Genomic DNA, 144,179 nt, shown 5'->3' on the forward strand with positions numbered 1-144,179 from the left:
CAACAACAAAAGCACAAAATCGCATCCTACACTTAGAGAACTTAACTATTAAGATAGTCAATTTGTTTTGGCGTTAGCACTATGGAAGGTTTGCTGATGCAATTGTCAAGTACCCGGTGAATTAAAATAGCTTCCACGATCTCCCGCGTACGTTGGTACTTATGTTTATACAGTTTTGTAGTACCGCTGAAAAAAGGAGTGCATTTAAAGGAAAGCCAATGTATAACCAAATTGCTTTTTTGGGGGGGGGGGGGCGGTTTTAGAGAGGGTTTATGCTCACTTAACGATCATTGAGGCAACGCCCTGTTTGATCAATATAAAAAAGCCCACAGGATAGCTTTATCTTATACACAACATTTTTGCGGCACTGCACAAAGGGTGATTCGTGATTTTTTCTCATTCGGCAGGTGGAGGTCCTTCACGGTTGACGGTTTTACGCAAGCGCTGCAGTTTGTATAGGGAAGAAAAGATGACTCTGACACCGGCTGTTCCTGCAAATCTTTTCAGGCTATGTGACACCTTGTGCACATAAGGTATCACCGCGAAGTTTCGTTTTCGTGCAACAAAGGAACTTGTTGTTTTTGTCCTGAATTCGGCAAGAATCTTCTCCTCTACAGTTCGCAGGATGTGATGTGGAAAGCCGGCCTTTTCAAGCCTCATGATCTGGCTTCTGAAGCTGGATTGCATTTGATGGGAACATGACTTGGAAGCGGCATTTTTGGGGTGGCTGTAACGGCGCCTTGTTTTACTCTTTTTGAATGAGAGGATGAGTATGATAAAAGCCCTTTTTGTGCTCGAGGTGCATATCGCCAGCATAACCCTTCGTCGCACATCATTATCTGTAGGTCCATAAAGCGAATGACGTCATGATCCCGAACTTTCATCGTTCGTTGAAATGGTTTTAGATTGGACCTGAACAATGTCGGGATATCACTCCCTTGATTTGCAAAGCTGTGGCCACTTCTTAACCTAAATATCACCACAATGTCATCCACGTATCGGAACACACATACCCCTGCACATCCAAGTAAGGCTTTGGGCAAATTCTGGTCCAAGGAAGCGAGTAGACAGCTACTGAGTAACGGAGCGATGCCCGAGCCTATACAGAGGCTCTCCTTCTTGATAAAGTAGTTGCCATTGAAGACATGACCATCGAGCGCAGATATGGATCTTGTAGATCAAGGAGGCTGGCAACGTCAATTCCGCAGTGGTTTTGGAATTTGATGGCACCGTACAAGTCAATCGCTCTACCCACGGCTATGTGCACAGCGTCTTGAGGGAGGGAAAAGAACATATCGTTGATGTCAACGCACAAGGCACTGACATTCTTTAAAAGCTTCTCCTGAAAAAATTCAGCTGCTGGGTAGTGCACAAGGAAGGGGTCTTTGATAGATAGTTCCGAAAAACAGTTTTGAAGGCAGGCAGGGCCCGACGGCAAGTTGCCAGGTGCCCTTTTCAGTTGCAATGGCCCGGAAAAGAAAATCCTTCTTGTGGGTTTTGGCTGAGAAGAAGCATTGCAAGCTCAAGCCGGTGCTTTTGTTTACGATGGTTGCCAGCTTGTCCGAGCCAAGCCTTTCACATCTGAGCAGTGCTTCCTTTTTTGTCTTATTCGGAGGGAAGTTCTTTAAGAGAAAAAAATTCACTTATGCTTCTGCTCCTCCTCAGCCAAAACCCACTAGAAGGAATGTCCTTTCCAGGTCATAGTAACCGAAAGCGCACCTGGCCACTTGCACTCGGGGCCTACCTTCAAAACTGTTTTGTTTTCGGAACTATGAAAGACCCCTTCCTTGTGCGCCGCCGAGCAGCTGTGTCTGAATTTTTCAGGAGAAGCCTTTAAAAAATCCCAGCGCCCTGTCGACATCCAGGATATGTTCTATTCCCTCCCTTAAGACGAGGTGCACATTGCCGTGGGACGAGCGATTCACCTGTGCGGTGCCACCAAATTCCAAACCCACTGCGTAATTGACGTTGCCAGCCTCCTTTATCTGCTTGATCTATATCTGCGCTCAACGGTCGTGTCTTCAACGGCAGCCACACTATCCAGAAGAAGGGCGTCTGTATAGGCTCGGGCCTCGCTCCGTTCCTCAGTGACTGTCTACTAGCTTCCATCGACCAGAATTTGCACAAACCCTTACTTGGATCTTCAATGGTACGTGTGTTCTGATATGTTGATGACTTTGTGGTGATTTCTAGATTAAGATGTCGCCACAGCGTTGCAAATCAAGCCAGTGATACCCTCACATTGTTCAGGTCTAATCGAAAACCATTTCAAGTGACGATGGAAGTTCCGGATCATGACGGCATTCGCTTCCTGGACCTGCAGATAAAGATGTGCGACGAATTGGTATGCTGGTGCTACACACGCCGAGCACAAAAAGGTTTTTTATCATACTCATCATCTCGTTAAAAAATAGTAAAACGAGGCGTCGTGACAGCCACCCTCAAAAACGCCATTTCCAGGTCATGTTCCCATCAAATGCAATCTCGCTTCAGAATCCAGATCATGAGTCTGAAAAAGGCCGGCTTTCCAGACCACATCCGGCGGCACTGTAGCGGAGAAGATTCTCGCCGATTTCAGGACAAAAACAACGAGTTCTCTGGATGCAGAAAACTGAAACTTCACGGCGATACCTTATGTGCTCAAGGTATCACATAGCCGGAAAAGCATTGGAGGAAAAGCAGGTGTCAGAGTCATCTTTTCTATCCCAAACAAACTGCAACGCTTGTGTAAAACCGTCAACCGCGAAAGACCTCCACCTGCCGAATGTGAAAAAAATCACGAATCAGCCTATGCGCAGTGCCGCAAAAATGTTGTGTATAAGATAGAGCTTTTCTTTGTGGGCGTTTTTATATTGGTCAAACGGGGCGTTGCCTCAATGATCGCTTAAGTGAGAATAAACGCTCCCTAAAACCACCCCCCAAAAGTAACTTGGTTATACATTGGCTTTCTTGTAAATGTACCCCTTTTTCATCCGTACTACAAAACTGCCTTAACATAAGGACCAACGTACGCGGGAAAACGTGGAATCTCTTTTAATTTCCCGGAGACCTGACAATTGCGTCAGCTAACCTTCCATCACGCTAACACAAAAAGAAATTGACTATCCTAACAGTTAACTTCGGTAATTACGGGGTGCGATTGAGTGCTTTTGTTGTTGTGTGTTTTTTTGACAATCATCACTGATGCTGTTCTATCTGTTGACTGTGCTCCCTTTCGCCTATTTATTGCGTGCGAGCAGTAGAGCCTTTTAGTCGTAACTCAGCGCTGTGTTTGTCTCTTTCTTACTTCCGTCCTTCGTGCGCTGTGCCTTTAGTTTGAACCACGTACCGACTAGCCCAGACAAATACCTTATTGCACTACAGCTCCAATAAGTGCAAAAAACATTTTATTAAAAAAGTGCTCAAGATGAAAACATTTAGGGCACCCTATACGGAAATTATTTACATGAGACTGACTTCGCGATTTGGACAAAGTGTTTACCACCGCTGATTCCTAAACTTGATGTCCTGAAGAATATTCTGCAAACTTGCACGGAGTAAAGAAACCGATGCATAGTGTCCGTTAATATTCTCTTCGCTCCAATGAAGAAACCTTGCTGTTCGATAGAGCATGAAACATACGTCTTAAAGGCAAAGTGGACTCCGCTTTTGCCAGAACTATTGATGCTTTTAAACGCTAATGCTATTTTTTCCGACTTTGAATAAAGATAGCGTTCAGGTGCAGTTCAGTGAACTAATGCCATAAACCTTAATGAAGACCGTTATCAAATTTCTAACTTTAGCTTTGACCAAATCCTGTTGGCTGTCATTTATGATAATCCATAGTTTAAAATTACCTGGATTGAGGCTGGCATAAAACACTCTATTTGTTTGGCTGGCAAAAAGTTTGTCAACTTCATATGCACACTATCCGGCAAACTCCAGATACTTTGTTCATAAGGTAATCTGTAATGAAAACATCTCACAAATAAATATTTAATGTTAAGAATAATCTTGTAATATACGTGTGGGTTCCACTTTTACTCATGAAACTTACGACAGAAGCGATGAAGCATACATTATTTTTTTAAGAAAACTTATACTTCGGGGTGAAAGAATTTAAGGCATTTTTTCGCATATGATCACATTACAGTAAACATAAGAGTTCTCGCAGCGTGCAAGGTACCTTGACATCGTCCGAGATGTCTTCGACCAGGTGCCCTTTGGATGGCGTTTATATGAGCCCCTTTTTGAGCTGTTCCCATGGGCCAGGGCGACAGGTTTATTTCAAAACTCTTAGCATTTTATTGCGCATTTTCAAAATATACATGCCCAGGCTGAAGCAGAACGCTTGTTCTTGTGCTTTAGGATGCAAAATAGATTTTTCGCGTACCGAAATCGTTGTAATCGTAGGCCGACCAGAACGAGTTATGTTTCTAATGCATTCCATGAGTCCTAAGCGCGCGACCTCACAGGAAGTCATCAGGCTGAGCTCATTGACTGACGTCTACTTTGTTATTTACTGCTTTGACTTTACATTGCACTTTGCTAAAATATTCTCTAGCGGACATTACACCTTCAGCTCTTGCCATTGCCATTGGAGTCAAAATTGGAAGCGTGCTTTTTAGCGCTTCCACATAAAATTTACGAACAATGTCTCCTAGCAGAATATATAACCTTCTTCTCGGGATACGCGACATCTGACCCATTCTTAAAGAAGGTCAACAATTCGTCTTCTTAAAGTCATTTAAGTGGAATTTCTTAGTGACATTTTATTGTGTAGTGAGGATTTCTGATGGTGCCTAAGTATCATTTTCAACGTTTGGTGAGATGGCATTAGCAGAAAAAAAGGTGAGCAGTTCAAATTCCTAAACATTTTTTTTCGAAACAACACGTCCAGCAACATACCAGAGCCGCCTATATATATAGCGGTTGGCAGATAATTTGCAGAATTTGTACCTCACACATACAGAATGAGATTCTCTGCCATATTCATCTTAGGACTCGTGTTCGTGAAACAATTCGATTCTGCGTGAGTAACATGCTTTGGGGCACTAATTTTCATTATACTAAAGATATTCGTGTTGATTGACGTTGCATGTACTTTCAAATTAAGCGCATTTGCGCCTATTTGTTCTCCTGCTCCCCAGGAAGTACTCTGCATCGCAACTAAGGTAGTGGCGGCCGCGAATCAGCCACACTCTTTTTACCTGCGACATGCTTATATTGCATTTTCTGCAAAGAGCCACCAAATTTTGATGGAAGGGCTGTTCTCGCTCACATTGCCCTACACAATTGATTTTCTACTGTGCATACTGTTTCACAATCTTTAAAGTTGCTCTCGGAAATTTTCTCACATAAGCTATCTTCTTTTCGAACCCTTTATCTCGAGTGTAGTGCTCTGTATCATGAAAACAGCAGACCTGAGGTCACGTATTATTAGCAAAAGCGAAGACATGCGCAATAATTTTGAAAAACAGAGTTCGTGTCATTATTGCTACCTTTCTTTTGCGGTAGCTGAAATGATGCTTTTCTAAAACTATTCAGTGGGCACTGCAACGGAGGCCCTCATGCCTAGTTGCCAGGGAAAAGCCGGTGATAGCGTTTTGTTTCAGTGTTTAGCTTGGCTTGCACGCACAGAAAAACATCGTATTCAGTTCTGCATTAAACTTCTTTCCTGGTAATTCGTTTCTGACAGATCCAAACCAAGAAAGCTTTAGATTGTGTTGATAATATTTATACAGGAGCAAAGTAGGTGTCTGATAATGGCTATGTGGGGCACAGAAATTATGTTTTAACATTTAATGCACTTGTATGCTTTAAATGCACTTAAATATTATTTTACGTGATACGTCCTCTATGTGTAACCGCACTGTGTTACCTCTGCATGAAAACAGGGTGACTAGAGTAATATTTTTTTTACGTTGCCATATAGGCTGGATACACAGAAAGTGACAGGCCACTAGTTCCGATGTGAATTTAGTGCAAATATTTCTGTCTCTTTTTAGGATGTGAGGAACTACTGTTTATTCTTTTATTGACGATCGCAAGTGATCATCATGGATAATTCTGAAGTGAGAAATTAGATAAAGAAGTGAAATGAGCTTATCAACAACAGCTTTCTCTTATAAGTGTTATTCCAAAGCACGTTATATGTGTGTTTTGTGCCTTGCACTCAAGGAAGAAAATCAATTTAAGTGCCAGCGCATGATTTGTTTTCGTTGATAGTCTATATGATGTGGGGTAAATCTTTCTTCCTGGCTTTTAGCCCTGCAGCCATTGATGCGGATACTAGACGAAACATGTTAGGGTCACTGTTACACAAGTTTGTGGACGTGGTCACAACCGAAGGAACGGTGCAGGCAGACCTAGGGGAGAACCCAAGAAGGAGGTCGGTTTTTAATCACCGAGCCAGGTATAGCCCAAGCGCTCCTTACGCGCCAATGGCTCCTTCGTCGTCGTTCCGGCTAAGCGCAGAGGCCGCGGGGCGAAATGAACCATGTAGAGGAAATTACGAAAAAACCCATGAAAATAGGTGTGCGCTGAAGTATGCATTCCGCGCTACTAGGCAGGCAGAAAAAGTCAAGTCCGCACTAGTGGGAATGTGATAGGATTCCAAAACACAGCGTGAGTAGCGCTCACTCAGGCGAAAAATTTGGCTTTAAAGGCTCCACTTGATAAATTTCAGGCCGCCCTCGCTGATTGCCGATGGTCACAGTTCCGTCTGAAATGACTTCGTAGTTCACGCTGCCGATGCAGCCCAGGGCTTGGTACGGTTCAAAACAGAGATGAAAAAGCTTTTCACGAAGACCCTTGCGGCACAAGGAATTCCACACACATATCTGGTTGCCCAGTTTGTAGTGCGTTCTTTTGTACTCAAGTTTATTGGGCACCCATCGGCGGATTGCTGCTCCCTAATGCGCAAGCTGGCTAACTGATGTGCTTGTCCGCATGGGAGCATCGCGTCCAAATCATGCGGACCTCCCAGCACAGAACAGAGTAAATTCGATAGATTCTAGCATCGCGGTATTTTATGCCAAGGTGGCCTACGGCAGGACCTCGTCCCACATTTTAAGCGCAACGCCTATGTATGCCGAAATCATGCCCTCCAATGTTTTCTCTACCCATTCCCATAGGTCATTTGTTTGTGGATGACATGATGTTGTCGATGGTCTTTATGGCTAATAGTTAAGATATTATGTATAAATGACCTGCAAACGTCTTGCCCAGGGGAGTAATGATGGTCGACGGGCCACATTGTCTGAGAGCAATGTCGTGCATAAAGAAGGGAGCAACTTAAGCGGCAGTATCTCGCACAAGAGGCTTCGTCTTAGCGCAGCGTGATCTGTGGCGACAACAATCCACCTGAGCCAGGTGGAGAATAGAGGACACGGTGCGAGAAGGTTCACGCTTACTTTGTTGAAACCGGCTTTTTTCACGACGCGACTGCCCATGCGCCCATCCCCTGGAGGCGGTGTCGCGAAACACACTCGCTGGGTAAACAAACTGGCGACCTCGGCCGTCTGCAGTCACGCTGATCATTCCATACGACGCATCTAATGATCCTGACGACTTGCGCCACGTATGGCTGAAGCTATCGGTGTGTAAACGGAAGTGGCCTCGGCTTTTTATCGGTTTCCGAGCGCTCAATTCACAAGACCATCCCTTGTCACACGGGCACGCTTAACCGCAGTTTTCACTAACTGTGATCATGGCTCTTCACGCGGAGGATCAATTAAACCCCGGCTACACCGCTAACCAAGGTTGTCGCGAAAGGAGCTGGGCGACCTCGGTTTTGCGTCCTTAACCAACGAGATGGTGGCGTCTGTGGACGTAAAGTGCCCGTCAGCGTCAGAGTGCAAGAAGGGCACGAGCTGGCCCCCGTCAACAACGCATATATTTCGCGCAAAATCTTGTTTCAACAGCAGCACATTAAAATAGGCAGCGTAGAGTGGCATCCTAAGGCGCTTTTATGCAGCCTTCGAGTACTGTCCGACGGCGCAGCAACAGCGTACTGCAGCACTATCCAGCGGTGCTAAATCTACGCATTCGCCTGAAGGTCGAAAAAGGTCCAATCCCTGCCGCATCTACAAAGTAGGCAAGTTCGCAAAGTTCGCCGCATTGTATACCGCGAGCTTACCCCAATGGTGCCGCCTACGCGCGGGGCGGACGACGGCGCCCTGGCAGTGCGCTGCTCCGAGGTCATCGCTGGGCTTAATTTGTTTCAGATAGAGGCCATAGAGGACTGCGATTTTTAATTACCCAATGCTACAATAAATGGCCTACTCATAGCACTGCCTGACTAACACATCTGTTGTTTCTACTTAAAAGAAAGCTTAAAAGAAAGATGCTGGCGTACAGATCGTGTCAGCCGCGCTGCACCGGCGGCAACAGCTACGGGGCTGTGAACGGAAATTAGCTTGTTTCACAGTATTTATTCCTACCCCCAACTCGGTGCAGGTTCGCGAACCTCAATACTTATTAATTCTTCACACTCCTTTATTCCACCTTAGTTACAAGAACAAGAAATTTTAGCACGGTCTTGTGATGCCGGCGCCAGGGCTCCGGCGTATAGCTGTTGGCATGGCGCGGACGGCTCGAGGGAGGTGTTGAATACTGGGTTGTAAAATATTTGCAAAGGCAGGTTCACTCTATCGATCACCGCATCACTTCATTCGTTGCACCCAAGCGGCCGCTGATTGGCGATAGCCGTAGTTAATCTGGATAACCGCTGTTAAGCATAACCGCGGTTAGAATTCCCAATTGACTGGGGTAAGGCGAAGCATGGATCTGTCGGAGCTAAGGCGAGGAAGAACCAGCTCCGACAGCGTTGAGGTGTGACCAGTTTAATTGCGCTGCTCGCGCTGCGGCGGCCTAGCACAGCTTCCTCTTTCTTGTCCGCCGACGGAAGCCATGGCCTGCGAGCCGAGCGCGGCGCGAGGGGAGCTACAGATCAAAGCTGTTCGCAGGCTGGAGGATCAGAGCAGCCTTCTGGAGCCTTCACGTCAAGACTGTGCCGCAATCACTTTGTAACAGCTATGGACGACGTACTGAGGTTGAATACGTGCGCACTTAATGAAGAAACCTTTTACTGGTGGCCATAAAAAAACCTGGATTTCACGTCACACAATTTTCCCCGACGCTTTTTGCTTTTTGAAGCAATGTGGCCAAACGGGCGAGTGCTCTAAGGCGTTTCCAACGCGCGCCTGCCGCGCCTTCGCCACTGACTTCGGAACTCAGGCTTCATTAAGCCCTGCAAATACGCAACGTACTAGGTGTGTCCAAGGACACGCCATCTTCGGCACAAGAAACGGAAGCAAGGCAAACGAAACGTATTCCGCACCAACAACTCCGCACTCAGCTATACGGAGCAGTACTCTCTATCCGGCGCAGTACCCTACCAGTCAGGTTCCAACGGTGTACGCCAGGTGGTGCAACAAAAAAAAATGAAAAAGGCGGATTGTATAAGGTGTGGCTCGATCGTATGTAACATCCTGGCAGGATTGAGCGCGGGTTTTTTTTCGCCGCTGCCATTGCCGACAGGTCCTGCATAACTTTTTGACGCTTGAAGTAAGCTGTGCACAGTAATAATTTTGACGGACTCAAGAAAGGGTGCTTTTAAATCCAGTATGGCAGGAAGTCGAATGTTTATGGCACGCAGAGAGGACATTGTTCTGTAGATCAGGCCGGACGGCTTGAAGGCAAGTTTTCCTAGAGGTAGATCGATTCTTATCAAGTACACCACTTCGGAGGCAGCACTATGACAGCCCACAGGATAGGTAGCGGGGGTACTATAGTGTTCCTCCTTCGGCATGGTCGACGAGCAGCCGCAGGTCGGCGTCAGCGCCCAGTTTTGAAATCGGACGTGCCGACTGCTTCGAGGAAGCTTGAGGAGGAGGTTCGATGGAAGCGCGCAACAGGCTTTCAGCTTCAGTGTGCTTCCGGTCGGAGTTACAGGTAACGGCGGGATCGAATTCCTGCAGACGTAGAGCCCGATGAGTTAACCGGCCGCGACGGTCCTTTAATTGTTTCAGCCATCACAAGTGGTGATGGGTGACGGCAAGAAACGGTCTGCCATAAAGTAGTAGGCGCAACTTAGCGTTGGCTTACATTATAGCCATACTTCTTCAATGGTTGAGTAGTTCTATTCAGTGTGCGAAAGTGTGCTTTTGGTGGTGGCGATTACTTTGTCGACACCGTCCTGCCGCTGAACAAGATCGACACCAAGGCGGACACTGCTCGAATTTGTGCATACCTCGGTGTCGGCATCGTTGTTGAAATGTCCCAGTAACGGGCATGATTTAAGCCCGCTTCGTAACTCGTCGAAGGGCTCCTGCCGTTAGCTGCCCCTTGAAAATGATGTGTCGTTGTGAAGTAGGGGTGCCAGAAGGCCGGCAAGCTGAGCAGTTTTTAATCAAGAGAGGTTAGCAGGATCAGAGGCGCAGAAGCCGTCGGACTGCTTTTTTTGTGGGCGGGAACCGGAAAGGCCGCAAGGACAGCGAGTTTCCAACGGTCAGTTCAGATTCCGTCAGCGCTGACGACGTACCCAAGAATCTTCAAATCTGTGAAAAGGAAGTGGCAGTTTCGTGGTTTCAGGGAGCGTCTGGCAGACTGAATGGCTTCGAGGACAGTTCTGAGACGGTGAAGATCTTCAGTGAACGTTGTCAGAAGAACTATTACATCGTCAAGATAAACAAGTCATGTCGGCTACTTCATACCTTACAGCACAGTGTCTATCATTCTCTGGAAGGTTGCATGAGCGCAATAGAGCCCGAAGGGTACGGCGTGGAATCTGTAGAGCCTCTACGGTGTGACGAAGGCTGTTTTGTCCAAGCAGCGCTCAACTTCAATTTGCCAACATCCACACCTAAGATGAATATTTTAGCGCACAACCATTCGAGGGCGGTGAAGAAAAACAGGAATACACGAGCGATCGTCTTTTGCTGTCTTCCTTCACTGCCTCGTCTGGTTGTGCGCTATATTTTACATTTCATGTTATACCAACAGACCCAAACTGCAACGTTTTTCCACTCCCGAGGTCAACCGGACTGCGATCAGACCGGACTCGCCGAAGCAGACTGAAGAAGTAGTCCATACGTGGCAGTGGATAGACGTATTTCTTTGTCACACTGCTAAGCTTCATGTAGTCGCCGCCGAAGGGAAGTCGGTGCAGGATGGCAGAAGGACAGGAGACGACCACGGACTACTTGACGGTTGGATGGCGCCATTTGATAACATCACTTCGTCTTGGTTTCTGATAGCGTCTGTTTCGCGAAGAGACACGCTATAGGGCCACTGATGGATCTGTGGAGCACTTGCTTGCGTAATAATCAGGTGTTTAAAGAGCGATGTTTGGCGCGCTTTAGCCGACGACGTAAATCACGCACCAAACTGAACCAAAATCTGCAGTTTCCTCTTTTCTGTGGGCGGCAGGCCTGGATGTATGTCGACGTCGTTGACCACATCCGAAGGAACTCTAGGCGTGGTTTCCTCGAAAGCAAAGAATTCGGCCACTTCCTGAACATGATCGACATAAGCTATGTCAGTGCCACTGAACAGACGGCGATGCTCGTTGCAGAAATTGTTGACAATCACCTCTGTCCAACTGCCATGAAGGAAGGCAAGACCTTGTGCCCCAGAAATCCTTAGACTAAGTAAGAGGAATAGGTTTGAAGTTTATTGAGGGAATACAAAGTTCTTGCCCTTGAGGCAGGGCAAAAGGAAGGAACATGTCCTCCTGACTAGGCCTTGGCCTCAGACGCTCGACAACCCATTGTTCCCGATATGACTCGTCGCAGGTAACTCCATCGAGGGTACTGGCGCTTGGTTGCACTGTGATTAGCAGCGCAGACGGGAAACCACTGCGCTCAGGTTTTTCTGCAGCCATTTCGGTGAAAAACGGCACCAAGCGCTTCGGGAGGTCTATAGTGAAACCGTGCTCTGGCAGAACGTCAAACCCAAGGATAATCTCCCGAACGGATTAACCCAAAACTAGAAAAATGGTTACCAATGAGCTGCCTGTATATACAGCATCGTTACCCGGGCCGTACATATACTGAGTGGCGCGAAGACATGTCATCCGCTCGCACGTATGGCTGGCCCTTTCGACTGTGTCATCACTTTTTTAAGTGCCGTCGGAAACAGTCCGCTAAGGATGAAGTAATCCGAAGCTGTATCCATTAAAGCACTAACCTTCTTCGTGTCGACGAGAACAAGGATGTCAAAATAGATGCGGTCTTGACTAGGGCTTGTTAATGTCGGCTGGGAGTGACTCGATCTGTGCACCGGCGGAAGTTGATCTGTGATATGGGTTTTGGTGTCGGGCCAGTCATTCCGGGAGTTGGTGAAAACTGGTAACGTTTTCCACCTAAATCACCACAGAAAAACTCAAGCATGATGGCTCGCAGTCCACTTTGTACGTCGCTGACGATAATGGCAACGTACCACAACGCGTCAGCATCTTCGCTAGAGTTACCTGCGACGACCCACACATCGGGGACACCCTCTTGCTCACTCAGTGATTACGGTGGCCCGAAGTCACGGCTTCCTTTATTACGGTCGGACAGAAGTGCTTGTCCCCAGTTTCTGCAATGAGAATCGTCATCTGTTTCGTGGCACGTCGACCACGTTCAAAAAGTGGCCGAATGCTTTGTTTGCAAGGAAACCAAGCCTAGACTTGCTGCATTCAACGACAGCATAACTTCATGTCTTCCACCTGCCAAAAAGAGAAAACTGCGGGACCTCTAGCTTTATTTAGTTTGTTGTGTGTATCCCACTGTCATTTAGTGCGCCAAGCGTCGATCATTAAACACCGGATTACAACGCATGAAGGGGCTTGCCCCATCCATCAGCAACCGTTTCGTGTCTCTCCACGCGAGTCAAACGCTATACAAAGGCAAGTCAGAGATGATTGCAGCTAGCGTTATCTAACCGTCACACAGTCCTTGGCGTCGCCTGAAGTAAGCTAGAATAACAAAGAGCACTGCGCTTCTGCGTCGCCTACAGGAAGCTGAGCAGTGTGACTGAGGAAGACGTCTGTCCATTGCCGCGTATCGATGACTCCCTCCACCGACTTCGGCGAGCCAGGTACTTCTCTTCGGTTGACATCACAAGTGGTTACTGGAGAATAGAAGTTGATTACAGGGACTGTGAAAAAAACTGCCTTTGTCACAGCTGACTGGTTCTATGAATTCGGCGTCCTTCCTTCGAGCCCTGCTGCGCTCTTGCAACCTTCCAAAGAATAATGGACACTGTGCTCACCGTTATAAAGCGGCAGACATATCTTGTTTATATCGAAACGTTATAATTTCTTCAAGAATGATCACGCAAGATCTGCGGCGCCTCAGAACTGTGCCCGAAGCCGATCCGTCATGGTCTCCCTCAAACTACAAAAGTGTCACTTCGAGCTCACAGAATTGAAGTTTCACCGGCACGTCGTGAGTCCTAACGGAATCCGAGTTGACATTGAGAAGCTTTCTGCCGACGAAGCGTTTCCAGTCCCCGCAAACAAAAAAGCAGTCCGATGGTTTCGGTACCTCACCTCTCCTCCTTCTACCGTCGCTTCATTAAAAACTTCAGTCAGCTCGCCTGCCCTCTGAAGCTGCTGTTCCAGAATTACGCATCATTTTCCTAGGGCAGCGAACAGCAAGCGACATTCGACGAATTGCGACGGCGGCTTGAGTGACCCTCGATACTGGCACATTTCGACGACGAGTTCAGCAACAAGGCGGTGTAACGAAGTAATCGCCAAGGCCAGCCTCGCATTTTCGCGTGCTGAACCGAACTGTTCTACCATCGAAAAGTAATACTTGGTGGTATTATACGCCACCGCTAAGTTCCGCCTATTTCTTTATGGCAGACCGTTTTGTGCCATCACCTATCATCAGACGTTGTTCTGGCTGAAGAATTTAAAGGTCACTTGTGGCCGATTAGCATGTTGGGCACTATGCCTGCAGGAATTCGATTTCGCTGTTGCCTATAACTACGTACGTTAGCACATGGACACTGATAGTCTGTCGAGCACTCGTGGTGAACCTCCTCCACAAGACACCACAGACTACGACAACTTTCTCGGAGCAGTTAGTACGTCCGATCTCATTTCAAGACAGCCCGCCTACGTACAGATGTGGTTCTTCATCTGCCATCTCGAAGATGAGGACCGTACATTACTACTGTACCTAGCTCATGGGCTTTCTGGGCCATCATAAATCAGCCTCCTGATTGGTTCGCTTTACATGAAGAATTCTGCCTCTAGTGTGAAAATTTATCTTCTCGTCGTACCGTATGATCATCGGGATGAAGTCCTCTTTGCCTGCAATAGTGAATCGACTTCCGGTCACCCTCGTTTTTCCCACACTCTACCCTCAGGACGTCATTATTATAACTGGCCACAGTTCAAGCGGGAGGTTAATACCTGCCGGCAATGAAAGAAGCAATAAAAAGCTGAGCTCAATCTTCCCGGAATATAGCAGTCTGGCGTACAAACAGCCTAACGGAATGAGTAGACATAACATCAGAAAGCATGTTTTTCTATATGGAATGCAAGTTGCCCGCTGTTCTGCACTCTTCAAGAAGGGTGATAGGAATTAGGCAATTATCGGCCAAGTATGAATATTTCTAATATTCCAAAGGTATTAGAAAAAAGCTCTTCGCAAACGCATTGCAGAATTTCAGTCCAGACACCACATACTTAGCAATTCGCAATATGAATTTAGAGGGTACCTTTCAACCGAATTCGCTCTAGTAATATGTATATTAAAACAATTTGACCAGAACAGGATAGTGTCAGGCATATTCATTTATTTCACAAAGACTTTTGACCTTATAAATCATCGACATCTCCGGAAGTTACGCTACGGCTTCCGCGGTCATGCAGCATAGATAGACAAATCATATCTAGAATACCGCCGACAAGCTGTCAGTGTTGTTGGCTTCATGTCTCAAACTCTCCCTCTTCGATGCGGTGCTCCGCAAGGAATATACTCAGTCCATTCTTGTTTAATACATGTATTAATGACATCTTCAATGTATTTCCTCTCGCAAAATTTATTATATGCACAGATCATACTAGTATTTTCCTAGGTGGTGAAAATGCCAATTCAAATGCCAACTCTATGCTGAAACACCTTAACACATGGACACAAAAATGCATTTCAAATAAATGTGAAGAAAACAAAACCAGTTCAATGATGTCCTAGGACGATCATATAGCCCACATTGCTTCCAAGTTGTCACAAATAATTGATCTTCTCTATCGCAACCATGAAACCTTACCATCACATGTTATGTTGTTAGTTTATCACTCCTTATTCCACTCCCGCTTGAACTATTGTAGCCTTATCTGAGGGACTACAACACAGAAAATCTGAACAAATTACATGTGTTAAAACAAAAAAGTAAAGCGGATTGTACAGAGATTAGCAGGGTTACATCACACCCGAGAAATATTTTTAGAACACAAAATTATTCCTGTAGCAAAAATATATGACTATCGCCTCCGCCGAACATTTAAACAGAATTTTTTGAATAAAACTGCCTTTATCTAAAATCTTTCTGGCCTGAAAAGGTGCGAACAAAGCTACGAAACAAAAAAATAAGAACATATAGAAACTCAAGCCATTTCGAGCAACATATTGTCTACAAACTTTACAAAACCGGCTTTCACGACTTCTTAATGATCTATTCAGACAAGATACAACACACCAGTATGTCGCATATCAGAAACTCTTGGGCTTAGGTTCTTTCTAAAACTTTCAGTGAATACTTTGTATGCACGGAAATCTCCGTCGTTTTACAGAAAGCTAGTCTTATTCGATGTTATTCCAATGTTTTCTTTTCAAGTGTCTTTTTCATGCCATTGCATTGTGTAAATTGTGAGGATCCTTCGTTCTTCTTTTGCTATGTCATTATGGGTTTATTATTTTATACATACAACCTTTCTTCGTAAATTTCTGAGACTGAGTCCATTAAAAAATGCGTTTAACATTGAAATCATTTGTGCAGCACCCCTTCGAAATAGTCTCCCTTGCAGTCTAAACAAAGCTTCCAACTCTCCGTGAGGTCTTGGAAACAGTCGGAAAACACTTTTTTTGGTAGGGTTGTCAGCTCCTATGTCATGGCGTCTTGAATAGCGTCCACGCTCCCTTTCCTGCGACCTTTCAGGGCTTTCTTCACACGAGGAAACAGGAAAAAATCGCATGGGGAGAGGTCAGGCGAGTATAGCGGACGGGGAAGTACAGTAATGCTGTGCTTGGCGAGAAATTTTGTCACGCTGAGAGCAGTGTGCGGCCTTGCGTTATCGTGGAGAAGGCTCCATTGTACAGGTGCCCATAAGTCAGGGCGACGGCGTCGCTGTGCATCACGCATCTGTTGGATCACGCGGATATAAAACTCCTGATTCACCATACGCACTTGGGGGACGAACTGCTGGTGTATGACACCGCTGGCATCGAAAAAAACTATCACCATCGTCTTTGTTTTGGTCTTCTGTCGCCGCACCTTTCTCGACGCCCGAGAGCTTGTGGTCCGCCATTCGGCGCTCTTCCTCTTTGTTTGAGGATCGTATTGAAAACGCCATGTTTCGTCTTTAGAAATGGTACTGTCGACGAATGCAGCATCCTTCTCTGTCTCGGAGACCAAACCAGTGCTCACTGATGCCCGCGTGTCCTTCTGGCCCTGTGGGAGGGAGTGCGGCGCAAGTCTGGCATTCAGCTTTCGTTTCCCCAAGTTCTCACGCAAAATTTGGTGGCATGTTGTCTTACTATTTTATTCATTTATTCACAACATACTGCTAGCCTTATTGTGGAGGCTTTCGCCGGACCGGGATAAATTACATACACACATAAAAAACGTTTACGGTCAGGTTAGTGCAGGAATGAAAATGCATTAATTGCTTGCAAAATAACTTCAAAACAGGAACAAGGCAATGCAATACAATCCGATAAATCATATGTGCACAGAAAGCAAAATAAAAACAAACATTTCCAAAACAGTGCGCTTATTCCGATTCAAGATTTGACAATCCTTCCAAAAAAAGCATCAAACGAATTACAGGTGACCACATCTTTCGGCAACGCATTCTAACCTCAGATGGCTTGTGGAAAGAACGAAGATTTGAATGTGCCACTATGAAATCTGTACTCGGTAATGTGCTTAGTATGCTTTGTTCTCGAGTTTAATGATTTAGAAAATGACAAGTACTTATTTTGATCTATTTTGAAAGCATCATTTCAAAGTATAAAAAGAAACCTTAGCCGCAAGAATTAGGCCCTATTTTGTATTCTTGGAAGACCAGCTTTGCGTAACAGTGCTGTAGAGGAATCGCTACGGCGGTACTTGTTATAGATGATTCTAATGGCCTTTCGGTGAACGCTTTTTAATTGATCATGCAGTGGTTAGTCGACGGAAACCAACAAATTGTGCTATATTCTAGTACTGAACGAACAAGCGAGGTATACGCTAATAATTTGGTGTCATGTGCAGCAGATGTTAAGGAACGCTTCAACGAATAGAGCGCAGTAAGTGCCTTAGATATTATATACGCAACATGCCTATTCCATTTCAAATCCGATGAGATCAAAATTCCTAAGTGCTTATGTTCTTTAACTTTAGTTTCTGGTTCTCAATGCCATAAGTAAATATTAGAGGATTTTTTTTTCCTGGTTACTGTCATAGAAACAGTTTTATCTAAGTCAAGCGTAATCTGTCACTGTTTGCACCATTCCGAAACTTGCACTAGTGAGTTGTTAAGAATTAATTGATCTTCATAGTTACTCATATCTTTGTAAATGATACAGTCGTCTGCGAACATACGGACCGTAGAGTCGATGTCTGCCATGTCGTTTATGAAGATAAGAAAAAGAAATGGAGCTAATACTGTGCCTTGAGGCACGCCGGACACTACTTCAGCACATCCCGAACGTTGCCCTCCATATTCAACGAACTGGAAGAGAGAGTTATAGCATATTGTTACCGTATTTACGTTACCGTTTACCGTGTTACCACACGTTGGACTTTCCGGTTAGCGCGCCGGCGCCAGAAGACATTTTAGCGTACCATATCTCCTGTAACAAGTTACCGTAAGGCTAAACGAGTGATCATGATGGCAGATGCCTAGCTTTTATTGCAAAAAAAAATACAGATACATTGCAATCATTTCTATGAAGTTCGATGCTACATGCACTTTAATAATCTTTTTTCTCTGCATCTAAAGACGTACCGACTACACTTCAGCTAAAAGCCGACTCAGCGGATTTTCAAATGTGCCGCGAAGATGGACAAATTTGCCTACCCTGGCCAGTAGACGATTTCGCTACGCAGACCACAGTAAGCTTGCATACGCAGCGCTCGTTGCGTTGCGAGCGCTGTAAAAAAGTGCAACTACGAGACCCGTTTGCCGCGCAGCATCATCGCTTCTTTATGTGTTTGGATGTATTCACAGTGGCGCCACCTAACGACAGTAAGTTACAGCGCGCAAACCCAGGGCTGGAGAAACATTTATTTTCTGCAATTACTGGTGAATATAGCGAGATTTTTAGGAGGCTTTTTTTTTTTGCAAGGAAAACTCATGAAAATATAGAAAAATGTTAGGTCGGGCACAAAACTGAATAGCTGCAGTGTAGTCGTTGGTATTTGGCTATGTGCACGACATATTGTTAGGCTTAATTGCCCAAAAATCAGCAAATTATCTCAAAAACATGGCCTAGTTATTACTCAAACCTCAACGTATGAGTTAAGTCGGAAAATTACAAGCGAATGCCTTCATTTATATCTAGAAATGGCGCCGAAGGTCGCGGCAGCGGTGCTGTATTTGGTCCGAAGCGGCCATGCAGTGCGCCGCTATCTTTGTTTACGAGCGAACGCTAACTGTCCGCAACGCTAAGAGATTCCGTAAAGTGCTAGCGTACCGGTAAGTGGCGGCGCATGCGCAGAGTCGCTAGCCGGGCACGGTAAACTGTAATGTAAACAGGTTAACGATATAATTCTGTAATGTCAAAAGCAGCTGACAGCATGCGGACTGTAATGGTGCGGTCTTGCTGTAAGATTTCCCTGATCTAAGTCTCGTTATTTTCATTCCGTGAGGCTGAAGGGCGCCCCTGCCTTGTGTTGTCTTCCACCGACGTTCTCCCCGAAACGAATGTCTTGTGCCAATCGAAATCTTACGCCCGCGATAATGTCTCGTTGCTGTAAGCGTCACAAAGGAGCTCATACGTATGTGTGGCTGAAGAATGGTGAGTTGGGCGAGTTGGATGTAGTTCATTTTGGCGGTAAATTCTGCGCGAAGGAACGAAGGACACAGGAAGGGGACAAAACTAGCGCTGTCTCGCAACTAAGTTTTATTAAGAAGGAACGCAAAAATATATACATACAGTAAAACAAGATAGGTGCTATAGGCACGTATTACAAAGATAGCGAAAAGGGCACTATCATCTCCAAAGTTTAAAAACCCAAATACAATGCGTCAAAGATCAAGAAGGTAATACGTCTTGAGGCATTTAAAAATCCTATCTCACTTTCAAATAACGCGACCGAGGGAGTGCTGACAGAGTTTTGGCTGACACAGAATGTGTGGCTGTCTTACCAAGCTTCACACAGAATTTTATGTTTACACGCTGTTCGAGGTGGACGTCCATTTCTCCACATTCACTCAAAGTAGAATGCGCAGACTAGTGACAACGTATTTTTCTACATGTAGTGCCATCTAGCGGCTGCCAAAGTAATTAACATAAAAAGATTGCACAAAGTACTTTCCTTCCACCTCAAACATGTAATCATACATAATCAGCATGGTTTCATAAAATGTCGTTCTACTACAACTAACCTTGTGACTTTTATGACGTATACATCAGCTAAAGTCCTTCAGAGGAGTCGGGTAGACGCTGTGTACTGTGATTTGAGCAAAGCTTTCGACGTTGTTACTCACTCATTACTTCTTCAAAAGCTTCTGCTGCTTGAGATCGACATTTCAATTGTAGCCCTCTTACGCAACTATCTTCTTGATCGGTCCTGCTTTGTCAGTGTAAATGGACCGACCTCATTTGTTTACACTCCAACCAGCGGAGTTCCTCAGGGCTCGGTATTAGGCCCGCTTCTGTTCTCTGTTTTTATCAATGACGTTTTCTCCGTGGTCAAAAACTCCTCGTTTCTCCTTTATGCGGACGATATAAAAATGTTCAAGGCAATACATACTCTTCATGATTGCTTGTCATTGCAATCGGACATATCCGCCTTCTCTGATTGGTGCTTGAAGAATGGGCTCACTCTCAATTCATCTAAAACCAAGGTTGTCTCATTTACGCGTAAAACGCACAGTCTTCTCTACTCTTATTCTGTGAATGGTAGGCCGCTGCCCAGGGTTGATGAAATTAATGACCTCGGCGTACTTTTCGACCGTAGCCTCAGCTTCTCCTCTCATACAAAACGCATTGCTCTACGGGCTATGCGTACACTCGGCTTCATCTGCAGGCTTTCGAGAGAGTTTCGATCCCAACTCCCTTTCTTAAAGCTCTACCTCTCCATATGCTTGCCGCTTTTGGAATATGCGTCTGTTGTTTGGAGCGGCACTTGCCAGTCGAACTGTGAAAAAATCGACAGAGTTCAGATAAAGTTTTTACGCATATTTCAACATCGGTTTTCTTGCAAAACTTCTAGCTCTCATCCCAGACGGAGTACCTCACTGCAGCTTCCTTCTCTTAGCTGCCGTCGCGTGAGGGCAGATATAATTTTCTTGTATAAACTTCTTCATGGTCACATTCTATGCCCTCAGCTCCTAGCGCGTATCCTTTTGCGTGTACCGCGAAAGAGCATAAGGGAATTCAGACCATTTCAAGTTTCTGCGCTCCTGCACTCCCTCTCCCCTCTGGACAGAATGCAAAAGTTGTTTAATTCTCTTTGTCCTCACCTTGATATATTCGAAAATTCTCTCCCTTCCTTTATATTGAATGTCCGTGACGTTCCACTTTGAGCACTCTTTTTCTCATACATAACTTCCCCTTTCATGCATTTTGTCTTTACTACACTTGTGCGTTTGCACCGGTATTAATTGTACATCACGTGTACTTGTTTTCATTAATATTATTTCTTTAATACTGTGTACTCACGCCTGATTGTCTGTAACGCGTTCACTAATTACATTTCTTATTGTGTATGATTGTATTTCTAGCTTGTATTTCAGAGATCTCTTATTCGTTCATATTAGTATTGCCTTTATTCTTGTTTGTATTTTGATATATGCTGTACTTGGCTGTTATCGGTCGTTCTTGTGTTCATTCTCTTTGTTTATTGTTTTATTAGTTATTTATATGTCTGTTGCCTGTTCTAGCTGTTTTCATTTACCGCTGTTCTCGCTGTTTCCTTGTTCTCGCTTTTTTGTTTCATGCTTGCTGTCGCGCCTAGTTTATGTGTCTTTTTTTTCTATCGCCTTGACTGCTGCATTACCTCCCCTGAGTGTCTTCCTTTGTAGTGAAATAAATGTACATTTTGTGCGTGTGAATGGTGTACCAGCACCAAGACCTTTGGGTTGTTCCTGGGCACCGAAAAAATAAAGATTGATTATTATTATTATTATTATTATTATTATTATTATTATTATTATTATTATTATTATTATTATTATTATTATTATTATTATTATTATTATTATTATTATTATTATTATTATTATTATTATTATTATTATTATTATTATTACGTCGATGTCGAGCATAAAATGTGGGACGACATCATGCTATACGACATCTTCACGTGCAATGCCCCAATTCAGGAAACCACACAGTTTAGTCACTTCCGTCTCGTTTATGTTAGGAAGGTTCACTTTATGCTGGACTCGATGCTTCTGTGCGAGGTTGAGGTGGTCCCACTGGCCGGAGGCGATGTTCAAGAGCAAGCAGAGGAAGCTTGTCAGCTGCCCCGCGTGAACATTAAGGAGCAGCAATCCTTCGATGCCAGACGCTCCAACCTTCGGCACAGGGAAGTTCACTACGAACCGGACCACCAGCTGTGGGTGTGGAAACTTGTGCTCCAAAAGGGGTTTTGAGAAAGGGTCTTCCATCGATATTCCGCACCGTACAAGTCCTGCACTGAATCGGCGGCGTCAACTACGATGTTGTTCCTGATGGAACTGTGACCGTCGGCCATCGACGTCAGTGGCCGGAAATTGTGCATGTGGCGTGCTTGAAGCCTTACTTATCGCGTGACTGAGTGCTGTTCTAGCTGCGCTTTGCAGTGTTATCTTCCAGCAAGCATCACTAATCTTTCTCAACCCCCCAGCTAGCACGAATTGTTGTTGTTGCCGCCTTGGTGATTGTGCAGCTGCATAGCACGGATTGTATACCTGTGTTCATCCTTCTTCTGCTTTTTATTTTCTTCTTCTCTTGAGCATAGCTCATTTCGCATCGAGGCGATGGTTTCGTTTTGCAATGGGGGGGGGGAATACCAAGTGCCTTGCACCGCGAGGCCTCCGCGACTCCATTCTTGGGTTCACCCCTACGTCGAATTTTATTGTCCTTGTTCTGATGGTAACAGGCACTTCGCCCGGTGACTCGTAGTGTATTTCCCCGTTGCGAGGCCGTCATAGACTCTATGTAAGCGCCTTTAAAAGTTTGTGAAGATTTCATTTTCAGCCAAAAGGAATTCAGTTACAGCTCTCTGTTTCGAAATTACCCAAGTTACAGACTTCACAGAAAACAAGCTGAAAGCTGTCATCTTTTCGAAATTGTTAAAAATTCGCGTATTGGCCTGGGAAGGTATAAATATGTTGCGCAGAACGTTTCAAGACCATACATGCAATGCTACGACAGCACATATATATGTTGCATTGCTTACCGAACGCCCTGAATAAGCAGCCGTAAAAAACTAATCTCCTATTGCTGAAGACAAATACAAAGTGAGGAATCGAAACGCTGTGTTGACGGGCGAACAGAGCAATGCAAAGCTTTAAACAGAATACAGAAGCAGAATAATGTGGGGTTTATTACGTGCTACACGTAGATAAGTCCACTGCAGGAATGCATAAGGGCTCATCAATGATTTTATCTGATAAAACCGCAAGGAACAGCCTCAGGTAGGTGTCACTAAAGAAACTTTTCGCGCTCTTTTTTTGTTACGTCGCTTGTTAGCACCCACTTTTTAGCGCTGATTTAGAGTTTACAACATGTAGAAAAATCCTCGCCTGTTCTTGGCGTATCGGTGCAAGGATTTGACATCAGTTTCATTAACCTTCCACTAGCGCCGTAATTACGACGAGAGCTCGGTCTCGTGAATCTAAGAAATTAGGACGTTAGCGTTCGCAAAACTTGAGTTGTACGCAGTTATACACAATGTTGGTGATAACGAGAGCGGTAACAATCAAAAACTTCTGCTGATAAATAGAAAGGGAACAATCGGAAAGCGATACTGAATGCCGAAGTTTCCGGTGTCCGGCTCTAGAAATCAGCATGTAGCATAACAATTTGCTGTATAATCCGTGCTACTTAGATTAGCCCTATAAAGAAATGTATGCGTAATGTTCAGTGTTTTCCACCTTATTCATAAGCAAGTAACACAAGGAACAACAAATGGAAGCTCGTCAGTAAAGAACGTTTATTTTATTTTTTAGATAACCTAAGGGCTTGGAAAGGCATTAATAGGGGGGGGGGGGGTTGTTGAATGCACAATAATGAAAATATTCTCAGTACCGAAGACAGAAAAAGAGGCTAAGTTATGCACCGCAAAAAAAGTAAAAAGATGCAGGACAGCCTTCGCAATAAGATCATACTGCGACAAAATAAGAGAGAGATGAACAGGAAACATTTCGCGGGTCTTTTCGGTAACTTTTTATTCTTTACCATTACGAAAGGGCAACACCTCAGGCAACGTAGCATACAAAATAAGACTATTATAACAGGCCTTGAGTTTCGAACAACAAGTGAAGCGCTTACTTGAAAAGTATGAAAACCGTTGATAGTAGCAATCCTAGGTTGCAATGAATTCCATTGATAGTACAAGACGGAAATACCGGCATTTTTCAGCGTAAGCGAACATTGGCTTCACTTTATAACAATCATCAATCCTAGTCGAGATTTGAAAGGCGGGAAAATAAGTAAACGATAGAATGACGTGTTACTGTGGTTTAAGAGCTGTAAAAATATAGCCTGGCTTATGTTATGCGCATGGCGAGTGAGACACATTGAGGGACATGCCTATATCGCTTCAATGTCTTCGACGCCGTTACTCGCTCCGCTCACATAACCGAAGCCCACGGGGCGAGTTATGCACTCCCGCGAGACTGCAGGGGCTTCAACCTTGACAAGTGAAAAAGTTCGGTCTTTGTGGAGCGGCGACAATTTGCGCTGAGACGTCCAGTCTCGTGGGTCACGTCGCTTATGTGAGTAATAATGACGTAAGGCCCATCGTAGTGCGCCAACACTTTTCGGTGAAGGCCATGTTGCTTCAGCTGTCGCCAAAACCAGACCACATCAGCTGGAGCGCAGGTGACGTGCCGACGGCGCTCATCGTAGCGTTCCATAGAGAGTTCTTACGAAGCTATTGTCCGCAGGCGGGCGATGTGCCACGCTTCCTCGGCAAGGCAGAGCGTCTCGACGAGTAGGGTCTTCATTGGCGGAAAGAGGCAAGATGTTGTTCAGTATGCAGTGCAGTGGCCGAACGCACAGGAAAAAGCGTTATACTCACTCCTCTAATGGGCATGAGTGTTAAATACGTAGATAATGAAATGCATTACGGTGTCCTAGTTCCTGTTATTCAAGGCCACAAACAACGGAAGCATCTAGGTTAGACTTCTGTTGACCCGCTCAGTCAAGCCGCTCGTTTGTGGATGATAAGACGAGAAATGGCGGAAAATTTCTGTGCACACACGCAGGAGCGACTCCATGGCATCAGCAGTGAGCTCACGGCCTAGGTCAATTATTATAACTCGCGGAATTAAATGCCGATTGACGACGTTGCGCAGCAGAAACACCGAGCCTTATACCCAAGGTCCGAAGGGAGGGCAGTCGTTTCACCGTAATTAGTAAGATGTTTGGAATAGACGACGATCCAGCGATTTGCATCGGAAGAATTCTGGATGTGGTCCTTTAAATCTATGCAGTCTTGCTCGAACGGAGTGTGGGAAGGCGTCACTGCCTACAGTGGAGCAGTTCGAGCAGTCACAGGACGTTTGTATCGCTGACATTTTGTAGGCCAAGTCACGTTCTGTTGAGTTGTGGAGCACATTTTCGGCCATACAACAGTCCCTGCGCGCAACGAAGTATTGAAGGCAATCCGCGATAACACTTTGGGTCGTCCTGCTGAATTCTTAACACTGACGACGAAAGGCTTTGTGGAATCACGAGGAAGAACCGTGTGCCCACAGGGAATAGTTCGTTTTCCACAGGAAACCGTCAAGTCGATAAAAGCGACCAGTTACCCCACGATCGCGCACGGTGGCATAGAAGGGCTTGAGACCCAGGTCACTTTGCTGCTGAGCTCGAACGAAATGAACATCCGGGAATTTCGGCGTGTGTAAAGGAATATAATTGTATGAATTGTCTGCTACACACTCCGCGGCGGCAAGCGGAAGCCGGGGAGTGCGGTCGGCGTCAGCGTGTCTTCGACCACTTTGTACACAACAGCGAAGTTATGCTCTTCTAGATGAGCTGGCCAGCGCGCGAGACGACTACAGGGATCTCTAAGGTTGACCAGACAGCATAGAGAGTGCTTTTCAGTTAATATGTTGAATGGAGGTCCGTACAATTACGAGCAAAACCGCTGGACGACGACGGTCACTCCAAGGCATTTCTATTCGGCTAGAGTGTAGTTCCGTTCTGGCTTCTTTAGGGAGCGGTTCACGTATGCAATAAAATGCTCGCGCTTGTAGCAGCGTTATGCCAGAACAGCACCGATGCCAACGCCACTTGAAACCTTGGAGACTTCGGTTGCCGCAGAAGGATCAAAGTGCCGGAGAGTAGGATGTGAGGTCAAAAGGAACTCTAACGAAAGAATGAATTGCACTCAGAAGTCCAGCCAAATGGCGCCTTTGGGTAGCAGACGCGCCAGCGGGCAGGCGATGTCAGCGAAGCGTTGTATAAAACGGCGTAAATAAGAGTATAGCCCCAGGAAACTGCAGAGCTCTTTGGTGTTCAGTGGGGAGTTAATATAGGTTAAAAAATTAATACGCAGTAACCAGCTCAACTTTCTTGGACGACAATTTATACTATAAGAGTATTTTAAGGTACTCTTCTGTAAATAGTGAAGGTGACGCCCTAAATGTTTATGCTTAGCAAAGTCTTTCTTTTAAAGTTTCTCAATCCCTCACATCGAGTAGTTAAGGCTGACATAGAAACTCACTGGCGGACAGTTCTGACGATAAAAATTGGCGAGCTTTAACCTTGTCCCGGGACAAATTTGGAGGCCAACGTCGTGTCGACACGCTAAGCTGTAGTCGGGCACAGCTTTTAGTGCCAATCCACCAAGGTCAAATTTAGGGGGTGGACTGGGCCGAATTTTCGGAAATAACCCGGGCGAAATTTGATGTCACCATCGGGTCGGACACGGTGAATTATAGTTGGACTTAATTTTCGTGCTGATCGGCCAAGGTCAAGTTTAGGGACTCGCCTCGGCCAAATTCAGAAAATCACCCCAAGCTGAATTCAAAGGTTGCCATTGTGTAGAGCACGCTTAATCATGTTGGACATCGATTTTTGTTGCAAATATTCGAAGGTCAAAGTTCAGGGGTGAGCAGGGCAGCTTTGGTAATAGCCTGGGCCGAAAATGGAGGTCGCTATCGTGTCGGGCATAGTCACTTAAGGTTGGAGATCGATTTTTGTCCAAATCGAGTGAAGTCAAATTTCAGGGGTCCCGCGCACCATATTTGGAGGCCGCCAACGTGTCAGGAATGCTCAGTTATGATTAGATATCGATATTGGTCCAAATTGGCTAAGGCCAATCTGTCAAAGTCAATCTGTTGTCATGCTGTGCTTGTCAACGTTAAACCAAGGTCAAATCGGTCACGGAATGGTTAACCACTTTTCCGTTTAGTTGAGCTGGGGCTCTAATACTTTATTACAAAAAAATACAAGCCTGCCGAGGGGACATCTGCGCATATATTGACTGTTAGACTGAAATCTTAAATGATTAGCCGCCGCGGTGGTTCAGTGGTTAGAGCACTCGGCTACTGATCCGGAGTTCCCGGATTCGAACCCGACCGCGGCGGCTGCGTTTTTATGGAGGCGAAACGCTAAGGTGCCCTTGTGCTGTGCGATGTCAGTGCACGTTAAGGATCCCCAGGTGATCGAAATTATTTCGGAGCCCTCCACTGCGGCGCCTTTCTTCCTTTCTTCTTTCACTTCCTCCATTATCCCTTCCCTTACGGCGCTGTTCAGGTGTCCGCCGATATGCGAGACAGATACTGCGCCATTTCATTTCCCTAAAAACCAATTTTCACTTTTAATTTTCATTACAATATATGAAAAATGCGTTTATAAGTTCCGTCACGCTGAAAAATGATTTTGTCCAGATTTGCTGCGAACGAGTATTGTTGAACACTCTCGGAAAGGAACAACAATTTACAATTGGTTGAGAGGAGCTGCTAGCGGTACTGGAATACGACGACTTAGCGCAAGCAGTGACAGAAAATCCGTATCCCGATAGGGCAATAAGCGCATTTGGCCAGTTTTCTAAGATCATGATGGCAGTTTACGAATTCAAGAAAAAAGATTGTGCACCTAGGTAGGCTTCGCATTTGTCTTGCGAAACTGCCTAGGTGCACAATATTTTTTCTTGAACTGCTAAGCTTTCATCATGGGAAATTCGCGAGACAAATCCAAAGCCTGCCTAGAAAAGCAAAGTAAAGTTAAGTATCAGCCACCAGTGGGCGCAATTACAAAGACGGTGATGTTAAGTCAGCCGATAAATTTGAATGGTCTCGGTGCTGTATCTTGTGCTTGTGGGGGCGTTGTCTCGATAGCTGACTTTACTGGCTTCCTATACCAAAGCCCTCCCGACGCCGCTGAATCCTGTTGTTCCACTCGGCCTAAGGACCCGCCATCGCTCTGCTATCTCTCGCCGCATTTGCGCCTCTCACGTACGCCAAGTCCCCTCCCATGGCTTATCGCAACCGCAGTACCTTGCGGACTGCAAGTGAGTCCACGGGAACCGTTCGAAACCTAAGCTTTTACACTGAGTGGTCGCAACTCTTGTTGTTGTCCTCTTTTGGAGTGACACATACCCACAGGGGAGGGGGGATTGGCCAGAGTGCTTTGTTCAGACAAACCATTGTGAAACAATGACTCATTTAAGGCAGTAGAGGAGGTAGAATTTTCTGGGCTCGAAGCGTTGCGCACACACCACGTTCTCTTTTTCCGAGCCCCTGGGGTAAAGTAAAGCGAAAGAAGAGGATTAGGCGTCAAAGTGGGTGCCCGCACCGCATGGCATCATATGGGACATGTGCTCATGGAATATTCGGTGTCCATCATGCTAGCGGTGCTCAGGGATATCCTTGGGGTGGTGCGTGACAGGACCTAAACGGCAAACGGCAGAGATGAAGGAGCTCCCACAATCAGTGTTGAGATGACGAGGAGTGATATGTTGTAGTACCAAGTTCCGCTTTACAAACATTACTGCGTGGCGCGACGACGTTTCGGGAAGAGGTAAAGCTTCGGCCATTTAGAAGAAGTGGTCATTGCGACCCCAACCTCCCTATTACCATGACGGGTTTGGAAAAGTGGGCCTAAATGGTGAAGACCTACGATTTCGAACGGGGAGCTAGACAGAAGAAAACTTAGCAACGGCTTCTTTCTTGCATTCAACAACATTGCTCTGGTACGTCTGCCAGGGCACAATGTGCTCCTTGAGGTCAGGGAGCGCATGCTTGGGCAAAAAAAGTCTCCAAGATGCGGGCGGTGGTTTTATCTCCGAGTGAAGTGTCCCGCCTGGAGGACTTTGTGCAAGCGCCATAATATCTGCAGGCGCAGCTCTTTCGCCACTGCTCGCAGCCATGTGGAAGGTTGGTCGGAAAACCGCTTCACATGTAAGAAGAGGGCATTCTTCACTCGGTAGTACCGCCGGAGCATGTCGTAGCGCGTGCCACCTCAGTTGAGGGCCGAGATAATGGAAGCGAGTAAAGGTCTTGCTCTCGTGCATTCCACAAGTCCGCTAATTATGTGACAGCTAGAGAGTGGCAGGAAAGAAAATAAGTATTTTGATGTGCAGCGCCCCTCCAATCAGCAATGGTAAAATAACTCTCTTGGAGCTGAAGAGGCCGAAGCACGATATTAGCCTTCAGGTATTGGTATCGATCCTGCCAACATAGAGCACTGTTCTCAGTAACCATAAGGAAATGGCGGCCCGAGGAGTATGGAAGGTGTCGGCTGCATAGCTATCGGCGAGACACTCGGGCTCGCAAGTGTGGTCCGAGAACTGGCGGTTAGAATAAGTGAAGACCCTCTGCTTGCCGGAACGGTTTCTTAGTGGGCCTCCCTAGGACATCTTGGTTGGCATCCCTATACAGAAATTTTCGGCGCCATCACCGTAGTAGACCAAGGTATGGAGCTACAGGAGGGCACACCTGATGTCTAGGAACGCTTTCTGTTGTCAGTTTGCCCGTACTGTTTTGCCGTTCTTCTTTAGGTATGCTGTCAAGTGCTAGCTACACTTAGTGACGCCCTAAATAACACTGCGAAAATATAAAACGAAACGGTTAAGGCGTCTCAGTTTTGGGCGTGATGGGCCTTTAAACCGTGAGGGCCAAAAGATTTTCAGTGTCGGCGTGAATACCATGTGTCGGACGAGTGGCTCCGGGCGCCAGCGATAATAAAGGTGTTGTTATTGCCGTACCTGCTGCCCCAGAATATAACAGCATCCCCGGCGCGTGCGCAGCGTCTCCAGTTTCTCCTTTGTGACCGCTAGAGTTGCATTCGTTCCACAGCACGTTCTCATTGGATTCCTACATCGTTTAGCTTGATGTCATTTGTCGCAGTGAATGGTTGCAGCGATAACGCCACCACCCATGGCCTAGCTGAGAGCCCCTCAAACGGAGCGGCTCCAGAACGTGCCCTCTGAACCTCTGGGCATTGACATGGCATTGGCTGGCCTCCTCGCCGACCATCATGGCACATTGATCCACCCTCTTGTGCAGTATCAGCGCCTCGGAAGCTCGCTGCAGGAGCCCGGGGTAAACGTTTAAGACCAGAGCGCAGCCATTGAACAACTCGCCAAGCACTCGCTGCTGGGCGCACCAACGCATACCGCAGCTTTGATATAGACCTAAGCTTTCCGAGATGCTAACCGGAACTCCGAGGTACAGCGCCTTGTTCGCTTGGGGCGGCCTGCCTGGGCCAACACAATCAGAGGGTACATGGCGCTGCGGACAACACCGGGATTCCTATTGTCGACCGGGCGTGCAGTCCGGAAAGGGCATTCAGGCCAGTTCATATGGCGCCACGTACCTTCAACCATATGCACCACGGAAACGCATGAATGGCGGATTCATCCAGAGCTTGCACCTTTTCCCCAGGTGTAACCTGCTTTCGTTGTGAATAAGGAGGCCACCACCTTCGAGACTGCGCTGGCGCTTTGCCTCACCAAAAGACTAAGAGGAAAGGTTCGTCGGAGCTTTCCGTGAGGATTCGCAATAAGTACTAATGCACGGAGTCGAGCCCTGCCGCTGACGCCAGTAATTTCACAATGAATACAAGTGGAGTGCACTCCTACACACTATTACAGAGTGTGGGGGTACCAATGCTGGTCTCTCAGGATATTGCCTCCACTCAGCGTAATAACCTTAGCCGGAACAGCCGCGAAGTGTTAAGGAGAGGCCCTTGGTGCTCAGGTCTCGCCGGTCGCGAATCAGAGTTCCCTAATACACGAGCAAAGCATACAGAAGAGAACGTAAAGTCGCCGTTGTGTCTCCGTGGTTATAGTGCTCGGCTGCTGACTCGAAGCACGCGGGTTTTGATCCCGGTCGCGGCGGTCATGTTTCGGCGGAGGCGAAACATGTCCGGGACATGACATGACTGGGGATCATCTGCTCAGCGATGTCCGGGCACGTTGAAGAACCCCAGGTTGTAGAAATTATCCAGAGCCCTCAACAACGCTGTCCTTCATAGCATGAGTCGCTTGGGGACGTTAAAACTTTATGATCACAAAAAGGAAACACAATTTGTTCATCGGGCACTGCGTCACTCCGAAGACCCATGGATCTCGCTGAAGTGATCCCGAAAAATGGTTCTCGTTGTCTAGCAGGTTTGTGGCCGGACGAGTCTTCCCGACACTGCAGTCCAGCGAAGCTAGAAATACGGAGCAGGTATAGACCTATGGCGCTAAACGTCTTTCATACATGGACCAGACAGAGAACAAAGTAAACGATGCAAGAGCCGACATTTTGAGAGTTCCTTGGCGCCAACTTTTGAACTGGAACAAAAGCGCAAATTTCGAGCTACCACGCAAGAAGAGAAGGCCAGTCGGCACTCTGTTAAATACGGCATGACGCTATAATTATCTGCATACTTTGCAGTGATCTAGTCTCCTTATCCTGCGACTTTTAGCAGCCGTTGTGTCCACTGGCGATTGTTTTTCCAGGCCCTTCGTCCGCCTCCGGTGGGTGCAAGAACTTCCAAAGTGCGTTTTCTCAAACGGCGTGTTGTTATATGGTCGTGAAACGATGAGGCAGGCTTCAATTATATAGAGCAAGCAATGGAAATAATTTTCATTTGCATGTCTACATTTGAGCTATAATGCGGAAATATTTGTATAGACGTGAGGACTGATATGGCTTCTTGAAATTACAATCACAAGCCATCCGACCCGTGAATTAAGAACTTGCATAGCCGAAAATGCTACAAATTTGGTGTATACGATAATTCAGGGAACCATTGCGAACCGTTGCCCAGTTATGTCAGACTTGAGTACTCGAACTGCAATTAAAAACGAGGTAGTTCCAACGAGTAAAAGAGGTCCGTGGCAGATCGCTCATGTGGAGCCAATTCTTTCTACAATTCTGGAGCAAATTCATGCTGCAAGCCACCGCTCAATTTCAGCTAGATGACGCTGATATGTGCTGCCAATGTGTAAACGCAAGAAACCAACGCTGTAGCTGTGGGCTGCACTCGTCTTTCTTGTGTAGCCAAGAAGAAGCATTGGCTCAGGGTTTCATTCGGTATATGTTCGGAGTGCTGCGGTGGGCAGAAGCCACTGACCACATTGGATTCCAGATGAGCGCGGGCCGAAGACACCGTTCAGCCGTCATAACATGGACACTAAGACACCGCTGCGGCGCACTCAACATCAGCAGGGATGGGTGCGACTAGCTGCAAAAAAGCAGAACTCCTAGTCCTAAAAGAGACTTTTATTAACAGTATCCTCCAGCGGTGCACAGACAGTCATCCTTCTAAATGCTCCGAGCACGCCTGCATGTTCATGATCCCTGGTGAGTGGATGCTGAGCGTATTGCGATGGCCACGCAGTTAGGCCGACCGTTTCAAACACACTACTACTCGTGCTTTTGAACTTGGCTCGTAATTTATCGACACAGGTCGGCATTTTTAACGCCTTGGGGTTATCTATGCAGACGCACGTCGTGTACGTCACATACACTGCTCAGAAACCCAGCTGCTTCTCCTGAGGTTGTTACGGCGTCCTTGGGCAACGCGGTGATGCCCAGCTCACTAGTACAAGTGAGCAGGCATCACTCTTGATGACACGGAAGTAGGATGATGACACGGGTATTTTTAATCACTCAAAGAGGTTAAAAAACAAGTATGTTGTTGTGGCCCAAACGCAGTTCATTTCGCTTTGACAGCACGCACAAAGATTGCGCCTGAAGCCTGGGATTGAGAATACGCGCAAAACAGTTTCGGCGCGAGAGATTCGTAATCTGGTATGTAAGGCGGTCGCGTCTCTTTGTCACTTCGCTCAAGTCAACCACGACATGCAGCTAGCGTCCACAGTACAAACGCCTCTCTCACCATTTTACCAGGCTCGCGCCGCAATTAGACGCAGAGACAGGTTCCACAAGAATCGAGTTGTTTGTTTTGACCCAGCGCCGCCGTTTCCGAGCGAAGTGGAGAGGACAACACACAGCACGCTTAATGTTACTGTAGGTACTTATACAGTAATCCTAAGCACGCTCAAGGTTGCGCTCTCTCTATTAGTTATCGAGGTCGCTCCAAACTTCTCGATCTTTTTGCAGCACGCACGAGCGAGATTCCTTTGGCGCCGCGCTGGCTTCCCAAATCTGCTCCGAAGTCTGTGACTGATCGTGAGCCTAACTCGGCAAACAGGCACCTCAGTTCCTGTTGCCCGAAGTGTGCATACGTCTATCAGCTTCAGTCATCGCCTTTCTGTAGCTATTGTTCTTGAAGAATTTGTTGACGTAGCTAGAGAGATTTCACTATTGTGCACTGTTACTGCCGTCTGCATCACGAACGACAAATTCTGCCGTACACTCCTTAAACCCATGTCACCCCCTTCTGGACTACCTGTGCCCCGTGATCTGCAAGCCTGTTAACCGTTTTGCTCCTTGCGCAGTGCGAGTCGTCATCGCGGGCGCTTTATTTGTTATTTAATTTTGTGCTTAGTTCTTGCTCGCATGACTTCACTGCTGGTTAACATTTTCGGTGGAGACACCTTGATGTCATTGGCTTTGCCGTTGCTCACGTTCATCGCTGCTCTTTGCGATGCGCCTTTCGATGACCCGCTGTCTCTCATTGCGGCCGCTTTAGTTTCCGACTTAACGGTTCCTTTTGCGCCTTCAGCCCTCCTCACCTTTTGCCGATGACTTTCTAATCCCTCTTCTGTCATCAATGTTCACTATAATGCCACCGTCCTTCGCGTCGAAAACCTTCAGTTTCTGCGATTATTTCACTAGTAATCATTTGGGCTGAAAAATTCCTGGCATTCCCCACCTCACTTTTAAAGCTCTAAGAACTTTCTATCTATTTGCTTTTCCCTTGAAGTCTAATTTAAATCGAAAATTGCCCAACCATAAGATATAGAATTAAAAGCGGCCGAAGCAGTGAAAAAAGCCATCCGTTCGAAAACATCTATATTTTGATTGCATTATCTGTGGTCTGGTAAAACGAAGCCTCTAGAACATATTATAGGGAATGGTCGCTAGTAACCAAACAGGGCTGCGGTGAAATGCATCGCCTTCAGCGAAGAAGAAAACTGATGGCCATTCTAACAAAACAGTAACATTACACTTCAGCAGGGATTCCTCGAAACAAGCAGGTACAATGATTTTGGGGAACCTTTTGTGCGCGGCAAAATTATATAAAATTTAAAAGACCCTATCAAGTGCAAAAAGGTGCTTGGTTACACTTTTTTATGTATACAGATTACTGTGGTCTTCATCGTGCGCATTACTTTAAGGCATATTGTTGTTGTGTCGTGCAGGGAGTGCTATGAAGACGAAGAACCTGGAGGTGTAGATCTAGCACTCACCGGAGAAGTTGCACACGCCAAAAACGATGATGCTGAAAAAGCTCTAATCATATCTGAAAGGAGAGCGAAACCAAGAGTGGAAAAGGGCGATAAAAAACAGAGAAAACAAAGGAGAAAAGAAAAGAGTCCTATGCGCCCTGCAGGCCTTACCGTTGTGCAAGTTCCGAGTGGCGACATAGTGACGAATGCTTCCTTCGGAGATAACGTCACGATGCACGTGAGGTCATACGTCGGAAACTGGACCGAACACGCGCAATGTCTTATGCCGGTAAGTAATGAATCTTTTATACCATGTTCATGTGCCATTCTAAATAAAACACGAACACAATCCTTGGCGAGTTGGCGTAGTTTAAGGCAATTAGAAAGACGTGCTCACACATATAATGGCGCCTCTTTGCGCATATTGAGTTTTATGAGCTGCAACTACCTTCTGGCTAACATCCCGGCCTCCCCTCTTCATCTTGTTTCTCTGTATGAAATTTTCTGCAGCTGACCTCTTAATTCTTTATGCACCTCTCACTCCTTATGCTGATTTTTTTCATGACCATATCCTCTTTGGTATCTATTAGCTCCTTCTTTTGAACCCGCATGCTAGTACTCGCAGGAATAGCGCTTGACCGCACCAACGTTTGTTTCCTTACTGCTACGCAATATCAACGAAGTTTTATATGCAAGAACTTTTTGAAAACCTGTGCTTTCTTTCTGTGGGCTCTAGTTTTTTTAGTCGTCATGCGATTCGGCACGTAAGCAAAATCGTTAAAGTTTCTCTAATTGGCCTTGTGTAGGTAATGTTTATATTTACGTCAAGCTGGCTACAATTTATTTCTTAAGTTTCGCTCATCGGAAAAAGGTTTTTTTTATCTCTATTCATTATCGTGACGCTTTCCGTTTAACCTCTTTTGTTGGCGTCTTTTTCATCAAGATTTCGTGAGTCCAAGCTTTTGCCAAGCAGTTTGGAACAATCGGTAAGACGCTTTCCGCCCCACAGGAGTTGTTTAGATCGCCTCATTCCGCATAAGTATGAATGTGCAAGGAATTTATCTCGAACCAGCACCCACTTATTATGGAAATGTAGATAAACGTCCTTGAAATTTATATGCGCATTCTTGCTACAGCAACTGCAGCGCAATGCATTTCACTTTGACAAAAACCGCGACGTTTCCTCTGATTCAACCGCTATGAACTTTGCTTCTAGAGGCATATTTGCATCTTTTGAAAAACTCCGTTCGTTCAAAGCACTGCTAACTGCAGTATTTACACCTCTGTTCCAGAAAACGATTACGAGAGGGCGTGTGTAAAGCAGACGTTGCGTGGCGCGGTGACGTGAAGCCTCTGCAGACAGTGCCGAGGATCCTGCATTGTCTACGGAAGCGCATGCGCGGGAGCTCGTTCCGCTATGGTGGTAGCACAGTCGAGCACCTTGCTAAAAGCCAATAGCTAGCCTGTCTGCGCATTTTCGACTGCCGGCATTGAGCAGCCGCAGATTATGGCACAGATACTGGTGCGTAAATAGATCCAATCAACCCATGACATAACGCGCACGTGGTATTGTCGACTGCTTGTAGCAAACGGTTTCATTTGCCAGAGTTAGCTGCAGCTGATTAACAATCGCAAAAGCATGAAAGCTTCTAATCCTACAGACACAATAGAATTTTCAGAACTAACAAAGGCTAATAAATAAGCGCATTATAATCGATATCAGGGAGTATAATAATATGGAAAGAATTGAGTATGCTCTAAAGAACGGACACAGCCTAAAGCAGTCAAATGTAAACTAAGCATAGAAAAGAATGATATGTATGCGCTTAGAGAAAAGAAGTACAGTACCATTAGCAAAATGGATAGAATATTTCAAGTAGCCGATGAGTTGCACAGAAATTTAAACAATAGCTAATGTATTCGGGACGCTGATGACGTAGGCAGTAGAGCACAACTGGACATTCTGCCAGTAATAAAAAGAAAGTAACGAAAGCATGAAGAGTAACGCAAGGGGGTAAGCAGCTGGCGAGGATCAGGTTACAGCAGATGTGTTGAAGGACGCAGGTGAGATTGTTCTAGAAAAAAAAGCTGCCCTGCCTTATGATCATGTGCCTTATCACAGCGAGCACACTGGGATCTTGTAAGAATGCTAACATCATTTAAATCTTTTAGAAAGGGGATATTAGTTACTTGAAAGTTTCCAGACCCATCGGCTCTCCTTTGCCTGCACGGTACTTACTATAGTAATAGGCAATAAAATTATGTTAACCTCACACTCAGAATCGCCAAATGACCATGCAGGTTTTCGTAAAGGTAACTCGAGAGTAGTCATTTACACTAGAAATCGGGTGATAGAAAAATGCGCTTAATATAGCAATCCCCTCTATACAGCTTTCATGGATTACGAGAAAGCCCTTTATTAAGCCTAAACATCCACAGCCATGCTGGCACTGCGGAATCAGGGTGTATAAGAGCCTCATGAAAAAATATTGGAAGAGTTGGTTAACGGCTACACAGCCTCCATAGTCCTCTATAAAGATAGCGACAAATTAACAGGAGATATTGAAAGGCATCGATTGGGAAAAGTGTGAGATAGGAGTTAAAGACCAATATTTTTGTAATCTGCAATCCGCGGAAATATTTGATTACTAAGTCCCTCAGGAGAATAAAGGGAAAGTATGATTGCAGAATTAGACTGGCAAAACATAACGCTGAGTCTAAAATTTAAACGCAGGAAACTTAACCCATGTCCAAGGTGCTTAGAAGGTAAGAATAGTTTACGATCCGTAGCGAAGCGTTCGAAGTGGAAAGGGCATACGCCTATTTAGGGCAGCGTGAAATAACTAGAATAATAAGAACGGGCTGGGGTACATTCTCAGCAAGTGTCAAATCATGACTGACAGTTTACCATATCCGTCAAGGGTAAACATATAGCAGCTGTATCTTACTGGCATTTACCTAGTGGGCAGAAAAGTGTAGGCTAACATTGAGGCCAACGCAGCGAGCTATGGTAAAGGAAATGATAGTTGTAACGTTGGGAGGCTGGAAGCGGGTAGAGCGGGTGAGGGAATGAACACGGGTTAATCACATCCTAGTCGAAATTAAGAGGAACAAGTCGGCATGGTTTCGGCATTTAATGAGAATGCACGATAATTACCCAATGATCTTTACGGGTAACGGAGTGAATTTCAGGAGAAGGCAAGCGTAGCAGGCGGCGGCAGAAAGGAAGGTGGGTGGATAAGATTAAGAAGTTTGCGGAGATAAGGTGCCCGCGGCTGACGCAGTAAAGGGTTGATTGGAGAGAGATGGGAGAGTCTTTTGTCCTGTGGTGGGGGTGTCGGGCTGATGATGATTATGGGTCCCACATCAGGCCATTCAAGAATAGAGTTCAAGCGCACCTGCCAGGACCCTCGGATACGCGCTTTTGTGGCGGCACTGGGCTCGTGTGCTTCATGTCAAGGCATCGGCGCGACCTCGGCCTTCCGTATGCTGTTGTCATTTTTATTCTACAGCTCACATTTTTTTTACTGCCTGCATGGAGTATTGTTATACGGTTACGAAGTATTGTAAGATCGGAGGACGCATCCCGCACTTGGCATTCGACATCTCCACCGAAATACCATGATTCGGTGATTTGGTGTTCTCCGCTGGTCTTTTAGAAAGTGGCCACCTTCTTTCACTGTTGGCGGTAGGTTGCCTGAGGCCAGCCATTCGCTCAGACACCCAAGTGCGTGCAAAACACGAACTCATGGCGATGCGATAGCTTTTAAACTCTTAAGTCGCACCCAAATACGTTGCGTCGAACAAGAACCGAGAAGCTTGTTTGGGCTAGTGGATGGTTACAACCAAGAGTGCGTCTTCTATTCCTACATAACAGAAAGTGTAAAAATCGTCAGTGATGACAGAAACTGATTCAGGCAGCTCGTGGAAAAGACACTGCCGATTGGACCAAAACTGCTATTCTAGCACAGCTTATTTGGCATTGCTGATTTGGCTGCCGAGCAGCCATTTTAGAAAGGAAAAACGGACTATAATCTTTATTGATCTAACGGTATTGAGAAATTTAATATAAAAGTGTTCACAGTGTTCCAAGCCATAGTCCATATCCATTCATGCAACGTACAGCCAGGTCACAGAATCACAGGAGATTTTCTAGGAATTTTAAATTACCACCCTCTACGCCTAGAGAGGGCAGAAAATCGGCTTTTCCTGTCCCCCCAAAAAAAACCTGCATCATTATTGTTCATTATTAGGGCAATGTATTCCTGTTTATGCGCTAAAATAATTCTTTAGTGCGTACAAGTGCGTACATGGTACAACCTGCATGATCATCAGAGGTGAGTGTCCAGGAAGGAGAGGCCGGAAGAATCAGTAATTAACTTGAATCAGTAACAGTAAGCAGGAACAAGCATTGAACAACTTGGCCAAACGGTGCCTTACCCTGTGTATGTGGAGTCGGTCTAGAAAGTGGTTCTTTCCTATGACTAGATGCCGGAGATGAGTACGCATAGATTCGTGGGAGGCGAGGGCATTTAGCTAGGGACGACCGGCTTCCGCTACTGTTCTTGAAGAAGAGGTGCCTTATGGAAGGCCAAAACAGATGTGCTGGCAGTTGTTTCGAGCGGCTTCCAGGGACTTCTTACCTAATAATAATAATAATCTGTGAAGTACCGCTAAACAATATCGCTTTGTCACTTCAACATATTGGCGCAGTGCATTCCGCATGTTCGCTTAGCGCTGACCTGAAGCACGCGCCGTCTCAAGAAGAATAAGAAGAAAGCGATCTGGAGCTGTGGTGAAGACGTTCGTCGAAGCCCGCTGCTGTCTCTTGTGATCACTGATCTCCCGCATTCTCACATGACATCTTGACCACAGCTCCAGGTCGCCTCTTCTTCTTCTTGAGGCGGCGCGTGCTTCAGGTCAGCGCCTAGCGAACATGCGAAATGCACCGTATCAATATGCTTTTTGAACCAAAACCATTAAGCAGCAGTTGCAGCCCCATCATGTGCCCGCCGTGATTCTGAAAATTTGTAATCCTGCGACAATCCTGTCACGCAATTTTTAATGTGAAGTTCTCAAGGTAGCTCTCTATGTTCATCACAATGCCAAGAAATCTTTGCGACCGTATGACAGGTGGCACCGATCCACCTAGGCGGAGCGCATATATGGTCATTGCCTTCTTCTGAGAGCCGTGGCCACACCTTATTCTGGCATGAGACGAAGTCTAGGGAAGACAAATGCATGCAGATGTTCAGTTATGATCTCTAAAGACGTTGATAGATGAAGTAGCGCGAACGTGACCTGCTGCATAAGTAGATATCATCTGGATAAATCGCTATGTATACTCCTCGCAGTTGGTTTTAGGTTGTGTGGTTAAGTGTAAAATGGAAAAAGAATGGCTTGAACATAGCACATTGATGTAAATCCTTCTCCACACGTTGTGACAACCCCACATACTGCGCTGATTCACACGAAACGGAGAGGGAAAGAGACACTGCTAGACTCAGTTAAAACAAAAGAAGTATATTCAAGAATTACATGTTATTATATACATGATCTGGCTGGGGTGTCCGAACTTACATGTCGATGCATTCGCGTCGGAGTCTTCGTAGGAAGTAGCGGAAGGGCTGCGGTGTGGACCTTGTTCGTTCGCTCAGGATTCTCTGCTCCGATGGCGTGTTCACCTCGGGGGCCGGCGCACAGGCTCGCCAGCATGGTCGCCTCCTCGCTTGCTCGTCCCCAAACTGATTGGCTCTTTCTCCTTTTTCATCCCGTGCCCTTGAGCGATCCCTCCTTCAAGAAAGAAGCGTTTCCCTCGCCCTCCTTTCAACGCCACCAACAGCAGCATTCCCTATTTTCCCCCTAACTCGGCCCTTTACTTCTCTGACCAGCGACATTCTCCCTCTTGCCAAAAAAAGGAGTGGAGGGGGGGCTTGACCAGTAGAATACTTAAGTATAGCTGCTGTCCGAGAACGCTCAATATACAGTCACACAGTTCAAGGCAGTCCATGTTCCCCCACAAAAGGAAGATGTCGCAGCAGATAGCGGCCTCCCGAGAACGCACACTGGAGTCACACATTTCAAGGGCGTCCAAGGTCACACAAAGGACAGATGCTGCGGAAGATAGTGGCTTTCTGAGAACGCACAGTTCAATTCAATTCATTTGATTTCGACCAGAAGTTTGCGAGGATATCTGGGCTAAAAGCTGTGAATCACAGCTTGACATGGCCCAGAAAACCTCTACAAGACAGTGCCGACATAGTTATTAACAATAGTTAAGAGAAACAATGGAGAGATCTAAAATAGCAGATACTATACAGTAATAACTTTGAGCACTATTCAAAATTTAAACAGGCTTAGTTTACAAATATTATCAGAAATAACCCAAGAATACTTCGTACATACATATTTGAATAAACCTGTAGATTTGTACAATCATACCTGAAATCAAGATAGCATACAGGTACTAGAAATAATAGGTCAGTGAAGCAAACATATATCACAAACGCGACTACTTATAGTTTGCAAAAGGATTCTTGAAGCTGCTTAAATGAAATTATCTTGGCATATTGATGTTGATTGAGTATTTGTTGGAGGTTGTGCTGCAATGACTGAAATTTGTAGATTGTGCGGAAATGTGGAGTATGTCATAATTCAGTACTACGAGTCGGTATAACCTTTTTTTGGGTGTAAGACTTGCAGTTTGTACCAAAAAAAAATTCTTCTGCTGAGTAGTTCAGAAGAAGAAAGAACGCAAAATACGGAAATCATATGTTATTAGCTCTGACGATTTTGTATGAGGGAAAGAGCATGCCACATTCGCTAACTCTCCGGAAAGATGTTTTGCGAACATTTTACGTATATATACTGAAGCCGCTTTGAGTAGCCTGGCAGCAGTACGATGGGTCCGAAAGCACTCTTTCACTCCACATAGCATTTTAGCACAACGCCACGCTCCAGCAGTCACAACTGGGCATGTCACATACCAGCACTGAACTCGCACAGGTAAACGCATGAAACTCAGTTCCCAAGCCTCTCCCTTTAGTCCTAACTGGTCGACATAAATATTACCATATTTACTAAGGAGCTGCCACTTTGAACGTGATCATGGCACAAGAACAAATAAAAAGGGGGAAGAGCATAGCGCAAAGAAGCCAAGTATATTATAGAACACTCCATGCTCTCCTGCAAAGGTACCCCTTCGTGGAAACAGGCATAACTGGCAACTTCTGCGTTTTAGCTCAGGAACATGAACATTTTCGTTGCTGTTGAACATTCTTCTTAGTTGCAATACAATAAAAAGCTAACCATTTCCCCAACTCCTCTTGGTATATGCGATTAGTCCGGGATAGCTTTCCGCTTTCTTAGCTGGTATCGGCATTCACGGATAGTACCGGGTAGGTCTGTGCTCTTTTGTGCGCTTTGGCAGTCGGCAGTGGTCATGGAACTGGCCTCTTCATGTGTTACCTGCGCGGCAGCGTTCCGCGCTTCGTCTTCCAGCAATGCATGAAAGAGATCAGGTGGCATTCCTGCCATAACCACTGGCGCCGGCCGTGTTAATGCAAGATAGGAGGCTTCCTGCAAGCTATCTGCATGATCCGTCTGAGTGGCGTCTTCATCTATATCTTGGCTTTCACCTCACTCATTTGATGAATAGTGATCTGATCCCAACTTGAAGCGATTTTCATGCATCCTGATGACGCCTATGTTCATGTCTTGGATTTTGAAGCTTACTGGGGAAAGCTTCTCGACAACGTGACATTGTCCTCTTCACTTCGTGTGGAGCTTTCTATTTCACCCTGTCTGCCCTTGGCCTTTCTCGATGTACACGCTGTCTCCCACATCGAACTGCGCGTCTTGGGCAAAACGATCGTGCATCTCTTTGCTTGTCTTCACCGCTTTCATTAATGTCGCCCTTGCGATCTCCCAAGGTTGCAACCTGCAATTGCGACTCCAGTTCCACCTTATAGTCGTCCAGTGAGCCGTATGGGACGCGACTGGGACCCTCCGGGGCTTCACTGGGCTGGTCTGGGTATCGGCCGTATTTGAGGGATAACGGCGTGTAGCCCGTGCTTTCGTGCGCTACGGTATTATATGCAAACATCTTATAAGGGAGCCAAAAGTCCCAGACACGCTGTATTCGGGACGAAATGCGACAAGAACCCTGTCAAGGTTTGATTTAGTCGCCCCACCGCGCCGTTTCAAGCAGGATACCATGGTGTTGTCTGCGTCTTATTTATCTTACACAGCTCACATGCTCTCTCAATTAGCAGCGACACGATCTTGGTTCCTCGGTCTTCTGAGAGTTGCCTTGAAGTTCAATGTCGGAGCACGACGTCTGCGAGAAACGCTCGAGCAACCGTGTCTGCCTTTTGGTCTGGGATTGCCACCGCTTCCGCCTATTTTGAATGGTGATCGGCAAGTACTAGTATGCACCTCTTTCTGAAACTGGTCGTGGCCAACGGACCCACTATGTTCATATTAGTGGGCTTAAAGGGAGCCGAAACCGAAGGGATCCTCTGAACTGGTGCTGGCCTACGACATTTGGATGTTTTTCTGTATAGATAGGAATCGCATTTTTCGCGGTATTCTCCTACGTCCTGTCCCGTGTCACTCCGGAATTAGAACCGTTCTACCAGCTTGCGTGTCGTTGCAATGCAAAATGGCCCGCGCAAGGTGCGTCGCGAAACACACGGAGAACTCTTTCTGTCCACGACCTAGGTATGACGACACTTCCTCAAGTTGTTAGCTCTGGTCTCCCTTTCCTGGGTGGCCGTTTCCGTCGGCACAATGTTCCGTCTTTGCCAACGAATTAGCCTAATTTTGCAGAGGCAGATGATTTTCCCTCTAAGCTTTCGATGATTCGCGTGAGGTCTGGACATTTGCGTTGCTCTTCGCACAACTCGGCCGGGTCAATTACACGGACAAAATCGCGTACATCTGAGATGGAGGCTTGGTGGCCCAGCACGTCAGCGTTCATGTGTGCTCTGCCTGAGTTATGTTCGTCCTCAAAGTTAAATATTTTTGCAACTGTAGATTCCATCTAGACAGCCGCGAGCTAGGGTCTCTGGCACTTATCACCCAGTTCAGAGGATGGCCGCCTATGACTAGCTCGAACTGGCGGCATTAAGTGTAGCAGCTGAAGTGCTTTACTGCACAGACAACCGCGAGGCATCCTCGCTTCGTGGCTCCGTACTTCTGCTCTGGGGGGCTCAGCTATAAGCTAGCAAAAGCTAAAGGATGTTCTCTACTACCAATAACCTGCGAAAGCACGGCACTAACCGGGAACTTTGCCGTATCTGTGGCTTTATTGAAGAAAAAATTGAAATCTCTGTTGTGCAACAGGGGTACACTTACTAACTTTTTCTTCAGAGCCCCTAAGGCATCATCTGCATCCTTTGACTAGCGAAAAGCACCATTCTTGGTGTTTAAGGTAGTCCGGGGCCTAGCTAGCTTGGCGAATTCTTCTGCGCGCCTTCGGTAGTAGCCAATTATGCCGAGAAACTGTCGGACGTGGCGGGCACTAGTCGAGGATGGAAAATCCGGGATTTTAGCTTCTTCTGGTCAGGCCGGACGCCGTCCGCTGAAGCAATGTGCCCGACTTATTTAATCTCCTTTCTTTTAGGAATTGGCACTTTCAAGGATTAAGCTTGAGGCCCGCTCCTCGCAGTCGCACCAAACTCTTTTGAGGCCACGCAATTAACTCTCAAAGTTGTCACTGTATATGATTATGTCATCTATATACATGAAGCACAACTTTCGCAGAAGGTTTGCCAGGATAACATCAGCTGTGATCTGCCAGACTGCAGGGCTGTTCACCAGACACATCGGCATCGTTTTCCATTCATAGTGCCCTCCGCGCGTATTGAATGCTGTTTTCTCGGCATCAGCCGGGCACTATGCTATCTGTCAAAATCCCGCCGCCAGATTCACCACCGTGAAGTTCCTGGCAGAGCCCAGCTGAGAAAGCGTGTCCTGTATATTGGGGATGGGGTACGGATAGATCCGAGTTACGGCATTTAGTTTGCAATAGTCCACTACTAGTCGGTAGGAACCACCTTGCTTCACCAATAGGGCCGGTGTTCCCATGGCGGCTATGAGCGTTAGACTATGCTGCGATCAATCAGATCCTGCACGTGCCGCTCCGTCTCCTCGCGTTGGGAGTAGGGAATTCAGTACGCACGCAAGTAAACGGGCGCTTATGCGCCGGTTTCTATCCTTTGTTTTACAACACCCAGCAGCCAAACTTGAAGTTGGTCGCGGCGAACACAAATACCCGCCGCGGTGGCTCAGTGGTTAGGGCGCTCGGCTACTGATCCGGAGTTCCCGGGTTCGAACCCGACTTCGGCAGCTGCGTTTCGATGGAGGCGAAACGCTAAGGCGCCCGTGTGCTGTGCGATGTCAATGCACGTTAAAGATCCCCAGGTGGTCGAAATTATTCCGGAGCCCTCCACTACGGCACCTCTTTCTTCCTTTCTTCTTTCACTCCCTTCTTTATCCCTTCCCTCACGGCGCGGTTCAGGTATCCAACGAAGTATGAGACAAATTCTTCTCCATTTCCATTCCCCCAAAACCAATTATCATTATCATTATCATCGCGGCGAACACCTCCGAGTATTCGTTCAGCAGAGAAGTCAGCGCCTCCCTCTCCTTGAAGTTTACGTTCGAAAGAGCGAAAAAAGCGTTTCATGCGACCAAACGACCTCTACAGCGGCGAATACTGTTTTGGTGGGCTCACGTTTCTCAATCGCAGTTGTAAAGAAAGCTAATGTTTTGTTCCTGGGAAGGATCAGTGGCTGCAATTAACCGTCCGCAGAGGCACACTGTGGCCACCACTAACAGTCACGAGGCTACCTTCGGGTCATTGCTAAGAGAGTCGAGCGCTCAAGCTCACCCACATAAGCGCTCAAAACGTGCAGCTACATGAGAAGGGCGATCGTCTCATTCGGCAATTCGTGACAACTTCTCCATCAATCCCACGGTCTGTTGGCAGTCACTACCGGTATTGCAAATCTCAGTTATTTTCCTGTTTGCACACGGAAGTTTTGTGTCCGCCGCATGGACCGCTTCTTCGAAGAATGAGACGCCTACCTTTTCCCCTCTTAAGAAATCCTGTCTTGAAATGCTCGACACTCCTTTTGGCACAGACACTTTGTCCGGGCATATCTAGCAGGGGTGATCTAATGCAATTCTACCGAGAGTGAAATGTAATCTTTAGACACTACTTATGCCAAGAGGAACACCGTTATGCCAACAAACAGAGTTGCAACACTGCCAGATGCTTCCAACATCTCGCGTTCCTTTTCCTTCGAGGCGTGTTAAAACCACTTTCCTTAAGCAATGTTACACTTGACTCTGTGTCTATCAGCCATTCCAGGCAGCACACCATTCATCTTGCAGCGCACAACAGGGTAAGCCTCGTCGGCAGAAAAGCATACCACCACCACTTTATTATCACCTGTTCCCTCCCTACGCTCCTCAGACTGGGGAGGGCTTCCTAGTTTACTGACTGTGCACGTGGAGCCTCTGTGCAGTCTTGCTTGGGACGGGTGTCACCTGGTTCAGTTTCTGGCTCCCTTCGGCGCACGTTTGGGCAGAACCTTGCAATGGGTACGCGATTCTGGCAAGTGAAGCACACCATTTTCTCAAAATCGCTAATGCCTCGCCTAAAGCTTTGTGGTGGTATCCGGTTTCGAACGACTGGGCACTGCTAAGTCCGCGCTTTATCTTTGCGTTCCACCTGCTGTGCTTGTAGCTGTTCTAAGCGGTCTAACCGCTCTGTCAAAAGAGCAACATCGGGGTTTCGCTCCGTTCTTTCGACGACGCATACTCTGTCTGTACTCACCGTTAGCGCCTCATTTTGCTCTTTTTTTTTTGAAGCGATGTTTATTGCCTCAGGGCATAAAGACTATGAAGTGAGAGATGAGTGAGATGCTTAAATAAATGAAAAAAAAGGTGGGCTGATTTGATGAAATCAAGAAGTGAACGATGATATGGATCCTGTGTCCAGGCAATATAGCAATCCGGATTGTCCGGTGAGAGTCCCACTGCCGCCAGGTGCTGAATTCTCTTTGGCTTGAGCGCCGGGCAGTCCCACAACAGGTGGTGGGTATCCACCTCACAGTCTCTGTCTTCATCCAATTCTGCCTCCACAGCTCGATCACAACCGCTCGGCTTGCGCGAGAGCGCGAACCAGCGCACGGGGTCTCGCGAGCCGGCCACAACCAAAGCGATCATTTCCTGTTTCCGTACCTTCTCCGCGCATTTCTTCTTTAGCGGTTCGCCTTCCTCCTCCATCCTTAGCGTATCGCGTGCTAGGCACTGAAGTCGCGACGCAAACGTTCGCTCGTCCTCTCCTACTATCCATCCGGCCTCGCGGAACTTCTGTAATTGCACGTACCGGAGTTCAGTATCGTAGTACTCGAAGGCGAGCTTTTTTGGTTAAGAAAATGATTTTGGGGACTTGACCTTTTGGTCTCGCCGTTCAAAATCAAGCACTATTGCCATCTTGCACCATGCTATTCCCAACAGCGGCTTCATCAGTCATCCCCAACAGCGGCTTCATCAGTCTGCCCACTCATTTTCCCAATTTCTTCTAGCATAGAAAAGACATAGCTGTTGGGAATTACCGTCTTATCACCCGAAAGTGTCGGAATAGCGCTTCCTAATGCCAACATTCGTGCTCCGAGCAACGGCTGCGGTGTGGGAGCTCCCTCGGAAAGAGACATTTTGTCCGCTCAAGCCCTTCGCTGTCTCAAGCCTCTAAAATGGGGGTCAAAGTCCAGCATTCAGTCCAATGATTTCCCTTGGATTGAAAATTTCAAGTCATGAATGACGAAATATTCAGAGGACCTTTGTTTTAAAGACCCCACTTCTGACAGCACGTCTGTCGACGCAACCTACTGCGAGGGTCCACATGGGACGGAGACAAATAGACACCGCTGAACTCAGTTAAAACTAAACAGACAAATTAAAGAATTGCATGTTAACAAATACATTATGCAGAGGCTGGGCTGCCCAAGCTTACATGTCGCTGCGTTGGCGTCGTTGCCGTCGCTGCGTTGGTGTCGGAGAACGAACGGAGGGGCCTCAGAGTGGGCCTTGTTTGTTCGCTCAAGCTTCTCTTCTGCTCCGTGGTGAGGGCGCTTTCGGGGGCCGGTGCACAGGCTCGCCAGTGGTGTCGACTCCTGTCTTGATCGTCCCCAAATTGGCTTGCTTTTTCTCGTGTGTCTTCTTGGAAAAAGGGATCGCTTGAATGGACAGGAAAAAAAACGAGAAAAGAGATCCTTTTTTTCAGAAAGAAGCGTCTCGCTCGCCCTCCTCTCAGTGCGGGCGGCCGCGCCATTCCTCATTTTCCCCCTGACCCCGGCCTCTTTTTCTTTGACCAGCGACACTGTAACTCTTGCCGGGTGGGGGGGGGGGGGAGTAAAGAGGGAGGGAGGCTTGACTAGTTCAATACTTATGTATAGCTGCCTTCCGAGAACGCATTCATACGAAGTGCATACTCGCGCAGTTGAAGCACACCAGGGTTCTCGCAAAGGAAAGATGTCCCAGGGTATGGCGGCCTTCCGAGAACGCGCAGTGCACACTCACACAGTTCAAGCACATCGAGGTTTTCACAAAGGAAATATGTCCCAGGATATGGCAGCCTTCCGAGAACGCGCACTGCAGTAACACAGTACAAGAGGATCCCGGGCCCCACAAAAAGATGTCTCAGAAGATAGTGGCTTTCCGAAAACGCGTAGCGCAGTCTCGCTGTGTGAAACCCATTGGACCATTTTGTGTAGTCATAAAAATTTCCCGCTCTTTTGAATAGTGTTCAATTCATGTGTATAGCTCGCCTCCGAGGCCAAGACTGCTTCAGGCTTCGGTATTGATATTGATGAAAACTGCTGTCTGGTTCTCTTCAGAATAAAGATCCTCGTCAAGCGATGGGACTAGGGCGACGAGATTATCAAAGCAGTCCTGCATTGGAAAAACGCGTTCACTTCGGCTTTTGTGGAACCATGTTATGCGTAGCTCACCTACGCAACTCATTAGTTTACAGGACTGGAAAGACGCGTAGCTCGTTGGGCGCTTACCAGATTTTAAAATGAGAAAAGTTGTCGCTAGTTTCGACTTTGTGGGGACCTCACTAGTCATCCAGGAAGAATTGTAATATTCCAATTTATAGGTTTTTGATTGCTGCGCATCTACCTTCTTTGTGTGCCAGAGGCTTGCGCTTGTTTGATTCAGTGATGGCTGTGGTTAGCTCTTGACTTGTGAAGCACAGACCTAACGCAAGTGCTGCTTCCCTTGGGAGGCCTGACTGACAGTCTGCGCAGATAGTCGTCGGAATTGAACGCGCTGAGAGAAATGTTGAGTATTCTTATGAAAGAGCTGTAATTTTCGTTCATGCAGACAGAATATTAAGATAGGTTAAAGCTGTCAGATTGGCGTGCCCATACCTCAAATAATTAGACAGATTTTAGTTGCTCGTTGGCGGACATCAAGCGTGGAACAAATTCCATGCCATTTTGCCGACTATGTCTATCCACATAGCACCGAACGTGTCATTGTCCCCGCCTCCAGGCACGAATGTGTTCAAGGCATTTTTTCCGCGCCTGTGAAAAATCACAGCCTTTAAAATGCCTCTGGCATTTGATGGCAAACGGTCATTTTTAGCTTAAATTCATGCACCTGCTTTAGAGAAAAGAGTATTTGTCCACACTTAACTCCACGTTCCAGGATTTATCAGTAACGCCTCTCCTCGCAGCGTCCCTTCAGGCATCCCAATTTCTAGGCTTTATAAGACCTTTCTATGGTGGAATATGCAGAAGAGAATCTGATACAAATATTGGGCAATGATGACTTCCACGTGTTTCCCAATCGGTGCACCAGACGACAAGAGGAAATTTGCAGTGCAATCAAACGCACCGACGGCAGAAGAAAGACAAACACAAGCGCTGACAAGCTTTCTTCTGATGTCCATGCGCTTTTTGCGCTGCATATTTCCTCTTCTGTGATGAATGAACAGGCCCAAATCACCACTCGTCATCAGCTCGCCCCAGACGAGGCTGTGAGGAAATGAACTTGTGTAATATGTCAAGGTGATAGAGCTTGTAGTCGTTGGGCCTCAGAGATAGCTTGCGCTGCCATCATTTTGAGGTTCAGTTGATGATAGCTGTAAAATCTTGGCGCCTCGCACAGATGTGTGTGAGACGCTACAAACTCATTATGAGCACTGAAGTGTCCACAAATAATATGCTGTGGAGGCTTTCTTGCTATCAAGTTTTCAAGCTTAGAAGTGGGGAATGGCATGGCTGGCTCGAGATATACTGCAATGAGAGTTCACTCTTGCCTGCCAATTACGGTTACGGTTCTCACGTATTCGCTGGCACTGTGAGGCGGAAGAATGTCCACAAAGGCCGCAGTATCCTTGCGAAAACATAATAGTAATTTCCTGACGTCAACGGGTCGTTGTGAATGAAATCGTTCCTCAACGCGCGATTCTGAGAAGACGATGAAAGCGAAGCGGTAAGCTCGCATCAGCTGCTGGAAATGTGAAAATTTCTACCCCAACCACGAGCTTTCCACTGGAATAAGGTGCATGTGCGAAAGATGCTGAGGTTGGTAAGCTGAAGTGATTCTGTTTTTGCGGTAGCCATATCTTTGTGTTGTATTAAGCCCCCACGGAATGAAGACGAAGGCTGAGCCGACGTTACAACCGCCATATCTATGATGTCATTTTTGACTCTGCATAGACTTCCTTCTTTAAAGGGCCACAGAAAGGGGTGCTTGAGCTTGGCTCTAAAATTCTTGCACTACGTAGAGTACAGGCCACCGAGCGTCCATGCCGTGTTCGCGACCTCATAAGGGGGCGGGAAATTTACGATACATTTTTAAAAATTCCCGCTTTCGCACCTCGCGGCGACGCGCGGTGCCGGGCTTTCGCACGAAAACCTGGCAGACGACGTCACGTCTTGTAAATGACGTCACTATACGGGGGTTATCATTGGTTCACAGCGCCAAGCTCTTTCAGACGTCACGTGCTACAGCAGACGCGGCTACTCCGCGCGCGCCGCAGCCGGCGGAGGTAGGGGAGCGGCCGAGTCAGTGCGGCTAGTATATGCTCCCGCAGGGAGCAGAGTTGCGCGAAGGTCCGCCATCCTGTTCCAAGCTGTGCGGGAAAGCTCCATCTCGTGAGGCAGGAGCCTCAGGAGAAGGCTGTTTAGAGGCACCCCTCCTCATCCCTGTGGGGGCTTCACAGTAGCCCCTTAGTCGGATAACAAAGCAGACTGCGCTCAAGATAGGCGTAGCTGTACCCCTACGGGTCATATGTTGGGCATGAGCCGACACGGTTTGGAACAAAATACTTCAGCGTGATCACGTGATCGCCGCTCCGCGAATAGTGTTACGAGCGGCGCGGGGAAAACAGTCGCGCAACTCTGCTCCCTGCGGGAGCATAAGCAGGAACAGTAAGTGGGGCCGGCGGAGGAGCGCCGACGTTTTGGCGTGCGAGAGCAGAGGGAAAGGCGCGAAGACGCGGAAGGTAAAATTTTGTCTGCATTTAACTCAGCTTCCACAAAACGCATTGAAATAATTCTTGCTGGGGGATAATTATGAACCGTCGTCTTTTAACATCCCAGACATATCGCACCTTTATTGAGACCCCCCTTCTGGGTCCCTTTAAGGTAGGCCTGAGGTGACACCAGTGACACCAGCAACTCTTTTCTGCTTGTAATATATAATCCGGGGGACTGCCTGGTTTATCTCCTCTGCATTTCCGGTCAAACGCTCTTAGGTGGCTCTTAGTCACATGTTCTTCCCGCTGTCTCTTGTTCTGAGTGCCTTGATCTGTGGCTGCGACTACAGTGGCACTGTTGTCATTGCTGCCATGAGGGCAGCATAGAGTACAGCTGGCGGTGATGTTCCGCGTAGAAGTGGACACGGCACAGAGCACTTACGTGGTCGCTTGGCGTGGATCTCTCCAGATCGTTGCGCTTCGAGTAAAAAACCTAGGAAAGGGGTAAAAGCTCTGAAAGTGAAAAAACATACAAAATACCGGCCTGGTCGAAGAGGGACGTTCAGCTAATCATCGTCTTCGTCGTCCTGCTGGGCAATGAGAGTGTTAAGCATACAGACAGAGTAGCGTGCTTTTTTAGTATGCGCCGGGCTGATTAGTGTAGTACGGCGTGATCCACAGCCAAAGGCCGTAGAGCAAGCCCTATCATCGCTGACAGGAATTGACGGCGGGGTTCACTTCTACTCGGACGCTAAGATGGGATTGAAATTAGATTTGCTTATGTTCTGTTCTAGCTAGGACGAAGCTCTTTCCGAATCAAATGAGTATTGACTGTTTTTCTCGAACAATTCCATTTCAAAAGCGATAAATGCACTGTTGCAAATATTTCTCAGAATTTAATACCATAAAAGTTGTTCGCCATTACATTCTGAGCTGCACAATCCATTCTGAAGAAATATTTTTGATGCGCTAAAAGACGAGCTCGAATTTCCTGTGCACACATTATAGCACAAAGCGGTAACACTGTAGCAAAAAATTTACCAGGCCTATCTGCAGCTCTTTTAAAAATTAACTACATGTGAGCTCATATATATTTCACATGTTCGGAAAGACCAATGGTCAGATGCTATCTTACGCACTCGGAAAAAATTGTGTTATATTATTTCTGTTTTCTTCTGACATTCGTTTCGTCATCTGAGAAGCTAACCGCCTTTCAGTTCTATCAGCCACCAAGTACACCCTACGCATGCATTACTCACGCTTTTACGTTGGCGCGAAGCGCGCCTTAAGGTCTAAAACTACCGCGTTGTAGAGGTTGCTGGCTCGTGCAAGTGCTCTCTTGCCGAGCTACCAGAAGGCCTCCTCGGTACCCCTTCTTTGCCACCAGCGCTCACAGCTAGGCGACAGGACCGGCTAGTTATTTCAAGATTCTGCTAAGAAGTGCAAACTGCTCGAGTAACAGAGACAAGATAGAAGGGAAAACTTTGATGGGCTTGAGAAGCTATGCGCACTATGTAAAAAGGGGCCTTATAGCAGGGGCGCAATATACTAAGAGCAAAAACAATTGAACCCGCAAAGTAGCGAAATAGCAAGATATTGACGACAATATTCAAAAATATATGTACTACATTACTACTACCACTAGTTTGCTACATGAACTAGAAAAGGTACAAAGCGATAGAGCGAAAAACACAGAATTACAGACATTATAGTACCAGCTACAAACCAAAGTATAACATCCGCGAATTCCACGAAACGTTAATACCTACTGGCAAATTCGGGGTACAAATCAGATCCCATCAAGTGTAAAAGGCGCTCAAAACATCATGCCAGAGAAAAAAATGTTAAGCACCGTGAGAACAAACGTCGGTGAGAACATCATACATAGGCTTTCCAACGATCGGCAAAGTTAAGGCGGCTTTTATCGTGTTTAAAAAGTTATGAGAAAAAACAACGCAGAACACACACCACATAGTACAGCCTAGAATGGAAATTGCATTCCATTTGACGTCATTGAAAGAAAATGGAAGTTATATAGAAGTATTAAGGACTCTATGCAGAACAAAAATTTTCGTATATATTTTCATAACTTATGGCCTCTATTCTACCATAACTCAACTAGAGCGGCTCATAGGAAACGTTTCATTAGGGAAGAAGAGATTTTAATTTGCGATTAAAAGCATCCAAGTGCGTTCGCAGTCCACTGCGTGACTGCTAATTAACATACTGGACGAAAACAAATCTTGTGTGCACACGAAATAGTGCGAACGCTGCACAGCGCGCCTTCATATCCATCTTTTTCAAACATGGCATTAGGTAGGCGTGAGAAAACAATTCTAACTTACCGCTAGCTACCCCTAGGTCATAGTACGGGTAGCGCTTACTGTCCTTCATCGGTAATACTATTTAATCAAGGAATGCAACCTCAAAAGACTAACTGTTGTTTACTGTGTAAAGAAGACGACGAGCATATGAGCAAGCCGCATGGTCATCGCCTGGTGCATGCTCCTGGCTCCATTGTAAAGAAGACGACGAGCATATGCGCGAGCTCCATGGTCATCGCCTGACACACGCTCTCGGCTGGACTAGCTGACCCGCTGTTGGCCCTGCTCCCGTTAGGAAGCTTCTCAGAATAAACCCCACCTTACATGTGGTGCAGGTGCCGGGTAACGTCCTCTCGCCCTGGAACTCCGCAACCGAACGCTACCCCCTACCGCGATGCCTAACCACCAAGCCGTCCAAGTGAGCCCGGCCGCCGTCATCTGTGCTGGTTCTCTCCGCCAGCGAGACCCCGCTATCTTCAGTGTCACGGACGACCATGATGTTGAGGATTGGCTCGCATCGTATGAGCGGGTGAGCGCATACAAGTTGGACGCGGAAACCAAACTGAACAATGTGATTTTCTATCTTACGGGCGTTGCGAATGTGTGGTATCGGAACCACGAGGCGGACATTACATCATGGTCTGTTTTCAAATCTAACTTCTCAGAGGTATTCGGCCGCCCGGCAGTCAGAAAACTCCGTGCCGAACAGCTCTTGCGTGCGCGGTCACAGCAGGTTGGCGAGAACTTCACGAGTTACATCGAGAATGTCGTCGATCGGTGCAAGAGGGTGAACGCTCAGATGCCCGAAGCCGACAAGATCAGGCATATTCTCAAAGGCATTGATGACGACGCCTTTCAGATGTTGTTGGCGCGAGACCTTCGCACCGTCGTGGAAGTCGTCACCCTGTGTCAGAGCTTCGACGAACTACGCAAGCAGAGGGCTCTGACACGCGAACACACCACGAACGTCGACTCGCTTGCTGGCCGGAACGATGCAAGAGACCAGTCATCGCTCCTACCGCACATCAAGAGCTTCATCCGAGAAGAATTTGCTCGCCAGCTCTGGCTTATTTCGCGCCATCAAGAGCCATCACCACACATAACTCCGAATTTGCGGCACATCATTCAAGAACAGGTCGCTGAAGCTCTCCCGCAAGCCCCTCAGCCCACACCTCTTGCGGCCCCGCTGACATATGCGGACGTTGTTGCGCGACCTCGTCCACCTACCTATGGTTCGCCTCCTGGTCCCGTTCGACAGCCCGCTGTTTTATTTCGCCGCCTGCTCATCTGCGAACCTCCTGGGGCCCACCTGATAATAATCGACCGCCTGCTCAACTGGGAAACTCCTGGCGCACGCCTGACAACCGCCCGATCTGCTACTTCTGCGGCTTGCCAGGTCATGTGACGCGGCTTTGCCGTCGACGCATGAACATCTCGCGAACACCTCCTGAAGTTTCCGATTACTGGTCCCAGCGTCAGTACTCACCTCCTGCTGAGCCGCCCCTAAGCCGTTCTCTGTCTCCTGAGCGCACCTCCTTCTCTGGACGCCGTTCGCCTTCTCCACGTCGGCGCTCCATCTCTTCTATGCGACGGCGTCCCTCGACCACTCAAGAGGAAAACTAGGTGCCGCAGTTCCTGAGGCGAGAACTGCTTAGTCGTCGAAATTTGAAAGGCCTCGTCTGTCTGCCGCCAATTTAATTGAAGTTTTTGTAGAGGGCTTATCTGTGATGGCGCTTGTGGACACCGGTGCTGCGGTTTCTGTCATGGATGCAGCGCTTTGCCGATCTTTGAAGAAAGTGAAGACGCCCCTTTCTGGCCTGTCGTTATGAGCTGCAAGTGTGCACCTCATCCAGCCGTTAGCAGCGTGTGCTGCTCGAGTAGTCATAGCAGACTTTCTATATTTGGTTGAGTTCATCGTTCTGCCGTCATGTTCGCATTCTATCATCTTGGGCTGGGACTTGCTATCGCTTCATGACGCGGTCGACTGTGCTCGGGCTCAAGTAGCGCTCTCCACGTTGCCCAATCCCGTGCCAGCGACTGAAATTTGCGGTGCCCCTGTTCCTGATAAAGCTGTTGCCGACAGTACCGATATTCCTGCGTGCTCTTCCGTGAGTGTGCCTCTCTCCTGTGCTTGTGTTCGCGATGCCAGTGCCCTCTTCACGCCGTCTCCTACTCTTCTGCGTCGCCACTGCCTGCCGCTGCCTTATGCCCTGCTCACTTTCTCCGCCGGACTCACCGCACTATGGGTCTTCAACCCGTTTTCAAGCCCCTTCACTTTGCGCCGTGGAGAATGCCTCGGCACCGTGCAGCTCTTTTATTCTGTTTTCAACCATCCCGACGCTGCCGCAGAATCACCGTCGGTCGCCATGGACGCCCTCAGCTCACCTACTCCTGCGCCCGCCCCATTGTTGACCGACCTATTCTTTCACACTATCGACGCCACTCTACCTCCAACTCAGCGAACCCAGCTTCTTGCGCTACTTGAGGAGTTTCGCTCGTCCTTCGATTGCCACCAAAGCGGTTTGGGGCGCACGTCGACTGTCGAGCATCACATTGAAACCGGCGCCCATGCCCCTCTGCGACAGTGCCCATATCGTGTTTCCGCTGCTGAACGAAGAGTTATTGAAGAACAGGTAGACACCATGCTTCAGACCGGCGTTATTCAGCCTTCCACCAGCCCCTGGGCCCCCCCGTTGTCCTCGTCAAAAATAAGGATGGCTCCGTTCGGTTTTGCGTCGATTACCGCCGCATTAATAAGATAACACGCAAAGACGTCTACCCTCTGCCCCGTATTGATGTCGCCCTGGACTGTCTACAAGGCGCGGAGCTCTTTTCTTCTCTTGATTTGCGCTCTGGTTATTGGCAGGTCCCAATGGCAGCTGCAGATCGTGTCAAAACCGCGTTCGTGACCCCTGATGGCCTCTACGAGTTTACCGTCATGCCTTTCGGCCTGTGTAACGCTCCTGCTACTTTCGAGCGAATGATAGATACCGTTTTGCGTGGAAGACGTGCCTGTGCTACCTGGACGATATCGCTATCTTTTCACCTAACTTCCAAACGCGTCTATCTCGCCTGCGCGACGTCTTGACATGCCTCAAAAACGCAGGCCTGCAGCTAAACTTTAAAAAAATGCACCATTGCAGCCCGTGAACTGACAATTTTAGGTCACGTTGTGTCGAAAGACTGTGTACGCCCTGACCCAGCGAAACTTCGTGCCGTGACTGAAGTTCCTAAACCTTCCACCACTAAGGAACTTCGCAGATTCCTAGGGCTCTGCTCTTATTTTAGGCGTTTCATTCGCAGCTTTGCCTCAATTGCTGCATTTTGACTGAGCTCCTCGGCGCCAATGTCGATTTTTCGGCTTGGTCACCCGCCTGCGTCGACGCCTACAGAACCTTACGTCGTCTCCTCACGGCACCTCCCATCTTGCGTCATTTCCACCCGGCGGCCCCGACTGGAGTTCACACGGATGCCAGTGGTATTGGTCTCGGTGCAGTGCTCGCTCAGCGCAAATATGGATACGACGAATATGTCGTTGCCTATGCCAGCCGCACACTTACAAAGGCTGAGTCTCACTACTCTGTGACTGAAAAAGAGTGCCTCGCCATTGTGTGGGCCTTAGGCAAGTTTCGCCCTTATGTGTGCGGCCGTCCTTTCGACGTCGTTATGGATCATCACGCCCTTTGTTGGCTTTCCTCTTTGAAAGATCCTTCCGGCCGCCTGGCGCGATGGGCGCTGCGTCTTCAAGAATACAACATTCGAGTCGTGTACCGGTCGGGCCGCAAACATCAGGTCGCCGACGCCTTGTCTCGCTCCCCGCTCCCCGCTGAACTTGCCAGCCTCTGCGAAATCGGAACCCCTGAACAATCTCCCACCGTCAGTGACATTCCTTCTGAACAGCGCAAGGATCCATGAATTCGTGCTCCTCTGGACTTTCTCTCCGACCCATAAGCGGTTAAACCATCCCGCGCGCTGCGCCGTCAAGCTTCCCATTTTGAAATCCGAGATAACCTGCTTTATCGCCGTAATTATCATTCTAATGGACGAAAATGGCTCCTCGGCATTCCTCGCCACCTACGGTTCTATATCTGCTCATGTTTTCACACTGACTTGCAATGCGGTCACGCAGGCCTTTTCAAGACTTACACGCGCCTTCGCCTCCGCTACTACTGGCGTGGCATGTACAATTTTGTTTTGAAATACGTACGCTCGTGCCTCGACTGCCAACGCCGCAAGACACCCACTACCCGTACTGCTGGCGAGTTGCAGCCGCTATCTTGTCCACCTAATCCTTTCGACCGCGTTGGCATTGATTTATATGGGCCCCTCCCCTATACTGCTTCTGGCAAACGATGGATCATTGTTGCCGTCGATCACCTCACGCGGTATGCTGAAATCGCCGTGCTCTCCGCTGCCACGGCACAGGATGTGGCATCCTTTCTTCTGCGTCGGTTCATCCTTCGACACGGTGCCCCTCGAGAACTCCTCAGCGACGGAGGCCGTGTCTTCCTATCTGATGTCATCAAATCTCTGCTCCGTGAGTGCAACGTCATCCATCGGACTTCCACCGCTTACCACCCTCAGACCAACGGCCTCACTGAACGCTTTAATCGCACTATGGGGGACATGCTGGCTATGTATGTCGGTTCGAACCACACGACCTGGGACCTTATTCTCCGGTATATTATGTTCGCGTACAATACACGGAGTCTACGACAGGATTTTCTCCTTTCTTCCTCCTTTATGGCCGCCGTCCCTCCGTTCCCATTGATACTGTTCTCCCCTACCACCCTGACGCATCTGAGTGCACCACCGTTTCCGAAGCCGCCAGGCACGCCGAAGACTGCCGCCAGATCGCCCGGTCGCTCACGACAGCTACCCAGTCCCTTCAAAAAACGCGCCACGATGAAGATCAACGTCCCCAACATTTCTCGCCCGGCTCTCTTGTCTGGATATGGATATCTTCCAGTACTCCGGGCCTCTCCCGGAAATTGCTGGCTAAATATCAAGGGACCTATCGTGTCCTGGAATAAACATCTCCAGTCAACTATATTGTTGAGCCCCTCACGCCGTCACCCGACCTCAGACGCCGCGGCCGTGAGACTGTACATGTTCAGCGCCTCAAGAGATACTACGACCCCGCTGTCTTGCCCGCCCCTTAAGTCGCCAGGATGGCTCCTCTTCTGTCCGGGGGCCATTGTAAAGAAAACGAGCATATGCGCAAGCCGCATGGTCATCGCCTGGTGCATGCTCATGGCTCCATTGTAAAGAAGACGACGAGCATATGCGCGAGCTGCATGATCATCGCCTGACACGCTCTCGGCTGGACTAGCTGACCCGCTGTTGGCCCTGCTCCCGTTAGGAAGCTTCTCAGAATAAACCCCACCTTACAACAGCATTGCTTCAGAAGGATTATTTTGAAATTTATAATGTTTATCGCAGATTCATCGCCAGCCATTGCAGCTAAGGATCTAGAAGGTTATTCAGCACATTCTATATTGTCACGTAGTAGTCACGGCAGTCCGACACAGAGGAAGAGAGCAAAAAGGGTTTGCGAACGAAACACTTTATTAGGCTGACTTGCGCCCACAAAGAGCTTAATGAGTCATCGGCGGCGTAGCAACAAGCGTGCTCGGCCGTCGTCGAACAGTATAACAGCCGCTCCCGGCCGTGCTAAATTTAAAGCAGAAGCGAACTTTCGAGATGCGGCCTGGAAAGTTTCTAAAAAATTCTAAAACAACGTACAATCGGTTCCGCCTGGGTGGGGATCAATCGAGATAAATCTGATCGCGTGTTCCATAGCAAACTAAGCGAAAAAGCGGTATTATGGCAGCTTTGAAGAATGAAAAAAACACTTCGAATAATTGGCGGCACTATTATGTTCTGTGAAATAAATGTTCTCACTCTGAAAAATTAGCATTGTCACCCTTATTATGAAACTAAAATTTCCTTGACTGCTTGTGCGTGTTTCCTGCCTGTGGTAGAGGGATACGCTTTAAGAAGCTGTTATTGTAACTTACACAAGAAGTTACTGATATTTTATTCACCGAACTGTGTTAGATCGCTGACTCCGATAAGATATGCAGACGTTAATGCCAATGCGGACTGGTTGGTAAGTATGCGTATTCCATCCCCCCATTCAATATTAGTCACGTTAAAATCCCAACCAAATATAGCTTCAGTGATCTTCATGGCAATAAATAATGACACGTAGCAGTACTCGGCTTTCTTCGGACTAGGTGGGTGGTAAAAGGATACTACCGTGAAGATGTCAATGCTGCGCTTTGAAATGGCGTACCCCACAGATTCACCGCAACATAGAGGCGTTAGTAGCTATCGGCTTAGAACGGCAGCATGCGCTTGAAAGTACAAAAAAACCGCACTCGAGTGTCTCTGACGCGACGGTGTCGATCATAGCCAGCAAGAAAAACGAGAGCGTCAACAACAGGACTATGCAACCGTGATTCGGTTTCGTTTGGTTTGGTTTATGGGGGTTTAATGTCCCAAAGTGACTCAGGCTATGAGAGACGCCGTAGTGAAATTTCGACAACCTGGGGTTTTTTAACGTGCACTGACATCGCACAGCACACATGCCTCTAGAATTTCGCCTCCATCGAAATTCGACCTCCACGGCCAGGATCAAGCCCGCATCTTTCGGGCCAGCAGCCGAGCGCCACAACCACTCAGCCACCGCGGCGGCGCAACCGAGATTCGATTGCAAAAATGACGTTCAGCTTTACTGAGCAAGTGAAAGTGGCATAACCATCAACGTAATTTCTAGGCTCTGACCAATAAAATCTAGAAACATGAGCTCCTCGACAGCTCGACTAGGCTGGGGGATATTTGAAGATATGTGCCGGAGCCAGCCATCAGCGACTAGCTACCGTTTACTTTAGATACATTTTACCGAAGAGCGTCATATAGGAAACCTTGATCGTTAGTATATAGCTTGTTCAAATGCAGCTTCAAGACTGCATATCGTGAGCCCACATGCGCAAGACGCTTAGACTACGCTTGGCATACAGACGGACTGATATCTGCAGGGATTGCAATTGACATTGCTTTGGGGTTCGCACCTTACGACAAAAAGTACTTCTTGTATTTGAAAGCGGAAAATTTTGGTATTATCTGCGGCCTCTTATTTTCATCGTACTGCAGAATTGGTGCACAGGCTCAATGCCAGAAGTTGATACTGATCGTCTTAGTTTGGACTGAAAGAAGCGTAAGGAACTCGTTCTGCTGAAAATCCGGCGTCGGCCATCGACTTGCGTCAGCCAGAAAAATATCAGAAATTTCAAAAGAAACTAGCCGCTATGTGCGTTTGAACCCAGGCTCTGTGAGTGCCAGGCAGGAAAGCAACTCGCAGGCCACGAAGGATGTAGCTGGTTCAAAAGTGTTAGAACGGCCCGTAGGGAATTTCTTGTGGTGTGTATGACTTCGTGACAAGTGTTTCGTGATGTGTTGATATTAAAACCGTTAAAAATAAAATATTAAAACCATATTTAAATATGCTAATTACGAGTCAGAAGCAGCAAAGAATGAAACGGCGGTATTATGGTGCTTCATTGTACAAAAATAAATGGTGTAAGTGTATAAGTCTGTAGTAGAATAGCATGTCGAGCAGTGTAACCTGGATAGCGACTGGTGATTGCTAATCAATAATTGTGATTGATAATCGGAAATGTGATCGGTAAAATTTGTAATCAATGTCTGTGATCGCTATTGTGGTTGTGGATTGAATATTGCTGAGAAATTAAAAATAAAAGGAATAAAAATAGAAAAAAAAGCAGGGGAAGGAGCGATTGCATCTACTCTTAAGACGAAGCTAACGCTTCCTCCTAGTGTTCCCTCATACTGCTTCCAGCCCTCAGCTGCACTCTCTTGCACATCAAAAAGAATTACATGTCTCTCCTTTGCCGATGCCTAGTTTCATCACTTCGGCCTTTTAAAGAAGCGAGGTCACGGGTCAGTGCAGTAAGTTGTAATTTAGTAGTACTATCGTGATTGACATTAGCGATACGTGTGTACTCTCACTTAGTTCATCGTCGAGGGTCCTAGTCATGTCCCATTACTACTCTTTCACGCACTGCAAGCACTCGAGGAATATAGTTCATGTTATCCTCACTTTTTATAGTCGTATACACATTATCTACGCAGGCTCTCAACATCTCCTGATCCTGCCAACACCAAATGATTTAATGCCCTGAGGGTACAATGGGGGCATTCGGGTTTGGTGTTGCCCCAGAAGTGACTAATCGGCCCCTTATAAGGGGGCAAGCCAAAACTGTGCTCACCACTTAGAACCCGGATCGATTCTAAGTAAGTAATGGGGGGGATAACCAAAATTATAATTTAACGTTCGCCGTCAGGGGATACCCTCATCTGTCCAAAGTAGGACCGAAGTAGGATTACATGGGCTGCCTACATTTGTCCCAAATGGGACCGATCGGGGCGTTTGTGGGCAGCTCACTAGCGGCCGACATGAGCCCCTAATGCACAACCCACATCGGTCCCATCGGAGTACACAAGGGCTGTTGACATTGTACCAAGAGGAGGCCCCCGTTCGTGGCCCATTTTGGGCTATATGGGAGTAACTTCTGACCCCTAGCGCCAAGCTCTTAGCGAAAACCGGAAGTATCAGTAATATTTTATGCAGTGGCCAAAGTAAGATTTGCTTCTATAAAACTAAAGGTTTCAGGCATGTCTCCGTAACCTAAATTCGCTACAGTGCACCTCCTTTGTAAATCTTCCACCTTGAAGAGAATTTAACGAGCCTCGCACTACATTACAGTGGGCAGAAAAGAAAAGAAGTTTAGACGGTTAAGTTTATTCTAGAGAGAGAGAGAAACAACTTTATTGTAACACCAGTCAATGAACGCCAGGAGAGAAGTCCATCTCCCCTGTCGGCCCTAGCCGTCGGCCGGGATCCCTTGGGATACAGCAGCAGCAAGGGCTTGACCGATGATGTCTTGCTGGACGTTGGGGTCTGGGCTGCGGAGCAAAGCCTCCCAGGATTCTATAGTGCGTGAGCTACCATATTTAGCCGGGCACGTCCACACCATGTGGACCAAATTTGCTGGCTGATCGCAAAATTTGCACTTTGACCTGAATACTGTAGGATGCCACTTGCTGTAGAGTACTTGGTTGGGAAAAACCCCCGTCGGTAATTTCCTCCAAAGAACCTCCTCTTTTTTATTGAGCGTTTTGTCCTCTCCCGGATAAATCTGACGATTTAGACTTTAGTATTGTGTGATTTCCTGGTATGCGCGCATATCCTCTGTGCTGTTTGTACTTCCAGAGATTTGGGAGGTCCCAGGGGTCGACCGGTAAGTGAGACCTCGGGCGACCGAATGAGCCTCCTCGTTCCCTTTAAGTCCTTGGTGAGCTGGTGCCCAAACGAGCAGAACCAGTTCTCTGGGTCCTCCTTCTCTGCTTAATATACGGATGGCAGTCTCCGTCACCCTCCCCGATCCGTAATTTCTCACAGCGTTTTTTGAGTCGCTAATGACCACCTTGACCCCTCCCTGGCTGGCGGCTAAGGCTATCGCCACTTCCTCAGCTTCTACTGTCTTGACACCACTGACTGTGCAGCACGCCACCGGGGTTCCGTCTTCCTTAACTGCCACAGCCGCGTGTGCGGCTTTGCTCTCATATATTGCAGCGTCCGTATACAGGACGTCCTGTCGACCTGTATACCTAGCATGTAATGCTTCTGACCTGTCTTTGCGCCTGCCTTCGTGAAAGGCGGGGTGCATGTTTCTGGGCAGCGGAGGGATTTTAATCTTGTCCCTGATTTGTCGTGGTATGTCTCGTGAGCGGGCATGTTCATGCTTGGGCTCGCAGCCCAATCTCTCTAAAATTTTCCTCCCCGTTTCAGAACCGAGTAGCCTTTGATGCTGAGCGGTAAGGGCAGCCTCAATGAGCTCCGCGAGAGTGTTGGAGACCCCTAGCTTCATAAGTCTCTCGGTGGATGTGTTCGGGGGTAGGCCGAGTGCGACCATGACACTTTTCCTGATAATGATTTCGAGCTTGTTCCGTTCCGCTCTGTTGAGTTTCAGGTAGGGTGCCACGTACACTATCCTACTGATTACGAAGGCTTGCACGAGTCTCAAGAGATTCGCCTCCTTCATCCCAACGTGCCTGTTCGCTATTCTTCTGATAAGACGACACGTCTGATTTGCACTAGCTTCTAACCTAGCAAGCGTTTCATGATTCTTCCGATTCGCCTGAATCCTTAGCCCGAGGACACCGATACTGTCAACCGCGGGGATCTCTCCGCCATTGACATACAGGTGGATGTCTGCCTCGTGCTTTTGGTGAAGCCGCCGTTTTCCAGGGGGCATCAGGAACAGTGCTTCCGACTTTTCGGCCGAGCATTTAAGTCCCTTGGGTTTCAGGTACTCTTCAATGATGTCAATTGCTTTTTGCAGAGAGCTTTCAATTTGTCCGTCACTCCCCTTATTTATCCATAATGTTATGTCATCCGCGTATATTGTGTGGTTTGTGTGATCTACAGGAGTTCGGGCTCCCGTGGGATACTTTTTTGCGCTAGGCATGATACTGTCTGCAGGAAATACAACCCTTTTAGGCTCTTCTTTCAGATCACTACATAAATTGCTCTGTATCTTTCTTTTAAAGCTTATGAGAGCGTTTAAATTTGTTTTCATATTTTCGTCAACAGTGCAACCCACGACACGACAACCCTTGTAGAGAACTGGCCAATGGCAACTGCAGCTGCGTCGCTAGGAACGATAAGTGGGGCCGTGATGTTGGTGTGTGCGCCTTGAAGAATGTGTCACTTGGAAGCTACGAAGAGTATGGAAGAACAACAGCTTGGATGCCCCTGCCCTAATGAGGGAGAGTCTGGCGTCGTGGCCCCAAATAAAGTAGTAAAATCTACTATTGTTTAGTGCCTTAATTGAGCCAAAAGAGCTCTCAGGAGATGAAACTTTATAGGCAGTAATTTTGTTTATCCCAAAAGTGCTTTGGAGGTAATCTCTTCGCTACAATTAAATTTTACTATGAATTTCAGAATATATCTTACACTGTAGAAAACATTAATATTCCTGGCCCCTCCTCCACTCAAAACTCTAAATTTTTACAGAAAAAATTGACTAATTGCGCCTCCTAGATATTATATAATGAAAAGGAATGGAGTTTCAGAGAAGTCTTGGCGAAATTTCTAGGATAAGCCATAGAACGTTTTAACTGAGGAAAGAGATTTAAATTAAGGCACCCCCATGACCGGGGAAAATTTTAATTAGATACAAAGGTTCTGGAAAAGCTGCATAGCTTTCCTTTGTAGCCGTATGGCTGGGCTTGGGTGGATGCCAATGCGTAATTACTCCCTCATTACAAAAATACTCCACCTTGGGAGATTCTCGTGAACATTTTTGACCAAAGGTTCATAAGACCGGAAGCGGGGAGTATTGAAGAAAAAGAAATGGGCTTGGCCAGGTTATGCAATAAAAAGGCAGGATAACCGCTGGTCCTTAAGGGTAACGGAGCGGATTCCAAGAGAAGACAAGCGTAGCAGGGGGCGGCAGAAAGTTAGGTGGGAGGATGAGATTAAGAAGTTTGGGGGGGGGGAAGGGTCAGGTGGTCGCAGTTTGCAAAGGACAGGGTTAACTGGAGAAGCATAGAGGGGCCTTTGTCTTGCAGTGGGCGTATTCAGGCTGATGATGATGACATAGCACAAAATCACACTAATATATATGACAGGCTCACTGCTATGAACAATGCGTACATTTAGAAATACGCCATGTAAAACGGTTGAACAAAACTATTCGCAGCTCTAATATCCGAATATAGCGAATTGCTTCAATTACTAGCAGATGAATCGCCTCGTCAATAATTGATTCCGTTATTCTACAGTCATTTACCAAGTTTTGCACCGTTCGCAAAGATACGCCTAACGATCGAAATTCTGGCGCTTTGTATATTGCTACTAACCGAACAGTGCGCTGCAGGCCTTGAATATTTCAACTCCACAAGTAATGATAGGCCATGTGGCAACGCCCCTTTCCCGAAACTATTGATCGGCTTGTAACTCCTACACAGAGGCACACAGAAAGTATGATCAGCGTACTGAAGTGCCCGCACAACTGCACGTCACACCCGATGACAACAAGGTTTGCCCCATGCGCCAAGTAAGACGTGCGTGTACGGGACCGTCGCCCGTTTGTGCAGGAGGTAACCATGGCAACTTAATCACTGGTGAGGCGCGCTCCACTTGTGGAATACAAATGTAGCGGCAGCACGTGCAGCAGGCGGTCAACAGATACGCTGCGCCACCACCACCGAAGCTCAACCTGTAAACGGTCATTATCAGCAGAAGTCTAACACGAAAAATGCCAGTGAAGATGAGGTTTAGCCCTTACGAATATCAAGAACATAAAAAACAAGTGTATGTATTTGTTCTGAGATGTTCACATAAGGGTTAACTGCCCCGAACTGCAGTTTCCATTCACTCAATTCCAGTTAAAAGCCATTTTGGTTTACCACAGAAATCTATGTAGTATACCATTTTTAGAGCTATTGGATCTCAGCCAACACCGTTGCAGCGCTATACAGTTCATAACTGCATGCACAGCTTGTCATACTTGCGGAAACCGACGTAAAGTATTTTTCACTCCGCGTAAGGGCACCGTCTATTGAGAAACTATGATCAAAGATTTCACCAGGAGGGTGACGCTTCCTATACCTGCCAGCTGCCACGATTTACAGACGGTAGTGCCAATTACTACTTCAGTAACGTCCATAGTGAATGGTGGACCACTATCTCCATGTCAACGGACGACCAACGGACGACGTAGACTGGTCCACAATATGGCCCGCTAAAAGAGGCGGATGTATGGTTGTCCGCCTGCTGAACGCGGCCGCACGCCAAGCTTTATTTGGGTCTTTGTACACCCTTTGTTGGCTGTTGCGGCTCGTTAAAATTGGTTGCGCTGCTGATCAACAATGGTAACCGCCGCACTGGGCAAATATATGGAGTACAGAGAACTTATTTTTCTTGTTTTTACTGACACAATTTGTCCTTACCGTTGTTATAAGTTGAAAAAAGATATTTCTCAAAATGCGCTATATGTCTACGGTACAGCCTTCTCTACAACACAGATATTGTGTGTCGACGCACCAGAGGTGTTGCACTTACACCGAATGGCACAGATGACATTTCCAGTACATATTTCGTGCACCATTCACGCAATATATGTGCGATCATTTCTGCATAATGTGCACCCAATACAAAGAATCAGTATGAGCACAGTGAGGGCTCGAAGTTCAATGAATGCACTATGTATCTAACAGTCGTAGATCATTGCAAGAAAATTGTCTAGTATTCATCAAACCGCGTGAAAGCAAACCACTCTCACGCAAAGACCTTCACTATCAATGCTGCTATATGCGACACCAATAAAGTTCACTTAACATGCAGTTGCGTGATCAGTTCCCTAGACTTGTCGACTCTTTGCGGACCATATCCGATGACTGTTTCGTCAAGAGGAGTGACTAAATCATTGTTCATGATCCACGGTGCCGAAATGAGCGATGGCTTCCGAGAGAACGAGCGCAAGTAGCGGTTCCCGTTCTATCCGTGCGGATATCGCTGCATTTTACGAAGTTTCGATGGTCGCGAGCACATAACCAAAAAGCCCCATATTTTCCGCAGCACCTACATCACTACCACATGAAGGAACACGGCGCCAAAGTGTCTGCGACCGGTGCCGCAAAGCGGGAAACAGACAGTTTTAGCTGTGCATACGCAAATGCTTGCGTACGCAAAGCGCTACGGCGCTGCGTGCGTTACGCTGTCCGCTCCGAACTATATTTTTTGTTGGCCGTGCCGTAGCGTCTCACACGCGTACGCGTAAACAGTAGCGCCATCTAGTGACAAGACGCCACAGCACATCAACGCTCGGTTGAAGAAAATTTCATCTGTGATCACTGGTAACAAGGGTGAGTGCATTGCGAGCCTTTTTTTCCAAGAAGAAAAATTATGCAAACCAAAGAAAACGTAAGAACTGACTAAAAGCTATAAAAATGCTTCGCCAGGTGTCGTTGCTACGAGGAATACACACGGCACTTATTTAGGCCTAGGAGATTGAAAATCGCCAAATTATCTGAAAAACAGGGGCTAGTTGTCGCTTATACCGCTGCGTGTTGTTTGATGGTGGGGGTCGGAGTCGTACTCTGGAGGATCCACAGTCAGGACGCCACCCGCTCCGACCGCCACCACCACCTGGACAGGACTGCCGATGAGTTAAAGGAGTGGGGTGATGGGAGGAAGATTACGAGAAGATTTATTTACATAATTACATTTGTACAGAGTCAGAGGTCAAAGCTTAGCTTCTCTCCGAAGAGAGGATCTTAAGGTAGGATTATAATAGAGGATGCAAAAGGAGTATGGAGGACGACAATTCGCTGCACTCGCCGTCCAGTTTTATACAGATCTTATTCCCTAGATTCTCCAGGTTGAGGACGACCTCGCCAGGGTGGGAGTGGCCTCAAACTTGCATTCTCGCGCAGAAACACGCACCACCGCGCATAGGGACACGGCCTCGTCACATGACAAGCCAGGGAGAAAGGAGGATACCGCCGGGTCCACGTCGACTGCGGAGGGAGATGTTTTCCGGCCAGCCGAAAGTTCCCACGCGGTGCTGACGCCTGTCTCTTCATTCGCAGAATCCGGCGTGCAAGACCGGAGCTCCAGGTCGGCCTACTTGACACCAAAGTGGCTTTGCCATTAGCCGGGCTGGCAAAGTTTTTGGACGACGACCGCCAGCCCGCCGCCATATGCCCACGCTGAACGTTCTGTACCGGGACAGAGGCCGCATTAGTTCCCCCAACTTAGTCACGACCACTGGGAATTAGCTGCCGCTCGATCACTGCGGCGGCCTCTCCGCTCTGCCCGGGCGAAGCTCTTCGGGGTACTCGGGTCGAGAACGTGGGAGCGATTCTTATCGCGTGGCTCGGGACCATCCCGAAGAAATTCAGCGTTGGCTTCCAGCAGGTAAGATTTGCTGTCTCTGTTGCTGATGATGAGACCCGCTGGCGCCGATCTTAACAACTCCTCCGCGGCCCGGAAAATATCGACTGGCCAGCGTTCCCAACCGCTGGGCATGAAGAGATGGGCTTGCGTCCACATTGATTTATTGGCTTGCAATATTAACTCCAAAGGCAAAACCGAAAGCACCAAACCACCAACAAAGGGAAGCATAGGCGGGACGTTCCGAACGACAAAGCACTGCCCCACGCGGAAATGCCCGGAATTCACTCAAGACAAAACCTTGCTCGAGAATAATGACCTCTTAATTTTGCCGGAATTTAGGGTCAAAGGGAGCGTCCGCGTCACAGCTGAGGTCACCGAGGACATATTGCTACGTTGTACGATAAGTGGTGGTGTGTAAAGCCTACAAATTTTAAATAGAAACATCATCCCTTATCAATCAAAGCTCTGATCCCCCTAAACCACCCGAATATCGAAAGTCTGCTTAAAATTTGGCCCACGCTCAGTTTAATCTACGGGTTTTTCTGAAAGAAGCTTGATCACTCGAGACTAAGAATCAATGTTCCAGCTCAACTCTCAAAGATGCGACTGCGCATCACAGACCTTACTCACTCTCGTACTAGGGAGATGCTTCCCTTAAACTCAATGTGTCATTGTGACACCTCGTAACCATCAGCTATACACAAAGCTGCTACAGCTGCTCTCCATAGAATTCTGCAGCCTCACTTCATTTGGTTAATCTCCGAATAATCCAAACGGCGAGCTAACCACGCGCCGCTAAACATCAGTACGCAAATGCTGACAAATACACGTACTTTCATTGCCTCCGCAATGCAATAGCTACACTTCTGTCAATGTAGCAACAAAGCCTTGGTATCGCAACCAAGTTGAACACGTCTGAATGTACTAAAAATACAAAAGCAAACGTGTTCCCATATTTCAAACACAAAGAAACTTGCTAGCTCTCAGTGGTTCCACCTAAGCAAAAAGCTCATTGTCTACTCAAGAACAGTCTTCGCTGCATTTTTGCGAGTGTCTTTATCATTTGGTAGCGCGGCAAGCTCTAACTCAGCACACAATAGCTTTTGTCGAAATTATGAAAAAGTACAACCTTATCTCATCAACTCGAAACTTTTAGCCCCAAACAATGTAGCCTTTCCCTCTCCGATTTCAGGCACCCACAAAAAAAAGAGGAATAAAAAAACGGCTACTTCGAATGGCCACACCGGGGTGAAGGCCCACTCACCTCTCCCGATTTGAAAGGATTAGCCTTTCAAACGCGCCAGCCGGGGTCGCGCTCTGACAGATTGTACTGCTGTAAACTCTTGACAAAAGGCAACTGAACACCGCCATTCTTGACCGCCCCTGTCATCTCCACCGCCCCTCGATCCGTTCAAAATACCCTGGTAGCCCATGCAGTGCCGACAACCGATTTCTGGTGAAGAACCGCATCCAGCTCCAGAAGCTACCCTTTGTTCTAATCCCAAGTAACCTCGGCTACGATTTCACTCTGCGCGCTTCCCGGAACCCCGTGCGGAAATTGAAGGACCCATCCTTCTCAAGTGCACACGAGGAACCCGTCTGCATGCGTGGTCTCTGTTTCTCGAGGCCCGCGCTCGCCTCCCCAGAATGTCACGCAATGTAGCACCTTCCGAACTTTCGGACCACTTTGCTTTTTTTTTCTTAGGGCCTTTCTGTCAGGTCGATGTGGCCTCGGTCTTCCCGCAGGCCGATGCCCCTTGAAAAACATCGCTCCTGTTCTGCTGGCAAGATGTGATCTTCCCTTTCTGTTACAGCGGTCAGGATTAGAGTTATCCGCACATGTCGCCTGACCAGTAACTATAGCCGCTAATTTGCAAGGTTTAATGCGGGAAGGCTTTGCTTTCCCTTCTGTGGCAATTGCACCTGTGCTATCTTTAGCACCCACCGGCGCACCAGAATTTAGGGCCTGATATTTAATCTCTTTTTCCCTGGTCCTTGCCCTTTTGCTTTTTTTCTACCCAGGCTGTTCTTTGTGCGTTTCCTCATAACTAGCCTTCTCAAGCCCTTCCGTCGCATCTCGCAAACCTTTATCGTAGTCTAAACTGGCCTCTTCGCCTTCGCAGCAGTGTCAGCTTTGCACAGCTGACAGAAGGACCTTCCGCTGCCCCCTAGTTGGGCTGTTCGCTCCCCTGAAAGCAGTCATCTGCTGTCTGCTTATCGCTCTGAGCGCTTCCCTCTCAAACGCGCTTCTCAGCTACAATCGGGCTCTAGTCCTCTGCCTCAACATGGCTTTCAATACTGCATTCTAACCTAGCTGCAGCCCCACACTCCTAATACGCTAGCTATGCAGAGCTAGCCGCAACTCTAGCTTGTTCACTGACGATGCAGTGACGCCACAACTCGAATTTTCCAAGATTTGCAATACCAAAAGGGTTCCACTCTGTTTCCCATTTGATACCTTTACAGAGCCGCCTGTTCTCAGCCTCGGGTTCGACTTGCTCTAGCTCCGCTGCTAGTTTCTGCATAGCTTCTTTAAGAACTTTTTTGCGATCCTGCAGCTCTGCCTCTTGTTTCTGCATCTCAATTTCCTCAGCTCTTTTACGCTCCTATTTCTTTGTCCACCTTTACATGTTATACCAAGCAATTTCAAAATCATCTTCTAATCTCGTTTCAAAGTTTTTGATTGCCTGGATAATATCCGAATCTTTCGCACTTTCCTCCACGTTTACTCCTAACTTATCGCACAAAAGCCACAACTCTGCCCTCGACAACCTCGTCAGGTCCACGGTCGCTGCCTTCAAATGTTGGTTTTGCTCGCTCACGGTGATTCTGAGCTACTGCCCTTGTGCTACAGACATACACCCGATCAACCAGCAGTTCAGATTTTTAACCCAGAATTTCAAGTCTGGAGGATCCAAAGCAAAACCCAAGCACTCACCCGCAGATGCACCATGCATCGCACCGCTGCCAACCAGTTGTTGAATGGTGGGGGTTGGCGTCGTACTCTGACGAAACCACGGTCAGGACGACACCCGCTCCGACCGCCACCACCACCTGGACAGGACTGCCGACGAGTCAAAGGAGTGGTGTGATGGGAGGAAGATTACTAGAGGGTTTATTTACATATCTACACTTATACATAGTCAGAGATCAAAAGTGAGCTTCTCTCCGAAGAGAGGATCTTAAGGTAGGATCATAATGGAGGACTCAAAAGGAGGAAGGAGGAGGTTGATTGACTGCACTTGCCGTCCAGTTTTATACAGATCTTCGTTCCTAGATTCCCCCGGTTGATGACGCCCTCACCAGGGTGGGAGTGGCCTCAAATTTGCATTCTCGCACACAAACACGCACCACCGCCCACAGTGACAAGCCGCCGTCACATGTCGAGCCAGTGAGAGAGGAGGATACCGTCGGGTCGACGTCGACTGCGGTGGGAGATGTTTTCCGGCCAGCCGAAAGTTCCCACGCGGTGCTGACGCCTGCCTCTTCACCCGCAGAATCCGTCGTGCAAGACTGGAGCTACAGGTCGGCCTACTTGACGCCAAAATGGCTGTGCCATTAGACGGGCTGACGAAGGCCGGCGGACGATGCCCGTTTATCCGCCGCTGTTTTCCCACGCCGACCGTCTTCTACAGGGAACCAGGCCGCATTAGTTCCTCCACTTAGTAACGACCATTGGGGTTAAGCTGCCCCTCGATCACTGCGGTGGCCTCTCCGCCCCACCCGGACTCCCTCCGGGCGACGCTCTTCGAGGTACTCGGGTCGGGAACGTGGAAGCGATCCTTATCGCGTGGCTCGCGACCATCCCGAAGAAGCTTAGCGTTGGCTTCCAGCAGGTGAGAGTTGCTGCCTCCGTTACTAATGATGATACCCGCTGGCGCCGATCTTGACACTGTGGGCAAGAGTAGGCGCAATAAAAGCGAACCGCTACCATTTGAACGAGCTATTGTGTTGGAAAATCCAGCGGCGACTATTTATTCCGAAGCGGGCGAGCAGGGCGCCGCCATCTCGTCAACTTTAGCCACGCAAGCCACGCAAGCGCCGCAACACAATGTTTGCTGGCTAGCGTACGTACGCAAGAATCAGGACTCGCGCTCGCGTTCTGCGCATGCGCACTACCGTCCCCGCAGACTCTGCGTACGCTAAGCCGTTGCGTACGCGCCGCTAAATCTATTCAGTTTTAGCTGTCCGTATGCAAGTGCTTGCGTACGCAAAGCGGTACGCGCTGCGTGCGTTACGCTGTCCGATCCGAACAATAGATTTAGTCGGCCGTGCCGTAGCGCCCTCATGCGCGCGTGTAAACAGTAGCGACATCTAGTGACGTCAAAGCACATCAACGCTCGTTTGACGAAAATTTCTTCCGTGATTACTGATAACTAGGGTGAGTGCACTGTCTAATGGACAGTTTTAGGTGTGCGTGCGCAACGGCTTAGCGTACGCAAGGAGTTTGCGGGGACGGTAGTGCGCATGCGCAGAACGCAACTGCAAGCCCTGCGTCTTGTGTACGTACGCTATCTAGCGGACTTTGCGTTGCGTCGCTTGCGTGGCTTGCGTGGTTAACGTTGACAACATGGGGGCGCCCTGCTCGGCCGCTTCGGAATAAATACATGTCGCCGCTGGATTCTCCAACGCAATAGCTCGCCCAAATGGTAGCGGTTCCTTTTATTTCGGCTACTCTTGCCCACCCGCAGCGATTTACGCGATAACTAGCCCTTGTTTTTCAGATAATTTGGCGATTTTCAAGCTCCTATGCCTAACTAAATGCAGTGTGTTTTCCTCGTAGCAACGACACCTGAAAAAGCAGTTTTATTGCTTTTAGTCAGTTGCATTTTCTTCGGTTTGCACATTTTTCTTCTTGGAGCAAAAAAAGGCTCGCAATGCGCTCACCCTAGTTATCAGTAATCACGGGTGAATTTTTTTTCAACCGAGCGTTGATGTGCCTTGACGTGTTGTCAGTAGATGGCGCTGCTGTTTACGCGTGCCCTGAGGGACGCTACGGCATGGCCAACTAAAACTATACATCGCAGCGGACAGCGTAGCGCACGCAGCGCCGTAGCGCTTTCACTCATGGAGTTCGAGAAACACGCAAACGTTAAGCGCCGATTGCAACCCTCTTACAACCCGGAAGAAATGACCCCAAAGGCAGCAGGTTCCAAGTTTTGCCTTGTGAACTGTCTTAGTGCTTGTAATGCAGTGGCCTTTAAATGTAAGAAACCCAGATGCTTTCTCAGAATTCTAGTTCCACTAATTAAAAAAAGCGTCTGTTACTTTAGTGACCATATCATTTGAGATTAGCACGCTGCTTCTCAATGGAGCTTACATTAGCCCTCTAGAATTTTTTTCAATATTGAACATCTAAGGTCTTCCTCGTCCTTTCGATATACTAGTTGTGTTTTACGTAACCGCTTCTTTCCTTTCAAAATTAGGCATTCTGAGCTGGAAGAGCACTTTTCTGAATAGGATTCTAAGCTGTGCAGCGCAAAAGGATGCAACTCTCAATCGAGACCTCTACTTGGGAGCGGTCTCGCACCATTCCCCCTCCCTTTTGTGCCGTTCTCCTGGTCCCTCCGCAGGTCCATGCCGCCAAACACGAGAGGGGGCATCGTGTTGGCTTGCCCTCCCTCCTTGGTCGCGGTCATTTAAACCAAAACCACCGTCTCCGCCACACCAACCCCCGTGGTGTGAGCCAGCAGCATCCGTGCAGAAGACTCCGTAGCGAGAGCCGTATGACGCGTGGCTTTCGTTTAGCTGCAGCAAACTGCCGTGAGCACGGCCTCTAGGGCTGTTTAAATTACTAGAGCTTTCGCGACGCTCTTAAAGCTTCGCGGCAGCGCTGAAGTAATAAAATATGACTGCATGTCGAAAGCACGCATAGTGTTGATAACTGCCCTTTCTATAGAAGAAAAGCGCTTTTGCTTCAGGAAGTAACAAATAAACGATCCGTTTTTTTACTATATCCTGATTAGGCACATTTTGCCTACGCTGAAATTTGATTTTCTCGATTGGTTGCCACAGCGTTGATCTTCGGAACGTAATATACAAGCACCACCATTTGCCTACTCACACTTCCGGTTCGTCTGAAGTGCGCTGATATGCAGCATCATCTTTGAGAAGAAACAACTAGCAGGTCATTGGCCAAGCTGGATGCGCTTTCTGAGTATTGGGTTGGCCAAAACCTGTTTACTACTCGGCTCCGTCGTATTACGCTGACGAAGATTTGAGAATGATTTGGGCGCTAGTACACTGTTGGAATCGACATAGAAGTGTGACATCGTTGTGCTGCATCAGCCCATCGGTTATGGTTATCTCTTCTCCGCCTTATGTGCGCACCCATGTTCACTTGCTCCTCGTCACTTCGGCTAGGCCATCCATAATTACTAGTCATTTGCAATCCCAGTGTGTTGTCATCTAGTGTCTCAAAAAATGCCACTGTCGCCTTGCTGCGTTCTCCTCACTTGATTCAAGACGCAATTGAAATATATGCGGTTATATGGCAGCCAATCGCAATAGGGAGCTTGGATAGGAGAATGGCAGGGCTTGCAAAGAGGCAACCGTCGACGAGCTCCTTGCAATGTGACCTTTTTACACTTTTTTAATATCATTATGGCACCCGTTCAGCACACAGGTTGCAACATGACAAGAAGAGCATTATTGAGTGCACAAGTTGTTTTCGTGAGTGGTTTTAATTTTGCAGAAAACAATAAGGCCGCAATGCGATGCGTGGTAGGTGTTCATGATATCCGGAGGCAGGCTATGATAAACATGCTAACATAGACACGAGAAGGCTCGTAGTACAAAACGGTAGCGAGTCGTATGTGAGCTTAACCACGAAATACAGGTTCTCTTTGGGCTTTGATGTAGAATGCGCAGTTTTATTTATAGTAATCAACGGCTCACCATTGCAATCTGTCCTTAAAACATTGGGCAGTCTATGTTCTCTGTTTTCTGTATTCAAACCGGCACTGCCAGAGCGTGATGCACCTGGCCGCACTTAAAAGCGCCGTTATGCAAGGCGTTTGCTTGCTTAAGGCATAATTATCTTCGTTTTTACAGTAAGGAAAACTCAAGCGAATCATGTTCTTTTCACACACGCTTACACTTGACCACTCTCACATTGCGTACGTTGTGATGGCCAGCGCTTTGTATACTCATAGGCCCAAACGTCCAATACCATTTAGCTTTTATCGGTGCAGCGCAGTAGGCCTCAGCACGGACTGCGGCATGCTCCCATAGACATCACAGTGAGGACACAGGTCAAACCTCCAGGTCAATGAGGGCATTAAAAAAGTTAGCAGCGGTTTACATACTGCTGAACCTGGATAGAGAGCCATAGCTGTGGTGCATCGGTCCACTAGGCGCGGTTTGGCATCTCTAACGTTGAGTGCGTTCCGCACACTGGATAGGCAGCGCGTTCACCCTACCACCCTGGCAGTTATATTAATGGTTTATCGCGAGGAGTTGGTAGCCCAAAGAACCCCTCCCTAGCGAACCTCTATTGAACAGCACATGTACGAGAATCTAGTGCCCATTGTGTCTTAGGTGAAGCTTCACGGCCTTCTCATTAAAGACACACTCGATGCAACCGCCACCCTTCAGCTCTTGCAAAGACAGACCAAACAGGTTGCTGAACTAATCAGGCGCGTGGCAGCACGCAATCATGGGCTGTCTGAACTCGAGACCCTCCATATGACCAATGCAATAATCATTAGCCGCATTACAAACCACCTCCCATACCACATGCTCACTCAATGCCAAACACAACAGGCATACATCCTAATACGCACGACTGTCACCTCCGCCCTACGTCTTCCACGGACGGTTAGCACGAAATGTCTCCTGGCCACTGGTACCCACAACACCGTGATCGAATTAACAGAGGCTCAACGCACCAACCAATAATTCAGCCTGAGTCACACGCATGAGTCCCATACAAGAAGCCCCCTACCGCGAAATATGAGCACAAGCCTCCATCAGGGTAGACGGCAAGCTCGCGTGAGCTATTTCACCAAAACTTGCAGCAACCGCTCCGATATCATTTATGTCGACGCGGCAGAAAATTGTAAGTTAAGATTCTTAACGGCAGTCTCAGCCTATGAAGACTGCACAGTGGGGGCGCCGCCACTATCCGAGCTAATTCGGCTGCAGAGACGGAACGAGCCGCCATCGCACTTGCTCTGGCCCACTGCACCTTTGACAAAAATATAATCGAAATTTGCACAGATTCCTAGGCCACATACCACCACTACCTAAAGGGCGTGGCAACGCCGGCCACACACTATATTGTTGCCACAGCCACCTCTTTCGACCATGTCGTGGATCCCTGGGTATGCCTCGATCCCCAGTAATGAGCGCGTTCATGCACTGGCCTGAGAACTCTCTTCCCGGACCCCGGATGATCAGGCACCCAGCCCCGCGCAAGGGGCCACTTCAATCCTTTCTAGATATAATCAAATCACCCCATTCTACAAATTCAGCCGCATGACATTGCCACCACCCCCCAGTACCTTGTCGCCGTTATCCAGCGCCATATGGCGACAATTACAAACAGGCGGCTTTATTTTACCCTACCGCCTCTCATGCTTTCACCCCAGCTTTTCCCCTCAACGTAACATTGGTCGCGTGCACAAACCCACACTTTTCCACTACCTTTGGGAATATCCTTCACCGCAGAGAGAACCCCCCATCCCCAATCCAGTCATTCTTCCTGGGAGGCTGGTTTATGGACCACTCAGCCCGCCTGCAAGAAATGGCTGGTGTTTCGGGACTTATGTGAACCACAATCCCGTGGAATCCTGGACCAGTAGGGCATCATCCTGGAAGATCACATCTCTCTCTCCCAGCACTGCCACGCACGTCAAAGCGCAGGCGTCCACTGACCCAGGAAGCCAGTTATGCTCTCTTGCTTTCCTCACAATCATTATTGAACGTTGTCAACGTTAACGACAATGAACACGATGAACTTCGACGGCCTATAGCTTCAGTGGTGCGTTTCTGCCACAATGTTGTCAATTCCAAAGCACGTAGCGCACATCTGTCGATACCGCCACGTCTCTTAAACCGCGACTCAGGTGTGCACTTTCCCAGGGGGCCAGGAGGAGGAGCAGGAGGAGGAGGTAAACTTTATTACAGAAGAGGTCTTAGGCGCGGGTAGGGGTGACGTTCCCCTCACCGCGGTGGGCTCCTCTCCTAGGCCGGACGCCAGGTGGCCGACCGACGATGTCGTTCGGCGACCTCCTCGGCCCGCTCCGTGACTCGGAGTTGAACCTCCGGGTCCGAGCTGAGCAGCGCGGCCTCCCACTGCGATTGGGTCGAGAGCTGCAGACTGTTCGACGGCCTGTCTTGATTACATGATGTTGGGGATGAGGGGTCCTAGAGTGAGCTGACTCTTTCAGCGCCGCAGGTCCTTTCTCTGAATGACGTTGTCGGACTTGGTTATGAAGGAAACTGTACAGGGGGTTTATTTTACATTATTTACAAGATTTAGGAACCCATTGGTGGGTGATGGGGGAAGGTCGGAGGATCTGATAAGATCTGAGGATGATCGAAGATTCCTTCCTCACGGCACTCGTCGTCCGGTTTAAAAAGGGACCGGTCCCTAGGATTCCCCAGGTTCGAGGAGGTCTTCGCCAGGTTGGGCGTCGCCTAACTTGCTTTGTCGTACACACACACACCACTTCACATAGGGACACGCCCCCGTCACATGCCTCGCCGGAGAGAGAGGGTGCCGCTGGACAATCGCCCCCACCAGAGAGAGCGTTGTCTTCGCGTCCGAACGACATTTCTCACGCTGTCAAGTCGGACACGTCTTCCGGGAAGTCCGAATGGGCGAGGCGCCGGCGAGCAGGCACAGTCGAAGTGGTGAGTCACCCCTGCTCGGTTCTGGCGGTTGCTAACTGCCTCTGTGCCGCACGGTCGATCTTCCGGGAACAATGTTGTGTACGAACGGGAGAAGAATCCTCCGTCTCGAATCCAATAAACCATGCGAGGACCGGCCGTGGGAAGCAACATGCCTATCGCCGTGCAGTGACCCCGGTTGCAGGTGTCCGGGCCGAATACGCAGCTGAATCAGACCACCGGCTGTGGCCAGAAACCTTACAGCTCCTCCGCGGCCCGAAAAATCTCCAATGTCCAGCGTTGACGACCGCTGGGCAGGAAGAGATGAGATGGCGTCCGTGTTGGTCCCCTGGATTGCAATATCATCGCCCCCAAAGCAGAACCCAAAGCACTACCAACAAAGGAAAGCGCAGGTGGGACTTTCCAAACAGCAAAGCACTGCCCCACACGCAAGCGCTCGGAATTCGCCAAAGAATCACCAGGCTTCTTCCACTGACAACATTACACTTATAAAAAATTGTGTTTAAATTTGGGTTAATTTTGTGCCGACTGAGCGCGAAACATCCCCTTTTGAAACTGCCACAGCCGCATTACTCGGAACAAAGTAAAAAAAACACTCACAGAGGAGGAGATTCCTCTTAGTTCTCCCGCCTACATCAGTCTGCTCAAGCCATCAGCATTTCCGTGCAGTTTCCCCTTCTTATAACGCACCGAGAAATTGTACTGTTGGAGAGCCAGACTCCATCTGAGCAAGCGACCATCTGTCGCAGCCATGTTAAAGGACAATGGTCAGTCTCAAATACAAAATGCTCCGTACAGGTAACACGACAACTTCTGCGCTGCCCAAACTAAACACGCGCACTCTTTTTCGGAAGCGCTGTACGCTTCCTCTCTACTGGTCAGTTTGCGGCTGATGTACAGAACTGGGTGTTCTTCATGTTCGTAGCCAACTTGGCTTAAGACAGCACCCAGCCCTCTATCGCTGGCCTCACATTGGACTATAAACTCTTTCCCATAGTCTGCGGTCCGGAGCAAGGTTCGGGACACGAGTGCTTCCTTCAGGCTTTTGAAGGCGTTTTTTTTGGTTATCCCAACTTACGTTAGTAGGTGCTCCCTTTCGCAAGGCGTCAGTTAAGGGACTAGCTCGCTGTGAGTAGTTAGGAATATATCGCTGGTAGTACCCAACTAATCCCAAAAAGGAGCGAATGTCCGTTCTCGTCCGTGGTTGCGGAAATGCTGCGATCGGGGCGATCTTTAACTCGGATGGGCTCCTAGTTCCCTGGCCTACAACGTGGCCCAAGTACGTCACTTGTGCGCAACCAAATCTACACTTTTCTGCCTTCAGTGTCAGTCCAGCCTGTCGTAAACTGGAAAACACGGTCCTAGATGCTCTTGCCAAGTTTCCGAAAAAATAGCCACATCATCTAAATAAGGGAGTGCAAAGCACTGCATGCCCTTCAGTACAATGTCCATGAGTTTCTAGAAGCTGTAGGGCGCATTCTTCAACCCAAAACTAAGCATTAAGGGTCGAAAGGTGCCCGCTGGGGAGATGAAAGTGGCATACCTGCTCGCGCTTTCTGAGAGGAGAACTTGCCAATATCCCCGTACGAGATCGAGGGTGGTAATGAATTTCGCGCCGCTCACCCTTTCTACCCTTTCCTCTATGTTAGGAATCGGGTATAGCTGATCCCTGGTAATTACATTCAGCTTTCTATGATCCACGCAGGGACGAGGATCTTGTCCTGGGGCCTCAATAAGAATTAGCGGTGAGGTATAGTCACTTTCCGTTGGCTCTACAACCCCTAACTCCAACATGCGCTGAATTTCCGCGTCCATTATTTCTTTTTGCCGCGGTGATACACTGCAGGGTTTCAACCGTACCGGCTCACCAGAGGTGAGCTCGATTTCGTGTGTCACAAGGTTTGTCTTTCCCGGGCGACTGCTAAATAGGTCAGCGAATTCGCTCAACAACTGCTTTAGCGTGTCGACCTGGGTACCGCTTAGGAAATCTGCATTCACGGAGTGAGCCAGAATGTTCTCCACGTTGTCACTAGCGTCCGCACCTCCCTTCCAACCCTGACTCTCGCTGTCCAGCTCTTCTGGTTCATTTAGAGTCAGATTGACGATCCCGCTGCGTTCCACGGACGGCTTCATCAGATTGCAATGATATATTCTCACCTGCTTTCCCCTGCCTGGAACCCTTAGCGCGTAATTCGTCGCCGAAAGTTTTTGCAACACTTCCACTGGACCATCCCAGTGAACTTCCAGCTTGTTTTTTCTCGATGGCCGTAGGATCATCACGCGGTCGCCCGCGGTGAAGCCTCGAAGGCACGCGTTTTTGTCATAATAGACCTTGGCGGCCTCCTGGGCAGCTTTCATATTTCGGTTTACTAATTCCCTCGTGTTGTTAAGGCGGTCCAGTAGCTGAAGCACGTACTCAACCACTGTCTGGTTCTCTCCTGTCCCTTCCCACATTTCTCTCAGCATTCGGAGGGAAGAGCGGAGGGCTCTTCCGTACACGAGTTCTGCTGGCGTAAACCCCGTAGGTTCGTGGGGGACTGTTCGTGAAGCGAAAAGTGTGGCCGGCAGACAATCCTCCCAGTCTGCTTTATGCTCATAAAAAAGAGCGCGTAGCACCCGCTTCAGCACCGAATGCCATTTCTCTACACTGTTGGACTGCCGATGATACACCGAACTGTGTAACAGTTTTATTCCGCATCTTTCTAAAAATGTGGTCGTCAAGGCGCTTGTAAAGACTGTCGCCTGATCGGCTTGGATTTCGGCCGGAAATCCTATTCTCGCGAACACTGACAAAAGGGCGTCAACTATTTCTGTGGAGCTCAAGTCCTTCAACGGAATTGCTTCGGGAAGTTTTGTGGCGGGACATAGCATAGTAAGCAAGTACTTATAGCCTGATTTCGTTTTAGGCAAAGGGCCTACTTGTCTACTACAAGCCGGCGGAAGGCTTCCGAGATCAATAGAACAATTTTCAGTAGAGCCTTCCATGTCTCTCCCGGCTTGCCCACGCGCTGGCACGCATCGCATGATTTTACGTAGCGTTCTGCATCTTTGATACAACCCGGCCAATAATATTCCATTAATAGCCACTCCTTTGTTTTATTGATTCCCAGATGTCCTGCCCAGCCATTTCCGTGGCAGAGACTCAGAATGTCCGCTCTGTATTTTTCGGGCACGACCAGCTGATCAAATGTTTTGCCTTTTCTGTCCTGGTAGTGTCGGTATAGTAAGCCTCCCTTCTCATGCATCGTTATGTTGCGTCTCGCGATGCCCTCTGTAGCTGGAAGGTGCAGTTTTTCCAAAGTGGGATCCTGCTTCTGCTCTTTTATTAGGGACTCCCTGTTCACCTGCAGAAGGCGATCAAAACTACGCGATGTTGGAGATAAAACGGATCCTTCAGCATTTTCTGCCTCCTCTACCGACTTAGTGGTTGAAGTCTCTGGTCGCTCATCTGCTCGGTCAGCTGTCGGGCTTTCATTCCTCGTTGGTTCCCTTCCCTCCTCATTTTATTGCAACAATATGCCGGCTGGTGCGTCTCTGGCTACCTGAGGTTCGGGAATCTGACTTAGTTGAGATACGAGCTGACGAGTTTTTGACCTTGTCAAAGCTTGTATCACCCCGCTTTGGAGTTTCTGGCTTCTCTCGCGTAGCAATTGGTCTGATCGATTCGAGAAGAGGTAATGATATTGAAGTGGCACGGCCTTCGAAACTGCGGCCTCAGTGATTAGCTCTCCAAACGGTCCACAAATTCTCACTCTAGCTATGGGAAGGCATACACTGTGTTCTTCTACTGCCTGTTTTATCCACGAGACTTCTCCCGTAAAATCGTCCAGTGAAACGTAAGACGGCTGGAAAACGTCCATCGTCGCGGCGCTATCACGAAGCACCCTGCACGGTTTCCCGTTAACGTGCAGCTCGTGCAGGTATGGCTTAAGGAGCTCTAGATTCTCGTCGTTATCCTCGACGCACGAGAACACCAAACGTTGCTTTGTACACTTGGCTGCAAAGTGCCCGACACCATTGCAGTTGTAGCAACGAAATGGCCTACTAGCCTCAAACACTTTTTTCGCGGTTTTGTCTGCTAACTGTCTCTTCGCCTGTTCTTCACGCTTTTCTGGCACTACCTTCGTTGCCTCCAATTGCTCCGAACTTCTAGCACTCCGCGTCTTTCTGCTAGGCCCTTTATCTCGCATCGCGTTTCGAGCGTGTGACGCAACCTCTTCAGTGCTCAACCTTCTGCGTGAAACTTACTCCTCTGCTAGCTCAGCGGCCCTTTCAACTGTGTCGACTTTTTCCCTGTCTTGAACCCACAGTTTCACCGCTTGGGGAATGCTTCGGTAAAATTTCTCAAGGCAAAAACACTCGATGATTTTGTCTCGGCTTTCATAAACCTCGGCTCCTTTTAGCCACTCTAGCAGATTCGTCTTTACGCCATACGCGAAATCCGGATAGCCCTCGCTATCGTTTTTCATTGTGTTCCTGAAGCGCTGTCGCAAAGCTTCGGCTGACAGCCGGTACCTTTTTAGCAGGCTGGCTTTGACTTTTTCGTAGTCAGCTGCACCTTGTGTGCTAAGTCTCGCTATAACTTCAGCTACTTCATATCGCAAGAGTGTCAGAAGCCGTTGCGGCCATGTACTGCTAGCAAAGTTCTCCCTTTCGCCAGTTCTCTCAAAGTTTCCCAGGTACAATCCTATGTCCCTTCCACTTTCATAGGGCTGCATGAATCTTTTCATTCTATATGATTGTACATCGCTTGCTCTTTCAGGAGATCCGGCTCTCGTACTGTCGCCTTTTTTTCGATTTTCGCTTTCAAGCTGCAATCGCTTTAGATTTCTTCCTTCTTTTTCAGCTTCCTACTTTTGCCGTTCTTTCTCTTTTTCCCATTCCGCTTCCCTTTTTCTTTTTTCCTCCTGTACCAAATTTCACGTATCTACCAGCTGATCGTCATTTACGTGTTTTTCTATTGTCTTAGATATTTCAAGTTTTGTAATTTTTCCCTGTACTTCTATTGACAGTTCCTCGCATAACAACAGCAAGTCCGACTTTGACAATTTCATAAGGTCCATGACAACGCTTTCTCCGCTTTGGCAATGCTATCTTCAAAATGTCGTGAGATTACCCTTTCTCAATTGACATACACTTCCCAATGATTCTAGATTATTCTCTCAAAATCTGAAGCCTGGCGAATCCTATAGCAAAATGCCGAAACTCTTACCGGTTGAGAAAGCACGATGTCGCACAGTCCATCCCAGCCGCTGCCAACCAGTTGTTGGGGATTAGGGGTCCTTGAGTGAGCTGCCTCTTTCAGCGCCGCAAGTCCCTTCTCCGAATGACGTTGTCGGACTTGGTTATGAAGGAAACTGTACAGGGGGTTTATTTTACATTATTTACAAGATTTAGGAACCCATTGGTGGTGGGTGATGGGGGAAGGTCGGAGGATCTGTGAAGATCTGAGGATGATCGAGGATTCCTTCCTCACGGCACTCGTCGTCCGGTTTAAAAAGGGTCCTGTCCCTAGGATTCCCCAGGTTCGAGGAGGCCTTCGCCAGGTTGGGCGTGGCCTAACTTGCGTTGTCGTACACACACACACACACACACACACGCACACACACACCACTTCACATAGGGACACGCCCCCGTCAGATGCCTCGCCGGAGAGGGTGCCGCTGGACAATCGCCCCCACCAGAGAGAGCGTTGTCTTCGCGTCCGAACGACAGTTCTCACGCTGTCAAGTCGGACACGTCTTCCGGGAAGTCCGAATGGGCAAGGCGCCGGCGAGCAGGCACAGTTGAAGGGGTGAGTCACCCCTGCTCGGTTCTGGCGGTCGCTAACTGCCTCCGTGCCGCACGGTCGATCTTCCCGGAAAAATGTTGCGTACAAACGGCAGAAGAGTCCTCCGTCTCGAATCCAATAAACCACGCGAGGACCGGCCATGGGAACCAAGATGGCTATCGCCGTGCAGTGACCCCGGTTTCAGGTGTCCGGGCCGAATACGCAGCTGAATCAGACCACCGGCTGTAGCCAGAAACCTTACAATGAGTATAAGATGTGTGGTGTGTCTGCTTTATGGTGTCCACAGACCGAACAGACGGGGCTAAACTGCTCTGGGAACCATAATGCGCCTTTCTGTTGTTCTTGAAGCTCCCGTTCTTCATAGGTTTCGCCGCCGCTTCTCACGCCACGCGCTGAAGGTCGTTGAAGGTCTAATGTGCGAGGTCGGCGAAACTCGCGGAACAAGCCGTAGTAAAGCTTTCGCTATAAAATGAGGGAGCACTTGAAACTGCTTACGTGCTGTGAAGGTGAATGCATCAGTGTGTCATCGTGAGCGTTTGGCCTCGACGCAGGTTGCGCATTAAGAAATGGAACGAAGACGCGCCTCCAAGCGCTGTTTCCACAAACGCTGAATCCACAAATGGTCAGAGTAAAATACTCTCTTCGAAAACCCATCGCGAGAGAGCCTCGAACTTGACTAGCAGGTTTATGCTATGTGCAACGAGAGCTGGTATGACACTACCCGGTAGGCTGCACGACGCACGCTTGCGTCCTAAGTTTGATACGAAAATTGGTTTTTGAGGGAAGGAAATGACATAGTAAGGCTCTCATTTCGGTGGACACATGAAAGGTGCATTTAAGAAACACGTCTTCCTCTTCCCTTCCGCTGGCGGCAGGTACCAGAAAGCGCGGCACATCAGCGGCCGTCGCCCGCTTCTTCTGCTCGGCGATTTCAACGCCAACCACACAAGCTGCGGCTACAAGAAAAATTAAAAAGCGAACCTCGTTGTGGACCCTTATAAGTGGGCATGGTGGACCTGGGCTGAACATGTCACTTACGAAGACGCTGTTCTACGTTCTGCAGGTTATCCTGGGCTCCGCCGCGTTACGAACTGGACACGTGCGGCCCGATGACATCTGTGGCAGCGATGGAAATCAACTTCACAGTGACAACGCATCAGACTGGCTGTCGTCATTTGATGAAACTGTTCTTCCAGCGACGACATTCATCCATCGTGCCGTGACGTCATCGGAGCTTACGGGTACAAAAGAGACGACGCAGGAATTCAGCTTCAGTGGGCACGGCGGACCTGGGCCGAACATGTCACTTACCAGGACGCTGTTCTACGTTCTGCAGGTTGGTAGCTATTCCAGCACCATTCGTAGTGATTGCCGAGGTATTGTGGTCCTGCCATGCCCCCGCCGTTGTCTTGTCTTAGCATATGAATGTTTTGTTGTTTGCAAGTTGCTTCTTTGTGGCGATATCGAAACAAATCCTGGCCCGACTCATAAGGAAGTTATCGAACAAATATTAGACGGCCAGCTGTCGCTTCAAGCCGAAATCAGTGAAATGAAAGCAGAGCTAGTTAAGACTGTAAATGTGGTAAGTGATCTGCAGAGCCTAATACAAAAAATGGGGAAAAAGCTGAACGAAACATCAACCTTCACCGAGCAGCCCCAGGAAATACACACAACATTGAAATCGATAGAGAGTGTAATGGGTTTTCAAGCCAAAAAACTGACCGATCATGAATATCGAAGCAGACGGTCCAACCTGATCATTCACGGTATTACTGGGGAACCTGGCGAAACAGAAGCTATGCTGAAAGATAAGATAATCAAAGAAGTTTTTCAGGACAAGCTTCAAGTCAGTTGCCAATCTATAGGGCGCATTCATAGGTTGGGGCGTAGGATCGATCAACGCCCCTTGATTCTCTGTTTGCAGAATTTTGCAGAAAAAAAGACAGTAATGTAACATGTTACTAAGCTAAAAGGCTCAGGAATATCAATTCAGAATGACTATTCCCAACCTACGCTGCAACACGAAAACTGCGTTGGGAAAGTGCGAAGGAAGAGACGGATCAAAAAAAGGTCACCCTTATTCATGACAAGCTAAAAGTGGATAATGATATGTTCTTCTGGGGTAAATCACAAAATAAACGCGTAAAGATAGTCTACTCGGATAAGGGAGTAGATCAGGAGGACACAGCATGACGCGGTTTACCCTATCAGAGGAAACATTTGCGCATAATAAACATAAACGCGCGTAGTTTAGTTAATAAGACAGACTTGCTTGAAATAATGCTATTACAATATGATCCACACGTTACAGTGATGTGAATAATGAGGACGTTTTCCCTCCTTCTTACACTGTATTTCGAAAAGACAGAGAATCTAGGGGTGGTGGAGTGGCTATCCTAATTAAGAAACAAATTGAAGTCGTTTTGCAAGATTGCGTACATGATATTGAATGCCTATGTGTGAAACTCTCCTGTTGGGGACTAAGCTTTGTTTTATATGCTCTTTATAGGCCTCCTACTTCTGAAACCGACTACTTAACGAAACTAGAAAATCATGTCACAGTACCAAAACAGTAAAATTTTATTGATGGGTGACTTCAACTTGCCAGGTGTGGATTGGGAACGTCTTGAGTGTCTTGGCGCTTGCAGATAGCAAGCCAACGTATTGTTTAAAATAATGCTTACGCACAACCTGACGCAAATAGTTCCAGAACCAAGCCGTAAAGTCGGTTCCACGAATTCGTTGCTAGATTTGCTGTTCGTCCCTCGCGACATTGTAAATTTTACTGTTTCTGTCGAACAAGGCCTGTCTGACCATCACTTGATTAGTGCTTCATTTCTCCTAGTACGGCAAGCAAAAAAGAAACACTCATCGCCACGTTACCTTAAAGATTATTTGCGTGCCAATGACGCATCTGTCATTGAACATCTGGAAACCTGCCTTGTTGATTTCGATGATGCCGATGTCTGCGCATTCTGGGACAGATTTAAAAAGATCTGTTTGTATTGCATCAAAACTTTTGTACCAAGCAGGCACAAAAATGAAAGAACGGAAACCCCGTGGATGACACGCAATATAATTCATATGAGGCGAAGGGTAAAATGGCACAAGAGGAAACGCGCAGATCCTGAAGAACTCAAGGAATTGCTGGAGAATCTAAAACGTGTCTTACGTGATTAAAACAATTATTTCTTCAACACATCCCTTCAAAACTCTATAAAGACCGAGCCAAGTAAGTTTTGGAATTATATTAATGAAAAAAGAAAGCAGTCACACAAACTTTAGTGAACAACACTACGGTATGTGAACTAACGGCTATTGCTGAGCATTTTAATAGTTATTTTCAAAGTGTATTTTCTGCCCCGAGCACATGTACCGTCAACAGCCGAGTGTATTATCCCGCCGAACTGAATTTTATTTCTTACCCTGGTGTGTTTCCATGTTACTGAATCTAAAAACCAAAAACGCATGTGGTCCTGACAACATTCTAAACGCATTTCTGCGACGCTATGCCGAAACTCTGGCTAAATTTGTTTTGATAATTTTTTGCGCTTCAATCTCAACAGGCAAAATACCTGATGACTGGAGGACAGCCCGAATTGTTCCCGTTTTTAAAAAGAGACCGTCTTCTTTTGCAGAACTACCGTCCCATATCATTGACGTCCCCGTGCTGTAAGCTTTTAGAACATATAGTTGCACACTGTATGAACGAATTTTTAGAAAGAAATCCCGTGCTAACTGGCTTCCAGCACGGGTTCAGAAAAGAATTCTCGACGGTAACACAACTAATTACAGTAATAAATTCATTTGCTTCCTGCATAGATAATAAAGGCGAAATCGATGCAATATTTTTGGATTTTAGCAAGGCAGTTGATAAAGTTCCTCATGATAAACTAATCTTTAAGATGAAAGAAATTAGCATTCCTGATATTTTAGTAACATGGATTAGTGCATACTTAAAAGACCGTAAACAGTTTGTTGAAGTGGGGGGACAACGTTCGGGCGCTTATCCAGTTTCATCCGGTGTTCCTCAGGGAAGTGTTTTGGGCACTCTGCTTTTCCTCTTGTATGCCAATGATATTGTTCAAGTTGTAAACCCGCCAGTGCAGATTCGATTCTTCGCTGATGATTGCATTCTCTACCGAGAAGTTACAAATAAGGAGGATCAGAGTGACCTGGACATTGCTTTGAACAACGTTTTCGACTGGTGCGACCAATGGGGCATGATTATGAATGCTGATAAAAGTGTTTATATGCCTATAACTCGTAAAGCTATACGGCATACCTACACATATAAAGTAGGCTCTTTCCCTCTTCGACAAGTATCCAACTACAAATACCTAGGGGTAACCATAAGTAGCAATCTATCGTGGAACTTGCATATAAACAATATCTACTCTGCTGCGTTTCGAAAATTGTGCTGCTTAGGACATAAACTAAAAAATGCCCCATCTAATATTAAGCTACTTTGTTATTCTTCAATAATTAGACCTAAACTCGAATGTGCATGCATAGTGTGGGACCCGTATACTACATCTAACGCTAAAAATCTGGAAAGAATACAGAGAAGAGCTGTCAGGTTTATTTTTATTAAATATGCAAGGACTGACTCCCCAACTACTTTAATGGAGGTTAATAAAATTGAACCACTTCAACATCGTAGAAGACAGCTTAGGTTAAAATTTATTTCTCTCTTATTACATAAGAAACTTTTTTTCGCCGGCACCAACCACACAAACTTGTCAACACCATCCCAGGTCTCTAACCCCTATATTCGCTAGAACAGACACAAGTTTTCGTTTTTTCCACACACAAGAACAGATTGGAATCAGCTAATTAAACCATGGTCCCATGTGTTTTAACGAATTATTTCTATATTGTGTTCTTTTTTTAAGTGTTGCGTTTTCTTTGTGGTTTGATTGACTTGTTCGCCCAACCTGCTTGGACTCAGTGTCCGCAGTATTTTCTAAATAAATAAATAAATACATAAAACCAAGGTGTCTCTCTGGTCAACGATCTCCAACATCCAACACGCATCGGGAACAGTGTTCAACTGAACTCTAGTGCCGATCTCAGAGTAACCAAGAAAATATATCTCGCTGCCAATGGACCAACACACAGATCACGCTAGGCAGCGACCGCTATATCCTCTATATCCATTTTTCGCTCTCCACTTTCAGTTACTCCCCGGAAATAAAGCTCAAAATCACATACTGGGATACCCACATCACACGCCGCGGTGGCTGAGTGGTTAGAGCCCTCGGTTACTGAGCCGGAGTACCCGGATTTGCAGCCGACCGCGGCGACCGCGTTTCGATGGAGGCGAAACGCAAAAAGGCACCAGTGTGCTGAGTGGTATCAGCGCACGTTAAAGATCCCCAGGTGTTCAAAATTACTCCGGAGCTCTCCATTAAGGCACTGCTTTCTACCTTTTTTCTGTCACTGCCTCCTTTGTCCCTTCCCTTACGGCGCGGCTCGGGTGTCCATCGAGGTAAGCGGGACAGCTGGACATGCGGGACAGCTGGCTTGTCAATGGCGGCAGCTCTGCGACCGTATGAGCGGAAATCTCGGCCTAAAAGGCACCTGCAGACTACTTCGATGCCTCCTGAACCCCGCACATACTAAGAGTAACCCGCGATTCAACGTCACGCGCATCCTAGACAAGCTGGACATCGAAGACGTTGCCCTTCTTCAAACACTTCAAACACTACAGGCCCGGTACCTTACCACCACACCTAATACCCCACTCTCCAATAGAACCTCGTGCTGGACGCTGAGATCTCCGTACGGGCACTACGGGCAGCTATGATCAAACTTCCCACTACCTCTGCGCCGGGGGTGGACTCATAACCGACAAGATTGTCTGGTACTTCCGGCCCGGCCTTCCGAGGTCCGGCCTAAGTGGTGGTCGGTTACGAGTTCAAAATTTCCGCCGTACATGTAAGGTCGATATTTCATTAGTACCCATACAACGGCGGGGCATTTTTTTCGGTAGTACAATAATTAGGTTCAGCACGATACAGAGTCCGGCTGGCGTATGCTATCCAGTGCTCGGCGCCGTCCTGTCACTGGACGAGTATAGCACCGAGGACCAAGTTGTTAGCATCTGTGTCGACCAGAGTCTCGGCATGAGAATCGAAATGAGCAACGGACAGGTGTGGTTTGCAAGCGGCGCCGTAATTCATCATATGCCTGCTGGTGCTGTTCGGGACGTTCCCTCTTGTCATATGTGTAAACGGTGCAGCAAGTCTGGAAAACATGGAAATTAAACTGGTGGTAATAAACTTAAAGGCCTAAAAGACGCCGGACAGTTTTCTTGTCCGAAGGAGTGGGAAGGACGGCGACGGCAGTGGTTTTAGCAGGATCAGGCCGGATCCCATGATGGCTGACGACAAGGCCCATGAAAAGAAGCTCCTCATAACCAAAGTGTCATTTTTCGAGCTTTACGTCAGGCGGGCAAATCTTATAGCTTGTATCACAGTCAAGAGGCACTGGAAGTGTTCTTCGAACGTTGGCGAAAACAAACCAAAATGTTCCAGGTATACCAAGCACATTTGCATTTTCGGACTGAAAAAACAGCGGTCATAATTCTCAGAAATGTTGCTGGAGCCGAACACACCCGAAAGGAAGGACCTTGAACTCATACAGGCCATCCGGCGTCCCTAGTGCTGTCTTCTCGCGATCCCATTCGTCAGATTCGTTGCCAGTAACCACTTTTTAAGTCCAGCGAAGAAAAATAGCGCGCGTGCTGGAGTCGGTCAAGATAGTCGTCAATGGGAGGTAACGGGTAGACGTCTTTTTTCGAACCTGGTTAGGTTTACGCTAGTCAGCGCTAAATCGTACACTGCCATATTCTTAACCAAAAGCACAGGCGGACCCAGTCTCCTCGATGGCTGGATAACACCATCCTGCAGCATTTCTTCGGACTTGCTGAGTTATGGCTTCACGTTCGCGCAAAAAGACACGGTATGGGTTTCTTCCAGCCCGTCGGGTACTGTCGTCCTTTATTATGCAGTGCTCACCGAGAAGCGTCTGCTTGACTGCCGACGTAGACGAGAAACTGTTTTCGAACTGATGCAGAAGACCGACTGGTCCTTCCCTCTCTGTTTATGGTAAGCTTAGAATCACATCAAGGACCAACTGGAGTGAGCGACAGGTGCATGTTTCCCTCTGGAGGGCAATACAGTCGTGAGTTTCGACGATGTCCTCGAACAATGCGACCGTGGTCCCCTTGGCGGTGTTCTGTTCTGCTACGCAGTCAGCACTGCACTGGTCTTCGCAAAAAACGGTAACGAAGGCACAGGATCTCGCAGGCATAGTCACATCTATGTCGATGATTCGCAGGGTTCGGTGTCGGCTGAAACGGTTCCATGGGTCGAAAATGTTACCAGACTGTCAGGGCCCTTTATGATGGCACCATGCTCACGCAAGAAGTCTATTCCGAGGATGAGGTCCTTGCAGCAGTGGGGCAGAACAAAAAAGTGCCGACAAAAGCACAGTTCGCAATAGTGACTTGAGGAGTACATCTTCCGACAGCCGTCATGAGGTTACCGCCAGCAGCACGGATGTGCGGTCTATCCCATTTGCGGCTACTGCGGTGAACGGGCGCGCAGACAAGCGGAAGCTGGTCGGGACTCGATGAGCGGCTGTCTGGAGGGGTCCTTGACATGCGGCCGTCGGTCCCGTACCTGAGCCAGTGCCACGTAGCAGTTGGTGCTAGTACCTCGCCTCTAGACGGCAGAAGAACATCAACACCGAGAAGCTCCGAGAAACTGCAATAGCACAAAGAGATGGCCGAAGCAGAACGTTAGTTTCTTCTCCAGAAGCAAACAGCGCGGCGCACGATCTGCGTGCCGAGCAGCCGCCGAGCGGCTATTGTTGTTGTCTTAGGAACAGTGCGCATATTCAAGATGGGGGATAGGCCAGAATTCAGTGAGGAGAGCCAAAAGAATTTAGAGACGCGGTTGTATGATATTTCTTAAATTAACTTCCGGCAAACCCTAATTTTGAAAAAAATTCAACATTTTAAACTGTTTGTTCTTCTTAAAGATTCCTTGTGGAGGTCTCATTCCTTTCTGAGTATAACCAGCGAATAAAATTTCGGTCCGTTACGTTTCTCTGCTTCGTTTTCTTTGCAAGCACTGAAAAATTGCAGTGTCTGTTGTGTTGTGGGCTTCTGTTAGTGTAAAGCAATTATCAAGAATCTCGCACAAAAGAGTATGAACTAAGCCATTGAAGCAAATACAAGAGCCAGGCAGCTGCTCAGTCATGAAAAAAATGGAAAAAAATATTTGCATGCCTGAATTGCACTTCGATATAGCATGCTAACGTCATGTCCCCTCTAAAAGGAGTAGCAGTATTCCCTCATGGTAAAACGCGGGGAACCAGTGCATTTACGGTTTCCAGGTTGCCGTTGAAGAATAAACAGTGGTTATGATCGGCAACTCGTTGTTAAAATTCCAGTGTGAAATCCTAACCCAATCTGAGCTGTTGGAAAACGTTCGCGTATGGTTCATCCTACAATGCACAATTCCTTAAAGGCTAAGCATTCTTTTCAGCTTAAATGTTGAGGAGAATTCTGGCAGCAGCGGCGACGGCGTACGGAATAGATATAAGCAGCTTCCTGCAATATTTCAGGTTGAGGCTCGTGCTTCACAAGTGAAGAGCAATTTTCCAAGACCGCGTATCTGTGTGCTCGAAGATCGGGCGTCCATTATCAACGCATCGCAGACTTGCCTTCTGCACGATCATTTCACCATGACTTAATCAACACGCCTGCCATCTACGCAAGTTTAAAGCATTTGTGTCATTGAAAAAGCCCCGTTTACTGCTCACACTCAACCTCTTTTCGCATAATTAAAAGTAACTTCAATTAATGACATGTATTTTATTGCTAAGTAAACGATATAAAAGAAAACGGAAAAATCATGACGCATTCTTTGGTGGCACAGCTAACTTACGGCCCAAAGATAATTACTACCGAACACTTCACAACGACGTATGGTATGTGCCATCCTTTCGTACTAATTGCAGGTGTCAAATGCTGACATATAATTCCAACTCTTAATTAGCGCAATGAGCCGTGAGGACCTAATGATACGGATTTTTTCTTGCTGCAAGTTTGCTCCTCGTTTCTCTCTTTTTCTTTTCTTATTGTTATTCTTTGTTTTGCATTCTTCAGTCTTCCTGAGCGTTTCGTGTTAATTCGGCCGACTTCACTTATGTATTATTGCAAGAAGATGTTCACTAATTTTTTATTGATTATGATGTTTACCCATGTCCTGTAGACTTTTTTTATTGTTTTGTCCGTGTTCTGTTGCTGCCGGCTACAGCCTATATAGACTTGAATCTTTCAATATCACAGGATTCCCAAAAAGTGATGCGGGTGGCCTTGAAGAGAGTTGAAGAAAAACGAACAAAAGCACGCCAAATCTCACTGTCTCTCACTTGCAACTGGGCACCTCGGCTGGGCTGCACTTGGGCAGCTATGCATACATGAAGCTTAAATTATGTATGCAATGCGCAGTTTACATTCAGGGCTGGCATTGAACAAGCCACGCGATACAAGCAATGTCGTTGCAAGCACGCTTGCAGCTGCTTATCAAGCGATCGCTATCAAAAAACTGACACGTGCACACACGGACGCGAACAGTCGCACCGTGGTTCCGACAGAGGCAACATTTTTCTCCGTGGCAGAACTGCCCGTACTTTTCGAGGGACCACGCAGTGTCCATTCTCGATGAGAAGAGAAATAAGAGACTGATTACAATACTCGGTACACCTTGATGACAGCGCAGCTTTTTCGGGTGATTTCATAGGTAGAATGAAGTTTTGGTTGGTTTAGTTAATGGGGTTTAACGTCCCACAGTGACTCACCTTATTAGAGGCACCATATAGGAGGACTCCGGAAAATTTTGACCACCTGCAATCTCTTAACGTGCACTAAAATAACACAGTACATGGGGCTCTAACAGTTTACCTGAATTTAAATGCGAACGCCGCTGCCGGGATCAAATTAAACCCGAGAAACTTGGATCAGCATCCGAGCATTATAACCCCTCAGCCACCGCGCCGGCTTGAAGAAATTATGTGTTTATTGACGCAAAATTTATACCGGTGTCCGAACGCTACTATTCCAAAACCGAATCGAATGCGAGTAGTATACTTGTGCTACCATAGCCATTAATAGCAGAATTGAATCGGTTACGAATCGGATACGAATCGGTTATTTTTACGCATTTTTGCAATTTCTTCGCATGTCCTTATATACGCATATTCGCAAAGAAATATTAGTCCGAAAGAAATAAGCGCTACTGTTCGACCATTGCAGCGCTAGAACTTGTATAGGTATAATTAGATAGCTATAGCCATCAAAAGACGGAACGCTGCCCTCCACTAGTAGTCACACAGCGCAAAGTCAGTCAGCCAGTCATCTCATACATATAAATTTCCTATCGGTAATTAAAAGAAGAGCGCCTTAACTCTTGCTACATCTCAGTTGATAAGAGACGTATGAACCCGCCTGAGCCCTGCTTCGTCGCCCAGTCCTGGAATATGAATGCCGTGGCAGGAGTGATCTGCGTCCAGGCAATTAACCCGCAGTTTCGCGCAGACTGATCATAGTAACGTGCTGCTTGGTGTTCGACTGGGCCCTGTTTTTGAATTTGATATAGGCGCCGAAGAAAACTGCCGCGCAAGCTATTCCAACTTCGTGCCAATAATTCCATAACGAATCGAGAAATTCGGTGCTGCAAAAAATTTGGAACATGCACCATTTGATTCCTTCACCGAAACAAATACGCCGATATTCGAATGGCCATTCTAAAATTTGAAATATTCGCCCGTCGCTGAATATTTATTACTGTTCGAAGTATTGAGATCCAGTCGACGTCTGCGCTGCGTGTTTAAAATTACATTTTCCGAACTTCTAAATCGTCCTATAACATTCACTACACTCTCCAGGTGTTCATCTGGTTGCTGTATGCCCCCTACCTCCACCCCCTCTATTCCATTTGTAACTCCTACATTCAGGTGCACAAGACGTTCGTTAGGTGTTTCGAAGTATTTGGCAGCGTCTTACAATCACGCGCCCAGTTCGATGACAACGAACGGTGTTCCATACCTGAAACACGGCCTGCTTGCATGAAACGGTCATTTGATGGTGGGAAAGAGCTTATCGTGCCCCCCTGGTCAAGGATGAGAGCGTGCCCAATCTGAAGACAAGAAAGCTAGTCTGACTCACACGTTATGAGTGGTCACGTAATCTGCTGCACTTTTACCGCTGACGTCCACCAGGCCAACTGGCCTTATTTATGCCTGGGATTTCAAACTACAAAGATTCATTGACATCAGGCTTAATATTGACGAATGCCGAGCGCGCAAAATTCAAGTGAATGTCTTGTCTTCTGAAATTCACAAAACGCAGATATAAGCTAAAGCACCAATGTATAGTCATTATACCTGCATTGAGAGCATCCGGCTTAATCTCGGGAAATGCGCAGCATATTAATTTTAATATTTAGCAACGTTGTCTTTTCTTAGAGGATTAAAAACAGCATGCATGAGTTTTTTTTTTCATATGCGAAAGCACCAATGTATAAACGTCATTCACTCAATGGTTAAGGACAGTCGTATCGAAAATTATGATCGATGTTTACATTCCGCGCACTGCTTGAAGCAAACCGCCAAGTTCAAAACCAAGTCATGTTCTAGCTTTGTTTCATCAACATTGCTGTGTATTGTAATGGACTAGCTTTTTTTGTTGAAGACCCCAATGCTTTTAGTCTGCTCTAGTTAGCAAAAATAAAACTCGTTAACGTGGCTTTCCTGCTAAGTGGTCGCACCGAGAGGACTTTTTTATGGCGCTTGTATTGATAAAACTAAAGCAAAAGTTAATGACTAAGTAGCATTCTCAAAACATTTCCTCCAGCTGTTTAACCAGATATGTGGAAGGAAAAAGGAAGTAGATCATCAAAAACACTACTGCCAGCTGAAAGCTTCCACGAGTGGGAGAAATTCACACAGAAACTTGTACCGCCCAAGTCCAACCGGATTGTATTCGTACGACATTTTCGAAAATAAAATAAAATTCTCAATGAGTAAATCACGATAAATGATGTCACCATCCAAATAGGTTTTCTCTCTCAGAATCTCACTTTTTTTAGCTCATAAAGCGTTCGCTGCAAGCCCTCTGAATAATAACCTACGTTTTTCTGAACACTCACATCCTATTTATTTTTTAAACGGACTTTTTAATTGCCTGCACTCAACTCATTAGCTCCGAATGTACTATATCCAGTACACCCAATCAAGATTTTTTTGTGCTGAATTATTTTTTTAATGCAGCAGCCATCTTTGACGCCCGGTTGACTGGCTGCAACGCCTTCGTCTGTAATTCTGCCTTGGTTCCTGTTTTGCAGCGTCACTTGCTTTTAAGTTTTGCAAAACCCAAAAAACGCGCGTTGATCACGCGAATACCTTCGTTTTACTTTATTGAACATTGTTTTATAATATATATATATATATATATATATATATATATATATATATATATATATATATATATATATATATATATATATATATATATATATATATATATATATATATATATATATATATATAGATTTAAGAGAAGTGGGCACTTCTACAAAGACACTTTTATTTATCAACGTTTCGACCGCGGTGCGGTCTTCTTCAGGACTGTAGTGGTCTTGCGTCAGATGGACGTTTTAAGTTTGTGAGCTAACACACACATATATATATATATATATATGTGTGTGTGTGTGGGCGGGGGGGGAATAAACAGAGACCAACGTTGGTCTTTGTTTATCCACTACTGCTGACCGTGCCAAGAAGTCTTTTTCTCTGAATTATATATATATGTGTGTGTGCGTGTGTGTGTGTGTGCGTGCGTGCGTGCGTGCGTGCCTGCGTGTGCGTGCGTGCGTGCGTGCGTGCGTGCGTGCGTGTGTGTGCGTGCGTGTGTGTGTGTGTGTGTGTGTGTGTGTGTGTGTGTGTGTGTGTGTGTGTGTGTGTGTGTGTGTGTGTGTGTGTGTGTGTGTGTGTGTGTGTGTGTGTGTGTGTGTGTGTGTGTGTGTGTGTGTGTGTGTGTGTGTGTGTGTGTGTGTGTGTGTGTGTGTGTGTGTGTGTGTGTGTGCGTGCGCGCGCGCGTGTGCGTGTGTGTGTGGGTGTGTGTGTGTGTGTTAGCCTTGAGGTAAGGCGCCGTCAATTTTATTCCCTTGCTATGGGAAAGCAAGTGAACAGCGGCTGGTTTCAAATGCGCTCTAGCAGGAGGACCTCGACATGTTGTTTTTTTTCTGAGAAGTTGCGCGATGGCGGCGTTTGTTTCAGGCCTATGAAAATCTGCCTACTGCGTGATGCTCTGCACGAGTAAAAGCTTGAGAACACCGTCGAGACCGAAATGGATGATGGCAACGATGGAGGGAAACAAAAATGGAAAAAGTGAATGCCCTATAGTTCACATGGCTAATGCTACGCCTTTGATACATTTCAATTCAATTTTCAATTTATTTCCCATGTATACATGGTGAGGGTCGAGGGAAAAAAGCCATAATTTGTGGCTTGACATGCCCCTCGGCCCCTACATTGCAGGGCAGCAGGCAACATACATACACAAAAATCATCAGAAAAGACAACGAGGAAATGAAGAATGCAAAAAAAAATAACAAAAAAAGCTACAGAAAAATATACTGCACAGAAAAACATGTCATTGATTATTCATAGTTCGCTGTGTCTGCTAGGGTAAACTTGTACGTTTAGCGAAAGGTGTGCCGTGTCACGCAAGTAATTCACATATTATCTTAGGTCGTTCTTATATCTTTCAGCCAGCCTAACATTATACATTTCAGATACTTTTACGACCTTGAACTGGCGGAATACGTCGCATGTGTTTATATCTGAACCGACGTAGAGTATTGCACGTAGTGCCTTTTTCTGTAAAACGTAAATCTTATTTTTATTGGCAACTGTAGTCGTTCCCCAAATTAAGTGCGCATAATTTACTTGGGACATAAAGAGCGAATTATACAGGAGAAGTTTAACTTTGCATAGAAGTAAGTAACGATGCCGGTTAATGATACCTGTGACACGAGAAAGCTTACTGATGACAGCGTTAACGTGATTATCCCAGCTTAACTGGCTGTTGAAATATACCCCTAATATTTTAATATTGTCTACACTTTCTATCGTTTCCAGACCTAGCTTAAGATCGCATGGTAGAATAATGTTTTTATTTTTTGGTTTGAATATAATAGCCCTAGTTTTAGTTACATTAATTTTCAACTGGTTATTAAGGGACCATTGACGATATATGATGTGAATGATCGGCAAATCCCCACAACTTGCAGCTAGGAAGTTGCATTGTCCTTTTTTTTTGGGGGGGGGGGGGTGGGGAAGGGTACGTAGCGGCCTCCTCCAGTCAGTATTTTCTACAAACATTCATCGGAATCGACGTCCTGACAACACATGGAGAAAAAGATTTCGAAGTGGTCAGCACAATTCTTCAGAACCACCTGAAGGGTGCCCGTTTCCCGGAGCAGAAGTAGTGGAGAAGAAAGAGAGGGCTTTCTATCTTAGCTTATTTAAACAGAATAGGAATTATTTCTCTTAAAATGTTGTGGCAGTAATTGTGTACTTAAATTTTGTGAAAATTCAGTAGAACTCAGTCATTCCTAAAAGCTCGCATTGAGACCGATAGCAGCTTATACTTGAATAGCTACAAATTAAGACTCCCATGAGCCTATTTCCGCTACTGTCATGAAGGCTACCTAAAAAAATGAAAACATGTGAACCTAGCATCTTCAAATTGTACATCAGAACGAACGAAGTTTGTGTTCTTGACGAGATAACAAGTAACCAGAAAAGTGGAATTCGGGGCGAAAAATTGGGTGAGTTTCGCTGGCCCAGCTGAGAAACCTCGACATAGAGGGGTTTATAGCGAAAAACAAGAACAAGGACAAGATAGACGATACAGGCACGAAGGCGCTAACTGTCAACTGGTTTATTGATGGAAGGCCACACCTTATATACGTCGAAGAATCAGGAGAGAAATTATGACAATAACAAAACAAAAAACAACGCTTTAAAGAGCCAGCAATGCAGAACGCACGGGCGCGTAGTCAAGTATAGCACTCGAAAAGACACTTTGTTAATCTTCCCAACGAATAAACAGGTAGCTGTGTTAAAACATTCTATCTCAGTCTCGAAAAGACATAAAAACGGTTCGCTGATGCACTCGCTTCCACGTTTGTTTATGTGGTAGGGTTCTATAGGCTAATCCGTGCCGTCCTGTCTTTACTCATGCCAAGAACCTTTGTCTCTTCAAACCGGGCCACACATGCGCTTCACATTTACTTACGTGTGAAACAAGATGCTTGTATTTATCATCTTTCTTGTCTAATTTTAGGGCGTGTAAGCGGCTGGACAACATTTTTAGGGCGAGGGGAGGGGTGGGGGCAGTTTTAAATGTTTTCAGGTATGTATATGATTTTTTAGTATTTTAAGAAAGCAGCAGATGTTCACTTACCCCTCAACAGTAGGTGAAGTTCTAGATACTTTTAACAAAACGGTCTTGGTTTTACTTTTACCCATTAACTGCCCGAAGTTTCGGTTTTATTGTTTTTAGACGTTAAATTAAGTTCTGTGAAGGACATGTCTGCTGGAGCTATTACGAGTAAACAAGGAGTTGTTGCCATACGACTCGGCGCACTCCAAGACTATGAAAAGAGGATTAGCGTCGCTGTGCTTCTAATCTTTTCTCCAAAAATCGTACCGACATCGGACATTTAAGTGCTTAATTTAATTATCAGGTAAACCGGTTGGTGGCTGCAGCATTCCCCTGGTCGGTTCTGAACGCCATCTCTGAGGCCATGCCTCAGATGCTCAAACGTGCAACAGAACAAAAAACGGCTCATTCTCACTGATAGGACCCTAGGCCTGAGGCTCTGCCCTATATCCAAAAAATCTCGCACAACCTCAAAAAAGTCGCTAGCAGGCAGAGCGTACCTGTTTTTTTCTCGGCTCCCAAAAGTTGTGACAGCTCTGTCCAAGCATTCTTAATGCAAACAGAAACGTGACTGCCTGAAAAAGCATAGCAAGCTGTTCAACTCCACTGGAGTGGTTTACTCCATTCCTATGTATTGTAGAAAGTTTGAAGTCGGCCAAACTGGTCGTTGTGTCAATGACTGTCTTATAGGTAACACGCCTTAAAAGTAGAAAAGAAAGATGATAAATACAAACATCTTGCGTCACACGTAAGTAAATGTGAAGCATATGTGGCCCGGTTCGAAGGGACAAATGTCCTTGGCAAGAGTAAAGACAGGATGGCACGGATTAGCCGAAGAGCCTACTACATAAAGTATCTTGGCAGCGAGTGCGTCAGCGAACCGTCTTTATCTCTGTTCGTGGCTGCGATTGTTTTTTTTTTAATGCAGCTACCTGTTGATTAGCTGAGAAGATTAACTAAGTGTCCTTTCGAGTGATACACTTGCCTACCCGAGCATACGTTCTGCTTTGCTGGTTCTTTTGGAACCCTTGTACTTTTTGTTATTGTCATCATTTCTCTCCCGACCCTTCGGCCTATATAAGGTGCGGCCTTCCGCCAATAAAGCCAGTTGACAGTTAACGCCTGTGGGTATGTATCGTCTCTCTTGTCCTTGTCTTTACGCTCTATATAAACCCCTCTACATCAAGATTAACTACCAACTCGCCCGACAAGAAGTTTTAATGACGTGGGAAATATGGCGGTACTAAGTACATGAAGACTTTAGATCTCGTCCGTGGCTCGGCTTGATCTTCGGGGTTTCACGAGGCTGCTGGAACCCCAGCTCCACAGCGCCACACCCAGAGCAGGGCTCTTGTGGCAGTGCTGATTGTTGCCATTCCCCATAATAAAGGCCACTGACCACGACACTTGAGAAACCAGCTGAGACGCACGGTATATGCCACATGCAAACAATGTACGAATGCGCTAAGTGTGTTTGCATTTTTTTTGTGCATAGGCTCCTAAATATTTTCACTAGGGCACTAACAGAGCATAGGGGCTAACATAAAGAAATGGACTCCACAAGCGCCCTTTCTACCAGGTTTAGTTCAACCATGTAAGTACTCAAGCATGAAGTATTTTGCAGCCCTTTCTTGTGAATCTACACTCTCCTTACAAAAGTTAAGAAATTTAGACCAAGTTCTCATTGTAGGCCCTGAATGGGTCATAAATGCCCGCAATTAGCGCAGCCTATTGCAGCGAGACCTCAAGTTAATACAAGTTCGAACACTTGTGTGAACACTGTTTTCCCGCTGCAACCGTGATTCGCGTTGAAATAAGCAATAAAGCCGCGGTTCAATAAGAAAAAACTTATTTTCCGTCTACTTCATGACCAGAATGTTATACAGGGCTATACATTGCTATTGTTATACATTTTTGTACAGTGCTTTACATTGAGAAGACTAATATCCAAGTAAATATTTCTTGAAGCTGAACACCTGCGAAACGGTTATATTTGAAGCAACATTCCAGCTTATCATTTAAAAAATTTCACTCTTTCACCTATTTTATTTCTTTCAGATAAAAGTTCCTATAACGCAATATTTGCTTCTATCCGCTGTGAGAAACGAGAATTCAAACATTGGCATTCGGATAAACAACAAATATTTCAGGTGCCATAAATTTGTAATACAGAGTGTGACCGATGCTTTGCCGTGAGTCACCTAGCGCAGTGCCTTTGTCTGGGTCTGATTTGCGATTTAAAAAATAGCAATGAGTACATTCACCTTGTCTTAAAATATTCGTGAAATTTTTGCTGCTCATAGGTGGATAAAATAAGTAGCAGCCATGCCCGTCGACTCTATCCCCCTCCCCACTCCCGCCTATCCCACTCCCAACAAATCCTCTGGAGGCGACTCCAGCCTCGAACTCTTCCCACCTTTCAGCGTCTATCCTACTTCCGCCATGTTTCCCCAGAGTGCACTCTCTGCGGAGCTCCGCACGCCACCCTGGACCACATCCTCTTCGGCTGCCCTGCCGATCCTCCCCCGCAGGGACAGCCCGCCATCGGTACATGGAAGGAATGGGAGGCCCCCATTTGCGTCGCAGGACCCGGACACGCAACTTCGCTGTGTGAACCGGGGTGCCAGTGCCATGGCCCTACGTGGCCTGGACGCATGCGCGTAATGTGAGGGCTGTGCGGTGGCCCTGAGACCTTGCACTGTCCAAACTCGCTTGCTTAATAAAGTTTTCCATCCATCCCGGCCTAAATGCAAGGTGCCAGACATGAAAATGAAGGGTGTTTATGGTATGGCTGCTAGAACAGAAAATTCTAAATAATATCTGAAAATTCAGTTAACGACTAGAGTACTCTGGTGTCTCCTTTAACTACTCAAGAGCCAAGTACACAGATTGAGACAGCTGTTTTCTTCCTTGTAGATATAATACTTAGTCCAAGTTACTTGAGAACCATTGTGGAACAATGGCAAAGATAAATTGCTATTCATGTAGCGTGATAGCTTCAAAAGCACGTCCAGCACCATATCAAGAAGTAAATCTGCACAAAATCTATGTATGGTGGAGATAGTAATGCTAGGTTTCAATTCCGCGCTATCACACTGGCGACCCTTTTTTATGCTGGCTTGTTCATTTTCATCCGCAACCTCCGTGTTGGACGCAGGATGAGGGTCTAATTTTTTTGATAGAACAACATTTATAAAATCCTGAAGAAGGCAACTAAAGCATCGATTCAAGCCTCCATTGTTATAAACATTTTCTTCAGGAACATTTCTAATACGTTGCTAAATAAACACCACGTTTAACTCTCATTTACGCTGTTCACTTGTATGCAGTCACCTGCCGTCCTCCATTCCAACATGCCTGATCGTTAAGTCAAGCCTCCTTTATTTTGAAATCCAACATAATTCCTTTAAGCGACAGCCTTCAATCTGACAGAAATTCTTTTTTACATGAGTGTAATCTAAAGAAGATTGGAGGGCCGCATATGCCAAATTCTGTGCTTGCTGACAGCTCTTAGCCGCCACGACGTAAACGCCTTTTGACGACAAACAATAGGCCTAAAGCCAGTCAACAATTCACTACTTTCATCAGGTGTTATTTTAAGCCCAGCACAGGTGAGAAGTGTTTTGCGAATGCTGCGCAAAAAGAATGACTTCAGCACAGGTGCTGTCGTTACACCTCTCAAGAATAATGAAATGACAGTGCAGTTTGCATAAGGCAACCAGGCGCTCAAGTGACCGAGGCCCCCAGTTCATGCCAGCCCTTACGCCATGAATTTGTTTATAGCATTATTTGCGTCCTCGTTTGCAGTTGTAATGTGTAAATTCAAGTAAGTAAAGCAAATTATTTCTTTAATGTTCATTTCTCATAAGAAATTATTTTTTTCGCTAACACTGCATAAGCAGTTAGGTTTTTCCTGTATGCTCAGGCTGTGAACATTAACTGAGAGAAACGAATAGCACAGAGGGGAATGTGCTAGGAGCTGCTTGATTCATTACAAACTTTCACCACAATCCTCTACTTCGCAATATATCGGCCATAGAGGCTTTTCATCAGAACATCACGTTCTCTGTTCACAAATGAGTACCGCCCAAATAAACGAGTGTCACAAGCAACTTGTTAATGTCCCTGATATTATAGGAAGTGCCATATTTTGTGGATATACTTGTGCTGTTTGGGGCTGTACTTAAAAAAAACAGCAATTTAGAAGTTAGGAATTTAATAAACACCAATTTAAAATCTTTTATACACACAGGTGACGTCTCCTTGTGGAACAGGCCGTCAATGTGTCGGCAAAGTATTCTTTTTGTTAAATTTTCATAATTAGCCCTATGGACCCTTTTTGATTGTTCATTTAACACAAAAACTCCTCGCGTTTATTAAACTATAATTCAGTGGTATATTTTATGTTATCTGGTGAAAAAACTTAGTAGGTGCTGTTTCCACAGCACATAAGCTATAATTTCCTCACAAGCGTATACAATCTAGCAGTTATTGGTATCTGCTTGCCCTACCCTGTCCGACTAAATCTGTGTTCTTGTAGACATCATGAAGATTACCTCTAAACTTGAAGGCAAGGTTACTTTAAACGTGGTAAAAAAACATTTTTTCGTCAAAGGTTTGCACTTGAGTAGAAGCATACTCAACAGCTCAATAACGCTTCTCCTGGAAATGAAGTACCCTGATTTGACTCGCGTTTTGGGAGGCAGGTCTGGCGTTCTTGCCTATCCTAATTAAAACTATTGGTTTCTTTTATACTCGCCATTAATTTTGTAAATCTTTTAAGTCTGTTTTGAATTTCCTCCTAAGCAAGGTGCAAAAATTATGAAAAATTTTTATACACATTTGTTTTGTGAATATGTCAGCTTATTGTGCTACACAAGAGGGTAGTAATCCTATCAAGTCATCACATTGTTTCCATATCCTGGGCACGCTTTAAATTGATGAAATTCATAGTTCTGTAAGTTTAAATTTTTATTCTTCAAGCACCGAAACTCACACTTCGTACGTCTTGCGTTTAGCTCTTCGCAGGCAGGCAATGATATGTCAATGTTCTACATGACGATCATGAACATCGCTTCAAAACTTTGTACCGGAGCGCCTGTAAGTAGCAATCCACTGTGTTTTTTGGCCAGAGATTTTCTGCTAACACACTCGCTTTGCGCTCAAATTTTTTCTCTTGTCAATAACCTCAACCGATACTCAACTCCACATTACGGGCCGAAAGACGCAGTATGATTGTTAAGTTGAAAAACCGTTGCATTTCTTTTAACAATCGTTAAAGATACTGCGGAGAAATAATACAATTCTCCACAATGATGACGCTTCCAGAGGAAAAATGGAATGTTATGTGTAATTAATTCTGGCATTGTTTATGTGCAAAGTATGGTATGAAAGCTTCCTGCATTTGTACCATTTTGATTGGAACTATAGGACACTGTGGACCGGTCTATCCAAATATTGTTCTTTTTAGTAAAAATTTGTTTTGTGGCTCCTTCTGAATATGTTGACGTTTGTCTGGCGCAAATGGTCCCGCCAGATGATTTAAACTCCGAACGTTCTTGTCAAAAGAATGGGTTGCCGCCGTTTACAACTGCTCGGAGGTGTGGAGTAGCCTGTGGGGTCCGCGCATAAAAATTGGTGTCAACTGAAGAATTCCACTAGTGATACGAAGAGGTGATGCCGACATCTGAATTTTGTTCTTTCACTCTCCATACGTTGTAAAGCTTTATTTTAGGGAAGAGTGGTCTCTTTCTGAAACCAACCCAGCACCCGATCGAAACACGCCAATTTCTATTTCTCCTTTGTGCCCCTTTAACGTTGCCTTTTAATGGAGGTCGACACTCGGTGAAATGCAAAAAATAATATATCTGTTAAAACCAACCAAACAATAACCGTTGCCTGTATGTATCCGGAAGCTAGATCAACTTTTCGAGATTGAAATACGTAAATTGTGCTATAGGAGTTTTCGTACGCTATGCTTCATTGTGAAATGTTTGTCGTTGCTAATATACATGCTGCATGAGCATTACAGAGAAAGCCGCGAAGGCGGTGGGGTCCAAATCTGTTTAAGGGAAGGAAAAGTACACAAGTCCGCGCCTTGTTTCGCACTCTGCTGACATTACGCAATTAGCCACAGGCCTTCCATTCTAAGCTTACACAAAGCCCTGGTCCATAACACTATTTTCTTTCATTTGTAAACTCTGTACGCTCTCTTCCAAATCAGATGCCTCTGTATTCGTAATACTATTAAAATTGGATTGCACAGACAGAAACATCCTTGTGCTCTGCATATCGCAGAAGAACACCTCAGATTGCTGTCCTAAATGGAGCAAGGATGTACTGACTTTCCTATATTTATTTTTCAGTGTGTGCCTCAAAATTCATTTCTGGGATTCTGCGGCGTTGGATGTACGTGCCGACAAGCGAAAGATAACTACCGGTGCCTCTCCGTGTTTGAAATGGAGACAACATGAAAAGAGCAGGCAGCTAGCTAGAACCGAAGACCCAACAGACTGCGTTTAAGACTGAATAAAGAGCAAGTTTTGGGTTGTATACGTCGTTTGCATTAACCGTTTTTAAACCATTAACTAAATGTGAACTTGCGACAATGGCTGTGAAGTATGACGTGCGTGCCACGTGTTGACATGCTGCCAGAGATAGAGGGGGACATAACTGTGAAAAAAAAAGACGCATGCTTCGTCTAACTGCGAACACATGAACACTGATGTAACTACACTACATTGAAATTCCAGTGAAATAGGCCCCAGCCAATTTTCACTCTCTTCTTCGCAATAGCATTCCGCTTGTGCATACCCAGAAGAAAGAGCTGGCGGGAGGCATGCCTGCTGTGTTGTCACCCTTGCCAGTGCGGCACAGTAGGAATATCCACGTGTCAGTGTGCGTGATGGCACACTGGATCCGCCCATGTCCACTATCGGCGAGAAGCTGAAGCGCGCCGGCGGCTCTGATATATGCCCTCCGCGGCTTGTGGCGCACCGTTTGTCAAAGACTGATCCTTTCTTCCGTGTCTTTTTTTTATACTTACAGTCGCAGGTGCTCCGGCGTGATTTCGTGCTGCATTACGCTGTCTGCATATCCCTAGCACCTGTTGCGCGTTCTGACTTCATCGTTCTCCCTCTTCGTACTCAATTCAGCACAGACGGGTTATTGAAAACAAAACGAGTTCTTCAAGAAATGTGCGCGCCTTCCAACCAGTGAGGCGTATTTTTTTCATATATGATTAAGAACGAGAAAGTACTGATCGAAGCGCTTCAGCTGGCTCCTTCATTCTTACAGCCCGTTCTTTTAAGAGCATTTTTAACGTCCACCATATTGAAGCAGCAACGTTAGAAAATCTTTATAATGGCTCAGTTTCTCTTCATTTATTAACTGCTAATGGCCTTCAGTGAAACATCGTATGCACTCGAGCGCAAGCAATGACTATTGGAAATGAGGTACTCTGAGGGCACTGAAAAAATTCTGGCTGCGATGCGTAATAGTCAAGCACGAAATCGGCTGCCTGCCATTAGTGACCACACATGGACTATCTCTAGCACGTGTTATTTTATTTCGATGCAAGATTCGTGCCATTTTAACCATGGGTTGTTGAAACCGACTGCAAAAATTAGGACTTCAATATCGACAAATTTCCGTACAACACTGCATTCACGCCGACGATATGTTCTCATAGAGTCATCTAACTTCTACTTGTGTAAACATAAAATAAACCTAGGCTAAAGGTATTCGTCACCAGCGGCATAATACTGTCATGGGAATGTGTTTGACATAATTAGAATGGGTAAAGGTGGAAGGTAAGCTTCGGGCAGCATCAACAAAAAGACCTTCGCCCTTATTTCTTAGATATTCTCCTTTCACCCGAAATTAAAAATATTGTGGAGCGGATTTCACCGTAATAGCTATGTTTTCTTTCTAAAACCTCAGAAGAGGCTAATTTGCTCCCAATGATATGCCTACCGCCCTATTTCAGAGAAAACCGTCATGCATTTGGTGCACGAAAAGATTCGGGGAGTGCTCTCACGGTGCTGACATTCTATACTTGCTTGTTCCTGTCTGCATGAATAAGACAGATAAAACTGCGCATTAACGAAAGGTTCCGCAACCATCTAAATGCTATTGACAGTTGATGTTACTCGTACCTACTATATGCTCAAAAAATTATGGGTGATGTCTCGATTTTATTCGAGACTACAGGACATATAGCAACAGTACGGGAGACCTCTGATATACATTTAGGAAAGGGCAGACTTGAACGTTGAGTCATCTTCGATAGCTGTCAGAAAGATACAGGAATGATTTTTGGTAAATTTGCCACCGGTAGGCGCTGAGCTCAACTATGAACCGAATTGAATACGAATAGTGTAACTTTGCTGCCAAATGGAATACGAAAAATGTAGTCTAACACGAAGAACAAGTCTGGATCGAATATTTTTACGAAGATTTGAACAAGAATCAAATATTGGTACAACGAATTTACACGGGAAACAGCGAAGCGATAGTTGTGGCCCTGCGTCATGGTGCTAAAACCTTAAGGGGCCTTAAAGGCACCTTTTCAGGAGAGTGCATAAATCCGCTCAAACTTAGCATTGTTTCTTGTTGAACACCTGAGCCAAATTATGAGATTTTTCAACGCTCAACATTGGTGTGCGATGGGAGCGGTTGCACAATATATTTTTAAAACTGCATCAAAATTCTGTTCAGTAGGCTGCTAGCCGCAGAGTATGACCATTACTACTAAGACCTTTTGATTTCGAAGACTTTATTATCCCATCAATTAAGCAACAGTCATTGGCTTATTCAAGATTTTATTTATATGAACCGATTCAAAATCTTCAATACGTCCTGCTGAAGGTGCCATTTAATATCACCATCACGAGCTTCTCATCTGCTGTTCAACATCTGACTCACCTCATGATGCAAATGCCTATTTATCTTTGTTTTTTCAAAATTTTGCTAGTGCCCAGAAAAATTTGTCCCCTAAAAAGCGCACATTCTTAATATACTGCTTTATCCCGAAGTTCTTATAACACTACCACCTGAACTGAGTCTAACGCGCAAGAATATCAAAGTTCCTGGTTATTATTCTGAGGACAAAGGGCCAGCCCTGATTTTGTGTCTTCACGTTATGCTTTTGGTGTAACAAGACCCGTAACATCTCCTTTACCTTTTCGTTTAAACGAGAAATCGTTTTCATGACGTCCGGCGCAAAATATTTGTAGTTTGGCTGCCGTTTCTGCCTTAGTACCTGTCTCATCGGTTTAAGAAAGTGTAGCCGCCATTTTCCTCCGCCTATCTATGAATTACCAAAACTACAAAAACATACCGTTTCCTATTCGTACACATATTCGTACACATGTGCACATATTCATTTACTTTATCTTGGGTTGGTGTTAGTTAAAGCATTGCTAATTTTCTTTTCTTTTCGGCGTCAAACTGCTTTTGACTGTGGCGGCCATATCTGCTCCTGCGGAAGAGTAACAAATAGAAATGAAACAATGTGCTCCGTATCATTTTACGGAAGTGAAAAGCATGGGAAGAAAGGAAAAACTGTAGGGTCCAGCGTCATTAAACCTAGTAGACGTGCGAAAGCATGCATTTGGCCTGGTTGCCTTATAGTTTTGCTTTCCCGGGTAGTCGGCACGTCGGGCGACGATATTAGTTCGATAGTAGTATTAGTTGATGAAGACGACGACGTGCAACGCATAGCGCGAGATTGTTTGTTACACACGGTTTAGTTCAATACGGTTTTATTATAACAGTGCTCTCGCGCAGTGGCCAGCGAAGCTGGCCTGTTCTCGCCGCCGCGGGTTCCAATCCCATTGCGGCAATACTTATTTTAATTATTGATTTATTTATGATTTGGGCAAGGTCACCCTCAAGGTAAAGCTTCACGGAAATTCAGTGAGCCGGTTTGACAAGCATATACTTGATATTAGTAATTACATGATATGAGGACCTCATAATAACAAATTGTGGTGTCTAGTAACCATGTCCTCAGTTAGCATCGTTCTTGGTAATTTCTGCTTGTTCCTTCTAATTTTGTTTTTTTAAGGGCTAGCTGTTTAATAAAGGTGTTTTCTCATTCGGGCAGATCGTCAGTCAAACTAACCATCACGCATCCGCAAACACCAGGCAAAAGAGCAGGGCTCCGGCAGAGCGCGTGCGCCGAAGGAGGGAGAAGAACAAAACGAAAGAAGAAACCGCAAGAGGAAGAAACCCAGGCGGCAGCCGCTCGAAGAAAAATGAAAAGTATTCAGAAATATGGCAGAGGAAATGAATAGGAGTGCGAGTGCTCATGTCGTTGGCGGCGGAGCGGAGAGCAACGCAGCTGTGCAGACAGATGGTGCCAGGGGGCAGACAACGAGGCTGCTGTGTCAAAACAGGGCGCCTGAACATACAGAGCGGAAGCTGCGCAGAAAGAAGGCGTCGCCGATCGCAGATGGTGCCGCCGAGCAAAAATAAATGTATGCGCTGACGGTGGCAGAAAGCCCCAGAAGGCCGACGCTGTGAGCTGTGCTAATAGCAACGACATCGATCAAACGAATCAACAGCGTGTGGAGGTTCCTGCTCGTGGAGCAACTCGAAATCAAGAGACCAGGGGGCGGGAATGTCAAGAATTTGTGGGTGGTACCGGGATAGTAACAACTGATTACAAATGCACAGAGCGTGCTAACACGCAAAAGCAAAAGAAGAAAACGCAAAAAACTGAAGGTGATCATCAGAACCACGGCGGCTCTGATCGCCCTTTAATTTTTTTTTTGTGCTCCTGGTTCAGAATAAAGATATTGCCTTAACTCGACAGCAGTTTTAATGCCTGATTGTTTTTCTTGGGGATGAAGCAGTTTACAAAATGCTTCCAACAATTTATGTTCACTTGCGTAATGCGCCAAACACAGCAAAAGGTGGCGCTGTGCTGTTACCTGTTTTTAGTGCCTGCCGCCTTGCTCTCTATTTCTTCCCACCTTTCTTTAACAAATCGTCTGTTCCCATATCCTCAGGAGCCGCTTCTCTACTTTGCATTGATTTACTTCCTGTTTTTAAGCCGCCACTGTGGCTCAACGGATGCGGTGCTCGGCTGCTGGCCCGAAAGACGCGGGTTCAGTCCAGGGCACGGCGGTGCATATGCCTGTGTGCTCTGAAATATCAGCCGTCCACTATGGCGTGCCTCGAAGCCTTGGTGAATTTTGGATGTCAAACCCTATGAAACGAAACCAAACCAAACTTCCTGTTTAAATACCTGCGGCTTGTCCGACTTTTATTCGCCACTACCTCCATCAGCGCCTCGTTATTTATGTCGCCCAATGTATATATCTGTGTAGAATCCCACTGGTACCTTAAATGCATTATTCACGTACGACGACTTAATTTCTTGGTATTTAGCGGCGCGTAATTTCTTATGCAATGCTTTTAGGCTACTTTGTTTTGTTTTTAAAGCATGCTGGACTTTCCCCATATTATATTTCCTGATGTCGGTTACCTAACGCCTATTTTTTAGCTTTCATAGTTCTAGCAGTCCTATTCTATTTACGTTCTAGAGGGTTTCATGCGGTGGAGTTTTTTTAATCAGGTCTTTCTTCTTCTGAGACAGCTTACTTATCTCCTCCGACTTGCATTGCGCAGTCCGGAATTATATACTAGACACCTTTAGCATACCGTGTACCGTGTTACCGTTTCCTCAACGGAGTACCGGGAGCCCGCGCGCCATCACTGCGCATGCGCAGATCGCCTAGAGGCCGCCAGGTGGCGCCAGGTACCCGGCAGCTGCGCGGAAGCTTTCCGCATCGGGACCAATCAGCTCATGCTTACTGCCGATGGGCGAGATTCCGATACTCCGGTCACGGTAACGGCAACACGGTACGCTAAAGGTGTCTAATGTCATTCTTCACGTGAATAGTAAGGTCGCCGTCCTCAGTTTATGCCGAAGATCTGCTTTTCGCTCTTACCGCTAAATCGTGGTTGTGCTTATGTTTACTAGTTTCCTAAGTTCTATCATTAAATCTAGCTTCATTTGAGGACTGTATGGATTACCGCGACAATACTAAAATGACGTTCAAGGACGGCTTCCTACTTCCGCATACTTACGACGCTCTGGACACCTTGCAAGGAGCAGTAGTTTTTTCCCAGATTTACGCTCCGTGTACTCTTAGATGCTCACAGGTGGAGCCGCCGCGGTGGCTGAGTGATTATGGCACTCGGCTGCTGGCCCGAAAGACGCGGGTTCGATCCCGACCGCGGCGGCTGAATTTCGATGGAGGCGAAATTCTAGAGGCCCGTGTACTGTGCGATGTCAGTGCACGTTAAAGAGCCACACGTAGCCGAAATTTCGGGAGCCCTTCACTACGGCGTCCCTCATAGCCTGAGTCGCTTTGGGACGTTAAACACCCATAAACCGTAAATCTTAGATGCCCACGGATGTTGCCAATCTGACGAAAATAGCATGTGACCCCCGCCTCACCAGAAGCACATCGAGCAGCGGAATGAAAATGAGGCCGCGAATTCAAATTGAATTGCTTAATGTAAACGCGATCAATATGAAACTACAATGTGCAACCTAAACTGCTAACATAGATTAGTCGCATAACCTCGTATGACCGCTCACGCCCCTTTTTACGTCATCATTTCGTATTCGATACATTTCAGTCTTGCAGCGGAAATGAGGGGAACTACGGAGGTGGTGGAAGGGTATCAATGACTTCTTCGTCCTCAAGCCTGGGTGGGTCCAATATCAGCTCTGCCAAAAATCGACCAGGCCTTTCCTGTTCTCGGAAGTAATTCATGAATCTCTGCCACATCCATGTCCATAGTCCAGCTTGCGTGGTTTTAGCAACTGTCCTTTCTGGTGACACAAGATTGACCAAAGCGCTGGAAGAGGTCTTGATGGTTCGGGTGCATGGAAAATTGCAGAAGAAAGCGCATGGTGTGACCACAAACACATCATACGTTCCAGTGGCAGATAGTCAAGGACCGCTACGAGGTAAATAGCCATATAGCGGCGCATTTTCAATCAGAGCCTCTCGCTTTGTATTGAAATCTTCAGTGTTAATGCGTTTTTCTGCACTTCAGCGGGTTCCCAATGCTTTCGCTTCGTCTCATCTTCCCTATCACACAATGAATCGCCGATAAATTTGTCCTCTTCTCCTTTGTTTCACGAATTGACGGCTCCTAGTCCTGACTAAAAAGTGAAAATTGCTGCTGATTATTGTTGCTGAAAATTGTTCTTTTTAAAGCCAGATGGCGCCACAATCATTAGTCATCATTGTGCCTCCATTAGATCACATTGAACGATATAAAACACACTGTAATGTCCCACGGAATGCTTGTATTTAGATCATGCAAACTTCCATGTGCTATTCTAGACTCTCTGCTAGCTATCAGACTGTTTCACATCATGAACGCCTGCAGAGTATGGAAACATGAGCCTGCTCGTCCTGTGGATGATCGTCAGCGACGTGTCAGTACACAAACGGTTTTGAAATGCCGAGGAAGGCTTTTCGGTGTCACGGCTGTCGATAGCTGCGGTGCGGTGACTGCATTCCACTGGAACCCTAGCTTGTGAGTTAGTTTTAAGGCGTCAGTGTAGATTCATGCGCTCCAAGTTTAGCCAACGTATACATGACAAGAAACACAGCATTAGGTTTTCCAGGTCCTTCCTTTCAACTATTTGCCTCAGAAATGTCTAGCAGTGGCATCTCTCTGTCCCATCAGCAGCCTGCATAAAGGCAGTGCAAAATATGCACTTCGTCTGCAGAGAGGTCCGATCACCGCAGCAACTTGCGTTCAGTGGTTAGGAGTCTTCCTGGTTCAGTGCGGCACCGCGCGTGCACTTCTTAGCGAGTGAGAGCATGCCTGAAATTTTACTTTCCGCTCCTTTATCCCCTCGAGCTAATGTAAAACTCTATCTGGTGCGAACAAGTTACCCTTCAGTTATTAGCCATTGGCGATTGACGGCTTCAGTGCCCACCGTTTGTTTGTCACTGCAAAGCTGTTGGCAATGACGTACATACATTATTTTGTTATAACTGCAGATTAATATACGTGCAGAAAAGAGTACGCGATATATGGTTTGTATTTATTTTAGTGCACTATAACTCTAGCCGTATTATATTACCGCTTGTATGTGGCGTCCGATACGCCACTGAAAATTGGACTGAATTCTTCTCTGGTCATGTTTCGTTTTACCGGTAAAAAACGAAATTGCCGGCACGCCTTTTACTCCGACCGCTGCAGTGCACTGACATCTAAACTGTCAGTAGAACTGACATCTGCTTCTGGCGGCTGGGAAATCATATGTCACCGAAAGCAATGCTTTCGAAAAGCACTCAAGTTGCGATTCGCACCGAGTTTCTCGATATTACCCGGAGAAAGCAGACTGCGCTGCTTTTTCTCCACCGCGAAAAGGCAGACGAATACCGGGAAGATATTATTTGATATTTTGCTTGATTTCTGTTGCGCCCGAAACGTCGATTAAGTCTAATAAAAAAAGGTGCTCTTCGGGGTAAACCTCGAATTAAGGCTATGGATGTGTCGTACCAGCATAATACTTACACTAAATTTCTTGAGGAAGTGAGAAACGCACTATTAAAATAGTTGCATCTGCGCGCAGAGAAGAGCGCAGCGGTGCAGCTGCCGATTCATAGGCAGAAACTACTTTTTGTCCACAACACTGGCAAAGCTAAATAACAAACCACCTTTTTCAGCAATTCTCACCATGAATAGTGTCATCAAGAAACTCAAGACGCTGGCGCCAGCTTTTCCTCTAGGTAATATTAAAGAACTGCACTGCAATAAGGGCCCCGGAGTACGAATGGAAACCCTATGTCCAAAGGCCGATCTATCCACTTCTGGAGGGCAGAAGGCCGGTGTATGCACAGAGATTAGAGAGTTCTCTCCCGGACAGCGTCAAAGGACGCGCAATGGGTAGGGGTAGCCTTGGAGTGTGTGCGCGGGTTTAAACGGTCAAGCCTCGCTGATGAAAATGGCATGAGAAAGCAGCCTAGTGAAAGTGGCATGTCACAAAGAAAATCAGTGAATAAAGTTTGTCGCTGAATTAGTTCAGTGACACCTACTTGGCAGAATTCATGTTACTTGTTATAAAATTTTAAACAAGCACTGAAAGATTTCTTTATAAAAACATTTTAGGGAGCTATTGTCTGAAGTTTTGTGTGTGCGTGCTTGCGCCCTGCACATCCCTTGCTATATGAATGTCTTGAAGACAAGATATGTGCAATGTCAATAATAAAAAAAAACGTTCTTATTAGCATATAAAGTATTGTGGTGTCTGTGAAACTGAGTTTAGAGTTACTGTATTCGTCTTGAGAAACGCTTCTGCGTGCCTTCTAAAGGCGCTCATACATGTCGTTCATCTGGTTCGTTGTATAGCCTTTTAAGTAAGTGTCTTAGTTGATTAGTGGTTATTTGCTTCATCATTCAGAAATATGGCATCGCATTGTTAATTCCATCAGCTCTGTCTGTTATTTTTAATGTTACTCGGTTCTGTCTGAAAGAGGAGACTGCATAAACAGATTTTTAACTTCATATTTGGCTATGTTGGTCTCTATTGGCTGAAATTACTGACAGCAGACGGTCGTACGGGTTGGACTACACAACTGTTTAACAGCGAGAAAGAAGGCGCGATCTTTGCAGGGTACAGTTGTTCAGTTGATGACAAGTAAAACAAAGAAACCCGGCAAAATCTACAGACACTGACAAACGATACCTTTATGTGTTGTCATCTACCTCTACTGTTCCTTCTCGCGGGTTCGATCCCGGCTGCGGCGGTCGAATTTTGATGGAGGTGAAATTTTAGAGGCCCGTGTACTGTGCGATGTCAGTGCACGTTAAAGAACCCCAGGTGGTCGAAATTTCCGGAGCCCTTCACTACTGCGTCTCTCATAGCCTGAGTCGCTTTGGGACGTTAAACCCTCATAAACCAAACCATCTACTGTTCCTTCTACAATTTTTCGACGGTTCAGAAATTTCAGACGAAGATTGGATGCACGCATAAGTGGCGCAATGATCTTGTACAGATTTTCCTTCCTTTCAATAGGTTGATGATAATGGAAACAAGCACGCGGACATTTACAGAGCTTACCGATTATACCCTCTTTGTGCGACCCTGTGTACACGAAGGGAAATAGGCTTATTTTACTAAAAGATGCAAACGGCGCTCACGCAGTTTTAAGAGAATTAGCTCTTACCCATCGCGTTTAGAGATTTCGTGGGGTCTGCTACCACCCTGAGATCACAGTGCCGTCTGTGGCAGCAACAAGAAAACAGCACATCTTGCATTCTTGCATTGAGTCTTGTAGCGCTATCTACAATAGCATTGTAGAAACAACCACCTGCCGCGTTCCAATGATGACCTCTCGGTGCAATGTGGTGGGTAGGGTGGAACTATGTGAGAATGACGTCGGGATGAAATGGTGGCATAATTTCGGTTTCTCGAATCTAAGGTCGCGTTCATTAAAATTGGTTGTGCCTTCAAATTCCTTTCCCCCTCCCCTCACCAAAAGATATCCTAAAACGGATAGGAAAACAGTACCGTTACGGGACCGCTATACATGTATACATTCGTTCCATATATAATCCGATAACAAGGGGCACCCATCCGGGGACAGTTGTGTACCGAATTTGATAAGCAAATTAAACCGTGTGGGTTGTGAGCCGCTGCGGTGGCTCAGTGGTTATGGTGCTCGGCTGCTGACCCAAAAGACGCGGGTCGATCCCAGCCGTGGCGGTCGAATTCCGACGGAGGCGAAATTCTACAGGCCCGTGTACTGTGCGATGTCAGTGCACGTTAATGAACCCCAGGTGGTAAAAATTTCCGGAGCCCTTCACTACGGCGTCCCTCATAGCCAGAGTCGCTATGGGACTTTAAACCCCATAAAACCAAACCAGAAATAAAACCACAATTAAATAATAGGTAAACATTGTATACATGCAATTACAAATTGAAGAATGGTGAGTTGGGCGAGTTGGATGTAGTTTATTTTGACGGTAAAATTCAGCGCGAGCGGACGAAGGACACAGAAAGGGGACAGAAGAAGCGCTGTCTCGCAACTATGTTTTATTAGGAAGGAACGCAAAAATATATACATATACAAAAAAACGACACAGGTACGATAGGTACGGAGTACACAGATAGCGACGAGGGCACTATCACCTCCAACGTTCGAAAACCCGAATGCACTGGGTCACAGATCAGAAAAGGTTGTACATCAAGAGGCATCTAAAAAACCAATCTCATTTTCATATAACGCGACCGAGGGAGTGCTGACACAGACATCTTTTTCTTTTCGATGAAATATGCCTCCATTATCTCTCGAGTGCGCTGGTTGCGATGCCGGTACAACACAGTGGGTTTTTTTTTTTGAAATCGGCTTTGCACACCTCTTTATTTTTCTTGGTGTACTCTGCACAGTGTTGAGCGATGCTTGAACGAACGGTGTCTGAAGAAAGGTTATCGTGTTCCATGAGACGAACCTTCAAGCATCGCCCGGTTTGTACATAATAATAATTGGTTTTTTGGGGGAAAGGAAATGGCACAGTATCTGTCTCATTTATCGTTGGACACCTGAACCGCGCCTTAAGGGAAGGGATAAAGGAGGGAGTGAAAGAAGAAAGGAATAGAGAGTTGCCGTAGTGGAGGGCTCCGGAATAATTTCGACCACCTGGGGATCTTTAACGTGCACTGACATCGCACAGCACACGGGCGCCTTACCGTTTTTCCTCCATAAAAACGCAGCCGCCGCGGTCGGGTTCGAACCCGGGAACTCCGGAATAGTAGTCGAGCGCCCTAACCACTGAGCCACCGCGGCGGGTGACCAATTTTCGCAAAATGTGCTTCCTGCTCGTCGTTACCGGTTTGTACAATATACACTTTTTTCCAAGAGAGCGGTATCTCATAGACAACACCGCAAACACAACCTAAAAATGGGGAGCGGTGACGCACTGTGCACACGAGCGGGCTGATGTTACGCCGCCTATCTAATCTACTTTTTCTCCTGGCACAAAGGTGTTGCACTTTAAACGGTGCTGTGCACACGACGTCAACTCCAAACCTCCTTCCAACATTCCTAAGGTAGTGAGACATGCGATGGAAATACGGAATTTCCATGGTTTTCTTCTTTTTTTCTTCGTTCTTCTTCCTCACCGTTCTTAGGGTTCCCGGAACGACCACACTTTACCGTGGAAAGGAGCTTCTCACACGCTCTTGAAATGACCGAGTCTGGAAACCCTGCGGCTGCAAGCCTTTGTACTTGAAAGAAAATACCTTCTGGAACGCTATGCGCACAAGACTTGTCAAGTGCGGAGCGTAAACACGAGAGAGCGATACTAATCTTGACCAACTTTGAGTGCGCTGATGAAAAGTTCAATATCGGCTTCTTGGACCTAGGTCTGTTCACCCAACACGCGTACATGCCCCTCCTTGAACCTGAGCCTCAGGTCGAGAAACTGGAGCTCGTCGTTCACAGGTACTTCTAATGTGAACTTAAGAGCTATGGAATTCTCTTTAAAAACCTTCAAGACGTCTACAGTACGCCTCGCCTGTCCATCCTTTTCAACCAGTACAAGAAAATCGTCCACATACCTCCAAATCCGTAATGCCAGACCATTAAGGTTACGGGAGATGGCCTCATCCACTTTTCCAAGGAAGATGTTGCTGAGAAGCGGAGCTACACTGGACCCAATGCATACGCCCTGTTTCTGAAGGAAAATTTCATCTCGTCATCCTACAAACGTCGTATTTAGGTAGAACGAAAGCAGCTCCAAAAATCTCTCAACCGAAATCCCACTTCTACCTATGCACTTCGTCGTTGTGTTCGGTGATACACTCCTTTACTGCAACCATGAGTTTGTCATGCGGAAGGGAGTAGTACAAATCCTCTACATCAATACTGAACCCAAAACACGTTCCTGGGTTGCTATCCAGAAAGTGCTGCACAGCTGTTCCCGAGTTCCAGACCCCAAAAGGGTCGGCAACTGTTAACTGGTCGAGTTGCTTTTGCAAAAATCCGGACACAGCGTGTTGCCAGGTGTTACGCTAGGAAATTATGGTGCGAAAAGAGATGTCCGGTTTAAGCGTCTTGGCAGCAAAAAGAAACCTCAAGTAGCGACAGTTTAGCCTTTTTTACACCGGTGGCGAGCTTCTCAAGGTTCATCCTGGATAACAGTTCCACAGTACCGCCCTTTACTTCATCGCACTTGACTGTCACCTGCTTAAAAATCTTAGCAAGGGCGAATCGTGCCTTCTCCGAGTACGCATTCTCCGGCATCACTACGAAAAACCTCTCTTTATCGCATACGACTAGACGTAGGCTACTGCTCTCAAGAAACTCGGCCGTAGCACGCAGGCTTCTTGAATTCCGCGGCCTACCTACAGTTCTTGTCAACGCGTCGACGCGCTCCACAGCACAGCGATGTCGGTCTTCCTCGGCTACACAGCTAGTGATGCTCTTCACCAAGGCCACCTTCTCGGGAGGCGATATCGGAGGCTCCAGGCAAAACTCTGGGCCCAACTTCAGCACGTCAATATGCCGCTGTTTTTAGTAGGCAACGACTTCACCCCACTCTTCAGGGTTTTAATATATTTGTAAGAGTGGAGAATTCATTCGGCTACTCAGCGTTAATTCAAATGCAGTCGTATCTACGTGTTCCCACAAATCTACACCAAATATATTTAATCATATATTAAAAGATTCTTCTCTATCAGTTTTGGTTCCATGATATCTGCAAAAACAATGCACGCTTTAACATGCCCACTCTATTATGACGCATATTATGGAAAATACGTACATGACAGCATTTTTATTCAAGAAAATATAACAAATCTTCTCATGGTAAAACACAAGGCTACGTTCACTTGTTCGGCTGGTGAGAACAAAAACCTGACTAGAAAAAGGAACCTACGGGGGAAGCAGCTCCAAGCGTCCCTATAATTACGTAGTTCCTGAAACGTTGACCACGGAGAGCACAATGAATATTATCTGACTTCCAATAGCACTTAGGCTGCACAAGCTATGAGGTTTTTAAACATTCTGGTAAGAACAAATGCAGAGTACCAGATACGCATGGAAGAATGCGGTTATCCCACAACTGAAAACATGCCTTAACCCTGCCAGTGGGCTTCTGTCACGAGGACTATGTCGGCGGGGGCAGCAGGGCTCTGAGCAACGTGCTGTCTGTGGCGATGATATGAAGCAAACAAATCCTCCTTGCAGTCTTTGGCGTTATTCGTTCTGCAGGAAGTGACCGCCAATGGCCACATGACGCACGCAAGCTGGAACTGAAGCCCGTGTGCGGTTAGCTGCAGGAGGAGATGTTGCTTTGTTGATACGTTTGGCAAATGTATTTTACCAGTACAGCAAAATATCACCTGTTTTTGTTCTCTCACACTTCCAAATGGACCTCAGGTGTCATAAAAACTTCGCGAGGGCTTTTTTCTAGTTCGGGTCAACCCGACCACAACACCGTTATATCATTTCAACTAGAATGTTCTTCGTGAGGACTAGTAGCAACATCATAAAAGAAGTGGCATTACATAAGAAATGTCGCCTTGCGTAATGCTAAACTCTTCAACATAGGTTTTACCCAGAAGAAATTCAACGCACAATAAAAATTGACGTACATGTATATCGAATAAGATCGAAAGACGCACTCGCTCAGTGGTAAGAACAAAACAGACAAATGCCAGCAAAATGAATCCGCCCAGTTTCATAGTTTCGTTATCGTTCCGTGTATTCAGCAGGTCTGAAGAATGAGGTAGCCGTACTATTTTACATATAGGAATAGTCTCCGTTTTGTGCCACGCCATTACAGCCTTAACACATGCGCTCATATATATCGTAGGTTTAATTAATTTATTTTTCTTAAGAGAAAACACACTATTGCGAAGCTTCGTTTCAATTGAGAATGCGGAATATAGCCTTTACTATCAAGATGCATTTCAGGCTGGTGCTTCTAATAGAAATTACGAGTCAGTTTCATTTATTGAACAGCAAAGCTGAATGCACTTGCTTTGCAAGTGTGGCACAGTTGAACCCATCGCAACGCTCTGTAGAGGCCATGCAAAAGAAAGCTTTATTGATGTGAGCGAACGCGGTCAACTTCAGCCATGTTTTCAATATGAACTTTTGCACGTGCAATTAATGCCACGCTGCAGTTCTAAGTGTTAAGTTCCGCTACTGTTTCTCAGACCTATTACTCAAGACGTCGTTTATGCGGCATATGTTAACGAAAAACGTCTTTTTTTTCAGCATCAACGTGCATGTGACTCAGCATGACGTTTTGAAACAAAAAATGGAAATTTTTCGAGCTAAAGAAACGTATATCTAACATCTGAAACGGTGCTGGAGTTTCCTTGCTATAGATGGTGGATTTTGCGACAGTTGACATTGAGTCTTTGGGAATTAACAGACCAGCAGTTCTAAGAAATCACTGGTTCCACTTACTTGCTTAAATTAAGCCCAGGGAGGCATGAATGTGCATCTCGATGCACAAATGTGCACCAAACAAAATTTCGGTGAACCGAAATGTGCACCACTGGGCACTGCTGGAAACAAGGGAACATTTAGCAAGCAATATAGTTTGGCCATATATTACATTAACTATTTAAATCAATTTTTTCTTAAACCAAACTGAGACCTGACGAACTTGGATCCCAGCATTATTATTCAGCTGACTATTCTAGCTCGTAATGCAGAGGCTGAGCCCAAGTGCGTTAAATATGAGAGCAGGGACTCTCATACGTGCCGACCCATTTATGTTCCAGTGCCTGTGATGTGTAGATAGACGGCAATATATCCCCATTGTGACGTATATTCCGCTAAAGCCGTCTGATATATCGATTTTCGCAATTTTATTGACTCAATAGCTGCCCTGGCTACATTGTAACTGCCTTCCCAATCACTTTTGATTTAAGTTTTAATATAGCAATTACCCATATCGCCGTTTTCTATTTGAATGCGCAGTTTTTAAAACATACGGATCTCTGGCACACCTATCTTTTCAGCCTAATCAAAGCCGGAAATGAATGTTACACTAGAAATATTCAGAATATGTGTAAAACGCAAAACCTTTGTGCATCGTGCTCCGTCTACTTCAATGAGAATAACTACTGCGAATGCAATTTTTTTTTTACCTTGCCTTACCACCCCTCTCTACATAGGCGCGACAGTTTCTATTCATGAATGTGGGCTCTCAGTATTGAAAATTCTGGAAGAGATATTTTAGACTGTTATATCAAACACCTTCACGCCCAGTAATGCTGGCCATCAAGGCTATTGAAGGTTTGTCGTAACCGCAGTCCTACTTGTTTACTTGAAACAGAGAGGCTCATGAATTCAGAAGTTGGTAACATGAAAACGCTTTGAGTAGCCCCAGTTGCCGTCTTTGTTTGTTTAAGAACAAGAAATGGCATTCGCAATGCGCCCAGGCACTTTCAAACCACAGACCCATCTGGAAATAGCAGTTTCTTTTATATCTTAGGGAAGAAAACTGAGTGAATAGCTCGAGAGGATATGATTTAACACAAAGCAGAAAACATCGCTGAGATGCTGCATTGCATACTTGGCCTCCGCAAGCTGTCTGGTGCCCTACCAACCAAGTGTGTGAAGATGAGAGTGATAACCTGAGTGAGGTTTAACTAAGCGGACATAGTGCGCCCCATGCTATCAAACATAGAAGGGTCGAAGTACCACGCTCTATGCTATGGTAGGCAGTTGAGCTGCGTAGCATGCATCCACTTGTCCTTGGATTGTTTCACATTGACCAGGCAGTGCCCCAGGTCTTGCTCATAAATCCTATTCACACGTGGACATATATACCGGTGCAGAATTAAAGTGGCAACAGAGGCTTCATATCTATGTCACTGATGTCCGCTGATATCGTTCTTAGCGGCTGTTAAACGGCCCAAAACAGAATTTAACACAGCAGGTCAAGTTCAGTAGGCGACGCGCTTAATAAGGTAATGACGAAAATAACTGTAATTAATTAGACGTACCAAGCCCAAAACATTGACAGAAAATAGGGAGCTAATGCCTCAATCCTGCAAAACACTCAACACTAACGGAACGATGTCCAGCCTCATATCTGATTACTTCTCGGTAATTGGGATTCTAGACTTCACCTTTAGGAAAAGCACGCCTCCTTTATTTCCTCGCCCACATGCCCCCTCCGGCACAATTTACGATGCTTAAAGTCCGAGTTTTTTATAACGACGTAGCACCACGACTCACGCTCGTCTAAATACGACGAAGAGGTACCCGGCAAGTGCCAAGCAAAACTCATCAGTGTCCCGGGCTAAGCGGACGTGGCCTTTCCAGCGCCTACTTCGCTAACTGCAACAAGCGTGGCCGCCGATGCTGCAAGGTTAAGCAAAGGTGTGTCCAGAATCCGCCAATCGCATGTAGATAGGGATTTAAAGAGAGACTGAACCTACCGCATACCTCAAATATTCCAGGCCCGAAGCTCATGCTGACGTGTATGCATAAATACGAGAAGAACGGACTACTAATTAGGAATATTAAGTTTTCACTCGAGGTCACTAAGAAGAAACAAATGTTTAGTTGCTATAGCGACTGCAGCGGATAGGCGGTGGTCCCAGGTTCGATTCTGGGCTCGAACAGCGAACCGCGACAAATTTCGCGTCAACTTAGAAATTTCGGTGAAAGCTGTATAGCTTTTTTTTTGTGCCGTGTGGCTGCACTTGGGTGGATGCAATGATTCCCATAAAACAATGGGTCAATACTGTTCGCAGTTTGAGTTTATCAGTTCACCCTCACCGTACACACTAAAAATGAAACTGCCAGTAGAGTAATCGCAATAGGACATGGTTTAATTCAACTCCAATGCTCCAAATATGAAATTCCTTGCATGAGAATATGTCTCGCTGATGCTGTCATCAGATTTTTTGCGGTACGTGGAAAGGTACAAAAACTATAATACCTGGTCTCATTCCGTTTCCAAACAAGAATAAATTTTGTGCAACTCCCCATGGCGTTTTATACAATGGCCACTTGTCCAACTTATCAGCTTGAATATTGTTTTACATTATTTATGCCTATGTATGTAAGGACCGGGAGCGCACTTAACAAAGTCTGTTATCCGTACGCTCATACAAACAGTTTAGTTTGTTTATCATGGTATTGAGACTTAGGCTAATGCAGTTCGTCATTGCTGAAAAAATGTCGGACGCCGGCTGTTCCATGACGATGCCGTTCTTCCGGTACCACAAGATCACTTGAAGATCTCGTGTATTACTAGCTCGGAGTTGACTACTGCATTCTTTCGACTCTGAACACGTTTGCGAAAGGTGGAACTTCATGTACTGAGCAGGTGCACAATTTGCTCAGGGCGAACCACAAAATAACAACTGTTCCGCTATGGTCGCGGTTCGAAAAACCTACCATATTGATTGTTTACATTTCACAAGTGACATCTTGACTTCAATTCTGCTTTGACCTGAAGTGTCCGTGCGGTGTCTAAAACAATCAAATTACCGTTCTAATATGACACCTGCAATCTACATCAAAACTCGTGTTCAGTAACTGTGCGCGGTGCCGGAGCTGGCTTCATATCATCTCGGCGAGGCCGGAATGGCGGTACGAGTACTCGCGCCGAAGGGCGCAGCCGTTTGTTCGATAGATTTCTTCGTTGCATTTTGATATGGCTATGTGAAACGCGGTGTTTTCAGGGTGCAGAAATTATAATGAAACTGCATCAGTCGCAAGCTTGTGTGAAGCGCAGTATATGACGTGATGGTAGCTGCTTTGGTAGGTTCCATACCAAAAGCTTTACGCGTATAGCTTATCAAGCTGGTGGCAACGTCGCTGCTCGGAATGCATTAACAGTGCGATTTCCTTAAAAGCTAACAAAGCCCGCGTGTGGTTCGATGAGAGTTGTGCTCCGTTCCAAAGCATGTTTGCAAGGCTGCTGTCGTAAGGCAGTCTCGTTCGAACCGTCGTGCGACGAACACCACAGAGGCCGGCTTTCCTCCCCACGTGCCCGTCGTCATCTTGTCGTTGGACGGACGGCGGCATCTGCATCTTTGCATTCTGGACTCCAACCCTGATCGCGCCAGCCATAATCGCTTTCGTGGGACCCCATCATTTCCCGCGCAGCTTCAGCTTCACTGAGACGTTTTCGCGGGTGACTGTCTTTGTACATACTACACCTTGGCTCTGGTCGCAGCCGCTCCTTTGCGGCATATTTCCCTGCCACCGCGCCGCTACCCGACTATGCGGCGGCCACGACGAGCGCCTGATGCTTGGCTTCCTTTCCGCGCCTGTGTGCCCGCTACGCTGCAACCTGCATAGCCCGACCTGTCATGCTTGTTGGTCCTACGAAAGACCGTTGGGTGTGTACGCCCCCCTTTGTTACACTCGCTTCTAGGGGCGATCTTTTTATGGATTACCGCACTCCCCCAAACAGCTTCTACAGAAGCGTTCGCACAGGGGTTCCACGCGCTGCGGCCGTGCTGCGCAGCGGCGGTGGTCGGTGTTTGAGGTGGATCGTGCATCGAGGTATATCCACAGTGATGGTCTTGAGCTCCGGGGTGGGTTGTGACAGCTATGCATGCCGGGAGTGGCAGTGAGTGCGGACGTGTCCACCAGAACGGCGCCGCTGGATCCTCAAGCCGCTGATGCTACCGACACGTGTCACCGTACTGTGTGGACGCATCATCCGGGATTATGCCGCCTGGTTCCTCAGGCGGATCCCTGTTTTATTCTACCTCCATCCCCCTGAGCGTTGGAAATGTGTTACTTTACTGTGCTACTGTATAAAGCGTGATGTGCACTGTAATAAAAATTTTTCATCGCATCACTTCAGTTCTTGCTCAAAGTATCGCAGGTTTACCAGGTTCAAGATGCAGCGATGGCGTAGAGGTAGAACATCCGCCTCGCGTGCAAGAGGACCGGGGTTCAAATCCTGGTGCCGCGCAATTCTCCACCGGGTTTAAAAAAAAAAAAAATCCGCGTGTCGATGGAATTGCATAACCAGGCCTGGAGTGCGGCCTTATCTCGGTGACCAGAACCGACAACGCACTCTCTCACCAGAGCAGGATTTGGCCACCCTGGTGTAGTACTTGGCCACAACCTTCTATGATCAAACCAATTAACCCTCGGCCCTCAGTCCCCAGCGGCTGCAGAGCAACTGACCACGGCGGCGGTCAGACCTGTGACGCAGCGGAGGGTGCTAAGAATCTCTGGCTCCGGACAGGCCGTCATTGGAATCTGAACCTGGCAACGTTTAACGCTAGAACTTTAGCTAGTGAGGCTAGCCTAGCAGTGCTGTTCGAGGAACTAGCGGGAATTAAATGGGATGTGATAGGGCTTAGCGAAGTTAGGAGGACAGGTGAGGCGTATACAGTACTAAAGGACGGACACATACTGTGCTATCGCGGGTTAGAGGGTAGACGAGAACTAGGTGTGGGTTTCCTCATTAATAAGGATATAGCTGGCAACGTAGAGGAGTTCTACAGTATTAACGAGAGGGTAGCAGCTATAGTAATTAGGCTGAATAAGAGGTACAAGCTGAAAGTGGTGCAGGCATACGCACCCACATCCAGCCATGATGACCAGACCGTTGAAAGCTTCTATGAGGACGTAGAATCAGCAATGAATAGAGCAAAATCGCAGTACACTGTACTGATGGGCGACTTCAATGCGAAGGTGGGCAAGAAGCAGGCTGACGACCACGCGGTAGGTGACTATGGGATAGGCTCTAGAAATAGCAGGGGAGAGTTATTAGTCGAATTCGCGGATAGAAATAATTTACGGATCATGAATACCTTCTTCCGCAAACGAGAAAACAGGAAGTGGACCTGGAAGAGCCCCAATGGTGAGATTAAAAATGAAATAGACTTCATACTATGCGCTAAACCTGGCATCTTTCAGGATGTGGCCGTCCTCGGAAGGGTGCGTTGCAGCGACCATAGAATGGTAAGGTCTAGAATTAGCCTAGACTTGAAGAGGGAACGGAAAAAGCTAGCGAAGAAGAAGACCATTAACGAGTTAGCCGTAAGAGGGAAAGCACAGGAGTTTAGGATAGCGCTGCAAAACAGATACTCGGCTTTAACTGAGGAAGATGATCTTGATGTTCATTCAATGCACGATAACCTGACATCAATAATTATGGAGTGCGCAGTAGAAGTAGGCGGTAGGACAGTTCGAAAAGATACCGGGAAGCTATCTCAGGTGACGAAAGATCTGATTAAGAAGCGCCAAAACATGAAGGCATCTAACACTACCGATAGAATAGAACTAACGGAGCTATCAAAGTTAATAAATAAGCGCAAGGTAGCCGACATAAGGAAGTTTAATATGGAGAGAATCGAGCATGCTCTAAAGAACGGAGGTAGCCTAAAAACAGTGAAGAGGAAACTAGGCATAGGTAAAAACCAGATGTATGCATTAAGAGACAAGCAGGGCAATGTCATTAGCAATATGGATAAGATAGTTAACGTAGCCGAAGAGTTCTACACAGACCTGTACAGTAGCCAATGTAATCAGAACGCTAATGAGAAAGACAGCAGTGCACAGCAATGCGTCATCCCGCCAGTAACGAAAGATGAAGTAAAGAAAGCCTTAGAAGCAATGAAAAGGGGAAAAGCAGCTGGGGAGGATCAGGTAACAGGAGATCTGTTGAAGGATGGAGGGGACATCGTGCTAGAAAAACTAGCCACCCTGTATACGCAATGCCTTATGACCTCGACTGTACCAGAAGCTTGGAAGAATGCAAACATTATCTTAATTCATAAGAAGGGAGACGCCAAGGACTTGAAAAATTACAGGCCGATCAGCTTACTATCCGTTGCCTACAAAGTATTTACTAAGGTAATCGCTAATAGAGTCAGGGCAACGTTAGACTTTAATCAACCAAATGATCAGGCAGGTTTTCGTAAAGAATATTCTACAATAGATCATATTCACACCATCAATCAGGTGATAGAGAAATGCGCAGAATATAACCAACCTCTATATATAGCTTTCGTTGATTACGAGAAAGCATTCGACTCAGTGGAAACCTCAGCAGTCATACAGGCATTGCGTAATCAGGGGGTAGAAGAGCCTTATGTCAAAATACTGGAAGATATATATAGCAACTGCACAGCTACTATAGTCCTCCATAAAGTCAGCAATAAAATTCCAATAAGGAAAGGCGTCAGGCAAGGAGACACGATCTCGCCAATGCTGTTCACCGCATGTTTGCAGGAGGTATTTCGAGGCCTGAATTGGGAACAGTTGGGAATAAGAATAAATGGAGAATACCTAAATAATCTGAGATTTGCTGATGACATTGCCTTGCTGAGTCACTCAGGAGGTGAACTGCAAATCATGATCAACGAGTTAGACAGGCAGAGCAGATCGATGGGTCTAAAAATTAACATGCAGAAAACCAAGGTAATATTCAACACCCTAGCAAGGGAACAACAGTTCACAATTGGCAGCGAAAGCCTAGAAACTGTGCCGGAATACGTCTACTTAGGGCAGGTAGTGACAGCTGATCCGGATCATGAGAGGGAGATAACTAGAAGGATAAGAATGGGGTGGAGCGCATATGGCAAATTCTCGCAGATCATGAGTGGCAGTTTACCAATTTCCCTCAAGAGGAAAGTGTACAACAGCATAATCTTACCGGTACTCACCTACGGGGCAGAAACGTGGAGGCTAACGAAAAGAGTTCAGCTTAAGTTAAGGACAACGCAGCGAGCCATGGAAAGAAAAATGATAGGTATAACGTTAAGAGATCGCAAGCGGGCAGAGTGGGTGAGGGAACAAACACGGGTTAATGACATCCTAGTCGAAATCAAGAGAAAGAAATGGGCTTGGGCAGGGCATGTAATGCGAAGGCAAGATAACCGCTGGTCTTTAAGGGTAACGGAGTGGGTTCCAAGAGAAAGTAAGCGTAGCAGGGGGCGGCAGAAGGTTAGATGGGCGGATGAGATTAAGAAGTTTGCAGGCAAAGGGTGGATGCAGCTGGCAAAGGATAGGGTTAATTGGAGAGACATGGGAGAGGCCTTTGCCCTGCAGTGGGTGTAGTAGGGCTGATGATGATGATGATGATGACCAGGTTCAAGAAAAGTTCCAACGAAATTAGAGGAATAAAAAATCTGTTTTCCGAATAAGTAAAAATTTCCATAATTTTCTCAATGACACCAAAATCTTTGTAAAATTAATTCTCAAAGGCTACCATTAAAACGTACCTTTGGGCACAAAAAACATTCCCTCAGCACCCCGTATCATATTCCTGAATGAACTACTAAATATTTCCGTTGCGCCCAGAAAAAAGCCTCCCTAGGCGAGTACAAGTTCTTTCGTTTTGAAGTAAAAAAGAATTCTTATCATGGATAGCATTAGAGGATAACCGATTTTATGCCATCCGGGCATATGTTAGGCAGGTTCGTGTTCAGTCTGTAGGTCTGGAGAAAAATATAGATTTTTTGACAAAATAGTTCTTTATTTCACTCAAATTATGCCACGATTACAAGTCATTCTTGCGTCGCCGTTTGTGCATACCGAACGATATGACATACCGTGTAAAGCCCCACGAAATGCTTGCATTTAGAGCATGCAAACGTGCCTGCACTAATCTGGAACTCTCTTTTAGCTGTCAGAGCGTCTCGCATCTCAACTTGCGGAGAGTCGGAAACCATGAGCCGGCTCGTCCTGGGGGCGGTCAATCGTCAGTGACGCGTCACTACTGTGACGTGTTTTATAAGCCGGAGGAGCTTTCTTGGCGTCACTTGCGCCTGTAGATCGCTAAAGGATCCTTCCGTCAGCTCTCCATCTCTATAAATACGACATCCGCGCGGTATACCTCCCCGGCAGAGCGTCAGGACTGTGACGCCATGTCTCGCTATCATGACGTGCTTTCGGAACAACTTAAAAATCCATCGATTGCCTCCCTTTTCGACTTTCCCTCTAAGTCGTCAGTGTTTACACCATCGCGTACCTTTCGCCACAACTCTTCACATTTTCAGATTCGCAATAACCTCCTCATCGCCGTCACTGAAACTCCCGTGGACGGAAATGGATTCTCGGCATTCAGCGACAACCTCCATACCAAGTTTCCGCATTTTTCCAACCGCAATGGCGTCTAGCAGGAGTATTCAAAGTCTATACCTGCATCTGTGTCAGGTATTACTTGCCCGGCACTTACAGCCCTGTCCACAAGTGCGTCCGCTCGTGCCTGGCCTGCCATTGCTGTAAAGCGCTACCTCCTCGCTCAGCTGGTGAATTCCAACCACTAGCCTGTCCCCGTTTGAAATTAACTTTCGCATCTATCGTTAGCTGCCTAACGATGGTGAATGAGCGCGTTATGAAGAGATTAAAATTGCGGTTCTTAACCTTAGATATACAGATGTTTCTAGTGGTGCAAAAGTTTTTTTTATTCTTTAAGACTTTTTTGACGATTTCTCAAAAGAAATAGTTCGATGTGCGTCACCTGTCGGCAGGTTACAAGTAGAAACCTAGCCCAAATTTCCTTCGCCGTAGAAATCCCAAGATCGTCTAACCACACAGCTAAAGTAAGAAGTACCACTCCTCAATATGCTGAAAGTAAACTGACTCATGAAGCAAGGAATAGCTATGCCTCATGTAGTATCTGTTTGATTTGCTAAGCGGCTGACGACCAGTTGATGTTGTGTTCTTCATTTTCCTGTCATAACAATACCAGAACACAACAGTCCGTCTAATACCTGACGGCCTTCTTTGGATAGTTCGATAATCGCATACTCTTTGCTGATGCGTCATGTAAGGGTCTCTGCTCACCGTGTCTGGACGCGTCGCGTGATTGTCCCAGTAATACCGCATTAAACGACTGAAGCACGTTGGGCTTTGCCTGGTCCTTAGTGATAAAGCGCTCACGACTCTTTTTACGTGTTATGAGGAGCAGCGATGACAGGTGCTGCTCTAACGCAGGTATGCCTTGCGCCACCCATAAGGTGCCCCCAAAGGCGTACATGAATCTCATCATCCAGGTGGAACTTCCGGAAGGGTGTCCCGACCACGAAGCCATTAACGGTGCGTGGCAAGCACCGTTGACCAATAAAATGAGGAGACATTTAAGCTCCGCCTTAAGGATATGACGGCAGAGCGGGATGGGTTAATTCCCGTATATGCAGAATGTCATTCTCTACTTTACATTCATAGATGCCTGGGAATCATCATACCCCTCCTGTAGGAGTCGTGCCGCTCTTAAGCGATGCGCCACTGTCCTGCGATGGCAGGTGCTCCCAGTGTTGGGCTTTGTGTGTCCCAGGTCACCCTTCTCGAGCGAGAAATAAATTATTTAACTGGCACCTGCCAAGTGGACAGTTTGAACACTATCCAGTGGGCAGGTTGTTATAACGCTGCAAGGTCTCGTGACTTACAGGAGGCTCACCTGCCTCCTTGGTTGATTTCCTGGCACCACCTGCCAGCGTCATGCTCGTGAATTTTTGCTCAAAATGCCGGCAACGCCAACGACCGATGTCCTGGGTAACGCTGCCTTTTACCCTGGCCCGTAAAAATGATTTGGTTTTGTCAGAGTCCCCGTCAAGCCACTAACTGGCTTTTTGGCTGTGCCCCCCAGCATCAGTGAAGTTGAAATAAAAGATTTGATTTTACTTCTTGTGTTTTCATCAATCCGAAATTAGTACTCATGAAACCGAAAATCATTATACTTGATATTAACTCTCCTGCTTCAAATACGTACTTCACACTTTCGACCAACATTCTGTCGCGGATTGGTAGCGCGTCCCCGACTTTCCTAACGGGAACGCTATTTCGTGCAGGTTCGAACAAGAGAAGAGAAGAAAAAGATCAAACAAAACAAAACGAAGCCGTATTTATAATTTAAAGGAAAAGAGCCAATAAGAAAGGAAAACACCAAGAAAAACACACACTTAACACGCTTACAGCACTCCAGAATAAATGAAAGTGTTCACCAGGTACTGAGCGTCCCAGGTGAAGCGGGGATGCCTTGCTGATAGGCGGACGCGGGTGGTTGTAGTGCGACGCCTCGCTGGCGTTGCGTCGAAGAAAGCGGCGCAAGGGAGCCAGGTGGTGGTATGAGTGGGGAAGAACACAGAGAGATGCCCGTAGTCTCTCGTCAAGAGCCCGAAGAGTTGGCAGCAGCAGGAGAATCGTAGCCAGATCTCGTCGACGGCGGCCCGAAGCACCAGAGGCTTAACGCAGGCTACCCAAGGGTGTCTTTAAGCAGTACGGACCCTCAATCCATCGGCTGCCGCCTCCAAGCTTGAAAGGGACGCAGGAAGCTTACGTCGGTGATCCAAGGGAGGTCACAGCAGCACGGACCCAACGTCCGACGGCTGCCACCTCCGCGCTTGAATGACCCGATCTCCGCTGCACTACCTTACTTTACACCTCAGTTTTTTGACACGTCAGCTCTCCGCTCGTCGTGCTCGCTATGCTCTTTGTCGCCGCCGCCTCGCACACACCATTCGCACGCGCACGTGCGCAACGCTGGGCTGGGCTTGCACGCGCAGAGCTCCGCTTTCCATCGCACCACTGTCGACGCACCGCGTTCACAAATCCTCCGAGAATCTTTTATGCACCTAAAATATGCCCCCCCCCTCTCCTTAGAAACAGTTTTTTCACATAGAAAAAACTGCCGTTCGTGCACGCAACACACAAGTTCATGTGGTAAACAGACAGATGAAACGCTGCCGAAGTCACCGAAGGCACTTTACACAGTGACACATAGAGGCACATGGAAACGCTTACAAAGGAAACATGTAGTCAAACATTATACATCTCGAAACGGGAAAAATAAAATCACACAAAACATCAGACACAAACTTTAAACACGTCTGTACCAAAAAAAAAGTGAACATGTACCCACTGAACAACACATAGCCGGAGAACGAAAAAAGAAAAATAACCAACAAACACTACCCCATGCGTTTCCACAGGTCATCATTGCAAACACACCGGATAGTAGCACTGTACCTTGGGGATAACCTTCCGGTAAATTACAAGCGACTCATGCAATCGGCGCCCACGTTTTCGGAGCCCTTGATGTACTCTACACGAAAGCTATACTCTTGTAATGTTAAGCTCCAACGCATTACCCTGCTGTTCAAGTACTTAGCCTTTGTTAAATAATGCAAGGGTTGGTGGTCAGTCTGAATGATGAAGAGCGTCTCGTACAAGAGTATGTGGAATTTCTCAATAGCTCCGACTATCGCCGAACACTCGCGTTCAATCGCTGAGTAGCGAGATTCGCGAGGTAACAACTTGCAAGTCGCATATGATACCGGGTGGAGGATTCCATCATGCTCCTGCAGGAGAACGGCGCCTACTGACCTCGGAAGCATCTATGCGAAGCACGAACTGCTTACTGAGAATTGGAGCTCTTAATACGGGCCTGGAAGTTAATACGTTCTTGAGCTCGTCAGAAGCGGCTTGTCGCTGTGGTGTCCAAGAGACAAGGTTGCGTTCATTTTTGCGCGTTTACTACACGAGCGGTTGGACTTTGTCCGCATAGCCAGGGATGAAATCGCGATAGTATCCCGCAAGCCCTAAGAAGGAACGCACTTGCTTCTTCGTCTTTGGAAGCGGCACGTTGGCAAGGTTTTCCACCACCGTTTCCAAAGGTAGGAGTGTTCCTTCTCCAAGCTGGTGTCCAAGAAAAGAGATGTTAGTGGCTCCGATTTCACTCTTCTGCGGCTTGATCGTGAGCCCGGCGTCGCGCACCTTGCTAAATACCCTGCTTAAAGTCCAAAGGTGTTCTTCCCAGGTAGAGGTCGCTACGAGAACATCGTCGATGTAATGAACGATATTGTCTATGCCCTGTAACAGAACTCGCATCAGGCGCGTAAAGATAGCCGATGCTGTCTTAATGCCGAGGGGCATATAGACAAACTGATAATGACCAGATTGGGTAGAGAACGTTGTTTTCGGTCTCGAGGCTTCCTCCAAGGGTACTTGCCAACCGCCTTTACCAAGGTCGAATTTCGAGAAATACACCTTGGTTCCAACCTCGGTAAATATTACGTCTGTTCTTGGAATGGGCTCCGCATCAGACACAAGAACATTATTTATACGTCGAAAGTCAATGCAAGTCCGATAGGCGTTGTCTTTCTTTTTAATCAGGACGAGGGGAGAATTTTATGGAGATTTTGAACGTTCAATGACCCCTAATTTGATCATCTGGTCTATTTCCTTTTCAACGACGTCCTTCATGGCAAAAGGCAAGGGTATTCCGGGGTATTTACGACTGCAGAAGTCGAGAGCCTGAGTTGACACTCCACTAGAATAGTCTTCTTGGGAATCTCAGAAAAGATGTCTTCATACGTGTCAAGTAAGCTCCAAATCTACTGCTGTTTATAGTCATCGATCTTGACGGAGATCTGCACGGCTTCAATTCCTTTACCGTGGTCCGTGCTAAGCGTAGGCAGTTGTTCTTCGGAGTCATCTTCTTCGATTACGACGAATGATGACGCCTGCACGGTCTCTTGGGACGCACGCTCTTCGTAACGTTTGAGCATATTGATGTGAAATAGCTTCTTAGTTTGGCCCAAGTCGATGCAATAACCCACGTCGTTCTTTTTGCCAGAAACCACGAATGGACCTTTCCACTTTATCAAGAGCTAATTGTGGCTACTCGGAAATATAATGAGGGCACGATCTCCAACCCTTAACTGCCGCTTCTTGCCGTTCCTGTCAAATATCTCTCCTGAGACAGTTGGGCACGCAACAGATTTTGATGTGCCGCTCTCACAGTTTGCTTGAGACATTCGCTTAGATCTAGAACGCAACCATATGTCGTCTTCGTTTGTTCTCCCAGCTCTTCCCTTGTCCAGAGCTCTTTCAGGACTCAGTCACTGTCAAACCCAAACTGCAGCCAACATAACGCTTTCAACGAAGTATGTCTATTGCAGGTGTTGAACAACTACCTGAAGAAAGTCCGGATCGCGACGCCAGCGTGTCTGGATTCTAGGCTGACGCATCCGTAGGAGACTTCTAAATACCACTCTCCCCAAGTCTTGTACCGCTAAAACAGCAGGTGGCTATCGCCCTCGCTATGTCGAATTTATCGGCTTAATATCCATGAACTTCTTTCAGGCCACCAAGCCTTGCACACTTGTCGCAGCCTTATAATAAAAGTCATAAATGCAGGCGCGCTTCACTAATATCGTGGGCTGCGGCTTTGCGAGTCGTGTGCGACACTCAAAAGCTGTCAAGAGTAAGTACAAGGTGATCGTGGACGTCCTGCTTTGTGGCGACAACTAGCACCCCTCTTCACGAAGTCACATTGACTAGTGTACGCTGCGGTGCATTTTCATGTGCTCGCCACTTTTGTGCACATACCACTCGAGGGAAAATTCTCACTGCGCTCAATGGAACGCGGAACTTTTTTTTTTTAATTTCGGCGTCGTTCGCCGCTCTGCATGTGTGGCAGGGCAAATAAAGTTTTCATCCTGGATAGGAAAGGGACATTAAGGTCCAGCCATTCCAGTATGCTACAAGGAAGTGGCGGACCCAGGTAATGCAATGCCAAGACATAACGACCGCATTTAAATTTAAAATGGTCAGCTTTTTTTCACCATTTTGCATAGTCTAAAACTTAGAGTGTCGGTCTGCACTCGGCACTGAAGAAGTTCACGAAAGATAATCTTGATTATAAAGGTTTCACGCGCGCTCGTCGCAATGCGCAATTCGTCGCAATTTCCTAGACCTACTAACCGCACTCTAGCCACATCCTGCATCGGCGTATTTGCAGCTCTTTGTAGCTCCTTTGCCTCGCCTTCTTTTCTTGGATCATGCGTAGGAACGGTTTGCACACGCTCATTTAAGTAATTGCCAGAATTTCTAAGTATTTCGAAACTGCAATGCCCAACAAAAGAAGTAGCAACCGGTTTTCTGCTGCTCAGTTTTCTATCCTTGTGAGGAATCTACGGCACCACACAATCGCAGCATTTTTCCGTCCTGCGGACACTAATCAAACGGAACGACGTGAATTCTTGGCCGAGCCATATCATTTCTCCTGGTCGCACGAAGCAGAGAGCCAGCAGAAATAGCGATGTTGTTAAGTTCTAGGCCTCGGCGATTTAGGTCACGGAGAGCGCATGAACAGTGCGTAGACGTTACTGGCTGGCACAGTTTTCACGGGGTAGGTCCAAGTGAATTCGCATAGTGGCGAGTGATGATCGAATTCTCAATGTACTTCTTAAACAGCTTACATTTGCGTTTGTGGCGGTGTCTTTATGGTCTTGCGCACCGTCTAGCAGCGTACGGGTTTTTCTCGCTGCTTAGTATCGGAAACAACCCTGGCAAACTTAGTGGAATAGTAAATCCCGCGCTGCGTGTGTTGAAAATTAATTAAAGAATTCGTTTATCATTATAGTAGACCTACTCTACACAGTCAGGTATGAGCTTGCACTCTCAAGGTCAATTCTTCTCCAGGAAAGCCTTCCGGCATTTGAATGACGCGAAGGATTCCGAGAAAAAAAAATTGTTTTCAGTAAAAATTGCTGCATGCAGAAAAAAAAAATTTTATGCGTTAGCGTAATCGGGCATACTTCTTGAACCTTCCAACCTACCTCTTAAAAAATCCTAGCCATATACTGTCCAGTAGTGCCAGAAGGCAACGAAGAAATTACAGGGCGAAGTGAATAGTTAAAAACCTCCCATCGCTCCAAACTACCACCAAGAACAATAGCAAGGACGAACCCGTTTTTCCTTTTTTAAGAAAGTTTGGCCATAATTTTCGCAATTCTGCTGCGGCAGTAAATGTACCGTGCGCAATCATGACCAACTGGACTCGCCCTCTGTAGAGTTCTACGCGCGAAATAAAGCCACGCTAGCACAGCAAGCAGAGGCATAAGTACGATGATAAATGTTTTCAATAAAGGACATTTTTCCCGACATACGAGCAACAGCGCTTGCACTTAAATTAAAATGCGCAGGAGACTAGCGTAATGTTCATCATTTTACTATTACAGTTTTTTTACTAAATTGAGCGAAGTAAGTCATGCACACCTTAGTTCCTGAAGTCACATTATGGAAGGTGCTGCAGGAATGCAAGTTCTGATCGTGGCGGCACAGCTCAAAATATACATTCATATACACCCAAGGGCGTAATTAGCCGGGCCAGTCGGGTCATGACACATAAATAACAGCGTTACAGACGGGACAATAAGGAAGAGACGCAAACAAGAACGCTGTTTGCTGTGTTTTGCGCTGTGTTTGCGTCTCTTGATTATTGTCACGTCTGTAGCGCCATTTATCATTCATATGCATAAGAAGACCAATGAATTTTTGAAGAATAAGCGTGAATGCGTGTGCATGAAACAAATTTACAAATCAAGTCTTCAATAAACTTCATTCGCAGAATCACAACTTTATTTACATCGTTATAATTTCAAGCATTCTCGTATGTAGCGTAGTTAGAACACTTCATTTAGGTAATTTCAAAAAAGGAGGCTGCGCGAGTGATGCTTTTAATGCCTGCAATTATTATCAGGTGTGCATTTAGCCTTTTGGATTCTAATGGAATTATTAAAAGAACACCGAGAACAACGTAGCCTTAATTTTGTTCCAAGTAAAACTCAACACTGTTGCTCTTCTATGCTATGCCGATGGTTCCATCTATCGCCGTAAAGTTCAAATTGTTTCGCTACTGTTATCATAATCATGACGTGAAGACCGAAAATAACTCCACAAGTCACGCTTGAAATTGAATGGCGGCGAAGCATACCCTCCGCCATCTGCGCGCAGAACATTTGTCTTGAGGCATTGCAGTATTTTTCGCAGAAGTGAATGGTGGTTACATGGGACAGCGACGTTTTATCTTCAAGCCTTTTTAGCTTATGCCGCCTCCTTTTTAAGCGAAAGTGCTGGCTTTGTTAACGGAACGCGGCAATCAATAGTCTTATCTCCGGTTGTGTACACTAACTAGCTGATGCCGAAATTGATAACGTTATAAATGGTTTTCCCTGCCTAATGTTTTGTTCAAAAGCATTTAAGCACAAAAAACGACCGAGACACCTAGTGAAATGCGATTCAATGTCGATGCAAATGCAGTTGCTTCATGTCCTGACGCCTAAGAATAGGGAACTCTCAAGTCCAATTTTTTTTTTAATTTTTAGCATCAGAACGCTTATGCGAATGGAAACCAAGTGGTGGCCGACTATAGGTGACCAGCCTATGAGAAAGAAGAAAAAGCTATCGCAGCAAATGTATCGCAAAAGAGTATTTGTCTGGGCTAGTCGGTATATTTATGGTACCATTTATGGTACCATACTTATGTCTGCGAGTGGATTGAAACCAGTGGCGGAGCTACAGATCAGCTTGTCTGTCCGCTAGTTTAGTCTCCCTACGTCCCAATTTTTAAGCTGGCCCCACAAATAGAATCGCATCATCTAGTCTGGAAGATTGCCATTCTGTTAGAGACCAATCAGCCATCGATGCAGCCTTTCGGCTCGCGGGTTATAATGCCAAGCTATCGCGCTGTGCTTTCGATTTCCTTCATCTTTTTCATCCGCGCTTCTCGAGCTGCGCTTTGGCAAACACCGACTTCATCACTACTCAACCGCTTCCAAGCGCAGCATGCTACAGGTCATATCCCACGGCTGCAGATTTCAACCACCAGCGTGATCGGACGAGCATGAAGCAAGCCGCATGGAAGAACTGGAGATTTGACCTCTCGCAGAAGGGCAGCAAAGAGCTTAAAACGGAATTGGTGTGAGCAAATTCAATTCTACAAAATGTGCCCACGAAATTCGAGTCCACATGCCTGTTCATTCCCTACACCTCAATCGCAATGATCGCCCGTGAACTTTGTAACAAGCGGTGATTATATATTATATACGTACTGCAACTGATCCCACACAAAGAAGCCATCTACAAGAGAGGTCAGAGAATAGCATGCACACAGGTGGAGCACCGAGGACCAAAAAGAGCATGTACATGACTGCGCATCTAAAAGGGAGGGAATGGTGAACAAGACATTAACAATGGTAACCAGTCCAGCAGCAAGTCGCTTTCGTGACAGACATCCTCTAGCCGTTCAAATTTCTGGGTAAAATGTGTTTTCGGTAAAAAACAAGCGTCAGTGTTTTGGTCGAACATACTTGAATTCCTCAAAATGAGTAATCCGAAGAGAAATAGGTTATTGTTGTGTTGTGTAGTATGTTGAGCCGCCATTAGATGTAGTGCAGAGCGAGAATTCAAAAGCAAATATTTTTTACTACAACGACTCGCGCAGTGTGTTGCTGTTGCCGTACAGCGGGGAGACTGCCATTTATTAGCGTCGAAGTTCTCGCAACAGATGGCGCCACACCGACTGCTCTGGCAGTTCCTGCGTGAAAGCACCGGAGATGTACCCCAGCGCCCTCAAACATATCGAAAGGGCATAAGTCATCATAGTCGTCGGCGTCGTCATCTATAATCCGTTCGTTCTGCTCGGTGCACCCGAGGGGTCGCATGAGAAAAAAAGACAATGTCTTCTGTATAACTGACGCTTTGGAGGTTTGGCGCCTTAGCAAAAATGACGTCAACCTCGATGGAGTGCGCCCAGGGCGGCAAAACACATCGCGAAATTCCGAGAATAGAGGGCGAACGCTGTGACGCAGTGAGGAGCGAAGGAGGTGATGAACAGCGGGCTTACCGCCAAGGGCATAAAACAAGCTAAACTTAGCAGCATGTAAAGCGGGGAAGCTGGCATTGCGCTCTACTCATACATGCTTGGGGAAATGTCCTGAACATTTCGGACTAACAACGCGCCCACTTCGAATTGTGATAAGCTAGGCCGAGCACTGGCGTCTGGTAACCTTTATTGTTACCTGATGGTTAGTGAGGCCATTTTTTGGGGCCAGCTTGAACATTGGGACGTATAGAGACACGCAACACACTGCTGATTTTCTGGTTAAATATCAAAATACCAAGCGCGGACTATGTACACAGTCTGCAAAATTAAGGGGCAGGACCAAAAAAGTGCTGTCAGCATGAAAAATAGGATACAAACAAAAAAGAGAACATGGACGTGATCTCCTGGACTGACATCAATGGGAACACGGAAACGAGCGAAATGCGATAAAACCCGAGGCTACGTCTCGTCTCAATCTCAAAGAAGCTAACGAAACACCGACAGATAACCAAAAAGAAGTGAAAAAATTAAAACAAAGCAACCCCAAAAAGCCAAAGGATAAAAAATTAGATGTAACGTCAGGAAAGACAATGAACGCGCAAAGAGACACGCGACTAAACAGAGCTAAAAAGATCAAAAATTGGGAGAGAGTCATTTAAGCAGCTCCGCCTTAATGATATGACGCGATAGCGTAATGGTTAATTCCCATATATCCAGAAGATCATCTTGTACTTCACATTCATAGATCCCTTGAAGTCCTAATACCCTTCCTGGCGCAGGGGTGCAGACGTTAATCGAATAAAAATGCAAAACACCTAAGGGTCGGACTGAGGCAAAATCCCTTTAAAAAGAAATTGATTTCGCCAAAGGAGACATGGATACGCGAGGCTAGAAGTTAATGCAGGTGACAGAAATGGTTTAAAACCTAAGGCAAAAGGGTTTTTAAAAACACTGCGGACGACAATTTGAAACAGGGTCACGAGTCAAAGCAAAATAGTTTAGTAACACTTTTACAGCGAAAGCTCTACTTCACGCCCGAAGCTGCAAAAGCCGATTCATCGCTGGAGCCTGGCCATTGACATTGAATAAATAAATAAAATATATCTTCCCGCGACTTGGATTCAAACTGCTGCTGAAAAGCTAGTTATGCCTGGACTCACGAGCGGATGGAAAGTTTTATCGCCGAAATTTATTAAAACCCTGCCCCCTTTCAGCCACCTGCATCAACTTTTAGCCTAGTTTAGCCGTAATTCCGTTGGTGAATTCAATTTTCTTTGACGCGACTTCCGGCACAGTTTAGCCTCGGTTTTTTTTTTACTTCTTGCTCTGTTTTCTTTTCAAGCTATTACATTCCTGTCTTTATTACCGTTTTCGCTCTCTAGAGCCGTGTTTTTGTTGGCGCCTTCATTGTATTTTTTTGACGCGAATTGCGTTTTTTAGCCTTCGTTCTTTTAGTTATTTCCTTCTTTATTATTTTTGTTTCCCACACTTTTTTTGTTATCTCTCGCTATTTCTTTAGCACGTCTGCATTTGAGATGTGACGTTTCCTCAGGATGTTAAAACGAAACCACTACTAGCCCCATCACGAGAAAAGACCGCGGCATGTGTGTGTGCAGATGACACATAAAATCCCAGCAACGGCAAGAAAAATACGTTGACCTCACCAAACGGCCGTATAACGCAACCCGAGAAGCGCCGCTTCAGACAGTCTTGTTCATGTTGTTCTTCTGTATATACTCGCCACTAGCCAACCTCGAAGTTGCCCCGAGCTTTCTAGCAACAATCGTACCAAAATTGTGATGCACCCGTTTATGTACAGCATTTCTGGGGGTGTCATACTATTACTGGCTGCATATAGCTTACATACAGTATTAAAGTTGGAGGCTAGCTTGTGAGAGGGATTCGAACCGACCACATATGCACCTTCAATTCCATGCCTTCTTAGACAGTCTACCCCTTGCATTCGACGCCTTACCTTTTAATTTTAAGGCAGCCGCCATTGGGGTTGACTGGCTCACACAGAACTCCCCTTTCAGCGCCAGCTTATCGGTCAGGCCTGGAGGGACGTATTTGCCAATGATTTCCTGGACCTAGGTGAACCATCCGCGTAAGTACTTTATATTATTAAAGTTTATTCTCTCTCTCCCTCTCTCAGCGGCTATGGCGCTCGGCTGATGGCATGGAACACGCGGGTTTTATCCCGGCCGCGGCGGTTGAATTTCGATTGATGAAAATTCTAGAGGCCCGTTTACTATGCGATCTCACTGCATTTTAAGGAACCCCAGTTGGTCTAAATTATCTGGAGCCCTCCACTACGGTGTCCCTCATAGCCTGAGTCGCTTTTGGACGTCAAACCCCTATAATCCAAAAACCATAAACTTTCCTTTAAGGCATAATTGAGCTGTCCACCGAGATGTCAGACAGTTACTACGGCTTTTGTTTCCAAAGTAAAACAAATTTTCTTGTCAAAATTTTAATGCAATCGTTCGCCGTACATCGTGGCGGGTTTGTTATACGCGAGTGTTCGTGTGTGGTTGGTGTGCGTATGGTTGTGTGTGAATACACCCAGGGAGAGTAATGCCTTCGCAATCCCACACGTAAGCAGTATTGCTGCAGTCTCATTTTAACGTGGCAGCCTTAGGGCTCCCCTTGTGCAGAAAATCTGGCGCCGTTGGCGTTGCTAATGAAAAATAGGGTGGCGTAGGTGGCCCAGGTGGCGACCCCCCGGAGAAGCAGCCTAGGTGGGCCAGCCAGGTCACGTGACCTTGTGGTATCATCACAGCATGCCCACCGAAGACAGAGCAACCGCACCACCGTGGCAGGTGGCAGTTCAATGAATGATTGATCGCCAGTGGTTGTTCGACAAGAGCAACTCGGGTCTCAGAAGCCCCACCGATGAAAGCATCTGCCGTCGTAATACAGTGGCGCATCCCTTACCGCTGCACCATTGCGCTAGGAGTGGTAGGAGGACTTCCGGGAGTCTGTAAATGTAAGCTTTAGATTGAGGAATTCTGCATATATGGGTGTTAGCTCATTAACGCTATCGCGTCGTACCCTTTAGGTAGCGCCTAAGCGACCCCTCGAATTTCTTTTAAAAACTTCCAGATGAAACATGCAAATATCTTTCAACACAGAACTCGCAAATTTTTTCGCCTCTCAATTCTTTCTACCTAGGCCATAATTTGTGACGGTAACCAGACGATTCATTACTAAGTCTGTTCTCGAGCTCCCTCATGGCATATTTCTATATGTAAGCAATTTATAAACGGCAAATTGAAGAAATTTGGCAGAGACACTTACGACTGCTTACGCGTGAGAATACGTATCCAGAGTAAGAGTAACCAGAGAGACGAAGATAAGTAATCAGCTCAGTCGAATAACAAAGTACACTGCTGATGACAGAACGTTCCCTGACGAAATAGAAAAAGTTATCAGAGAACTATGCGTAAAAATCTTGCTGCGCAACAACACTTTTCAATCCTTTCCACCAAAGATGACAATAAGCTGCGTCATAGCAAGTGAAAGTTTTATTTGCCGCTCCTAGTTGATTCCTTGCCGCAACTAGACGTTGAAATCAAAAGCCTTTGAGAGCAGGAATCATATTCGAGGAAGTGATGCCTTGAGACGTCCGAATGCGTGAAGAATTCAGCGCATACTCACTGGAGACATACTTCGATGGTAGGCGGTTGTAAAAAGATATTTCCCTTGCTTTTTCAAAGTTCTCGTGTTAATTAGAGGCATGATGACACCATATACTTATTGCTCACGAGGTGCGCGTCCCACTCACGACACGCTTAGTCTTCGGCGACAATCATCCTGGCACAGAACACAAACTGTTTAAAAACTAGTTGTTTGTACAGATTGCGTCGAACGCAAATGCACCCGAGTAGGTGTTCACAACATTCGCGGGGAAAGTAATGTATGCTGTTCTCGGCCTCAAGCAATATAAACATGGCAGCGAAAATTTTATATACGGTGCCTACAAAAGTCCCGAATGTTGTAGAAACAGTACGCGTGATCAGGATTGTGCCGCAGCACTCCTGTTATATCTCACGTGACGAACAGAAAAAAAACACTTAGCTATACAGAGTCAATATAAAAGAAAATTTCATTCCTGCATGAAATAAGTTGTTTTTCATATGTGTCATGCGAGAGTTCGATTTATTGAAACGTTCTGTTTATTTTTCTGCAGTTTAAGCCAACTGCCTTGTCCCGATTCACTCAATCGGTTCATAGAATCGACAGCCACCGCAAGCAGCACGTTCTTAAACCAACCGCTATTCTTTTAATATTAGGAAGAAATCAAATCTGCATATCAATATCATTGAATGCTACCGCACACCGGGATTCCCAACACCGAAATCATAATAGCAGAGCTCAATATTAATAGGATTGAAAGCTTTATTTCGAACTGATATTAGAGTCATCGATGCAGACGGTGTTTCGGTCGCGGTGGTTGCTGATTTTTTCGCGTATTATTTCCAAAATGCATTCCCTTTGGCCGTTCAAAAAGAACTTCCGCGAACTTTGCCCATGCAAAAACTATCTCTTCGCAAAACACAAAACAGCCTGCGCACATTCAATCGCACCCAAGCGCCTTTTTGTTTGTTACAGAAAACAAATGCACAATTTCAATAAAAGCAAAACTGGAAACAAAACTACTACGTGCGTGAACATTCAACTGAAGTTCTATTAGAACACTGTTATCAATCCCTTAGTTGAAAGCCGTACTCATCATAATTGTTTCTACCGTTCCCGGTCGTATTATGAACCATGCGCATGTTTTCTAGGTATGGGCCACAAATTAAGACCGAAGTCGCACTCTGGTACTTGTCTTATTAGCTGAACGGAACTTCAGTAATGTGAATGGGTTGCATTAATATAAAATATATATTTGCAGGGTGAAAATTTCTCAGCATTGCGCATGGTGTAGACGTCTAAAAGAAGTGACGTGCAGCTACCACAGGATCCTGAAATTGAAGGTTTCGCCAAGATGGAACGAGGATTAGTCAAGGGACCCAAAATGGTGCGTTACATGGTGTTTGAAGTGTAGCAGTTTGTCGGTCCTGTGCTGCACGTAAACTGCGAGAGATAGTGGTGGTCTCTGGTTTTATAACCTGCGCTGTGCGTTTTATTTTCCTTTTTTTTAACGTGAAGAGCACACGATTTTTCTTTTTTGTTTTCCTACATCCAATTTCCAGTATCAA

The 144,179-nt window shown here is 46.5% G+C and overlaps 1 protein-coding gene across 1 annotated transcript; it reads left to right on the plus strand.

Moving 5' to 3' along the window:
- The first annotated feature begins 4,933 nt into the window (after positions 1-4,933).
- On the plus strand, positions 4,934-64,095 carry LOC144118641 (uncharacterized). The gene is made up of 3 exons (XM_077651518.1): positions 4,934-5,011; positions 34,342-34,657; positions 63,878-64,095. The coding sequence occupies exons 1-3, from the start codon at positions 4,953-4,955 to the stop codon at positions 64,046-64,048; spliced, it is 546 nt and encodes a 181-aa protein (XP_077507644.1). The 5' UTR covers positions 4,934-4,952; the 3' UTR covers positions 64,049-64,095.
- The last annotated feature ends 80,084 nt before the right edge of the window (positions 64,096-144,179 follow it).

Source organism: Amblyomma americanum, chromosome 2 (genome assembly GCF_052857255.1).
Source record: "Amblyomma americanum isolate KBUSLIRL-KWMA chromosome 2, ASM5285725v1, whole genome shotgun sequence".
Classification (NCBI taxonomy): domain Eukaryota; kingdom Metazoa; phylum Arthropoda; class Arachnida; order Ixodida; family Ixodidae; genus Amblyomma; species Amblyomma americanum.

Excerpts from the sequence above, each read along its gene's own strand:
- LOC144118641 (XM_077651518.1), top strand. The coding sequence starts at position 4,953 with ATGAGATTCTCTGCCATATTCATCTTAGGACTCGTGTTCGTGAAACAA. Across the intron at positions 5,012-34,341 it reads GTGAAACAATTCGATTCTGC|GGAGTGCTATGAAGACGAAG; the intron begins GTGAGTAACATG and ends TGTGTCGTGCAG. Across the intron at positions 34,658-63,877 it reads ACGCGCAATGTCTTATGCCG|TGCAACCCACGACACGACAA; the intron begins GTAAGTAATGAA and ends TTTCGTCAACAG.